This window comes from Molothrus aeneus, chromosome 15 (assembly GCF_037042795.1).
Source record: "Molothrus aeneus isolate 106 chromosome 15, BPBGC_Maene_1.0, whole genome shotgun sequence".
NCBI lineage: Eukaryota > Metazoa > Chordata > Aves > Passeriformes > Icteridae > Molothrus > Molothrus aeneus.
The window spans coordinates 6,617,110-6,742,377 of NC_089660.1; the positions used below are offsets into that span (position 1 = coordinate 6,617,110).

Consider the following 125,268-nt stretch of genomic DNA (forward strand, 5'->3'; position numbering starts at 1 on the left):
CAGGGCCAGCCCTGGGGGCGGGCAGGCTGCGGCCGGGGGCCCTGCCCGCGGCTCGGGGGTGCAGAGCACCCTCTCCCGGCGCTGCCTGTCAGCAGCTGCCGGACGTTTTTATTACTTTTTTTTTTTTTTTTAAATTATTTTTTTTTCTGCCTGCCAGCTGGGGCGGCTCATCCCGTCCCGTCCCGTCCCGGAGCGGTGCCGCTCGCCGGGGGATGCCGCGCCCCGCGCCCCGCGGCTGAGCGGGTCCCGCCGGGGCTCCATGGGCTGCACCGGCAGCGCCCTGCGCTGCTGCCCCGTCGGTGCCGAGGTAGCGGCTGCGGGGGCTTTTGGGGCTGGGCTGAGCTGGGCTTGGGCTGGGCTTCTCTCGGGGTCGGGGCTCCGTGAGGTCGGGCTCTCGTGGGACCGAGTGCACACGTTGTCGGGGTTCGATGGAGTTGGGGTTCGCATGGGGCTGATGTTTGCGGGGAGTCCTGCTTGCACTGCTGGGTACGAGGGGTGCTGGGAGCACCCGGCGTGGGTTCCTCCCTGTCCCGGGAGCGGTGGTGTCGGGCGGTGTGGCTGTCCCCGGCTGCCTGGGACCCTACCGGCATTGTGGTGGGGGAGGTGGCAGCGGGGACAATGAAAGCTGGCAGCCACCCGCCCTTCTGCATCTTCCTGCACTCTCCTGCACCCCTCCAGGCTCACCCCGACATCATGGGAATTTTATAGTTAAGGGGGTGCAGGATCTGGGATGATGATGCCTGCTGGAAATGCTGGTCCCATAGATGACAGGGATGGGTTCCCCCAGCTAGACATCTGCCAGCTTCCCACAGCATCCTCCCTCGTCCCAAAGGCTGTGTCCCCTTGTGCTGAAGGCATCGCTCCTGTAGGGGAACACTCTGAGTCCCCTCAGTCTCAGCACGTTGCTCTGTACTGAAGAGCTCTTCAGCAAGGTCTGAAATTATCTGCTGATTGTTATTATCATTGTTATTGTTATTATTTGATGTGGTCATGCTGCCCCAGTGCCTCACCACTGACCTCGGGAGATGTTTTTGCTGTCGGATGTGCTGTGCTTACTGCTGTTGGTGTTGTGATCGCTGGAGGGTAGCAGGGGAAGGAGGGAAGGCAGAAACACCCCTGGCACGGGTGGCCCTTTGCAGATCCAGCTGTGAGAGTCCCCACTTGGGACCACAGAACCCACTACAGGATGTGCAGGGGGAGCAGGCACAGGGCTCATGCAGCCTTGCAGCAAACAAGTGCCTTTATTTACAGCACTTGCAGGCTTGGTCGCTTCTCCACATCATGGAAAAAATCCTACTCTTTGCTATGTCATAAGATCAGATATTTCTGGGCTGGTTTGTGACTCTGAGAGCTCTCAAGAACAGGCATAGGACAGGGAGAAACAACAGCCCCAAGGCCCCAGGTGCTGAGAGCCCCACATTTACCGAAACACGGAAATTTGTCATTTGCCTACAGACGTCTCCCTTCCTGCGCTTGCCCGCTCTCGAGCTCTGCTCAGCCCTGTGTCACCAACAGTCACCACCCATAAACAGCCCTGCTGCTGTGACTGAAAGTCATTCTGAAAGAAGCACCTAAAATCCCCGTTATGGCTAAAAGGCATAAGGGCAGGCATGGGGCCACTCCTGCCCATGTTCTCATGTCCAGAGTGCCAAAAGGCAGGATGGGAGACCTTCACCTCCCACTGCTGATGGGTGGACTTGCAAAGTCGGTCCCTTGAGGTTGCTTAGGGTTAGGGGAGACTTCAGACCCCAGGGACAAGCCCAGCCAGAAGCTGGGGCCATGTGCAGGTCACAGGGTTGGGGACTCTAATGGGGCTGGGGGCTGCAGAGGCTTTTGAAGCCAGTCCCAGGTTTGAGGTGACCTTGAGGAACTGGTGCTGGGCTGGGTCTGGTGGGTGGATGACATACCAGGAGCCACTGTGTGCCCTGGGGGAGGTGCCTTGGCAGCCTCATCCTTCCCTGGCACCAGTCTGCGGGCAGCAGGGCGATAAGGGAGGCACAGAGAGAACCCAGCCCTGAGCTGTGGGTGCTGCCCCTGGGGTTTCCTTCCCCTTCAGCTCCATCCACCCCTGCTTGGCCACTCACGGTCACCGCTCATGCTTTGGTCACACTCCTGGCGTGAGAGAGGCCAAGTTGCCTTCCCAAAAGTCAGGGCTGAGGCTTGGCCGCCTTCCAGGGCTGGGGTGAATTTATTTTGAAGTGCTAGGAACTGTACGTAGCACCAGGAGTCAGGGAAGGGTCAGAATGCAAAACTCGGGGCTGTCAACAGTGTGAAGTGTTTGCCTATGGTCTGCGGCACAGATCTGACTGCAGGAGAGGTGATAATCACCTCCTAACACAACCATCACCATCACTGGAGGAAACACAGCAGCAGGGTTAGAGACAGGTCCCACGGACCCGTGCCAGCATTGCTCTGGCAGCACTGAGCATCTGCTGCAGGTCCTGGGAGGTGTTACAGTCATGGACCAAATCCTGGCCCCCTTCTCCAGAGCCACAAAGCAAAGCCTCCTACCCAGGAGCAGAGTCAGGATTTAAATACTCATTTCCTGCCTCTTTGGGATTTCCTTTGCTAGGTTGCATGGTTGAATTGCTTAATGTACTTGTAAAACAGGAAAAGAGGAAGAAAAATACAGTCCAGAACCCCACCTCACGCTAAGAGCTGAAGCAGAGGCTGCAGCCACCCTGGCTGCCCACACTGTGCCAGCTGCTCTGCTCTGGTGCTCCCCACCCCAGAACTCTTGGAGATGACTCAGGTCCTGTTGGAAATCCCTATTAATCCATCCATAAACAGTTCTGCTCCAGACTATTAGAAATATTTAGTTCTAAGAATGTAGATACTTTTGGTTTTTCATAGCTGGAAGGTATTTTTGGCAGAGGTTTCCAAGAACTTACAGGATAAGCTACTCTGTGGATGGCCCCCACCTGCAGGATGTATCAGGCTGCTTTTTCCCTGGCCAAAGCTGTTCCAGCTGGAGCAATTCCCAACCTGCTCCTTGCACACACTGTGGATTCCAGGATGATTTTCCAGCTCTCCAAAATGCACCAGGCGATACCAGAGGTTTGGGTGCCACAAAGCTCTGGAAGTGACAGTGGAAAGTCCCTCCATATTTCAGAGCTTTCAGCCAAATTTTGCTGTTCATTCCAGAGGTGGAGCTTTTGTTCCAAAGGACAATTGAGTGCTTATGACTAAAATTAGCTCTAGATGTTATTTTAATTGCTCCTAGAGGTAGGAAGGTGCCTCACTCATAGCCTCAGGACAAGTATTTAGATTTGTCTGTTGATGCTGGTGAACCTGTTGCTTGCTTCACCTATTTCTGAGTTCAGTGCTGGTGTCTCAAATCATCTTCCTTTAGAGGTGAGAGGCTCTGAGGTCCCATCCTGCTGAATTTGGGGTGTGGGGGAGAAGTGAAGGTTCCCTGGGTGTGTGCTGGGGACATTGGGGACATTGCCTGTGCTATGGGGGTGACCAGCCCTGGGCTCTCTGTCCTTAGGCATCGATTATGCCAGTGAGCAGGACAAATGCAGCAGAGGTGGTTTGGTTTGGGGGTTTGGGGTCCCTCCTGGAGGTGGTAACAGCATCCTGCTCTCACCTCTGCTGAGATCATCCAAAACCCTTGAGGTGGGTGTCACTCCCCTGTGTCAGCAGGGTCCTCCTACACATCCTTTGCTTTGTTATAGGGAAGATATAGGGTGTGGGGCTAGGGGAGGAAGCCTTTTGTGACTCCTATGATGCCCTCAGGACTGCAGACCCTTGTTCATCTCTCCCCTTGCCCCCATCCCCTGCCTTCAAAACCCCTCACGGATGTACCAGGGAGATGCGCACTGGCATGAGGTGTGTCGGGGACAGGCAGGGATTCCTGGGGACACTTTGCAGTCAGGTGTGCCAGGATCCAGCAGCATCCCAGGGAACCCCACGCTTTCGGGGTGAGCTGCATGGACAAGGAGAACGAGCCCTGTGAACTCGGACTGCCGGGTGCCTCCTCGGCCCCTCGCCTGGGCCACGTTCAACGCCGCGGCTGCTCATGCCATAGAAGGGAAGATAAAGCCGTGGCTTCCCAGAGGCTCGGAGCTCTCCTGCTCTCTGGAACTGCGCCTCCCTCCAGCTCCAGAAGGGGGGCTGCAGGGGAGGCGGAGACAGGCACGGCTGTTTGCCTTCCCTTGCTTTTTCCCAAGCCAGGCTCCCTAATCCGGGCTGGATTTGGCCGCGCCGCTGTGCGGGGCCGAGCCGGGGAGCAGCCAGCACAGGGCTGCTCTCCTTAGCGATCGGGATTTTTAGGGACAGCTCTGCCGGGGACTGGAGAGCAGCTCCGTGCCTTCAGGTGAATTTTCTCACCCCTCGTGCACCTATCCAGTATCCAGAAGCACATCTCAGTGATGGGCATCAGGGACAAGATTTGCCCTCTGCCAGCGAGGCCGAGCAGTGAGAGCCTGCGAGCTTTGCTTCTATCTTTCAGCAACTGATAAAAATATATCCACTCCTTTTTTTTTTTTTTTTTTTTTTCCCTCCAAGTGACTAAATTAATCCCATGCAGGGCTGGAAGGCATCCCACGGAGCTGTGTTGCTGGAGGCAGCTCCCGGCTCTGGGTTATCTCAGCCCCGAGGCAGCAGCGGGAGCGTGTGGGGCTGTGCAGCGCATTCCTGCGCTCCTGAGGTCATTGCTTGGCCGCCTGCTCCCGCCTGCTGCCAGCCCTGCACAGGGGCTCTATCGCCTCTGATTTATGGGTACTTTTCATTTCTCACTCCTGCTCCAGCTGTGTCAAACCCCATCTGTGTAAGGCCCTGGCAGAGGCGTGTGTTTGGGGGGCTGCAAGGTGCCAGGGACCAGACTTAGCTCAGCATCCCAGGACAGGAGGAGGGTGGCAAGGGAATGCCAAAGCCGGGACCCTGCCAAGTGCTGCCTGCTCTCCCCCACCAAAAGTTTTGCTGCTGGAGCCCATTTTGCACCAGCACCACGTCGGTGGGGGTGGCATCCCCCAGCTTTTCCAGCTGAATGCTACCTGGTGAACTGTCTGGGATGCAGGGAATTGGCATGAGCTTGAGGCTGCCTGATGGGCAGTACATGCACACCCATGGGTGCCCAGTGCTGGGAGAGGGCAGGGGGCTGGGGAGGGGCCACTGCTCCCCAAGGACCTGTGTTTTAGCAGAGCTGATGGGGGCTCAGTGCAGGGTGTTCTCTGCCTGCAGCCACCTGCCCCACTCTGTTCCCCCCTGCTCCAGCCCCCTCTCTCTCTGCCAGAGACAGCTAAAAGCCCAGCAGCAGAGGGGATCGGCTTCCCAGGAGCTCTCGGCCGTGAAGACACAGAATGGTGAGGAAAAAATGTGTTTTCCCCCTGCTTTGCTTTCTCAGTGTGATGTTAAGGAAGCACTGGACAGGCCGCAGCATGGCACCAGGGAGGATGGGGAGGATGCAGGTGCATGCTGGTGCAGGAGGGCAAACAGGGCATCCCAGAGACAACAGCATCCCCTCCTCTCAGTCAGACAGGTCATCCCCAGAACAGGAGACCTGACAAGCTCTGTGTGCTCTCTGAGCCTGCCAGCACCATCCCAATTCGGGCCGATTTGGACCAGAGAGATGGAGGGGGGTGTTTCTCCAGTGGGAGGAGGGCAGTGCTGAACCCGGCCCACGGCACTGTCAGGTTCAGCTGCCCAGGATGTGCAGGCAGCCCAGCCAGGGGGAGGCAGCCAGTGCTGCTTCAGCCGTGTTTGTCCTGCAGCCAATGCCTGCCCGCTTCCTGAGCACGGGGAGAAGGCAGCACGGCCAGAGGAGTGGGCGGAGAGTGCGAGATTCCTCCAAGGCCAGGAGGAGGAGGAGGAGCAGGATGCCGGCCAGGCAGGCACTGCCAGCATCTCTCAGGACATTGAGATCCAGGTGAGCTGGAAGAGCTGGTGTTGCTGGAGGCAGCAGCTGGGCATGGAGCATGTCACCAGCCTGCTCTTCCCTGGCACATGCTGGGCTCTCCCAGTTTTGGGAGAAGGATGGGTCTAAGAAAGGGTGAGGAAGCCCAAAGAGTGAAGCTCTGCATCCCTTCCACTGAGATTTCTCATCCAACTGCTTCCCAGGTGGAAAAGAGAAAAGAGCTGGAGCTGAAGGAACAGCTTGATACCCTGAGGAGAGAGCACACAGAAACCCTGCAAGGTGTGTGCCAGGGCAGTGGGGCTCCCTGCAGCTCCCTCTCCCTGCTACTGCCACGTCCCTTTGGCTGCCTATGGGCCATGGGGACTCTGTTCCCTGCTCTCCACCTCTGTGGGGCTCAGCTGGGGCCCCAATGTCCCCACACTGATGGCACTCAGCTCATGTTCCCCCACAGAGCTCCAGGGAGCACATGAGCAGGAGAAGCTGCAGCTGACAGAGTCCCACCACAGGGCTGAGGCAGCCTTACAGGTACCAGCAGGGAAATCCCTGGGGAGGGGGAGCTTGTGGAGGGCTTGAGGACCATCTGCTGGTTCTGCCATGGTGCCCCACATTCTTCAGTGGCCGCCTCATTCCCTGGTGTGCTTGGGGACTGCACCAGCTCCTCCAGCCATGGTGTTATTTGGGTACCACAGCCTAGCAGTCCCCTGGCTCAGAAAGAAGTCCCAGATACCTCTCATTCTGCTTTTTCCCTGGTTCTCCTAGGAGAAAATTCAGGCACTGAATTCCCAGCTGAAATCCTTCCAGGACAGGATGAAGCGAGTGGAGGAGTCACTCCTGAGAACAGACTACAAGAAGCACATCCAGGTGCAGGGAGGGTGGCAGGGAGGGACCTGCTATGGGGTGCTGACCCAGAGCCAAGGGGCCTCTCTGATGGACCCTGGCAGGGGGGCTGGAACCAGAGGGGAGCACTGAAGGGGGGAGCAAAGCCTCTCCTGGGAGGTGTTGAGGTCCCTTGGACACAAGTGATGGCCTGCAGGAGCACGGGAGCCCCAGCCCCTTCTGGGAGCAGGAGCTGGAGAGCCTGCACTTCGTCATCGAGATGAAGAACGAGCACATCCACGGCCTGGACAAGAAGCTGCTGCACCTGGAGACCGTGGTGAGTTGAAAGGGGGGGTGACAGGTGGGCTTTCCTCTTTGCAGCTCCTCTACCCACCTAAATTCTGCCCAGAAACTGCAGCTGGAGCAAAGCTGGATGGAGCCCGTTTCCTCTCTTGCCATGGGGAGGGGATGGGTGAGCAATGGGGAGATGGGGGAGCCACCACACCAGCATTTCACCCAAAATGGGGTGGCAGGGGGCTCAGAAGTGCTTCCCAGCTCTCTCCTCACCCTCCTGCCCCCTTCCAGGAGGAGAGAAACCTTCTGCTGGAGGAGAAGGTGAAAACTCTCCAGCAGGAGAACGAGGACCTGCAAGTTCGCACCCAGAACCACTTGGTCATGGCGAGGTAGGTGCCACCCACCCAGTGCACAGGTGACATCTCTGGTGGGGGGGACACAGGTGGCACTGCGGGAGCACATCACAGCCCACGGTGCCACCGGCTGCTTTGCAGGGAGCAGAGGGGCTCGTGGGCCCTCAGCCTGTGCCCTCAGCCTGTGCCCCCAGCCTGTGCCCTCAGCCTGTGCCCTCAGTCTGTGCCCCCAGCCTGTGCCCTCTGCCTCTGCCCTCAGCCTGTGCCCTCTGTCTGTGCCCTCTGTGCCCTCAGCCTGTGCCCTCTGTCTGTGCCCTCTGCCTCTGCCCTCTGCCTCTGCCCCCAGCCTGTGCCCTCTGTGCCCCTAGCCTCTGCCCTCTGTCTGTGCCCCCAGCCTGTGCCCCCAGCCGGTGCCCCCAGCCGGTGCCCCCAGCCCGTGCCCTCTGTCTGTGCCCTCAGCCTGTGCCCTCTGTCTGTGCCCTCTGTCTGTGCCCCCAGCCTGTGCCCTCTGTGCCCCCAGCCCGTGCCCCCAGCCCGTGCCCCCAGCCCGTGCCCCCAGCCCGTGCCCTCTGCCCGCAGGCAGCTCTCCGAGGAGCTCCAGGCGGCCCGCGGGGCTCTGGAGAAGGAGGCGCAGCTGCTGGACCAGGCTCGCCGGGAGAAGGAGGAGCTGCTGTACCGAGTGCTCCACGCCGGGGACGGCGCCCCGTTCCCCATGGCCACGGGCGAGGTGCCCCTCATCGCCACGTAGCACCGACCGCACCGGGGCCTGCGGGGGCTGCCCTGCGAGCCCAGGGCTGCTCTCACCAGTGCCCCACGGTCGGGGCAGGGCTCCGGGCTGGCCGAGCCCTCGGGGCGCCGCATGGACCGCAGTGATGGAGCATTTCACGGCAGTGATGGAGCATTTCACGGCAGTGATGGAGCATTTCACGGGACGTTTACTCCTGCGTTTCCCCAGCCCGTGTGCGGCTGCAGAGGGACCCTGGCCTCCCACCCACGCAGTCCCTGCACCCCTTCCTCTGGTGAGGGGGTGTCTGGGGGTGAAAGGGGTCAGCCAGGACACACAGACTTCCTTTGGGCCAGATCTGACCCAGCACTTGGCTCTGAGTATAAACAGCACCAGTGCTGCCCCAGGGCATGAGGACGATGAGGAGGCCACTAGGACAAGCACCAGGAGGATGAGGAGGGCACTGGGGACATGGTGTTAACCTCACCAGGCAGGGCTCCCACCCATGCCCTCCTATTCCCATCACCTCCTCCACCTTCAGCAAATGTCTCCCAGGTACAGCTCCTGCAGCTCAGGCATGTCCCAGCGCACAAAGACCCCAAGTCCTACTTGTCCCTGCTGCCCATCAGCAGCACCACCAGTCCCACGTCCTCCCCCCAAAGCTGGACAGAGGCTGGAGCAGCACATCAGGGAGCAGAGCATCCTCCCAGGGGGTACCAGGCTCTGGCAGGTCACATCCCTCTGCTCGAGGCAGGGCATCCCCAGCAGGGAAGGAGCTGCCAGCATGGCTGTGGCTCAGGGCTGGATGCACACAAGCACTTTCCCCTGGCGTGGTGGGGGCCACTGCTCTGGGGCTGTCACAGGCCTGTCCCCTCCCTCCCCAGGGCTGTTTAACCACACCTGTACATGTGTGAGTGTGTGGGTGTGAGTGTGTGTGGGTGTGTGTATGTGTGTGTGGGTGTGGGTGTGGGTGTGTGCGGGTGTGGGTGTGTGTGTGTGTGGGGGGGGGGGGGGGTGTGTGTGTGTGTGTGTGGGTGTGTGTGTGGGTGTGGGTGTGTGTGGGTGGGTGTGTGTGTGTGTGTGTGTGTGTGTGGGTGTGTGTGTGGGTGTGGGTGTGTGTGGGTGTGTGGGGGGGGGTGTGGGTGTGTGTGTGGGTGTGGGTGTGTGTGGGTGTGTGGGGGGGGGTGTGGGTGTGTGTGGGTGTGGACGTGTGTGTGTGCGTGAAGGTGTGTGTGTGTTGGTGTGTGTGTGTGTGTGTGTGCGTGAAGGTGTGTGTGTGTGTGTATGTGTGTGTGGGGGTGTGTGTGTGTGGGTGGGTGGGTGTGTGGGTGGGTGGGTGTGTGTGGGTGTGTGTGTGTGCGTGAAGGTGTGTGTGTGTTGGTGTGTGTGTGTGCAGGTGTGTGTGTGCGTGAAGGTGTGTGTGTTGGTGTGTGTGTGCAGGTGTGTGTGTGTGCGTGAAGGTGTGTGTGTTGGTGTGTGTGTGTGCGTGCAGGTGTGTGTGTGGTTGTTGGTGTGTGTGGGTGTGTGTGGGTGTGTGTGTGTGGTTGTTGGTGTGTGTGTGTGCAGGTGTGTGTGTGTTGGTGTGTGTGTGTGCAGGTGTGTGTGTAGGGGTGTGTGTGGTTGTTGGTGTGTGTGTGGGTGTGTGTGCGTGAAGGTGTGTGTGTGTTGGTGTGTGTGTGTGTGTGTGTGCGTGAAGGTGTGTGTGTGTGTTGGTGTGTGTGTGTGCAGGTGTGTGTGTGTGTGTGCACTGGCCAAGGTGCTGCTGGCTGTAAGGATTACAGATCTGTAAGAAGCAGCAGCCTTGGGAATCCCATGTCAGTGGTTTGGGGACTGGTGCAGGAGTGTCCCAGAGTGGGGCTGTGTGCTCCACACCCCATACAGTGGGAAGCAGGGGAAGGGTGGGAGCTGGCACCACAAAGACTCAACAAGGAAGCTCCAGATGAGGCCCTTAAGGCTGATCCCCATTTTCCTGCTCCTTTTCCTTCATTTCAATGGGCTCCCAGCTCAGGGCAGACCCAGACCCTCCTAGCATCAGGGCCACTGCATCAGCCACTTCCGTCCTTTGTGCTGACCCTAATCAGCAGCACAGCAGCTGAATGGGCAGCCAGGAAGGCAACGTGGATGTGGGGTCCAGCTCTGACCCACTCACCTCCATGGGGTGGCCACAGGGGGAAATGGGGGAGCCTGTTGTGTCAGAACCATGTCCCACCAGGGCACCCTCTGCTCCACACACCATCTGTGCCTCCCCCGGGGGCTGTAACACAAAGCAGGGATGGCCCAGCAAATCCTGCCTGGTTATGGCTGAAGGGATCAGGATTTCTGGACAAAGGGATGTGAGGCTGGTGGGCTCTGGGATCCTGCTCTGGACACCTGGTACCATGTCCCAGAGCCCCAGAGGCAGATCCTGCGTGGGACCTGGAAGAATGTGCCCGGCTCTGGAAAAGGGGACACTGGGAACTGAGGAGGAGGAATAAATGAGTGCAGAAAAGGACTTGCACACTCTGAAGGGGGGAAAGCCTGGACCAGGCAGTACTTGGCAGTCATGGGGGGGGATGATAGCAGCTCAGGCTGGGTGCCCAGGTGAAATGGAGGTTCAGGGCAGCACAAGAAGCCTCTCCACCTCATTGTGAGCAGCTGAAGGAGCAGGGTGGGCAAGGGAGATTTCAAAGGAAAAAAAAAACCACAAAAACACAGCCCAGTAACAGCAGCAAAAACACTTGAGTGCTTTATCCTCTCCAAACAGAACTCTGCAGGAGCTCACTGTGAGGATTTGGGTTGCTCAGGGAGGTTCACCAGAGTCAGGGAAGCAGCTCCTGCAGCTCTGGCAGGGCTGGCCCCCTCTGTGGGACAGGACCCACAGCCCAAGGGGCTTCCTTGCCCCCTGGGCACAGGATGGAGGGAGCCAGGCACTCAGGAACTGGCCATCCCCTTTTATTGCCCTGGAGCAGGTGGGCACAGGGCAGTCCCACGGGGCTCCAGGGCCACCTCCCTGGCTCTGCTTTGGGGCAGCTCCCAGGGACCTGTCCCTTCAGGCCAGGGGCTCTCAGTGCTGTGCCAGATCCCATAGCCAAAGTAAATGAGGAAACCTGGGAAAGGGCAGAATAGGGTGTGTATGGACTGCTTTTCTTCCTTCCCCTCCCAGCCACCAAGTGCTGGCCCTCTCCTTTGGGCCACATATCAGAGGACACGGTGCTCCCACCGCTGCTGGACATCAAAGGTCAGCATCTCCTCCCTCCCCACCACTGCTCAGAACAACATTAGTGCCAGGGGCTCTCAAACCACCAGCACTCCACCCAGAGGGGCGGGTGCCAGCTCCGGGGCCTCGGGAGTGGCCGTGCTCACCCGCAGCCATCCAGAGCAGGTACCGCAGCCAGGGGGCCGCGCTGAGCCGGGCCAGCAGCACGGCGTTGATGGAGATGCTGAGGAGAGGCAGGAAGGGCAGGCAGGGAACCTGCAGGGAGCACAAGGGTAAATTCCACGGCTAAATGCAGCTCTTTGCTGCTTTGGCTAGTCCCACGGGCAAGGGGAAGCCCAGCCTGGCTGTGAGGCTCAGAGATCCAAGCTGGGAGTGCAGTGCTGGAGAGGGATGCTTGTGGAGGGTGTTTTGCTTGTCAGATCCTGCACTGAGGCAGGATTTGAGGTGAGAGGCAGCAAAGCACTCATAAAAGTAAGCCAAGGTGTTAAGGCCAGGTATCTTTTCACTAAAGAGCAGCCCTGGTTCCTCAGCTGGGAGATGCTCCTTCAGGTCATGGGGGAAAGAACCCTCATGGCCCCAGTGGAAAACCCCACGAGCGACATGCTGCCTCCAGCAGTGCCTTATTAATGTAGGTGCAGCAAAGATGTGCCTGAGCTGCAGCTCAGGGAACAGCTCCAAATGGCCCTTTCCCCACAGGGCTGCAGCACCTCCTGCTGCCTGTGCCCCAGGTCCTTCCTCCTGGGTGCACCCCGAGGGCTGGGCTGGGTGCTCACCATGAAGGATGCCTTGTCCTGACTCTGAGGCTGCCTCCAGATGAGAAGAGCTGCTGCCAGGATCCCCAGGAGAGGCAGGGCCAGAGCTGTGACGCACCAGGCACCCCCAGCCTGCAGGCAGGGCAGCCCAGCAGTGCTCACCCAGCCCAGGGCACAGGCCAGGGCAGCTGCAGAGGGACCACAGTGTCAGGGCAGCTTCCCTGGGCTGGCCCATCCCTCTGCCAGGCTTCCAGGGGGGACAAATGACAACTGGGGGACACTGCTGGGTGACTTCTCGTGGTGGGTTTGGCTTTTCTCTTCCTCTGGGGGGTTTCCTGAGGTCCCACTGGGGCAGCCAGCTGTGTGGCAGTGGGGTGAGGGCAGGAATAAGCCAGGCAGCCCCTGCATCTGCTGCTGGGTGGTTTCCACCAGGCCAGCCCTTGCTAGAGCAGGGATGTCCCCCCAGGGGTCCCCAGGCCAGCTCCCTTAGAGCCCATCCATTGTTCCAGACACACCTGCAGCTGTCAGAGCCCAGACCACCAGAGCAGAGGAGTGAGGGGTGGGATGGGGGGGTGGCTGGACCAGGTGGTTCCACCATGGCTGCACAGCTGGGACCTTCCCCACGGGCGTGTCCCGAGGGCTGGGCTCAGGCCGGTACCTGAGGAGCAGACACTGGGTGTCAGTGCACACCATCCTGCACCTGCCTTGTCCCAGGCATGGCCCACAGCAGAAGCTGGGCGAGCCCTGTCCCCTGTCCCCAGCAGTCTCACCTGAGCAGCAGCACACAGCCAGCCACCATGGAGTAGGCCAGCAGCGTGCCAATGGACATGGTGTCAACCAGGGCCTTCAGGTCGAAGAGAAGGGCCAGGAGAGCTGGGGGGAAGAGAAGCCCTTTCAGCCTTTGAGCAGAGCTGGCAGTGCTGCTGTGCCCACCTCAGTTCATACTCTCCTGACACCCACTGCAACAGAACCTCGATGGACTGGTGATGCTTTGGTCACTAGCACAGTGTCCCATCACCTCCTGCCTGGCAGTGCAGAGAGGCTGGACCAGAGTCTGGGACACCATGGAGGCCAAACGGTCCTCACCCACCGTGAGGAGATCTGTCTCTGGGTGAAGAGACATGGCTCAAACAGCTGCAGTCAAGCTAGAGGAAGGAGGACACCCACCAAGGCCTGCTCACAGCTAAGGGTAACCCAAGCACTCACCCACCTGCCACTGCCCCAGACACCAGAGTTGCCACCACCGGGCACTGACGGCGACTGACTTTGGCCAGAGGCTGGAAGAGGAGCCCATCTCGAGCCATTGCATACAGGATCCTTGGCATGGGGAACATGGAGCCCAGGAGGCTGCATGAGACAGGGGAGGAGATGGGGGAGAAGAGGGGAGGAATGCAGGAGGTGCCATCCTGCCTTTTTTGCCCCTCCAAGGGAGCTCCCTTTCATCTGTATGGTCCATAACCTTCTCAAGGCCATCTAACAACATCATCACCTTCCTCACCATCAGATGAGGGACAGTGTCAGGGAAGAGATGTCTGCAGTCACCTGTGCATGCCAGCCCACTCCTGTGGACATGGAGCCACAGGGCCACTTCCTTCAGTGGCATGCCAATGGGCTTGGCTGCTCTCCCTGATCAGGAAGGGCCAGGGTGGGAACATCCTTGTGTGGAAGGGATTTTAATCAAGCAGGGAAAGCAAGGAGGAATTCAGGAGGGAGGGGTTGGGGATATCTCCTGGATGTGTTCAGCTCCAGTACCTGCTCTGAACCACAGAAATGCCATCAGAGGATGCCCCTCACCTGGTGGTCAGGGCACACAGTGACCCCACAGCCACGGCATACTTTGCACTGCTCCAGCCAATGTACTCAAAAGCCACTGGCAGTGGGCTCGTGGTGTCCAGGAGGTAGTAGGGCATCATCAGGGTGAGGGCAGCAGACACCCCAAAGTAGGCCAGGAAGCAGATGAGAAGGGAGAGAATGATGCCCATGGGGATGGATCTCTGGGGGTCCCTCACTTCTTCCCCTGGGGAGAACAAGCTCAGCTGTAGGAACAGAGGCTCATTTAATGTGCATGGCATGCTAAGAGCCCAGCACAAGCCGGAGAGAAGATCCCATATCCCCCCAAGAGAGAGCACAGAGACCTTCTAGCAAGGACCACTAGATGTTTTGAGCCCCAAGGATATTGGGATAGAGAATGTCTCTGCTTCCCAGCCTCACACCAGTTCCCAGGACTGTGGGGACAGTCACTGCCACTGCCAGCCCAGCCTGCAGGGAGGGTCCCACCAGCAGCACCCCCACCCCACTTACCTGTGGTAGCAATGCAGTCAAATCCAACAAAGGCATAGAAACAGGTAGAGGCTCCAGCCAAGGTGCCAGTGAAACCATAGGGCATGAACCCTCCCACCCCAAAGGCACTGGTCATGTTGTCAGCCATGGACTGGTTCCTGGGGAGGAGGAAGAAGAGTCAGGCAGTGCAGGGGGGTCAATGCAATGGGGACCCAGGATGGGGTCAAGCTGAACATCCAACCTGCTCAACCCTCAGCATCAACCCAGCAGGGCTTAGGATTTTGTCTCTTTGGCACGTTGAGACAGAGAAACAGAGAAAGTGATGTCTCCTGGCATAAAGCACTGGGGGTTTGACTGCCCACCCCCCTCTGAAGGCAGCACAGGCAGAGTGAAGCCCCTCATACCCAGCCTCGTGGGCAGCTGCCTGTGGCAGGTCGTTCTCCCTGAGCTTCCAGTTGCTCATGTGGCCTTTGATGAAGCCACTCACTGTGACAAAGAGCAGGACGAGCACGTTGAGAGCTGTGAGGGCTTTGTTAACCATGGTGGACTCCTTCACTCCAAAGGAAAGAAGCGCTGGAGAATAAAAAAATCAAAACTGGATGAGGTCCCTGGATGACACCAGGGTAAATGTTCCTGGGGAGGGTGGAAAAGGGGGGCAGTGGTAAACTCAGGACAACTTACAGATTTCCCCAGATTCCCTTTCTATTCCCCATTTCTTGCTCAAGAAAATGGCAAAGCCTCAGAGGGGTCAGCCCCATCCTGAAGAGCCCACGGTGAGGTGAGGAGCTCATCCTACCTGATGGAGGGTGGCACAGGGGGAGGCATCCTACCTGCCAGCAGGACCACAAGGCCAGCAGCAAAGGCATCTGGGTGCTCTGCCAGCCCCACAGAGCTCATGGCTGCGTGAGCACCCAAAAACCTCCCCATCTTCTTGCCGAGGAGTTGGTCGAAGGTAGCACTCCAGGCCCGGGCAACACTGGCAGTACCTGGGGAGAGGGGATGGCTGCGTTCAAAGGACACCCAGGAAAGCCACCAGCACATGGTGGGAGGGATCAAGAGGGCCTTATACCGATGACATAGGACAGCAGCAGGTTCCAGCCAGCCAGGAAGGCGCAGAGCTCACCCACTGTCACGTAGCTGTACAGGTAGGCAGAGCCAGCCAGGGGCACTCGAGCCCCAAACTCGGCGTAGCACAGCCCTGCCAGGGCAGACACCGCAGCCGCAATCAGGAAAGAGAGCACGATGCTCGGGCCAGAGCTGGTCTTGGCCACCTCCCCTGCCAGGACGTAGACGCCAGCCCCCAGCGTGCTGCCCACGCCCAGGGCAGCCAGGTCCAGCGGGGAGAGGCAGCGGCGCAGGCTGGAGCCCCCCGGGCCGGCTGGGACTCGCTTCCTGCGGGACAGCAGCTGGGGAACAGAGCGCAGGTGGCTCCAGCACGGCACCTGCAGGACAGGAAAGCAGCAGCCGTGAGGACACTGCTGCCCCCACTGTTTTGCTGCCCCCACTGTTTTGCTGCCCCACTGTTTTGCAGAGATAAACAAAACTCCACAGCTTTTGTGAAAGTTGGAAAGCTGGTATGTTTATTACAGCTCTGGACACATGTGGGAATCGTTCCTTTAAAATGACATGCGTACTTCTGGGAACTTCAGGTCCCTTTTTATCCCCCTCTCAAATCCATATGCATACAATTTCACAATAGGTTCATACAGATTCATTTTTATGAATTTTGCGTGACATTTGCCGCTAGTTCTTCTTTATCAGAAAGAATTCCTAGGTCAGGTTCACCTGCTCTCACAGCAGTCTCTGTCTCTATCACCTTCTGTCTCCTCCCCTTTATCTCTGTCTTTCACTGAAGCAGTTTCTCTGAGCCCAGGCTTTTGCAGTCAGGCTACACAGCGAGCTCCACACTTAAAGATGTACATTCCACCTAAATCAAAATGGATTTCTACCCTGGAAAATTTCTACTCTGCCTCACCCACTGACCACCCTAATGTGATACAAACCCAGCCTCAGTGATGGGCTTGCAGCTCCCATCATCCACAGTGCTCCTGGACTTGCTGGGTGCTGCCTGCTCTCTGTCCCTGCCAGTAAAACAGCCCATTTTGGAGCAAGATGGGGCTCAAGCAGCTGTGCTGCTCTCTCATCCCCAGTGACAAATGGAGCTATGCATGGCTGGGGTTTGTTTGGCTCTGTCCAGTTTGTGAGAGGGGACAAGGACACATGCTTGACCCCTCTGCCAGCTCAGAAATTCCTGTTGCTCCAGCAGCCTCCTCAGCAGGGACACACAGTCAGGATTACCCCAGCTTTGACAATGAAACTATTTGAAATACAGAACCCATGCCAGTCGAGGAAGGATGGGAGATGCTCTGGTCCTAGAAATTGCCTTGAAGTGCACCAGGAAGGACCCACCTGCTCAGCTGGAGATGCTCCCCCAGCACCTGTAACTGTGGGTCAATGGCACAGCTCAGGGGGAGACTGGATCCCCTGGGCCATCAGCCTGTGCAGTAATGCTTTGGCTTGCTGGGGGCACCAATGGGGATGTCAGCCTGGCAGAAACCCCAAATAGTGTGACATCTGTGCTCAGGGGAAGGTGTGCTTGGTATGGCATGCTTGGGATTTGTGTGCCCCATCCTGCACATCCTTTCCCAGGAGCTCCAGGTCTGGACAACCTGCCTTCACGTCCCATGGTGCTGCCAGTACCTCCAGGCTATCTCACAGCAAAGCAAAAGCTGTGCCACACACTCCAAATGCCATCATCTGCTACTTCCATGGCTGGAGACCCTGTGCAGTGGCACATCCCCGTGGCACAGGGGACATGTGATCCCTGCTGTGGCGTGGAACTGGAGGGGACAGGGACAGCCCTGCCCGCACCCAGACCCGCAGGATGAGGCGCTCCTGGTGTCACAGGGAGCTCCAATCTCCAGGACAAAGGCTGTGCCCTGGGGGTGAGGAGGAGCCGCCCCCCAGCATCTCCCCCCCTCTGCACACCGCGATTTTCCCTTCTCCTGCAAACAAAAGACTCACCCCAGCCATCCTTTGCTCCAGCGGCGAGCTGCTGAGGACAGGGAGCACCAGGCATGGCCCCCTGGCGCTGTCCCCTTAAATCCCTTTTGGGAGCACCCTGGCCCTCCCCCTGCTGACCACCGCTCCGGGCTGCACAATGGGAAATCTATGCAGAAATATTTTTCCCACAACGCCTTCCAAATCATACACACAGCCTGCAATGCTAATAGGCTCAGAGGCATTATTGAGGGGGTTTGAATCACTTTTCCAAGCTCCCTGGGCAGGTGGAAAGGGGAACTCTTTCCCTCTGTCCCTGCTCCTTGCACCAAGACCCACATCTTAGTCTATGGAGCTGCTTTTGGAGGAAAATCAGGCAGAGAGGAGCAGTAGCAAGGCTGGGTTGGGGTTTAGGGGTGCATGCACCTACAGCTATGACTGACCCCAGCTGCCCCTGGGGAACACAGAGGGAGGTGAAATGGGCTGCAGCAGCAAGGCAGAGGAGCACAGACCCAGCTCCATGGGATGTTTGCAGCAGCATGTCCAGCTGAAACTCCCCGAAGCAAAATCCTGAGGCTGCTTGCACTTCCCTGGGCATTCCTGGGGTGCAGCTCACAGGGGCTGAGCAGAGGAGTGCAAGCAGGGGCAGGGGTAAGTCCAGGGCTGGGCCTAAATGAGGGCACAGGGCTGTGTGGATGGGGGTCCCAGGTGAGGCTCCCTGGGGCCAAAAAGGCACATGAGTGTCCTTGGGCACCAGCACAGCTGTTCTGCACGGCTGCTCCTGGCAAGGAGAGGCCATGGAAGAAGTGATGGGGTGACCTGGTTGGTCATCAGCATCCTGGGAGAAGAGGACCAAGTCTGGGCTCTGATTAGGTGCTTTGGTGTGAAGAGCTACCTTTGATTTTATTGTAGATAGCACTCAGGCTGGGTCTGCTTACAGTATTTTGAGACAAAAAACTCTCAGGCTGTGGCTCAGCACATTCTCTGGCTTTCAGCTTGCAAGGAGCAGAGGAAGGGAGCAGGAGCCATGGAGGAGGAAAGCAAGGAAGGATCCAGAGCATCAAAAGCATAGATGTACCCTCTAACCACAAAGCTGCCTTGTCCTGGCTCTATGGGGCAGCCCCATATCCAGAGACCCTGTGAGCTGCTGGGCCCTGTGAGCACCTCTGGGGCAGCAGGGCTCAGCACACCAGGGAGAGCAGGGCTGCTGTCCCACACTGCAGCACAGCCTGAACAAAGCCGTGCTTGTCACCCACGCCATCTCACATGAGCGAGGTCTCCAGATAGCAGCGCCAGCCCAGGGGAACATTGCTCTGAGGGAAAAACAGGGCAGGAAGGAGCAGCCAGTGCTGGGAGGCCGTGAGGGTCTCCCCCTGCCAGGCTCCTCCAGGGGAGCACAGCCCTGGGGCTGCATGCCAGCCATCCTGGGGCTGTGCTGCCCTGGACAGGCAGGGCTGAGCAGCTCAGCTGCCTTGCAGCCCCAGAGAGATGCTCAGGCCAGTGGGTACCACCAGGGCTGGGGTGCCTGAAAGGTTACACACCAGCGGCCTTTGGCATCCCCAGGAGTCCCTTGGGGTTCTCTGCTCTGGCTGGTGTCAGACAGCACTGCTGTGGCTCCTGGGAAGCCCCACCAACTCCTCCAGCCCTGCCACGGCCTCTGCGCTGGCTGGGTGGTGGCAACGGAGGTTAAACGTGGGTGAGGCGGGGAAGGAAACAGCCTCAGGGCAGTGCAGGCAACGGTACAGCCTGCCAGGAGCATCCTGGAGAGACTCAGTCTGCATCTCATCCGTGTCTGCAGCACGGGAAGAGAAGACGGGGGGCAAAACCAGGTCATCTTTCCAGCCCAGGTCCTGCCCCGTGGGTGCTCATTGCACAGCCTTGGTCAGCACCTCCCTCCTTAAGCAGGTCCTGGGGGACCAAGGTCAGGCTGTTCTTCCCTCCTCAGACTCCTGCAGAGGGTCAGGGACGGACATTTCCCAGCCATGAGCAGGGAAGGGGTGATCTGGGGTGATTTGGGGTGATTTGGTGCGGGAGGAGGCGGCTGGCTGGCGGCAGGACCGGGAGGCACTGGGGTACCCTGCGCCTGGCAGGAAACCACAGCTGGGGCGACAAGAGGGGCGACATTTCCGCCCTGAAATGCAATCACCGGCATTGCCTGGCAGTGTGCGTGTGGCACTGAGCCACCGCTGCTGGCACAGCGCCCCGCACTCACCAGTGGGGCTCCTGAGCCCGGAGACCCTTCCCCACAGCAGGGTGATTTTGTGGGTGACCCCGGGCCCCGCCGCACCGCGGGTGATTTTGCGGTGACATTGGGTGCCGCGGGCTGAGCCCTGGCACGGCACCGGGGGTGGGATGTGGCCGTGGCAGGCGGGGACAGGGGGCGGTGACGTTGTGGCCGTGAGGAAACAGCTGCTGGCCAAGGACGAGCGCTCGGCCCCGCGCACAGCCCGAGCGCGGCCGCGGCTCCTGCGAGCGCACCCAGCGAGAGCTCCGCGCTGCCGGTCAGTGCCCGCCCGGGCCGGGGCACCGCGGGCTGCGGGCTCGGGGTGCGGGGCGGGGTGCCCAAAGGGGCCGGGCACTTTTGTCCGCAATGGCCTGGGGGGAGGAAAGTCGTGGAAAGCCTTGGCTGGGCTGGGCGGTGAGCTGCGCAAGCGGAGGCTCCATCCAAGGGGTGGCTGTAGGGGGAATCCCTGGGGTTTTTTCTTTTTATGAAAAATCTTTCCCTCTTGGCGAGCCCCCGGGGGCTGCGCTGCCGGTGCTGCTTTTTGAGTGCTGGCCGGCCCCGCTGGGTGTGTCCCGGCCGGGATGCGCCTTAGTCCGGGCTTTGGTGCTGCGGCGGCTGCGGAACCGCCCATCCCTCCTTCCCTCCTTCCAGCCGGCATCCAGGCTGGGGATCCCCCCTGCTTTGGTACCCACCAAGCTGTGCACAGGTAAACGCTGCCCACAGCAGCCCAGAGGCTCGGAGCTCCTCAAGGCCTGGGAGGTTTTTTGGCAGTGGGGTGGGGCAGGGCATTTTGGGGAAGCCCTGTCAGGGGCCCGGTCCGGTGTTTTTAACCCGGGGAAGCTCGCTTTGCTTCAGGACAGCGGGTGGCGGGGCGCTGGGTGTTGTGGCCTCGGGGAGCCCCCCAAGCCAGTGGGGCTCTTGGGGTGCAGCCCCGAGCTCACAGCTCTGGCGGGGCTTTGGAGAGCCTGGACGGGTGCGCTGCTGGCAAAACAGAGGCTTCCACAAAGGCTGTGTGCATCACTTAGGATTTCTCACGGGATCCCCATAACCCACATGTCTCGGTTGTTGGGTGGGGGGCAGGTGTACCCCCATGCTGCCCGACGGACGGGATGTGTTTGTGCGGGGATTTTCCCGGGGCTGCTCTCCCGGGATCCGCGGAGGTGCCAGCAGCAGCGGGGACAGGGACGGGGCGCTACAAGGACAGGTCGGGGACTGGGTGTGGTCGGCGATTCCCCAGCGCTGCCGAGGTGAGCTGGGTGTTCTCAGCCCCGCTGCCTCACGCAGGGAGTGAGGGAGCAGGGCTGTGCCATGCTGGGATCTCCCCACGCCCAGGAGGGTTCACAGGCCCCAGAGGGGCATTACCAGGCTGCTTGTGCCGGGGTGGGACCCCTTGGCACCCACCCAGCCCCCGGCCGCAGTGCGGCCCCACTGCCTGTGGGACCTGTGGGGCTGTCCCCGGCCCGCAGCCACGGGAAGGGGCGAGGCTCACACCCTCCCCAGCTGCAGGGGGAAGGAGGGGTGAAAGCAGCTCTGCGTTCCTGCAAAACTCTCTCCCCTCAACCACGGTGCCTGTGGGCGCTTTTAAAAGCTCCCCGTGCCCAAGCAGGGGCACCCAGCTGTACGGATGGTTGCAGGGCTGGGTCTCCCCTTGCCTGGGAGCCCCTGCAGGGATGTGCAGCCAAGGCAGGGGAGTTCATGTGATTTCTCCTGCCCGCTCCATGGCATGAAACCCAACTCCTCTGGGGTCAGAAATCCCCCGGGGTCGCCCTGCTCCGCTCTGAATTTTTCTGCAACGTGTCTCAGAGGGAGGGTGAAGGAGCCAGGCGGGGCCGTGCCTCAGCTGACGCTCAGCGGTTCATTCATGGCCGGGCTCCATTTTCCAGCTGTTTTTCTCCCTCTGCCAGCTGCTTTTGGAGCAAATGGCGGTGCTGGGGGACTTTCTCTGGGAGGGTGGGGAGAGCCCACACCGCATTGGGTTGCAGTTATAAATGGTGCTGGTGTTAAAAAACAACCTGCAAGTTACCCTGGAAACCGACTGTGTTTCCTGGTCTCCAAGGATGTGTGGGACTGGTGGTGGCCTTGATGGCTGCACAGAAACTCAGATAACAGCTCTGGGGATATTGTGGGGGCTGCCCAGCACCACGAGACAAGGAAAAGTCCCCAGCAGCTGCTGAGGCTGGGATGGCGCCAGGGCTTGGGGCTGCAGGGGAGCAGAAGGGACGTTGAGGGGTGCAGTGACAAGGCCCAGCCCTGCAGAGGATGCTCTGCCTGTTTCCACGTATTCAGTACATTTTTTTCCTCTGGTTTCTCTTGGTACTGACAGGAAACTGTGCAGGCTCTGCTCTGCCCCTGGCCTGTGGGGTTCCCTCAGTGCCAGATTCCAAAGGCTCAGTAAGCACAGGGTGGCTGTCAAAGCCTGCAAAGCCCCTTTCCCTGATCCATCCTGCAGCACCTGGCAGTGCTCTCCCATGGGCACCACCCCCAGGAGGGAGCAAACCCTCCCTTGATTCACAGAGCCTGCAGAGAGGGGCCTTGGCTCACACTGACCTCTCTGTTCCCTTCCACAGCTCCTCCTGGCCCTCACTCCAGTGATTTCCAGCTTTGAACCATGGCCCCCCAAGGAAAGGTAAGGGTGACCTCCACAGGGCAGGGCTGGGCCCAGGGCAGCCCCCAGGGCTGGGGCAGTGTCCCCAGCAGCAGCAGCAAGGATGTGGTGACGTGCATGGACACCGTGCTGCCCAGAGCCTGTTTACATTCCTGCCTCTCCAGCCAGTGCTGTCTGGGTGTGATGCAGATGGGGGAAGTGCTGGGCTGGGGAGCAGGGACAGCAAGGAGCAAAAATCCTTTTGGGACCACAGTGGGATGGGGAAGAGAAGAGGGGCCGTGGGAAGGGGAGGAGAAGAGATGTTGCACTGGGGATTTGGCATTTGATGGAGAAAACTCCTGCCTGAGCATGCTGCAAGGCATGCAGCTCTTTTGGGGCCTTCCCCCTCTCCCAGCTTGGATTACTTCCCACTCCAGACTGGGGCTGGTGCAGTGTGGCAGCTGGGTGAGCAGGTGCTCCCCTGCAGCCAGGAAAACGTCTCCGTGTGGGTGGAAACCCTGTCTCGATGGGCAGGCGTGGCTGGCTCGGTGCAGGCTGCCTGCTGCCAGGGGAGGAGTCCCAGCCCAGAGCCTCCCTTCTGCTCTGCTGGGGCCAGGCTCTGCTTCCCATTCCCTGGAGAAATCCAGCAATCATTTCCTCCAACCTTACTACCCAAAGCTTCCTGCCCAGCTAAGGCAGTGGTTGCTCTGGGTGGGGAAACTGAGGCACAGTGCAGCATTTTCCTGCAGTAGTCCAGGACCCCAAGCAGCCATGGGGTGGAAGAGAGCAAAGCCATGCTGGGAATTTCGCTTCCACCCTCCTGGCCCCAGTGTGGCTTATTTTTAGCTGGGAGGTCCCGGACAGGCCAGGATGACTCAGAGGCTGGAGGAGGGGAGGCAGGAGGCCCCTGGCAGCTGAAGCAGCATGGAAAGTGGGAAGGGGGTATGAAGAGTATGTGGTGAGCAGGATGCTGTTTCCATCCCAGCTGATGTTCCCACACTTGCCTGGGGCTCATTCCCACGGAGAATGCAGGGAGTGTGGGGTGATGCAGAGCACTGAGCTCCTGCCTCAGTTTCCCTTGCCCCAGCAAGGCAGGCAGCTCATGCTTCAATGGTTCAGCAGGCAGGAACACAGCCCTGCTCTTCCTCTCCATTTAACCAAAGCCAACATCTCGACTTCCCAATACCCTCCAGCCACCCTTGTCCACTCCTGCTGCCTCCAGGCACCTCCTTTGCTTTGCAATTTATTTCCATCCCTGTAAGGCATGTGTGTGGGAGCAGCTTGTGCCAAGCCAGGAGGGTCTGGGAGCTGCTGGGAAGTGGGGCTAAATCCAGCTCTCCTGATGAATCACCTGCAATACGATCTGTCCTGTGCCTGCATGGTTCCCTGGAAGGGCAGCATCTCCTCTTGGTCCCTGTCACAGGGGACACCAGTGCCAGCAGCTCCTCCCAAGAGAGCCTGTGGGATGTGCCCAGCTTCTCTCTGGAAAACAGGAGGAGAGAGGCTGGTTTGTTTCTGAAGGTGCTGGGGGGATGTGCAGCAGAGCTGCTGTGACATTGGGATGGGAGCCAGGAGAGTGGTGGGTGTGGAGCTGCCCTGAGTCCATCTCCTTGGGCTCATTCCTGGAGGCACTTCCTGGGTCAGGGACATTGATGCTCATCTTCTTTGAGGATATGCTGGCTTTTGATGTCCATGCTGGCAGTAGGCCTGGGCCTTTGTGCAGCTCCTGAGATGTTAAGGAAGCCGTGCAGCAGATCCAGAGCAGATGAGCCCAGGGAGGTGCACATACCCAGCTGGCACAAGCAGAACCAGGGGAGGATGCTCAGTTTCCCAGAGTGCTGACACAGCTGACAGCCCCAGCTCAGCTCCCAGCCCTCCTGTTTGTCAGCATGACTGCTAAAGAAATGCTGCTGCTCAGTTCTTCCACTCTGTGCCTCTGGTGGGGATGTATCCCAGTTGCTTATGTGGGGCCAGGATGGTTTCACCTCTGCTTCCACCCAGGGTGGTGCTGGTCTCATTCAGAGTCCAGGCTCCCATGGGGTGAATTCCCCTGAACAAAACTGACCTGGGAAGGGGGATTTTGATCCCTCTTTTTCCTGAGGTCTCTGGAGGTGTCATTCCTGGGTAGTCTGAAGTGGCAGAAGAGCAGATAGAAGTGGATCATATCAACCCCCAGGATTCCTCAGGCTCTCAGGAAAGTCTTTCCCAATACCCAGGGTCTCTGCTCCAGCCCCTTGGATCAGCCTGGGCCCCATGGCAGTGCATGCTGGAGCAGGACACGCTGTTGGCAGCTCTGGTGCTTCTCAGTGTTTTCCATTTAGCAGCCCATTTGTGCCTGTAATTTTGTCTCATCCTCAGCATCCAAAGTGGTTCCTTGCTTGCAACAGGCAGTGGAAAATTAATTCCTGTGTAGGGAGACTAAACAGGAAAGGAAACAACTGCAGAGGAAAACAAACCCTTTATGTCTGAACTCGAGCTTTGCCTTGGGCAACCTGAGCCATAAAGGATCTGACCTCAGTCCTGCTCAGCTTCAATTTCTCCTTCCCCCATCCCACTGGGGCTGCTCCTTCCTCTTGTACCTTCTCCCTCCTTTCCCATAGGTCTACAGGGGCTCAGTGAAGGATTTCCAGGGATTTGATGCCAACCAGGATGCAGAGGCCTTGTACAATGCCATGAAGGGATTTGGTATGGATGCTCCTCCAGACTGTCCCAGGGCTGTCCCTGGTGTCCCTTTTTCCTGGGTGCCCCCTATTCCCTGGTTGACCCTTGCATGGCTGGGTGTCCTGCATCCCTTCCCCTCTCAGCTGACTGACTCTCCTGGTTTCCTCTCCTCCCTGGAGCCAGCTTGGCTATGCTTGTTCTCCCAGCCCCTGCTCCAGAGCAGCTCTGAGCACAGCAGGCTGGCTGTGGTGACTCCTGGCTCTCCCCACAGGCAGTGACAAGGAGGCCATCCTCGACCTCATCACATCCAGGAGCAACAAGCAGCGGGTGGAGATCTGCCAGGCCTACAAGTCCCTCTATGGGAAGGTAAAGCCAGGAACACCCCCTGGCCCATGGCCCCACTGCAAACACAACTGGCTGTGGCTGCCACCACCCAGCCCATGCAGGGACCCACCACTCCCTGGACCCACTCAGAGATGCTGTGGAGCAAAGGCTCCCCCAGCCCCTTTCTCCCCCTCCACCAGGACCTGATTGCAGACCTGAAGTACGAGCTGACGGGGAAGTTTGAGCGGCTGATCGTGAGCCTGATGCGGCCCCCATCTTATGGAGATGCCAAAGAGATCAAAGATGCCATCTCAGTAAGGAGGGGGTGGGCACCCTCCCAGGGGTGGGCACGCTGCTCAGAGCCCCTCTGAGGGCGCCCCAGCCAGTCCCAGGGCTCATGGGGCTGTGTCTCTGCCCGCAGGGCATTGGCACAGATGAGAAGTGCCTCATTGAGATCCTCGCCTCCCGCACCAACCAGGAGATCCATGACCTGGTGGCTGCCTACAAAGATGGTGAGGGCTGAGAAAGGGCAGAGGCTGCCCTGTGTCCCCTTGGGCCACAAAAAGGGCAGAGGTGAAGGGATCCAGGTCTCCAGGTCTGACCTCTTCCCTTCCTTTTCCACCAGCCTATGGGAGAGACCTGGAAGCTGACGTTGTTGGAGACACATCAGGCCACTTCAAGAAGATGCTCGTTGTTCTGCTTCAGGTATGTCCATCTGTCCAGCATCTGTAGGTGGTGGGTGCCTGTGCCCTGCAAGGCTGAGCCCATCTCCCTCCTACAGGGTGCCAGGGAAGAGGACGATGTGGTGAGCGAGGACTTGGTGGAGCAGGATGCCAAGGTGAGCCTTGGTGGGTCACTCTGATAGGTGGTATCTGGGCAGGGATGGGGCTGGTGGGACTGGGACGTCTGGATTTAGGCTGCAAAAGGTGGGTGAGTGCCAAGGGAGCACCCTGAGTCAGGCTGTGCCACTTTCCCCATCCCCCCAGGACCTGCTGGAAGCTGGCGAGCTGAAATGGGGCACAGACGAGGCCCAGTTCATCTACATCCTTGGCCGGAGGAGCAGGCAGCATCTCCGCCTGGGTGAGCATCACCTGCGAGCTCAGGGTGGGCCTGAAGGTGCCTTGGCAGCTTCTCCAGGCATCTCCTTGCTCTCATCCCACAGTCTTTGATGAATATCTGAAGATTTCTGGGAAGCCCATTGAGAGGAGCATCCGGGGGGAGCTCTCTGGTGACTTTGAGAAGCTGATGTTGGCCGTGGGTAAGCCAGCCCCACATGGGGATCCTGCAAAAACACACCACTGCCCTTCCTGGGCTGGCAGGGCTCAGCACCAGGGCAGCAGGGTCAGGGCTGTGGCTGTGCCTGCTATCTGGGAGCTCAGGGAGGCTCCTTCAGGATGGGTGGGGATGCTGGATGTGGTTCCCATGGGGTGTGGGCGCTCAGAGGCTGGGGGCACTGGTGGAAGCTGGGTGCTGGCATCCCTCACCACACCTCAATTTCCCTGCAGTGAAATGCATCAGGAGCAAAGCAGAGTATTTTGCTGAAAGGCTCTACAAGGCCATGAAGGTGAGTGTATTTCCCCTTATCTACAGGGTCACCCCAGCACTGTAGGGTCTCCTTTCCATGGGGTGCTGCTGGAGAAGAGGGTGACACAGGTCCATGAGGGTGACCTGGGGTCTCTGCCCTTCCCTCCAAAGGAGTTATTCCTTCAGAGCCAGGGCTGGGTAGAAATCAGATAGGGGGTCCAACATGTGATGGGCTGAGCAGAGTTTCTTGGCCATCCCAGGCCTGATGTGGGGTTGGTCCGTTGCAGGGTCTGGGCACGAGGGACAACACTCTGATCCGCATCATGGTGTCGCGCAGCGAGATCGACATGCTGGACATCCGGGAGGTGTTCAGGACCAAGTATGACAAATCTCTCTACAACATGATAAAGGCAAGTGCTGGGGGTCCCTGCTCACCCTCTAATAGCTGCTGGTGCTGCCTCCCTCATGATGCCAGCGCCCCTGGGAGGGCTGTGCTGGGTTCAGGGAGACCCCTCTCCATGAGCCCATCCCATGGCACTACCTTGTTTTTACCTACTGCATGGTCCTCTGTGTCCATCTGCTTTTCCAGGAGGACACGTCTGGGGAGTATAAGAAGGCTCTGCTGAAGCTGTGTGGAGGGGATGATGAGTAAGACCACCTGTCACCCCCCTTTGTCCCTCTTTGTTCCCTTGGTGCTGGGTACAACATCTGGGTCAAAGCCTGGTGGAGCACCTGGACCAGCAGCACCCACAGTGACTGTGGTTTGGTACAGGGGGCCCTGTGGCCCCTCTGCATGGCCAGCCACAATGTCATGGTCCCTTCTTGGCACATGGGAGCCCTGCAGGGCAGGGCCAAAGCCCTGGAGGGAGGATGCTCTGGTGGGGGAGGTTGGGATTCACCACACATTTCCTCCCATTCCCACCCATCCAGCCCCACAGCAAGCACCTGGTTCCTGCCCCTGCGCCCAGTGGATACAAAACACCCCTCGTGGAGGAGCAAGACAGGGTGAGGGGGGGCTGCTGGCAGGTGCAGGGCCCCATGGCTCACTGTCCCCTGTCCTTGCCCTCCGTTGCAGTGCTGCAGGTGAGTTCTTCCCCGAGGCGGCGCAGGTGGCCTATCGGATGTGGGAGCTTAGTGCGGTCAAAGTAGAGGTCAGCACTCCCACCCCCCTGCACCCCTCTGTGCTGCCTGCCAGCTTGGGACCCCTGGCTGCTCCTCTCTGCCCTGGGGCACAGCCAGCCCCACTCCTCTGCTCTGACTCTCGCTCCCCGGCTTCTCTCGATGCCATTCTCTGGTGCTGGGGTACGAGGCTGGCAGGATGTAACCATGGCAGGGCTGGCTGCCCCCGTGGGCTCCACTAACCCCCTCCTCTCTCTGAGGCCTTCCTCCCTTGGGGCAGCGGGTCCTGCATGTCTCTGCAATGCATCACATGCAGCCCTGGCTCCAGTGCCCACCAAAGAACTCCTGCCCCCTGGGGCAGCCCAGAGCTGGCCAGGGCATGGCTGCAGTATGGGGAGTGGCAACATGCATGCAGCTGAAACTCCCACAAAAGGGTGCTTTGGGATGTGCAGAAAATACACCCTGAGCCCTACATGAACACTGTGAGATGATGAAGATGTGTTTGGAGCATAAGGACACAGGAGGATAGAACTGTAGGGCAGGAGTGGGCGCCCTTTCAGCAACTCCTCTTCTGTCTCTCAGTGACATGGCCAGCCCAGGCTGAGATGTTCCAGGCTAGGGCAGGCAGGTGTAACACTGGGCAGGACACTGAGGCTCCAGGGATTGTCTGTTGCTGTCCTCTTTCTGCTCTCTGCTGGTCTGGCTATGGTTTTCCCCTTAATGGAAGGGGTGACAGTGGTGGGGAGATCCTCACTGATCCCCAGGTGCTTGCACTAACACAGAACCTGCTTTGGCCTCAGCTTGCTGGGTGGCACCTTCCCTCCTCTTCATCTCTCCTTTTCTCCATCTCTCCATCCCTTCATCCCTTCCTCCCTCCCTCTCATCTTGAGGGTGATCATGACCCCCTCTCTGCATCCACAGCTGCGAGGAACCGTGCAGCCTGCAGGAGACTTCAACGATGATGGGGATGCACAGGTGCTGAGGAAGGCCATGAAGGGCCTGGGTAAGTGGGGACTGTGACTTTGGGCCCTTCCTGCTGCTCCTCAGCAGCTCCTGGGGCACAGAATCCACCCTGGCCCCCACAGGGCTGCATGGAAGCCCTAGGGGGAATAGAGACTGTGGGAGTTCTCCCTTCCCTACCGAGTTTGTGGGGGTGGTGATGTGCCCATGATCAGGGGTGACACAGGGTGGCTCTGCTGTCAGTGACACAGTGTCCTCTGCTGTCCTTGCAGGCACGGACGAAGGAGCCATCATAGAGGTGCTGACCAAGAGGAGCAACGCCCAGAGGCAACAAATCATAAAGGCTTACAAGGCTCATTATGGCAGGGTACTGCAGCCTCCATCCCACCCTGCTTCCTCCTGCCCACATCCTGCCCCCTCCCACATGGAGATCAGCCCCTCATTGGAAGGAATCCTGCCCAGGGAGCACTGGGCAGCTGGGGCACACCCACATGCCCTGGCATCACTCCCCCAAGGGAAACAGTTGTCACAGCAGCCTCCCAATCTGGGTGCCCCACCAGCCCAAACAAGGGTGTCCCTTCCCCTTGGCTTGCCCCATCCTCAGCTCTGCACTGAGGACTTCAGAGCCAGAATCTCCCCAGAGCCACCCAAATATGTGACTTCAAACTTCCCCAAGGGTTTTCACAGATGTCTCCAATCCCTAAGCTCTCCTCTCCTTTTTTTCTCTCGTGTTGCCTCAACTGGTCCATCCCTGCAGAAGCAGCTGGGGACTGACCCCTCAAATGCTTTTGCAGGACCTGATGGCAGACCTGAAGTCTGAGCTGTCTGGCAGCTTGGCCAAGCTGATCCTCGGGCTGATGCTGACACCGGCACAGTACGATGCCAAGCAGCTGAGGAAGGCCGTGGAGGTAATTGTCACACTGCTGGTGACCCAGGGCTGCCAGTGCCCACAGCTTCACATGGCCCAGGGTCTCTCTCCTATGGAGATGAAATATCAGCATGAGGACAAAGACCTGGTTTGCACTCAAGACTTGCTTGCCTCAGCCAGCTGGTAGGGGCCAGGGTAGGGGCAAACCAGTGACATGCACTGCTATCCACCAGTCACACCAGCTGGGACCAGCAGTGTACTTGGACACTTCCATGTTGATTCCTACCAGCCCATTTGCTGGATGTAGACTTTTGCCACATGGTTGGCCTGGACCCCTCCTTGCCTGGCACTGCAGGGCAGGGCCATCCTGTCCCCGTCTGGTGTTGGTACCTGCAGCACCCACCATGGCTCTCTCTTCCAGGGGGCTGGCACAGATGAGAGCGTCCTCATCGAAATCATGGCCACGCGGAACAACCAGGAGATCAGGGCTATCAACGAGGCCTATCAGGAAGGTAGGGCACAGGAGGGACAGGGGGAGCACCCAGGTTCTGGGCACAGAGCACCCTGTGCAAGGCCCTTCCAGAGCCCAGGCAAAGTTTTGTCTCTGGGTTGGGTGCATGGCTTGGTGCTGTGAAGGTCTGTTAGTGCCTCCAGCAGAGTGCTGCTCCTCGCCTCTCTCCATCTCATGGTGCCATGTCCCAGCTCTGCCATCAATGTCTCCTTCCCTGAGAGCTTTCACAATGATCCTATCTCCTCCAGAGTACCTGGAGAAGAGGCTGTGGCTATGCTCAGGGCATTAGAGCTGCTGGGGTGATCCCCTCTTCCCTGGGTTTGAATTCAACATCTGCTTAGCCATGCTTCCCATGGGGATCACAGGGACAACAGGCACTGGTGGGTGGGAATCTGAGCTGCAGGGCTCAGCCATCCCTTCTCCACAGCCTACCACAAGAGCCTGGAAGATGACCTGAGCTCTGACACATCAGGGCATTTCAAGAGGATTCTCGTCTCCCTGGCTCTGGTAAGAGCAGCTCTCACTGGGAATTCTCCTCTCCCTGCCACAGGCAGTGCTGGGGGTCTGGAAGGACAGTGGCTGGAGAAGACACAGCATCCCTGCCTGGCTGGGCAGTGCTGCTGGACTCTGTCTGCCACCCCCTCACGTGGGGCTCTCCCAGGAGATGTCCCCTCTCCATCTCCGTGATTTTTTTATCCAATCACAGGGCAACCGTGACGAAGGACCAGAGAACCTCAGCCAGGCACACGAAGATGCCAAGGTAAGACCCATACTGGCAGTGCTCTCATGGGCTTTGCATGAAAAAAAAGGAGAGCATGTTGCATGCCCTGGTCTGGAATTTACATTCTCAGGGAAGCAAATGCTGCTGGGCCAGGGTCTCTGTAAACTGCAGGGGGAGATGCCAGGTGAAATGACCCCCTTGGAAGTAAAGCTCCCATGCCTGATTCCTGAAGCTCTGCTGCTCCAGGCATGGGGAGGGCAGCCCCAAGGAGTTCCCCACCTGTAGGCTGCAGAGCTGCCACTCTGGGGTTCAGTAACACACACTGATGCTGAAATGTGAGCTTCAAACACAGCTTTGGGCTGGTCTGCAGGAGCCACCCCCCTCTGTGTGTTGTGCAGGGAGCAGCCCTGACACTGGGGTGCTCCACACCTCTCCTGGTGTGGTGAGACACCACTGGAGGGGAGGCTGAGCAGCCAGAAGCAGTGCAGGGGGATGTGGGGGCCATTCCCTGGCTGAGCTCCTGGTCCCAGGAGACCTGTGACCCACAGGCTGTGTCCCCTGACCCCCTGCTCCTCAGGGCTGCATCTTTTCTATAAGGGGCTGGGAAGATCTGTGCCGGGTCCAGCCCAAGATCTTGCTTGGCTGTGCTGTGCCAGCACTGGATATTCCAATGCACGGGAGAGCAGCACAGCACAGCTTTCCCAGCAGGGCTGCCACCAGCAGAGGGAGTGGATGCTGTGCTGCCTGTGTGCCTGTCCGTGAACTGCCTGCACCCTGCCACGTTCTCTGCCTGTCCCTCTGCCCATGCACTGCCTGCACCCTGTCACACTCTCTGCCTGTGTGCCTGTCCGTGAACTGCCTGCACCCTGCCACCTTCCCTGCCTGTCCCTCTGTCCATGCACTGCCTGCACCCTGTCACACTCTCTGCCTGTCCCTCTGCCCATGCACTGCCTGCACCCTGCCACGTTCTCTGCCTGTCCCTCTGCCCATGCACTGCCTGCACCCTGCCACCCTTTCTGTCTGTACTTCTGCTCCTGCCTTTTTGGGACTACCTAAAAACAGAGGCCAGACAAAATTAAGGGAATAAAAAGCAGTTATATTCATTGAAGGCCCTTCAGGTATATTTAGGGCACACGTAGCCCCCCAGGGGCTACACCCAAAACAGATGACAGGCCACAGGTTTTCATACTTTTATAAGTTTGCTCCATTTGCATATTAGGGGTTAATATTCCAATTACAGCTTCAGGTAATAAAGTAATTTACCCCAAGTTTGCTCCCCCCGGCTCCCTTTTGTTTACATTTCTTGGGGCCTGAGACAGTAAGGTGTCCTTGATTCCCAGGCCTAGAGAGGAATTGTTTTGTCTTACTAAAATGGGAAACCAGTAGCTAATGGAGTTTAAGTCTATATGGAGTTTAGAGTTATACACTAAGGCATTGCAAGATTACAAATATATGAAAAATATAAAAGCTAAAATCCTAAAGCATCGCTGTCATTCACTGCCTGCACCCCCACTGCCTGTTCTGCTGCTCACCTCACCCTGCTGCACAGGGAGAGCCAGGGATGACATGCACAGGGACAAGCCAGCCAGGTGGCACCTGACCTGGCACCACGCCATGTTTTGTAAGCAAAGCTGCCCTTCCCCTCATCCCACTGGCAGAGGTGGGCTGGTGGGAGCCAGCCTAAAGCCAGGCAAGGATGCTCCAAGAGGAGCAAGCTCCAGCACTGGGGGGGATTCACTTTCTTTGGCCCAAGACCACCCTCCCAAGGTCCTGGTGTAGAGTCCAAACTGGGGGAGGACACAGGTCCTGCTCATGGGGAAGCAGGGGACCTGGGGACAGGTAGTTTGAAGGGATTTTGCTAGACTTCCCTTGCTTTGTCAGGGAGTTATAAAGGTTGAGCAGCACCTTCTGACCCTGTTGTCTTCCTGTCTCTCTCTCTCTCCGCCAGGTTGTTGCTGAGACCCTGGTGAGTGCCTGCCTTTTTGCTCCTCACCCTTCAGCACGTTTGAAGGGATGCTGCAGTCCTGGGGTGCAGGGCTGGGGCTGGGAATTGCAGCCTCACAAGCCAGGCCTTTCTGACCCCATGGGCTGTGCTCACTGGCTTGGGACTCTTGCATCAGGATAGGGGACAAGGGGACAGATGGGACCTGCAATGAGGGCACTTCCTTGCAGTGTGGGGCAGGAGAGGGAGAAAGGCACCTGCCCTGCCCCTGGGGACCAAGCCTGCCTGCTGCCTGCATGTTCCAGGCAGTGTGGGACCCAGGGGTGGCTTCCCTGGCTCCCCAAAAGTGGGCACTGGGGAAGGGGTGACTTTCTCCTGCAATAGCCTAATGGATGAGATGAGCACAGCCTCCCGCTGATGCCCACAGAGGAATGGCAGCCATTTCATTCGTGGGCAGCACTGCTGTGGCCCAGAGTGGCTCCTGTATCTGGCAGCCCTAAATTTCCTCTTCAGCTGGTGTTGGTCACCCCTGAAACATCCTCCACAAAGGACAAAAAAAGTCTTAACCATGAGCATTGCAGAGCTTTTCCCATAAAAACTGGAAAATATCTTTTCTTAGAGATAATCTGTGAGTGTGCAGCTTCACATCCATGCAGAGGAAATGCCTTTTTAGGGGGAAAAAATCCCCAGCTATTTTCCTGCTCATAATCTCTTTACAAAAGGGTTTCCAGTCAGGACTGGCTGTCCCACGAAGAGCTTTTTGACACCTGTGTTCCTCTCTGCTATATCTCCCTCTTCACTCTTTGTTCTCTCCCAGAAACTTGCTGATGTGTCCAGCAATGACTCCAGTGACTCCCTGGAGACCCGATTCCTCAGCATCCTCTGCACCCGCAGCTACCCCCACCTCCGCAGAGGTAGGATCACACTTCTCCATCAGCTGCAACACCAGCGCCTGGATTTGGGCTGGGTGGGAGATGGGGAGATGGGGGTCCCCTCAAGGCTGAGGTTGAGCCCTGTCTCCCCAGCTGTGGTGGGCATGAGGCAGTGGGAAGGGATGGTATGGCCTGGCATTTGAGGTGGCTTGTTGAAGTCACCCAAGCCTGCTCTGGTCCCACCTGGTCCAGAAGTCTCCAGAGCTGAGGCTCCAGTCTCCGGGGTGCCCAGGGCTGGGGTGGAGCAGCTCAGCTGTGACCCTTTCCTCTCCCCCATGCCCAGTGTTCCAGGAGTTCGTCAAGATGACCAACCACGACGTGGAGCATGCCATCAAGAAGCGGATGTCGGGAGATGTGCGGGACGCCTTCGTGGCCATCGGTCAGTGCTCCCTCAGCACAGGGCTCCCCAGGGCAGGCAGCCCCTCCAGCTGTCACTGCCAAGGCAGGGGGGCACCAGATTCCTGCCGGGAATCTCCCATGTTGGGCCATGGAGACTCCCACTGGGGCATGGGGTTGGGGCACTTATGGGGTCCCTAGAGAGGGCCAGGCCTGCTCCAAGGAGGGCTTGTGGCTGAGACAGTGCTGCCACAGCTCCTTGCTGTGCTGTGTCCCCTGGGTGCCATGAACCCTCTTTCTGTCCCCTCTGTGTGCTGCAGTCCGGAGTGTGAAGAACAAGCCAGCTTTCTTTGCTGACAAGCTCTACAAGTCCATGAAGGTGAGGACAGACCCTCCTGGGGCTGGGCTGTGGGAGAGGGCTGGGCTGGGCTCCTTTGGGACTGTGCTTTAACCCCATGGAAGGGATGGAGTTTGTCCTCTGGGTGTCCCTAGGGGAGTAGGGAGGGCTGAGCTCAAACCAACATTTGGGGCTATCAGGAGATGTGTCAGGCTGATGTCTTGCTGGCAGCAAGTCCAGCATATGTCCAAGGAGAGATCACAGAACAGTGAGGGTTGGAAAGGACCTTTAAAGGTTTCATCTAGTCCATTTCCCTGCAATAAGCAGGGACATCTTCAAGACTATTTAAGGCCCCATCCAACCTGGCTGTGAATGTTTACATAGAGGGGAACTCCACCACCTTTATGGGCAACTTGTGTCAGTTTCACCACCCTCACTGTAAAAATTTTCTTCCTTGTAACTAGTCTGAATCTTCTCTTTTAACTTAAAACCATTACCCCTTTTCCTATCACTACATTCCCTGCTAAAAAGTTTGTCCCCATCTTTGTCCCAATCTTTCTAAAGCCCCTTTTAAAGGTCTCTCCAGAGAATTCTCATCTTCAGGCTGAACAACCCTAGTTCCCTCAGCCTTTCCTCACAGGAGAGGTGTTCCAGACTCATTTTGTGGTCTTTCTGTGGGCCACAGCTTGGACTGTGCTGGAGATGCCAGGAGCATCTGTGAGCCCCAGTCCCTGCAGGGCTTTTTGTTCAAGCTCTCCCTTGCAGGGTGCAGGCACAGATGAGAGGACCCTGACCCGGATCATGATTTCTCGAAGCGAGATTGACCTGTTCAACATCCGGGGCGAGTTCATAGACCTGTTTGACAAATCACTGCACCACATGATTGAGGTGAGGGGACAGGGACATCCCTTCCTGGCACATCATCTTGTCTGGCCCTGAGGGCACCTGAGCCATGAGTGGCACAAGGGCTGAGCATCACCTGGGCAGGGGGAAGCTGCCCCAGCAGCCCCAGAGTTGGCTGGTCTGGCTGTAGAGAGGATGTGCTGGCATCTTCCACTGCTGCAGGAATGCCTGGAGGGTGTCCAGGACACAGAGCTGTACCCAGCACTTTGAACCAGGCTTGCCCAGGGCTGGTTCTCTGACACAGCTCTCCCTCTTGCAGAAGGACACCTCTGGTGACTACCGCAAGGCTCTGCTGGCCCTGTGTGGCGGGGAGGACTAGGTGGCACCTGGGGCCCTTCGTGTCTGAGCCAGCACACAGCCACTGCCTTGATGTCACCGCAGCTTCGGGGGCTTCAGGGGACACTCAGTCCCCTCCAGAGAACAACTCACTTTGCGCTGGAAAGCAGCACCACATTGCAAGCAGGGGAGTCTCGGGGAGGGGAGCGGAGGGGTCTGGGCAGGGAGATTGTCTTGAAGCAAAATAGTTCATACCTGAACATGCCACTAAACCAAAGAATTTACCCAGATGGAAAAGACAATTTTAAATCTGATAAATAAAACCTCACTGTTGCTGACCCTGGGGCGAGAGCAGTTGACTTACTGGGGCAGGTTTGGGTGGGACTGGGAAGCCTTGGTGTCTCCTTGCTCCCGTAGGCAAACTCGGGTAAGAGCCCAGCCCCAGCTCCAGGGAGGGCCCTGAAGACACCACAAAACCTCTCTGAGCAACGCTTCTGCTGAGACAGGGGCTGAAAATGCATGTGGGGCTGGCAGCAGTGCAGGGACTTCACCAAGGGCTTCACTTCATGCCTCTGAAAATCCCCGGCAGGGTTGCTGCCGTTGTGTGGATGATGCTTTCATAAACCAGAGATACAAATCAGACTTGATGGCATCCACCCGTCCTCACACGCGGTTTCCTGTGCTTTCAAGCTGCTGAAGAAGCAGTTGAAAGGCACATGCCACACAGGCTACACCCCCAAACAGTTTGTTTGCACTTCCCCCAACACTCGGGAGAAAAGAACTGGAATTTCCAAAAGCGGGAAATTCCAGCACTTTCAATTGTTTCCAAGTCAGAACAAAAAGTTGTGAATACCCTAGTCTTCCTCAGAACAGCTGGGTGAGGAAAGCTTCACCTTCAAAATATCAAAGCAGTGTTAGGAATAATAACACAATATTATTACAACACTTCAAAACCAGCTGAGGTCAAGAAGCAGCAACATGTAGAGACAAACCAGGGAAGCTGAAACAACTCAGCTGGGTAATATCCCACTAAAAATTCCCTTGATGCCTTCCTGTAAAACATCCCCTTGTAACAAAATAACCTTTCTTGATGGAAAACAGTCTGGTTGAAGCTTTTTCACCCTCCCCATACTCCCCATAGAGATTTGGGTTCAGCCCCTGTGTGTGAGTAGGATTGGGCATCCCTGCCTAGACAGCATCCTGGGGGCTCAACATACCCCACATCTGCAGCAACCTACAGATCACCTGCTTGGCCAGGAACCTGCTGCAAAGACTGAGCAGCTGCAGAAGTTGTTTTGAAGGGAGGATGCAACCCCAACCTTCATCTGCCCATCTCTTCCTGCGGCTCCACACTGCAGCTCCGAGCTTTGCAGCAGAGCCTTCTGGAGATGAGGGTGGCACAGAGACTGCAGGGAGCAGAGCTGGGCACCTCCCTGCAGCTGGGAAGAGGGCCCAGCAGTGAGGAAGGCCCAAGGAAGTTGTGAGGCTTGGGAGACAGCCCATCTGGGAGAGCCAGATTTGGGGCAGCAGAGCCCTCTTCCTCCAGAGCAGGGGGAGCCCTGCTCGGTGTTAGCACAGGGCCATGACACATGAGCCACCATCTGCTTCATTCTGGTTGCCAAAACACACTCGAGGGGTTTGTACAGGGAGGATGTTCCCAAGGGTAAACACTCCTGGGAAATACACTATTTATCAGTGAATTTTCTGGCTGTACCACAATTTCTGTACACCAATGGCCACGGCCATTCACCACCCACAGTCTGGATGTCTCAGACTGGCACAGGACCACAAATCAGCCCCTCAGGGCCAGTCCCCAGCCCAGCTCAGAGTGATGCCACCAACCAGGAGGACTGGCTGACCAGAGCACACTGTTCCCAAGGCCAGGAATTTCCCTGGTGCCTGCTGCAGGCTGCTCCTACAATGCAGACAAGGGAGCAGAGTCACACAATGTTTGGGCACAGGAAGGGAGAGTGAGGTGGGGTTTCCTCCTTGAACAACTCCCTCTTCTGGAAAAGTCCTGCAGCCAAAAATCCTTTGTCTTGCCCCAGTGCCATAGTAATCCATCTCCTGCAGCACCTGCTGTTTCAGCTGGAGCAGAAAACAGCTGGTGGTATTTTAATTGCTGCAAATACTCGGCACAGTCAATACCCCATTTGAGCACAGGTTATTTCAGCATCTGCGCCATGGTGGGGTTGGGTCTGCCCTACAAAGAACCACAACCTGTCCTGAGCTCAGCAAAGCTACCTATCCTAAGGCAATGCCAGGAGGGTGATGGGATCTTGGGAAGCACTAGCATGGCCTCTGGGACTCACTCATAAAGCAGCTTCATCCCTATCCCTGTAGCATCCCAGTCTCCAGAGCAAACACACTTCATAGCACCACTGTCTATGAACACCTCTGCTCCCTGTGCTGGCTCCAACCCACCCAATCCAAGAGCAGTCAGTGACAAATCTCATGCCTAACCTCGGAGATCAACAAGGAGGTGAGCATTTCAAAGAAGGCTAGGAAAGGAAGGGGGAAAAATCAACAGGGCTGTGAGCAGGGTAAGGGCTGGAGGCAGGTCCATGATGGCCATCCACACTTTAGTTTTCAGGGGTACTGCAGGGAAGAGCCTGGGATTTACACTGTGCACATTGACCAGCAATGTCGGGGGCAAGGGCTCGCTTCCAGGCAAAGCCAAGGCCAGATTTCACAGGTTGCAACATCCAGAAAACCCCACGAGCCCATGTTTGGGCACAGAGAGGGCTGGACCTCTGCTCTGAGTCAGCCACTAAAGATCCTCTTTGCTGCCAGCCCCTGGAGAGGAGGAGCCACAGAGGCACATGGGATGCTGGCCTAAATCCTTAAAACAATGAAAGCCACTTCCATCCCACCTGCCATCCTCTCCTTCCTCAGAAGGGAGAAACCCAGCCTTCAGCCTTGGGAGGTGGCGAGCTGGGGCTGGGGAAACAGCTGAGCTCTCCAGGACTGTTCCCATATCTCTGGAGCAGCTCTACAGGACACGATGACTGCTGCTGAGCCCTGTTCTCAGGCATTGCAAGTGGATGAGACACAGTCTGGGGAGAGAGAAAGAGGGGAAAATCCCCTCTGTGCCTATTGCTGGTTTTGTACAATGAGATTCCAAATTATTCAAAGCTTAGATCATGAAAGGAAATCCTCTGAGCAATCCCACACCTGGTTCCCACAGTTTTTGGCCCCATTATGGGACTGCACCAGGTCCCACCACAGCCCATCCCTGCTGACTGTGAAGGAGGGAGAGGATGGCAGGAGGTGGTGATCTCCTGTGAAATGGGTGACACTGAGTCTGGCCTCATGTGCCAGAGACAGAGGAAGAAGGGAGCCCTCATTCAGTGAGAGGGTAAAGCAACCCAGCATCCCTGGAAAGCCAGGGTGTGATCCAGCTCCCTGTGAAGGCAGGGTACTGCAGAGGCTTGGTGGAGCAGGAATGTTCCCCAATACCTCCCCTCTCTCCTATCTCGATCCCTTCCACACTCCCTTCTGCCCTCCCAGCAGCCAACTATCCCAGGCTCCCTCCCCTGCCTCTCCCTTGCCCTCCATCCCAGAGCCCTCCCATCCTGCCAGGTTAATTTGAGTTTCTGATTTGCATAAGCAGCAGATCACAATGTTCTGGAAATCCCCTCCTGCAGCCAGAGCTTCCTCTCCACTCTCACAGCGTCACTGTCGGCCTCCTGCTTCCTTTTGCTGCCGGAGCACCGGGACACATCCCACCAGCACTGCACAAACAGCAGCTCCCAGCTGCTGATCTGAGAGGGCTCCATCAGCAGCCCCCTGCAGAGCTGAGCCCTGGAATGCTGAGCCAAACCAGCTGGATCCCCCGCCTGCTCTGCTCCTGCCTTGCTCCAGGGCCAGCTCCAGGCACAGCCACCCATGACAGCCAGGTCCTGGCTGGCCCCCTCAGGGTTCAAGTGAGCTCTGTTTGCCCAGCAGCAGAGGGCAGGGGTTTTTTTGGGCAATAAGAGCTGTTGGGCCAATGCCACTTTGAATTCACATCACTGGGCCCACCCTGCTCACTCCAGAGTGAGATCAGCTTGAAGGAAGCCAGATTTGATCTGAGACAAGCAGGACCTGAGGACAGGGGAGTTCTACCACCCCCATCCGCAGCCTGTGCTCCTTCTCAGCCCGTTTCCCACAGCACAGCAGCAATCAGGGCCATGTTCACATCAGTAAGCTGCAGCTGAAGGGGCTGAACCCAAGTCTCTGTGACAAAAAAAACCCCCTAGTGTGTCAAGGTGTCAGCTGTGAACACACCCTCACAGCCACACAGGCGTGCTCATAAACCACAGCTGCCATCAGGGGAGTCTTCTCCCCTGGGAGCATGGTGGGACTAAAGGAATGAGGAAGGACCAGCAGGACCAAAAGCCTTTCATTTTCATAGTGGAATTCATGCTGGCATTTGGGCCAGCCTGAGCTGGAAATCTCAGGTAAAAACACAAAGAGCAGCTGGCTAGAGAGGGAGAGAGGCATCCACAGGTTCCCAGGTGCAGGCAGACCCCAGACCCCCAACTCCTCACCCTCCTGCCCAGCACTCACACTCCTGCCACCCAAACCAGAGGGACTAAAGCCGAGCCCTCTTCAGGCCTTGCAATTCACACCTGGCAAGTGTAGACCAAATGCCCTGCCAGGTACAACTCTACCTGCTGGCAAGGAGCTGGGGAAGTTGGAATCGGCCTCTATAAAATAGAAACATTTAAAGCTTTGGTGTTTATTCCAGCACCAGCTGGCTCCAGCCTTGGTTCTGACCGCCAGTTCTTCTGGTGGATGGTTTACAGGGATTCTCTGCAACCCAGGAAAACCATCACCTGTGCACCTCCATCAACAGACCCAGCTCTTCCCTGCTCCCCCAGGAAGATGCATCCTGTTCTGACTCCAGATAGGGACAATGATGAGATGGAAATACACGTGGAACAACAATGCCTCTTGCCAGATGCAGCAGTTTCTCTGAGGAAAAGCACATTTGCAATCCCAGTGAAGTTGCCCAGAAGTTCCCAGGCAGGGAAAATGATGTAACGAGGCTCTCCAGTTGTCTAAAAGTGAATCACAGCCTCTACGACAGCTCCCCCCCCATCCCCTTTTTGCTGACTAATACCTGACACGAAGGGCCCCTGGGAGGAACAGCACAGGAGAGCCCTTTAAGTGGTGCCTGGCTCCCTATCAAAACCACACAGAGGCTGTGTCTGGGACCTCCATCATGGGGAATTCCCCTTCTCCATGCCTAAAAGTAAGCTCAGCTGGGCCAGCCTTTCTGCATTTGGGGATTGCAGACACAGAGCTCCTGCTCTGAAGGGCTCTCCCTCCCCCAGACCCTCCAGGACCCAGCCTGGTGAGTAGCACAATGATTTTTTTGGTGCGAGATTTCCCGTTACGGAGTGAGGGGAAGGCAGGCAGCTTTTGGGGTGCTGCAAAAACAAGCCACCCCTTCTGCTCCTAAAAGAAATAAGCAGGGTTTTGTTATTTTATGCAGGTTGAGGCATTAATTTATAGACAAGGTGTTTTCTGGTTTGTTGGGACTGCATTTCACTTTGAAGACAGGTTTTCTGAGCGTTTACAGAACAGCACTGGGCCTCTCGTTGGGGTAAAACAAGACTTTCAGGGAACAAAAGGGAAGATGTTGGGCATGTGTGGGGTCCTGGTCTCTCATCCCCAGCTAAGACTTCAGACAGGAGCACAAAGAGCACGTCAGGGTCCCATTGGGGACCCTCGTAACCCAGCCAGGCTGCCAGGCTGACGTTCTGCTGCCAGTGAAGGGCAGTCAGGAAAAGGAGTTTCTGGGGTTTTAATTTTTATGACCCAAAACATCAAATCCCCAAGAAGTGGTGGAGCTGTGTGAATACAGCTGAGTAAGAAGCCAGGCCTGGGGCAGCTGGAAACAGCTCAATCTCCAGTGAAGGACCTTGATGAACCCAGCACCAGGTGACCTAAGGAGGACACGTCTGGAGTACAGGCAAAGAGCAGAACAGCTGCTTACAGCAGGATTTCTTCACTCCCGGTTTGTTGCTTTTATTTACACGTATATTTAATAAAAACCCACCACCTTCTCCTTGTGGCAAACAGGACAAAGAAAATTAGGTAGCTGTTGAGCAAGTCCCGAAGAGCAGAGTGAACCCAGATGCTCCCTGTGCTTGGTGCTCCTCTGGCCGATTTCGGTGCTTCACCACGGCACAATCGCAGCAGCAGCACAGAGCAAAAGGATCCCTGAAATACACACTCCGCTTAGAGAGTGCAATTCCCTCATTTAACATTAACCTGTTAATGTTAAATTAACTGTAACTGAGGCTCAGTGGGGAATTCTCTGTGTCTCAGAGGAACGCCAGCCTCGGCCAGCCGGCAGCACCACCCTCCTCCTTCCCGGGGCCGAGGCCACCAGAGCGCTTCGGCACAGCCTCCCTCAGCCGTGAGGGGGTACACGAGGAGCCCCCCCGGCCCCGCCATTTTGTGTCTGCACAAGCCGGGGGAGCCGCTGCAGGGCTCGGCCTCTCCGCTCCCCTGCCAGCGCAACCTCCCGCAGGAAGAAGGCGCAGAGCTGGCTGACACCGCCCCTCAAAGCTCCACTAAGCCGGGCGGGACCCCCGTGTGCCCCCAGGGAACCCACGGGACACAGAAACAGCAGCTCCGCCATGACGGGCACGGTCCCCACCGGCTCCCCGCCCTCCCCTTTATAGCCCCCGCCGCGCGCGCATTGGCTGCGCCGCCTGTCCGTCAGGCTGGGAATTTCCCGGGGGCGGACCTGGTGCCGGTGCCGGTGGCGGAGCGGAGGGACCCGCACCAAGACCCCCGACCCCGATCCGACCCCGACTGCGATCCGGGCGGCGGCCCCGCCGTGGGGCGCACGGCAGGTGAGCTCGGAGCGCTGTGGGGCCCTGCCGCCCTCGCGGACAGGAGCCCTGCCCGGGGCACCGGGGGCTTACGGGCACCGGGGTCGCGCCGCCCCAGCGAAGGGGCCCGGCGCGGAGGGAGCTGCCGGGGTCGGGGCTGCGCCTTGCCCGTGTCTGGCCGGTTCTCGGGCCGCTCGGGTGCTCGGGGTGAGACCCCGGTGGGGGCCGGGGCCGCGCCGTTCCCCGGGGGTTTGTCCCGGAGCCGCCCCGTGTCGCGGTAATCGTGCCGTGCCTCAGTTTCCCCTCTCCCGGCCAGGCGGGGTGTCCGTGCTGCCGGCGGTGCCCGGGGGGAGCGGGTGGGGGTCCCCCGGCCCCCCGGGCGGTGCTGGTGCCCGGGGCGGCCCCGCTCCTCCCTCGCCCCGCCTTGCACAACCCCGGCGTTTCCCCTGGCCCCCGCATCTGCCTCCCGGCTGCCCCCGGTGTGCGATCCCCCCCGGGCAGGGCCGGCTCCTGGGCTCCCTCCGGGGGGGCTGCGGCGGCCATGGCCTCAGGGACCCCCCTGTCCGTGCTGTTTCCCTTTCCCTTTGACTTTTTCCCTCTGGTCCAACCGCGTGTGTCCGCAGCGGATGCTGATCCAGAGGTTGAAACAGCTGGAGTAGGGATGGCAGCATCCTCCTCTCTTGGGAGGGAGGCACAGCTTGTCTCCCCCTTTGCGCTCCCTCGATTCCGTTCAAGACCCTCATGGAGGGGAGACAGAAAAAAAATCAAACCAAAACATAAAAGATGCTGCCGGTCACTGCTGCTTTTGGGTGAGAGTAGCTCCAGGTAGGACTCATGGGGATCTGCATCCCCTCAGAGATCTGGCTATCCTGTTCTGTGTCCCTGGCACACAGGTTGCCCCCTGTATCAAGAAGTCAAACACAGCCTTTTCCCTTGAGCAGGTTATTCCCATCACTTGGGTGGGTTATTCCCAGCCCCTGGGGGAATGGGAGCTGTTCTGCTGCCACAAGCTCTTTTGGAGTGCACATTTCATGGAGAGCGCTGTCAGCTGAAGCATTCCTGAGCCTGGACTTTGGGCACTGGGGAGAATTCTGGAGACAGGAAGGCTCCAACCAGGCACGTCCTTGAGAGCTGTTTCTGTGGTGAGGTGAAGCAAGCAAGAAGAAAACAGGAGAGGCTTTTTGCTGCCTTTGGCATCGTTCCTGGTTCTGCAAGAAATCCCAGGACGCCCTTTCAGCCCGACCTACGCCAGGCAGACCTATTTAGCACAGGGCCGTGGGTTGTTGCCTGCCAGCAGCTGGTACAAAACTCTCGTGGGTGGAGGAAACTGAACCATCTACTCTTGTGGCATTGCAGATTTTGTTTTAAAGCAGCAGTTCTTGCACTTTGGGTGGCACTTTGCTGGTGTAGCTTTGTGGTGTCACTATCTGCTATCACCTGTCAGCTTGGTTGTTGCTGGCTGAAGCACACCAAGCTGGACAGGAGTAGCTTGGAAGCAAGGGAAAGGCTGCAAGGAAAGGGGTGGCTGTGCCTTGTTCTGCTTTGGAGTGCTGTGACAAGCAGCCATGATGCTGCTGAGCTCTGCAGGGAGAAGTGGAGCAGGCAGGATGAGCCAGATGTCTTTGCAGCAGAAGACAGGGTCTTGCATAAATCCCCACCCTGTGGTGCCAGGAGAGCACCACCACCGTGCCTGGCTGTGTGTCCTGCCTGCATTGAAGCTTGAACCCATCCTGAGGAGCTCTGCAGCTGTGTGCGGTCAGCTGTGTTTGTAAACCTGGCAGACCCAGGGAAATGCTTTATTTTCTTTGTGAGCAGCCTCATCAGAAGCATGTTGTTTCATGAAGCCTCTTTGGAAGGTGGGTTTTTGAGGCAAGAGTGGGATTTCTGGCTGGGAACATCTTTAATACCTGCTGTGTTTTGGGTAGTCTCTTGCCTTTCCCACCCTCTCTTTGTGGCTAAACTGGCTGGAAAGGAACACACTGCAAGTGGAGGTTCAGACCCTTTGAGACCTGAGCCTTGCAATGCCTGCTTTTCTCTTCTTTTATTACTCCCAGCCCAGTGGACTGCAGTGCCCAAAAAGTCTCATTAATTGCTGCCTCCTAAAGCAAGCTCTACTTTTGCTTTCCTGCAAATGAGACCAGTCCAGCAGTTCAGGAATGGTTTTCCCATGTCTGGGAAGCTGCTGGAGCCCTGTGTAGAAGAAAACCAGTCTGGGGGCTGCAGTGTTTTCCAGTAAAATGATGAAACAAAGAAACAAAATCACTCCACGGTGTCTGAGTGGCTTTTGCTTTCCCTCTGAGGAGGCACGCTGGGGACCCAGCAGCCCCAGCCATGGGAAAATTATGCTGGCAGCCTGCAGGGATTTGCTTTCACCTCCTGTGATCCTGGTGCGGAGGAGGCTTCCTGCAAATGTTGAGCACTGGAGTAAGGAAAAACCCCTTCTCCTTAGGGGGTTCCCATCACAGAATGGGAATTGAAGGGCTGCCAAGCTCTGGGAGGCTGCTCCCCACCCTGGGGTCACTGCCCAAAGCAAACCCCCAGCAGTGCCAGCCCCCTCCTGCACAGGCTTCACATCCTAAGCCTTGGTATCTTCAGTGTTCAGTAATTTTAAAGTAGGAATCACATCTTTCTGCCACTTCTGCATGGCTGGAGCAGTGATGGCTGTGGCAGTGCTGCGTGTTGTTCTGGGTGACAGCAGTGACAGCTCCAGCTCACTCCCAAGCCACAGCACAGCTATTTAAACACCACTCTGCTTTCATCTTTGCCCATGAGTCTCCTCTGCCCGCTCACACGCTCATTCTCTACTTTTGCTGAGTTGCCTTAAAAATTTGCTACCTAAAGGTCTTGGTGTCCCACATGGAACCAGCAACGCCCACAGGTGCCCGTCTGGCAGTCTCTGACAACAGCTGGGCACGGAGCCAGTGAGCTGCAGCCACGGTCTGAGCCTGGCCCTCAGGCCCCAGGGCTGTGAAATATTGTCAGATCACCTTAGGAACTGTTGACTGGTGAAGAGGGAAGTGTTTTCTGGTGGTTTGGTGGTTTCTGCTGGAGTTTGTGGTAGTCGTGTTTTCTTTGCGTATCTAACCACTGCTAGGTGCTGGTGTATGGTCTCCTCTCTCCTCCACTTGTGTTTTTATTGAAATGAGACTTTTGACTGTAAATCTCACCTGTCAGAACTATTAAAGAAAAAAAAATACAACCCAAGACTGGGATCAGTGACTTGGTCTCTGGTCCCCAGGGTGACCTCTCTGTTTCAGCAGTGCCTTGCAGAAATTGGACTCTGCCTCCACTCCAGGAACACCCACCCTGTCCTCAGTGATGGCCTGGAATGCTGTGGAAACCCCTCCCTCTTGCTGGCTATTGTTTGCTGTGAATTTGTGGTTGGTCTGTGCTTGGGTCAGCTGGAGATAGTCCAGTTCCTCTCTGCAGCTGTTGTTTGAAAACAGCTCCTGTGGTCCCTTTGCAACAACCTCCCTGGTAGGGTACAGACCTTGAGTAGAAAAGCTCTTGATAGAATCTTGAGAACAGGGAATATCAGAGGCTTGCAGTGGCTCCATCCAGCTGGGAGAATATGGGATCACTGTGGGTGAGCTCTGCTGTTTGGCAGGGTGGTCAGTGCAGCTGGACTCTGAGGGATTCCTGCAGGGGTGCACAGGGGACAGGTACCTCCCATGTGCTATGGGACAAGGCAGAAAACCTCCAGGTTTGGGCTCTGGCATTAAGTGAATGAGGACTGGTATTTCAGGCTGCTCCCAAGCCACATGAGGAGATGGTACCACAGGACAGGGGAGCTCTTCCCTCTTCTTCCTCGTCTTCCAACCTTCCCTGACACACACCTGGGCTCATCCCGGTGCAGGATGCAGATGCCCCACAAGGTGGTCACTGCAGGGTGGGTTTGGTACCCAGCTCCTCCCAGAGCCCCAGGTCTGGAGCAGCATGTGGTGACTGGACAGCAGTGAGAAGCAGGCTCGGGTCCCCAGCCAGCCTGTGGCACTGTCCCCATCCTCTGCCAGGCTGGCCGGGCAGGTGGCATGGGCACAGGTGATGGCATTTCCCAGCCACGAGGGCCCCACTGGGTACATGCTGGGCCCATCCAACCTGGCCCTGATCCCTTCTAGGGATGGGGCATGCACAGCTGCTCTGGGCAGCCTGTTCTGGTGCCTCACCCCCTCACAGTAAAGAATTTCTCCCTAATACCTGATCCAAACCTGCCCTCTGTTTAAGGCTGGCTGTGACAGTGCTGCCATCGCTGGGAGCCACGGCTCAGAAATGACCCTGGCTCTTCCACAGCTTCCTGTCAGCTGCTCTGGGCTCCAGGAATAGCCTCTCCTCAGCTCACCCCACACCACACAGCTGGGCAGCTCCCAGTGGCACTTCCAGCTGCTTGGGATGGGGTCACTGGCTCCCCATGAAGGGGCCAGAGACAATGGAGGGCTTGGCAGCACCTACAGAGCTGGAGGATGATGAGAGGCACCAATGCATCTCCCAGAAGCAGGGAGCTGCTGAGGCCAGGCCTAATTCCCTGTTGCTGATGCAGGCATTAATTGCTGTTCCAGTTGTGGATGCTGCCAGGTGACAGCTGTCATCTGGAAAGTCCCTGCTGCTCCCTGGGAGGCAGGTCATCCAAACTGGAGATCAGCCTGGATCACTCATGGTATGAGCATTAGTCTGAGGCTGAGACAGTTTCGGGTACAGACTACCCCCCTTCCCCTTTCTAAATGCCTCCTCTCAGCCCTCTCCTGCTCACCAGCTGTCTTGGCTGGGACAAGAGCCCTTCGGGGTGCTCCTGTTGTGCCCCCAGGCAGCATCCCAGCTTCAGCTGGCACCAGGACCTTCTCAGCTGCTGCTCTGCTCCATGTCCTGACAAGTGGCATCAGGGGGGATAGTTCTGATAAGTTGTGCTGTGATTCACAGCTGCTGCTTTATGCCCCCAGGAGATGGGTGAGACCTGGAGCCAGAATCCTGCCCAGCTGTCCCCAGGCCAGACTTCAGCAAGGGGGAGGCCTTAGGCCACGCACAAGTGCAAGGGTTTTGAAAAGCAGTTAGCATCCTGCTTGTGGGTGTTTTGTCTCCTTGGGCTTTGCTCCCAGCCCGGCTCATGCCCGGATGTTTCCTGTGCCCAGTTCAGGAAGCCACGCTGCTGGCAGCCGGTTTTTCTGGCTGAGCTGGAGGACAGAGTAGGTCACTGCCTGGCTCCTGGGGCTCATCCCCCAGTACTGCCCAAACCTCCCCTCAGCTGCTGGTTAAGGCTTTTGGAGTTGCAAGCACTGCCTGTCCCCAGACAGCCCCTGACAAGCCTTCATGCACCCCAGAAATAGCATGTGTTGAGCAGGATGCCCTGGTGACAGTGCCCAGGTTTGCTCTGGTGTGGGTGAATGCTCCTGAGCTGCATCTTCATCTCTCCTGGCATGCAGCAACCAGGGGTTGCAGCCTTCTCTGTGACTGCAGTGCCCTGCATGGGTGAGAGCCAGCCCCAAGTGGGGCTGCTGGTGATGCCTGCTCGTGTGACAGTTCTCATGGCTGTGAGTCACCCCACACGTTCTCCCCAGGCAGGGCTGGAGGGGGAAGTGCCTTCACCTGGGTCACTTGTTGGCTGGCTGGTGAGCAGTGAGGCACCAACGCAGCACTCTAGACCCCCATAGAGTTGGGACCAGGTGATTGTGGCACCAACTGGAGCTAGAGAAAGGTGACACCGTGCTCCATTGCCTTGCAGGGATGCCTGGCTGGGAGGCAGGCGACTGAACAGCAGGCATGGAAGGGAGAGGACCTTATCATATCTATGACCCTGGTGGGGGCTCAGAGGAGAATGGATCCACGGCCCTGGAGCGGCTGGTGGAGGAGAACGCCCGCCTGAAGGAGAAGATGCAAGGCATCAAGTCTATCGGTAACTGCTGCGTGCCAGGGGGATGAGATCTGCCTTTGGGGCAGCCCAGCCTGTGCCCACAAAGCCAGGGCTTGCTTGCTTGCTTGAGGAAGGTGCTTGTAGGAGCTGGGGGTCTTGGCACTGGGGCAGCAGCAAAGCTCTCCCTCTCCTGGAGGGTTGAGCAGGATGTCTGAGCTTTTTCACGTGGCAATGCAAAAGGAGCAAGAATTTTGCTGAACTTCTGGGGTGTTTCATGCTGGAATAAATGGCTGGAAAGAAAAGACAAGTGCTGAAGCAAGGATACCTTCTTGAAGTTCATGGGTGCTGGGACCAGTTCTGCTTTTGATGAAAATCCCCACCTCCTGCAAATGCTGTTGGGCCAGGGGCTTTTCCCAGGTGTTTCTCAAGGAATCTGATGTTGAGCACTCCCTGCGGCAGCAGGAACATGCCAGTGTTGAAATGTTCCAGCTGAGTTGTGCCACCCTCCTTCTTCTCCTTGTCAGCCTTCCCCCGCTCCCACCCCCAGTTTTGCTTTCTGTCTCGTGAGCCAGCTTCCTCCTTTGAGTCCTGCTTCTGCAGCCGAATTTCCACCTGCCTCGTGATTCCCGCTGTGTCACCATGCCCTTACCTGGGACAGGGACTCACTGGTGTGACAGCAGCCCCCCCTCATCGGGGGAGGATTGCTTTGCTCCTGGCAGACCCCAAAGTGGGGAGGTTGGACCTGTAAGTCCACCACCCAGGCTTAAATTTGCCTCTTCTTGGAAGCAGAGGAGAGCCACAGTGGTGCCTTCTGCCTCCTGTAACCAGTGCTCTGTGTGTCAGCATGAGGAGGATCTCTGAAACCAGTGAGCCGTTGATCCAGCTTTGCTGTTGGATTTATCCCAGAATAGTTGTTTCCAGCTGAAGAACTGCTATTCTGGGTGCTGCTCCAGCCAGATGGGGTTTTTAGTGCTGGTGGATAGGGCTACTGCAGGACAGGCCCTGGGGGAAGGAGGCTGAGCATCCTTCTGTTGCCCACAACAGGAGAGCTTCTGGAGGAGTCCCAGGTCGAGGCATCCAAGCTGCGGCAGAAGGCAGAGGACCTTGTGAAGGACAATAAAATGCTGATTGGATCATCTTCCTTGGAGGACTTGGTGGAAACTGGAGGTAGGAGATGTGAGGCTCATGGGGGAGGAATAACCTGATGGCTCAGAATCCTCAGCTTGGGGGAAGGGAAAGGCTGTGCAAGAGACGTTAATGAAGGTCCCCTGCAGCCATGTCATCTCTGCAGTGTATCAAACCACTGCCATCCTCCCTTCTAAAAGGAGGTTTCTGTCCCATCCCCATAGCTGGGGTAGAAATCATCCATCAGTGCCTGAGCTTGCAGGGGTGTGCTGTCTGCATGCCTGTGCTGGGTGGAGAGGCCCTGCTCTCCAAAAGGCTCATGGCTGCCTCCTCTCCCCTCTCCACAGCCGTCGGCCCTGATCCCAGCTTTGCACGGGCAGCCCCAGGCAGTGCCCAGCCGGACATGGAAGCACAGAAATCACCTCCCACTGTGAGTCTGCTGAGTGTGGAAGCTGGTGCTGGCATGGCTGCAGAGGGAGGCACTGTCCATCTCATTAAAGCAAAAGGAGGAAGCCTTTACCCTCCAGAAACAGGGATGAACCTGAAAGGAGGGGTCAGCTCCCCTGCTGCACTCCTGGTGGTTCCTCTCTTTGTGTGATGGGCATCCTGGGCTGCCATTCCCTGGGGAGCTCTGACCTGCTGCCTCCCCTTGCAGGGATCCTCCTTAGAGCTTGAGATTGTTGCTATCCAAGTGCAGGGGTTTCCCCAAGAGGGCAGGAGAGCAGTGAGTGGTCCTGCTGCCTGCAGGATTTGGTGTTGGCAGCTGGGGAGTTGAGCCAGTGTCAGGGGTTTGAGGGTGTGAAGGGCTTCAGCTCTGTACCCAGGCAGGCACCAGCAGGGCTGGCTGACCCATGTCAAAGAAGCCCTTGGGCAAAGCACAGAGGAGGGATAAACTGGGCAAGGGTCCTCCCCCAAACACAACTGACCTGGCTGGGCCTGGGTGAGGGGCCAGTGAAGCAGCCCCAGCCAGATGGGGACACCAATGTCTGCAGATGCCACATGACAGTGACAGGAAGAGCTGTGACTACCCAGGTAGCTGTCAGTGATGCTCTGATGTTCAGCTGGTGCCCACACTGGGTGGGAGGACCAGGCCTCCAAGTCCTGTCATTGCTGACAGGGTCTGCCCTAGCCAAAGCTCTGTGTGCTCCATTTGCTGCCACCTGAATGCCCTCCTGACTGTCATTGCCCCATCCTGTCCTGCTCTGCTTTTTTGTGTGCTGGAATGGAGGGGAGAAAGGATGAGGAGCCCAAAGGGAATGAACATCAGCTGGCACCAGTAAGAGGACATGCTCTCATTGCACATCCTGTTATCATTGTCCAGAGAGACTCTTGGAAGGGTTGAGTCCTACTGGACACTCCTGGGGTGCAGCTGTGAGGTGATGGAGAGCAGAATAGGATCTGCTTGGCTACCAGCTGCTGGTGCCTGAGCCAAGTCCAAGTCATGTGCTCACACCTGGATTCTCCCAGCTTGGGTCCTCACTGCCTCCCTTGCCAGCAGACATGGGTGGAAGGAGCTGGCTGTGCCCCACACACACCCTGCCACAGCAGGTTTGGGGCTGTAAACTCCGGGGTCAGGGGACACACCGGGCTGCCCTGTGGTGCAATCTGGGGCATTCCCACAGGCAGCAGGTGAGTCAGCAGGGCTGGGAGTGGAGCAGGCATAGGTGTGCCAGCACAACCCCAGCTCCTCCCAGCAGTGCCATGTGTGCCAGCTGCTGTGCCAGCGGCACCTCCTAGGCTATGGAAGACTTAACCAACCACACCAGGGGAGCATAAACCTCCTGGGGACACTCCCCATGGGCAGGGTACACTCTGGCACTGGTGGGTGTGACCTGGGCTTTCCCAGCTGCTGTTTAAATCTGGTGCATCACCCGCTTGGCTGTCACCTGCCAATGGGCTCGGGTTCCTGGTGCCTGGCATGCCACAGCAGCAGGGAGCACAGAAGTAGGACAGGTGGAAGGAAAACATGGGAGTTGGGGTAAGACCACCACCCCTTCCAGCACACACCAGGGTGTACATAGAGAGGGCAGTCTCAGGAGCTGGGATTTTTAGTCTTGGTGCAGATGGGAAGAGCTCAGGGGGAGGAGACCAAGGGTGGAGATGCCTCCATTGCTGTCAGCGATTTGAGAGCATGTTCTGCTCAGACTGCCAGGGGGCACAGGGAATCCACGAGCAGCTGCCATTTCCTCCTCCACCCGGGGACTCAGTGTGCCATATCCAGCACCTGGGAATCAGATCTTTACAAAGCTGCCACAGTTTTTCAGTGTACTGAGAGGTGCTGCAGAGTGTCTTGGTGCTGGCCCAGCTCCCCACCACAGCCCAGATGGGACATGAAGTTAATCTGCCCTAAGAGGAACTTTACAATGCTCCTTTAACTGCTCTGACCACACTTGATCCCATTCCCAGGACTTGGAGCAGGCACCAAACGAGGATGCCAACCTGCTGCCCCAGCTGCAGCAGCTGGAGAACACACTGAGTGGCTGTGCCAAGGAGGCCAGCAAGGACCAGGTCTTTGTGCGCATGGGCTACATGGCCTCCGAGCTCAAGCGCTTGGCCTCCAAGGTGCACAAGAATGAGCAGAGAACGTCGTTCCTGCAGGTGAGCAAGGCTGGCCTGGCACTTCATGGAGGGTTTCCCCCTGGTGTTTTTTCCCTCCAAACCCCTATGCCCACCCTGAGGTGGACACCCACGTCCTTAGCGTGGCTTGGTGGGAGGTGTGGGTGACCCAGGGCTGGCCGTGGTCCTCACACTGCCAGTGTTCACCCTGCAGACGTTGTGTGAGACACTGCACAGTGAGAACAAGGAGCTGCGCACCAAGCTGGAGCATGACCTGGAGCAGAGAAACCAGGCTCTGGAGAAGCTCAGGTGAGGATGGGCTCTGTGGATGGGGACAGAGCTGCCCTGGAAGCTTCTTCCTGCTGACCCATCTCTTCCTGCCCACAGGTGTGAGAACCAGGAGCTCCGGAGGATGGTGACACTGAGCAGCCAGGACAGTGGGAAGAGGGAAGCTGCTGAGCAGCAGCAGGTGAGGAGGCAGCATCTCCTTGGAGAGGGCTGGGAAGGAGGCAGGGAGCCCGCTGACACATCAGCAAAGATGGCCTCATTTTAATTGAGCCCCCAGTTTGTCCCAGTGTGACCAGCAGGACTTCTCAGGGTCTCAAGGGGATGGGGGAGGCAGTGGGAGGGGAACTGGCTCGAGTTTAGCCGGCCTTGGGCACAGCCTCCACAAAAGCCCTGAGGGTCCCCCCCGTGCGCGTCCAGCAGAGCGGGGCCATGGTGGAGAAGGCGCCGGGCAGAGAAGAGCTGGAGGCCAAGGAAAAGAAGGTGAAGATCCTGGAGCACCAGCGCAGGGAGGTGAGGACCAGGCTGGGAGGGAGGCACCACTAAGGAGGCGGGGAGTGGGCAGAGTGGGCACAGGGCTGGGATGGCACCGAGAGACTGGGGCAGGGCTTCAGAGCTGCAGGGAAGCACTGCTGGAGCTGGGATCTCCATCCAGCTGGTCCCCAAAGTGCTTTCATGACAGGAGTCTGCTGGGGACCACCACAGCTGGTTCGTAGCAGGATTTGGGCTCCTGTTCAGCCATCCCTCTCTCCCTGCAGCTGCTGGAGGTGAATAAACAATGGGATCAGCATTTCCGCTCCATGAAGCAGAAGTACGAGCAGAAGGTAGGGCTGGGTGCTCAGGGCTGGGTGCTTGGGGGACACATTCCTGCTGGGTGCTCAGGGCTGGGTGCTTGGGGGACACATTCCTGCTGGGTGCTCAGGGCTAAGTGCTTGGGGGACACATTCCTGCTGGGTGCTCAGGGCTGGGTGCTTGGGGGACACATTCCTGCTGGGTGCAGGCTGTGGGCACTCAGAGGAAATGGTGTAGGGAGGTTTGGGGGCTGCCTGTGCCTCCTTTCCCCCAGTGTGAGTCCTTCCAGGCCAATGTCCCCACTCCCTCCTGGCAGGTCACAGACCTACACCAGGAGCTGGCTGAGGCCCGCAGGGCAGTGACCGAGCTGGAGTCGGAGCGGGAGCAAAAGCAACGGGATTTTGACCGCAAGCTGCTCCTGGCCAAGTCCCGGATCGAAACAGAGGAGGTGAGTCCCTTGGGAAGGGTGACAGGGAGCTGCCAGCCCTGTTGCCCTGCCCTGGCTGATCTCCCCCCACCCTGGGTCCTGCAGGCAGAGAAGGAGAGGCTGGCCATGGAGGTGAGGGACCTGCAGCAGAGGATGCGGTTCCTGCAGGAGCAGCTGGCTCCGGTCACCAGGCAGCGGGAATACCAGGAAAAGGAGATCCAGAGGCTGAACAAGGTGGGGGCCAGGGCACAACTCCTCACTGCAAAATGTCTTTAATGTTCTCCAGTATTTTCACCTCTCTCGAATCCAAAACTGACCCTGATAACCCACTCTTGCTCAGGCAGAGACATGTGTCAGGCCCTCCACTTGTGTGAGGCCCACCGCATCCCTCTGGGCTCTGAGGAAGGGGGGTTCAAGGAGAGTCTGTTGTCCCTCTTGCCCCTGCCCAGTTATACCTACTTCCTATGCTGGGCACATGCCCAGGGTCCTCCAGTGACATCTTGGGCACTGAACTTGCTCTGACCCTGCTCTTCTCTCTTTCTCTCTAGGCACTAGAAGAGGCCCTTAATGTCCAAGCCTCTCCACCACCCATCTTTGCCATGGAGCCAGCAGGGAAGCTGCCACAGCAGGAGCTGCTGACCCAGAATGAGCTACTCAAGCAGCAGGTAGGGCAGGGCACAGAGCCACTGGGGACAGGCAAAGAAATACATGTCCTGAATTTCCACAGCAAAGAACCGTGTGCCAGCAGCAGCTGGGCAGGTGTCAGTGCTGGGGTGGTGGGAGTTGGGGACCCAACTCAGCATCCTCCAGGCATTCATCTGGAAGGACTGCAGCCATGGGCCATGGAGCCAGCCCACATGCCTGGGGCTTGGCATGGCTGGTGGAGTCAAGGATGGCAGCACAATGATGGGGTTGCTTAAGGGAGGTGTCTGCCCTCAGCCAGGTGTACCCACATTCTTCCTTCCTGCCAGGTGAAAATTTTTGAAGAAGACTTCCAGCGGGAGCGGAGTGACAGGGAGAGGATGAATGAGGAGAAGGAAGAGCTGAAGCAGCAGCTGGAAAATCTGCAGAAGCAGTTGGTCCTCTCCAACAACCAGGTGAGCAGTGCTGGATGCTACTAGCAGCACTCTGGGAGCCCCATGTGAACTCCATGTGTCTCAGAAATGCTTGCCCCCAGTGTCACAGTCCCTGTACGTACCTAAGAGTAGGGGCTGAAGGACAGGAAGGCCAGAGGGGTGTGTTTTCTTCTGCTTGTCTCTGCCAGAGAATCTCCTTTTATTCATCTCCTCTTTCTGCACCTCTCCTGGGGGTCTGATGCGGGGAGACTGATGCAGACATTCCCTCAGCAACCCTAACTCATGAAGATGGGGAGTGGCAGGGTGGGCTCTGCACTAACCCCTCTTCCTCCCAGCTGCGAGCCTCCAAAGACGATTGCCAGAGGGAGAAGGAGGAGAAGGAGAAGCTGAAGAAGCTGCTGAAACAGCACAAACAGGTAGGGATGGGATGGGAGGAAACCCTCCTTGGGCAGAGGGGCTGGGGGCTGCAGGTGATAGGAGGTGGTGGGCTGCCCTTGGGATCTCCCCAGCATCTGTCCTGGCTCCTTGCAGGCTTCTGGAGAGAGGCTGCACGCCGAGCCAGGGCCGGGGCCGCTGGGCCCAGCCTGCCCCATGTACCAGTACCAGTACAGTCCCCCCATGGCTCCCCCCATGTACCACGGCTACGAGGAGTGGCAGCAGATCCGATACCCGCCAGCCATGCCGGGCGAGCACACGCAAGGACAGAACTTCCACCATTTTCCCCCGGTGAGACTCCACCTGTGCCAGCAGGAGGGGGAGCAGAGGGTGACGTGTGGGCGGGTCTGGGGCTCCCTGCCCTCCCAGAGTCCCAGAGCAGGGAGCTGAGCACATGTGTGCTGGTGGCATGTGACTGCTCAGCCCCTTTCCTCCCCCTCCCTCTCCTCTTCACACACTGTCAGTCAGTCAGTGTGTTGCCTGATGATTCACATGGCAGGTAATTCCCTGTCTCTGTTCCATCTCCTCCCACAGCCTGAGTACCCCTGGCGCCCGCCCTGTGCCATGGCTCGCAGCCAGAATGCCCAACCAGTGGCCGGGGTGAAACCAGTCCCCAAGGACATGGGTAAGGCTCAGACCCTCCCTGACAGGGGTGCCCATCCTTCACCCTGAGACTTGGGGCACTTGGCTAAACACATGGGGGAGGGATGGGGGCACATCTTTCCAGACAGTGGCCATTTTCCCTTAGCCCCACCTCTCATCAGCTGAGGGGATGATTTTGCTATGGGGTTGGTCCCTGCTACATCCCTGCCAGCATCTCCACAGCACCTAAAGTCAGGCTGAGCCCAAACAACTCATGGAGTTATGGCAGTTGGTGCTCAGGGATAACAACCATGCCATGGCTGGCATCCCTCCTGTGGGGCTTGTGTGAGGATGAAGAGCTGTGCTTACCCTGTGCCATCTCTCTCTTGTGTCTCAGAACAGGCAGGTCCCGGATTGCCCTAACGCCAAGGACCGGCCACGCTCCGACACCAGTGGAAGAGGAGTAGGGTGTGTGTGTGTGCCCGTGTGTGTGTGTCCAGGAGCTTCCTCCGGCCGCCAATTCCTGTGCAAGGACGTGCTGCTGCACGTGGGGGGCTCAGCAGCGCCTTCCCCCAAGGATATCATGAAGGAGGGACTGAAGGTGCCATCGTGGTGACAGCCAGCATGGGGTCAGTCCCCTGCGGCCATCCCCTTCCCCACGAGGAGCCAGGCCTGGCCTGGCAGCGCTACAGACCCAAGCCAGGTCTTCAGGGAAGAGGAGCCAGTGTTTGCCAGGAGCTGCCCCAGTGCAGAGCCCCTGGAGGAGTGGGTAACAGCGGGGACTCTCCCGGTGGTGGGAGACCCCACACCCCCAGGCAGGTGCTGGCCGCAGCCGTGGCCCAGCCTGAGGGTGGTTGGTGTCTTCGTATTTATTTAAGGACTGAAGTGTGCCTGAGTCTCTCTGGTTTTGTCCTGGGCAGTCTCTGTGTGGGGAGGGGGAGAGGGAGGGATACCAGGGCTGTTGGTCCCCATGTGCTTGGACACAGACAGAGTGCAAGGGGACCCAACTCTTGCTTGAGCACCCCAGGATCTGTTGCCCCAGGTGTGCGCCCCCACCTCCCTCTGTGTGCTGAGCTCAGCTCCTCACCCTCCCCTTTTCTGCCCCCACCTCTGCCAGGGCAGGGAAGCACCTGCTGCCCCCTCTGCCTTTCCATGCAGCAGTGGCCTTGGGGACAGTCTTTGATATTGCACACAGCAAATCTTGCTCCATGAAATAGAGCTGGAGAGGAAAAAACAAATACAACCCAGTTTCTGTAAGCATGACTGTCACAGGTGTGACAGCAGGAGGCATAGGATTCCAGTATGCTCCTCGCTGGGGGTTGTCCCTGGTCCTGCCTCCAACCCTTTTTGCCCACCTGTGCTCTGCACTCCCTCCCCATCCTGTCCCCAAATGCTGGGCTGTGATGATAATTCCATGTCTGCAGTTACTATGGAAAAAAATTAGTTTCTCCAGTCAGGCACTGCTACCCCCAGGCTGGCCACAGTGCCCCCCACTCTAGCTCCCCTACCCCTGGCCAACACGTGGGGCTGCACATTTGCAGAGCCTTTATTTGGTGGTTCTATGGTGGGTTGGTGAGGGGCTGGCCACCCCCAACCAGGAGAGCAGCACGTCTGTGTGCCAGGAGCACGGGCAGCCTGAATGCACTGAAGAGCTGCCCCGAGCTCGGCACGCTCAGGCCGGGCCCGCCCCAGCCCGGGGCTTTCGGGCCAAGCCTTCATGGAGATGTGGTCTCCTCCAGGGACTGCCAGCCCCTGCATCCTCCCACTGCCCGGGGTGGTGGAGAGGAGGGGGCAGGCTGGAGGTGTCACCACCAGGGGTGGAGGTGGGACACAGGGATATTGGAAGTATTTACTGAGATCTCTGCCATGAGATCCTCAGCCCAGCAACCTGACTGGGGGGTGCCAGAGACAGGAGCAATGGAGGGATCAGGGCGTGATTCCTGCTGCTGGGGAACATCTGGGGAGGGAATGGAATGGGAAGCAGCTGGGGGGATGCTGGCCCTCATGCTAGCAGCCCGAGGCTCTACTGGTCATCGTGGTTCTCCTGCTGCCGCCGCCTCAGGTAGGTCATGATGTTCTTCTTCACAACAGCAATGTTGGCGCGATGGTACCAGCGCATGACAGGCACACCCTCGGGGCTCACCAGGAACTTCTCGAAGTTCCACTTGATGTCATGGATCCGCAGAGGCTCCCAGAAGAGCCTGTTGGGGTTCCCAAAGTCCTCCACCACCGGGGGACAGGCGTTCTGCAATGGGGAGCCAATGCATCACTGCCTTGCCCCTCTGAAAAGCAAACTGGGTCTGTCCCCCTCACCTCTTGCCATAGCACCCACCTTCAGGAAGGTGAAGATCTTCTGCTCCTTGGCCCCGTTCACATCCCCTTTCTGGAACAGCTGGAAGTTAGGAACAAAGCCACCTCCTGGCCGGACATACCTACAAGGCAGGGAACAGGATGTTGTGCAATGTGCAGCTCTGGATGCTTGCACAGGGGTGGTGACAGGACTCCAAACGCTTTGTTTGGGTCCAGAGGCAGCAGCAGCTGTAGCCTAGGCTCCCACTGCTGGGGGAGAGAGGTGTCCCACAGCCCCCACCACAGTACTCACTTAAGTGCAGGGAGGATCTCTGAGTTCTGGCCAGGTTCCTGCTTCCCAAATTGGTTGGAGGGGAAACCGAGGACTACGAGCCCCTCATTTCTCAGCTCATCTTGTAGTGCATTCAGTTCTGCATGCAAGAAGAGCCAGAAGTGGGTTAACAGAGGGCTGGGCACACCTCCACACCTGCAGTTACCATCTGGGACCATTCCAGTCAGGCCAGGCCCTGGGGAGCGGGCATTAACCCTTTCCCCAGCTCCCCAAAGCAGAATGGACCATGGGGCCTGGCCCTGCCCTGCCCGTGCCCTGCAGGACCCTTACCAACATACTGCAGTGTCAAGCCTCAGTATGTGGCTACGTTGACGAAGAGCACAGTCTTCCCCTTGTACCTCTCGAAGGGGATGTACTCGTCCCCATCGATGGTCAGGGCCCCGTAGTTGTAGATGGTGTCGTTCACCGACGGGTAGCAGTCCACCTGTGGGGCGAGGAGCACCCTGTGGGAAAGGGCTGGGGGCTGCCGGCCACCCCTCTCCCGATCCCCACGGCCAGCAGGGCAATGGGGCCAGCCCGGCTGCGGGGACAGCTGCCAGCGTTGTGTCCCCTGCCCTGAGTGCCGCTGGCAGCAGCCACGCTGCGGCGTGCCAAGGTCGCGCTGGGGGGACGGGCCGGCTGGGGCGGGGGTCTGGCTGCAGCTCGGGGATGTTTACCGAGCAGGGAGCAGCAGGAAGGCGAGTGGCTGCAAAACAGCCCGAGCACGGGGGAGGCCAGCACCAGAATCCCGAGGCTGTGGGCAGGGGAACAGGACCCACCAGCCCTGGGAGACAGGGGCAGGGCAGGGGTACCAGGTGGGAACAGGCCGGGAAGGGTCGGGCTGGAGCAGCCCCTGCCTCCGGGGCCACAGGGGTTAGCCCAGAGGAGCCCCCTCCTGTCCCGCCAGGGTACCCAGTCTCAGCCGAGTGCCACCGAGGGGCTATTTTGGGAGCTGGCAAGAGGTGAAATCACAGGGGTTGCACTCGAGGAATGAAGGTTCCGTGGGACTGTGGGGTCCCTGTGGCAAGGTGGGGTGCCCGGCTGGGGGGGGACAGTGCCCCTGCCCGCTGGACTGTAGGGACACCGTGGGTCCCACACCTTCCCGACATGGGGGAACACACCCGGACATTGCAGGGCAAAAAGCCCCCGTGCTCTGCCTCGGGGAGGTCACTTGGGGGACACATGGCTCTGTCCCCCTTTGTCCCCAAGCCCAGGACAACGATTCTTGGCCCTTGGCAGGAACCAACTCAGAAAGTCTCCCCGTGATCCAGGCACCGGGATTGCCGGGGGAAGGAGGGGGGCTCAGGGGGCTGCCGTGTCCCTCCCGTGCCCCGGGGAGTCCTGCAGGGAGCCCGGGGAACAGGAGCGTCCCCAGGGTGTCACACACCCCCTAAACCCCCCTGACCGCCCCGTGGCCGTGTCCCCCTGCTCTTACCTTCTCCCTCTCCTCACTTCGCCCCAGCTGGACGAGCCCAGCCAAGAAAAGGGGCACAATCCAGCTGCTGCGGGAGCAGCCCCCCATGGCTGGGTGCGGGGTGCGGGGTGCCAGCACCCCCCGACAGCCCGGGGCGAGCGGCCGGGACAAGCGCCGCTGTCGCCTGCTGTCACCTCGGAGCCCCGCGGCGGCCGAGAAATAGCTGCGGGCTGCGAGGGGGGAGCCAATGGCCGGGGGGGGCCGGGCCGGGCCCGCGTTAACTGTGTGGGCTCTGGGACGGACGCACGGACACATGGACAGACACCGCCCGGGGGTGGCATCCAGGGGGACACGGGGCAGCGGCATGTGCCGAGGGTTTATGCAACATGTCACCCGAGCCGGGATTAAACCCGCGGGGTGGGGGAAAGATATCGGGGAAGGGGGGAAGGAGGTGATGGGGAGGTGGGGAGAGGTGCCCCATCCTGCTCAGGCCACCCAGCCAGGTGACATTTCCCCCCCAAGGGGGTGCAGGCACCCGAGGAGCACGGACCAAACCCCCCAGCAGCAGGCTCGGGGTTCGCTGGGTGCCCCCCAATGGCTGCTCGGGCTGGGCTGGGCTGGGCTGGTCCCGCTCCTCTCCTGTGTGCCCGGTGAAGGAAGGTGCTGCTAGAGGAGGAGGATCCCTCCTGCCAGGGGCTGTGGCTGCACTGTGACCCTGCTGGGGTCAAGGGCAAGGCACTGCTGGGTGTCCCCAGGGGCAGGAGTTTCCAGGGTCCTGTTTGCTTAGCCAAGGAATGTGAACATTTGCCCTGAGCTGTCTCCAAGGAAAATATCCGTGGTGAGGTGTAAATTCCCAGAAATCCCCCCCAAAAAATTATTCAGTGGGAGAATTAACTGGCTGGAGGGGAGCTGGGGGAGTTGTGGTTTTGGGGGGAGGCTGGCCTGCGGTGGAGGACAGTATGGGGTGGCAGGGGGTGAGCCCTGGGGGGACCATGAGTGCCAGCAGGAGGTTTGGCTTTGCTAGAAAGCAAGGTCAGCCCTGCCTCGATGCTGTCACTGAGCCAGCTGCTGGGGATGCCACCAAGGAAGGGGAGTGAGGCCATGGGTTAAGAGGAAGCTGGGAGCAATCTCCCAATCTGTGTTCCTCACCAGAAGGAACACCATGTCCTGGGAAAGGCTGTGGTGTGAGGCTCCAACTGCAGCCTCAGCTGGCGTGGGAGGGCTGGGGGTTGGGTCCATCTCCCAGGCGCACAGAAAAGCCATGGAGCAGGGGAGCTGTGGGTTTTTCTGTCACTGGCAGCATTTCAAACCTGCACTGCTACTGGGGGAATGGCTTAGCTCTGCCCTGCCTGGACCCCAAGCAGTGTGGGGTATTCCCCCAGGTCCAGGCAAACCCTCAGGGTGCTCAGCCACTGCCTGGGCACTGCACAGAGCCCATCACAACATGCCAAGAGCCAGGCCAGCCACAGAGGTGCCCTGGGTGACTCTCACAGATACAGCTGTGAGTGGAGCAAGGTGGCTCCTTGCCAAAACCAGGGTTTGACCCTCCCCACCTACTTCCCAGGCTCTAGTGAGGTTTGAGGCCATGGGGCTGCAGCTCCTGGCCTGCACATTCTGCATCCTGCAGCCAACAAGGACCAGTGTGTGCCAGTGCTGTGCTCCCCAACACAGCTCACACTTCTGAGCCTGACCAGGGCTTGAGCCACCTCCTGCAACAGAGCTGGGACAGGCCTGGGGAGCTGCTCAGGACTGAGCTCCCTGCCCCACATTTCCCACCACAGGAACAGCGACATCTAGTTATAGTGGTGTGTGGCACAGTGTGGTTGTGTCCCTTCCACGTGTCCCTGATCCCTGCCATGAGCAGTGAAAGTTTGAGTCACTCTTGAACTCGGTTTTCCTAAAACCAAAATAAAAATAAGGGACCTGTTAATCCAAGTCCCTCCTCCTTGGGTCCCAGTGCCAAATCAGCCTTGGAGGAGGATGGGAACGGGGAAGGAGTTAATGAGACACAGCCAATGGACTCCCTCTCTGCCACTGTGCTTCCCTGGCATCCCGGGCATGTCACCCAGTGTCCCCAGCGTGATGGACTCCCTCTCTGCCACTGATCTTCCCTGGCATCCTGGGCATGTCTCCCAGTGTTCCCAACACACTGTTCTGTCATGCTGGAGGCCGCATGCTGCAGGATTGGTGTCCCCCACCCCAAAAAGCAGCCGTGCAGGGCGGGCTGACCCTCACACGAACCGTCCTGCTCGGTTGTTTTCCACCAGAGCCGAGCTGGAGCCAGCCCCCGCCTGCTGCAGATGTTTGGCAGCAGTCCGGGGCGGGAGGCCAGGCGCTTCCAGCCCCCCGGCCCCCATGCTGCCACTGCCACCAGCCTCCCTGGTGTCCCCTGAGCCACGTGCCGGGGCTGCAGGGACCTTGTGCCAGGCTGCAGGGCCCCAGCTGAGCACGGGGAATGTGAAAGCAGCAGTGGGGACCATCCAGCACTGCCTGCTGGGGTTACCCCAGAGCTGACCCAGAGGTATTTTCATGCAGAGGGACAGGGATGGTGCCAGTAGCGTGGCAGGACAGTGGCAGGGAGCTTGGGCAGCAGCAGCAGGCAGCATTGCTCTGGCTAGCAGCAGTGCAGCTTCCCTCTGGCAGCCTGGCTTGGCATCAATCCCAGGGCAACCTCTGAACCTTTGTTCTAAGTGTGCGACGGGGAAGCAAAAGCAAAGCAAGTTCTGCCAGGAGAGAGGCCCCAGCTCTTTGAGCTCCAGGCTTCCCCAGGCTGCCAGCTCACAGCTCAGCCAGCCCTCGCTGCTCTGCCCCAGCCCGTGTGCTCCCACACACTGCCCTGGCTCAGCAGCAGCCTCCCTGCTGGGCACGGTGCCCAGCACCCTTTGGAGTGGGGGGCCGCCTTCCTGAGTGCCCCCCACAGCCCCCAGGCTCTGTGCTCTGCCCCCTCCAGCATTGCCATCCCCTCCTCTTCCAGGGGAAGATTTGCTCCCTGTGGAAATGCCCCTGGCCCATTTCCCCCCTTCCCCCTGCAAAGGGAGGCAAGGTGAGAGCCAGCATCCTGCATCCCCTTCTCCCTTCTGGGACTGCCCCACCTGCCTCCCCCAGCAGCAGCCCCAGGGGCCAGCAGCCAGCTCCTGGCACATGCCAGCACCTCCAGGGAAACATCCCAGGGGATGCTGAATCACTTCAGTGCCCACATCACCCTGCCTGCTACAGCGTCACCGAGCAGGACCCGCTGCTCAGCAGAAAGGCATTTTTCCTTGGCAAAACTCCATGCAAACACTGCCTCCAAGCTCCAGCACTGTCCAGGGCCACAGGGGGATTTTGTTATCTCGCTCCATCCTGGAGGAGGAATTTCTAACTTGAGAGTGTTGGAAATCCAGTTTAAATTCATTCTCCACCATTTTAATGCTTTAAAAAAATGTGACTTTTCCCTGCTTTACCTCTGCTGCCATTTAGCTCCATGTTTGTTGTTGTTATGAGCAAACCCATCTTTCCAAGGCCTTTCCTGGAAATGTTTGCCACGGGTTTGAAACTTCCCAGAAAATTCATACCAATAAAGGAAATCTCTGACTTGCCTCTGCTGCTCTTGACAAGGGGAAGGCAGAGGTGGGAACAGCAATCGTGTATGGTGGCATGGACGGGGAGAGGTGGTCCATGCTTTTCCTCGTGTCTTGCTCCAAACCAGGCTTCCTTCCCAAACCACTCCAATGTTTGTGGCTTCTCCCCTATTCCTCTCATAGCAAAGCTGCTCAGCTCTAATTCCTGATGCTGCTGGCCGTCCCCACATTGTCCCCAGGGAAGCAATTTTGGGGTGGAGCACAGGGGAGAGCAGAGCCAGGGCTGCTCCCACCCTGCACATCTGTAATGTCCTCCAGCCGCTGCTGCACTGTGCCAGCAAGGGAGGGAGAGAGGAAGAAAAACAGGAAAATAACTCTGGTTATTTGCCTCAAACTCTGCAACTCGAGAGGGGAAGAGAGAGTTGATAGGTCAAAACAGAAATATGTTTTTTTTGGCTGGGCAAGGAATAAGTGTCTGCTCCCTCCCAGCACAACCAGAGCCAGTGGTTCCAGGGCAGGCACTTCTGCTCCCCAGGGTCTGTATCCCAGTGCTAGGCTCCCTCCCCAAGGTGGGAGGTGTTTGCCCAAAGTCCTGCTTCCCAGGGAACCTCCTGCCCCTCTGGCCCCACCACCCAATGCAAACCCAAATCTGGATGTTGTGGATCAAGCCACACAGGGTTTCCAACAAACACTGCAGGGCTGGCTGCTCTTTTCCACACAGAAAATTGGATTTAAACAATTCCCACCAGCATCACCGTAGTGTTTCCCCACATCCTTCCTGATTCATGCAGTTCATTTTGTGACCTTCCTTGCTGTGAGTCACCAAGACGCCGTTTCAGCCCCAGGGCTCCTGCCACACTGACCCGGCACGAGGCTGGGGTGAGGGAAGTGGTGCCGGTCACCCGAGTGGGATAAAAACAGCCACAACCACTGTCAGAAAGTCCTGAGAGATCCTTCCCACCCACGGGGTCCAGACTGAGGTTTGCCCTCCTGGAGCGTGGGGCTGGGCTGCCAGTGAGCTTCCTGCTGGGCTCCAAGGCTGGGGAGAGCCCCAGGGACCTTGAGGCAAGGCAGGGCACGAGGTCAGAGCAGGGAGGGTTTCTGGAGAGGCTGCAAAGTATCCCAGATCCTGCAGAGCCAGACACCACCTGCAGTGTGGACAGAGCTGCACGACACACTCACATGAAGGATAAAGTCCATTTATTTCATAACAAAGGGCAGTACAAGAGCTTACATGATCCCTTGCCACTGGCTGGGCACAAACCTGCTCCTCCTGCTTTGCTTGCCCAGGTGAGGCACACACAGACTCCTCAGCAGGGCTGGAGTGCTGGGCAAACAGTGGGAGCTCTCACTATCACGAGAGTGGGGAGTGCAGCCAGCATGCAGACAGGAGGGCTGGCAGGAACTGCACACACTCCTCTGCCCCACAAGACACAGTGGAACCAAGAGTCCTGCAGGATTTTCCTACCATTTCTGCAGATAATGGGTAGAGGAGAAGCTGGTGCCAGCTGCATGTCTGCTGTGCAGCCAGCACAAGCTCTGTCACTGATGCTTTTAGCCAAGCACTAAATGCACAACCAGAAGCCACATCCATCTTGCTTTGACTCTTTTTTCCCCAGCCACCTTGACAGCTGGGACTCCAAAGAAGAAATAACTTTGTCAGGCATTTCCACTCCTTGCTGCTTGCCTGGGAGGAGACAGTGTCACCAGTGAAGGTGAGACCAGCCTGCCTCTCTCATGGAGTGAGGTATTTCCAGCTGCACGTGTCCACAAAGTCACACCTCTCCCCACTGCTGCCCACGCTGGCATTTCCCCCACAGCCCCCGTGGGCTCAGTGGGCAAGATGAGCAGTGGGTACCCAGCAAGAGCCAGCTCCAGGAGCAGGTCTGGGCTGGCTCACCCCAGCTCCTGGCCAGGCTCCAGCTCTCAGGGTGCCCTGTGAAGGTGCCTGGCACAGGGTGCCATGGCAGCAGCCCCCAGCCCAGCGAGCTGGCCGTGCCCCCGTGCCCGTGGCTCACACGATGCCGTTGCGCGTGGGGTGTGTCCGCACTCGGTAAATGATGACGGCCGTGGCTGGGCACAGCAGCAGCGCTGTCATGATGAAGATGGTGGCCAGGATGATCACGACGATGACCCAGATATCCAGGATGTGCTTGGGGAGGTCGGTAGTTCTCGCGAGGTGAGGGAGGTCCATCCTGCAAGGAAAAGGCAGAGGGGAGTTGGGGCAGCCCCGTCCATCCCTCCCCTAGCCAGAGACTCCCCCAGTCCCCTGCTGCTCTCTCCGGGGACACCCCTGTGGCCAGGTCCAGCTTTCACCTTGGGCTCCTTCGAGAGCCTTTGGTAAAGGTTCCTTCAATTACCTGCAGGATTTACGGCATGCTTTAAAGGCACTGGATAAAAGCCCAGGGAAAAACTTCCCTATTAATTGCTACTGTTTGTTACAGGAACTGATAAAGGGAAGCCACAACCGGGTGTCCCGCCGGTCACGGGGACACGGTGGGGTCGGCTCAGCCAGGAGCCTCCTCGTTTCTGGGGAACCTCGTGTGTGCGTCCCCCCCCATCCGCACCTCGTGCTGAGTCACGGATTTTCCATCAGCTGAAGGGGACGGAGGGGCCGGGGAGCGGGGACCCCCTCCCCGGGGGCCGCGGCTGTGCCGCCGTCCTGCCCCGGCACCTCGGGGCTGGGGGACACGGTGCCGTGGGGAGAGGCGGCAGCTGCCGTGCCCTGTCTGTGCCCTGTCTATGCCCTGCCCGTGCCCTGCCGTGCCCTTCTGTGCCCTTTCTGTGCCCTGCCTGCCCTGTGCCCTTCTGTGTCCTGCCCGTGCCCTTCGCGTCCCACCTGCCCGCATCCCCGTACCTGCGGCGCTGCCAGGCTCCGGCTCCCGCTCTGAAGGCGGCTCCTGCTGCAGCTCCGGCGGCAGCGGTGGCAGCGGCGGATCCCGCCGGGAGGGAAAGAATCCCGCCGAGGAGAGAGAGACTCCGCCCGGCCCCGCCCGGCCCGGCCCGGCCCGGCCCGGCCCGCGGGGGACGGCACGGGGGGAAGAAGGGGAAGGGGATAGGAGGAAGGGGAGGGAAGGAAGGAAGGAAAGGCAAAGCAAGGCAGGACGTTTTTTCTACACCAGGATAAATAAGAACGCACTCCACCTCATCCCACCCACAATGGGGTTCCACTGGGGGAGTGCCTCTGGAGCTGCGGGGACATTTCACTTCATGGTCCTTAACAAAGGGTCCTCCCTACCCTGTCCCCCTCCTGCCTCAGCAGGGCTCACAGGCACCCTCCTGCCCCCGAGGCCCAAGGCAGGAGCACCCAGAGCCTCCACAGCCACAGCGCGGTGCCCGCGGTGCCCAGGGTTCGGGCAGGGTGATTTACAGACACACGGCCAGGGAGGGGACAGAGCTCAGCCCGCCGGCTGGGAAGGCTCTTTCTGCTGCCCAGTGGAATATTCCACTCCACTGGTGATGCTGAACGGCAAAAGCAAGATAGGATGCTCCGACTTTCCTTCTGGGACACAAGCTCAGTGTCAGTCACGGTGGGAGCCACACACTGCACCTTTCACTCCTGCCTTTTCCCAGGGAAAGCTTTGGGCTTCTGGTGGTGGAATGCCCTACCACATGCTCCTGTGAAAAACGCCAATCACTTGTTTTTAAAATTTTACAAGTTTAATAGTCATAAAATGGTTATAAAAATAGTAATACAATTAGAGTAATAATAATTTGGACAATTTGAATTAGGACAATATGAGACAACAGAAACAAAGAGTTACAGATGTCCGGGTACCTTGTTCTGGGCAGCACAAGGCCAAAAAAGGACATGCACTAACAAAGGATTAACCCTTAAAAGCAATAGCCTGTTCAATATTCATACATCCCATACATGATGCATAAATTCCATTCAAACAAAGGATTTGGTCTGGTCATCATAATTTTCTTCCTCCTAATCCTAACGGCATCTTCGATCCTGAGCGAGGAAGGAAGAAGTCAGTTTCTTCTGATAAGAGAACACTCAATTCTTTTTCTCTGAAAGATTTAGGTATCCTGTGGCTGCTATCTGGTGTGAGTACCTCATTCCTTTCTTAAAAAAATATCCCACTTACACAGTTCCTATTTTAACTACAAAAGTTACCTTTTAACTACAAAACTACATTTTTCATACTATTAAAATGTTAATACAGCACTACTAATCAATACAACAAAATACACATAGTAAATATCTGTGTAGAGCCATGTAATATGCACTTTTCACACTTCCAAGACACCCCTGTGCTCCAGGCCCTCCTGGACACGCAGCTCTGCGGGGAGCAGAGCACAGGCAGCCTCCTCCCTGCCCCTCCAGCTGCTGCAGGCGGATAAAACCGTGAGGTTTTTATCTGAGCAGTGGCACATCCTCATGGACAGGGCTTTCCTGTGGAGCAGAGGGCAGGGACTGAGTGCAGGCGCTGTGTGGGGATGGATCCCGGGGTGAGGGTGGGGGGTTCATGCCACAGGCCAGGCTGGCTCTGCCTTGTTTGGGCTCTCCAGCAGCACACTGGGAGGGGTTTGCTGATGCCAGCTCTGCCCTCAGCAGAGAATGAAGCAGTTGTAGTGTAGACACCGAGCTTCAGATCTCTTAAAGTCTGCTGATGTGTTTATTCTGCCTGCACACAGCAGAGCATCTGCAGACCTCGTGCTTTCCTGCTGATCCCACGGCACAGGAATGTTCATTCTTGTCAGGATCCTGTCTTAGTGGAGGTGAGACTGAAGAGAAACCACCTTTGGGGTGTGAAAAACCACCCTCTCTGCTCTGCTCTGGTGAGAGCCACCTGAGCTGTGTCCAGCTCTGGACCCCAGCGTGACAAGGACACGGAGCTGCTGAGGTGACACCAGAGGAGGCCATGGAGATGTTCTGAAGGCTGAGCCCCTCTGCTCGGGAGCCAGGCTGGGAAAACTGGAGAAGGCTCTGGGAGACCTCAGAGCCCCTTCCAGTGCCTAAAGGGGCTCCAAGAGAGCTGGAGAGGGACTGGGGACAAGGGCTCGGAGCGATGGAACTGCTTCCTACTGCCAGAGGCAGGGACAGATGGGATAGTGTGGAGAAATCCTTCGCTGTTAGGGTGGGGAGCGCTGGCACAGACCAGCTGAGGCTGCCCCATCCCCGGCAGGGTCCAAGGCCGGGTTGGAGAGGCTCCGGGACCAAGGAAGGTGTCGCTACCATGGCAGGGGTGACTCTGGGTGGCATTAAATGGCACTTGGTGGCAGTTGGTGGCCCTAGGTGGCACTGGGTGGCACTTAAGGGAGGCCACGCCCCCTTGCTACCCACGCCCCCTTGGTAGCCACGCGGTGTCACGTAGCCAGGCCGACGTGGTGACGTCAGGCGGCGGCGGCGCGGCGGAGCCCGCCCCCTCCCAAGATGGCGTCGCTGCTGCAATCGGAGCGGGTCCTGTACCTGGTGCGCGGCGAGAAGGAGCTGCGGGCGCCGCTGCCGCAGCTGTACTTCTGCCGCTACTGCAGCGAGCTCCGCTCACTCGAGTGCGTCTCGCACGAGGTAACGGCGGACCGGCCGCGCCGCACCCGCGCACCAGGCGGGACTGGGCGGGACCGGGCGGGACGGTGCTCTCTCTACGCGCAGCGATTGGGTCGCTCTCCTGCCTCTCACTCCTTTTCTCCTTTGGTATTGGTTGTTAGCGCGGCTGGCGGGTGGGCGCAGCTCTCCACGGAGCGCGCTGATTGGCCGCGAGTGATGGATGGGGCGGGGCTGAGTGTTGATTGGCTGTGCGCGCCTGTCTGTCGGCGGAGGTCGGGCTGTGATTGGCTGGGGCGAGCGCACAGGCACAGGGGCGGTTCCCCTCATGGGGGCCGAGACCCCCTAAACGGGCCCGGCCGGGGGAGCGGGGACCCCCACCCAGACCTCAGTGGGGTCCGACTGGGGCCGCGGCGACCCCTCACCCTCGTGGGGACCCCTCACCCTCGCAGGGACCCAACCCTTGGGTCTAGACCCCACCCTTCCCCACACCAATGCCCGTCGGGCCCGGCCGACCCCCAGACCCACACCCCATGTCGATTTTTGCTGTGGAGGGCTGTGTGTGTTTTTTGCAGCTACGATTTTTGGTGTGGAGGGGGGGTTTGGCTTCGTAAATTGTCATATTAAAATCGCCGAGATTGGTTTTGATGGAAGAATGGGTGAATTAAGAAATTGTGATAGATTTGGGAAGCCTTGAAGGAATGACTGTGCAGCCCAGATCTCAGAAAAAGCAGCTTTAATGAAATTAAGGTCTCTGAAGTGTGGATTTGTGACCTGGTTGTATCCGTCATGAATTCACTATGGTGTGAGCAGTGCAGTCATTGTGCGTGGCCATGCTTAATAATTAGTTTGAATTCCTCCTCAAGAATGGGGCCCCAGTCTTGCTGCTGTTGTTTTTATGGACAAAATTCACTGTGACAGCCGAGAGACACAAAGCATCTTCGGAAATATGCATATTCTGAAATATCTGACCAGTGTAACTGTGAGGACACAATAAATTTAGGTCTAAATAGAAAAGAAAAATTAAAATTTTTGTTCAAGCTGAAAAATGAGATTCTGTTAACTGCTAAAGGTCAACACTCAGCTGATCTTTTCCCATTTACAAGGCAGAGTAGTTTAATCCATTCTGCCTAAAGATACCTTATAATTTATGTTATTAAAGATCAAAATCTGGCTGACATGGGCTAAGGTTTTGCATACCAAAAAATGTCTCAAGCCTTCCCTGGCTTCACCCTGCTGTTGCAAGACACAAATCCTTGTTGGATCATGTGGCAGTTTGGGGCTTTTTGGACAAAGGTGTGCCAGATAATGTGTGTGATGTGGCTGTGTCTTTTTCAGGTTGACTCTCACTACTGCCCCAGCTGCCTGGAAAACATGCCTTCAGCTGAAGCCAAGCTGAAAAAGAACAGGTAAAGTTTCTTTGGGTTTTTTTTTCATCAAGTCTCCCTGTTTAAAACAGTCCCTTCCCATGCCTGTCTGAAACTCTTCCAAAATTACATGGCTGCTTGTTGTATTTGAGTCTGTTTTGGGGAATAAGTGTCTTTCCATGAGGTATCAGGGAAAGTGTCTTTCCACGATGAACAGGGCTGTTCATGTTCATGACTTTTGGGATTTTTTTAATGACCTGGGCTCATAATACAGAGGTTTTTTAGTATCACTTTGTGTTTCTCACTGCTGCTGCTCTTATGCTGACTCCGAATCCCCCAAGTTCCCGTCACAGCCCGTTGTCCCTCGCGCTGTTGCCTAGGAGTTAATGATCTGTTGTTTTAGTGCTGGGTTGCTGGGAGCATTTCTCTCAGCCTGGCACCCTTCTCAGAGCCCTGCCTTGTTGTTTGCAGGTGTGCCAACTGCTTTGACTGCCCGTGCTGCATGCACACCCTTTCCACACGGGCCACGAGCATCCCTGCGCCGCTGCCCGACGACCCGGCCAAGACCACCATGAAGAAAGCCTATTACCTGGCCTGTGGCTTCTGCCGCTGGACTTCCCGGGATGTGGGCATGGCAGACAAGTCTGTTGGTAAGGGACAGTTCAAAGACACAAAACTGAGTGACAGCATGAGCCCAGTTTGTGTTTTGAAGGTAACAGGTAATCCAGTTAGTTCCAGCAAAGTTTGCCAGTTTCCAGCTTAGCACTGCTCTGTCGGCCAGGGCAAGTGGTCGCAAACTGAGGACATTTTCCATGGGAAAAAGAAATCATTTCCCCAGGGTCTGGGGATCAGATCGAAGGTGGCGTTTGGGGCTCTAAGGACTTGAAGGGTCCTAGTTGCTGGCAGTTTTAGTTCTGGGGGAATCCAGCAAAGTTTGCAAATTTCTAGAATGCCAGACAAGTCTGTTGGTAAGGGACAGTTAAAAGACTGTCTTGGTGTCTGTTAAGGAAGGCAGGAGCCTCCCCTGAAATGGAGAATGAAAACCCTTCCCACCCCTCCGAATTACTATAAATTTTAAATTATAAGGAGCTCTCAGGCAAAAAAAATATGGGAGGAGGAAATAACAGATCTTTAATAGGGAAGAAAATAAAAGGATAAAATAAACAATCCAGTACACTAGAGCAACACTGACAGAGTCAGAACTCAGCCTTGACACCCTGTTGGTCAGGGTGTTGGTAGCAGTCCAGTTGGAAATGTGGCTGCAGCCCTCCTGGAGTGTCAGGGGTGGTTCTGCTGGAGCAGTGATCCTGTAGAAAGGTGTAGTCTTCCTCTGAAGATCCAGTGGAAGAAGAGGCAGCTGCTGTTCCTCTGAGAAATCCAGTGGAGAAGCTGTGCTGGTATTCCAAAATCTCCAGATTATATCTGGCTCTAGGAATGCTTGGCTCCTCCTTCTGGGCAGAGCATCTCCCAATGGGATGCTGTAGTTCTTATCAGTCAGGCAGTGACATTCAATAGCCTGTTATCAACAGATGTCCCCTTCAGAGGGGAGGGGATCACTGATTGTGATCACTCAGAGAGAGATAAGGAAAACTGCCACTCCACAAAAGACAACTGCCATACAGATGGTAATAGAATACATCTTGCCTTGCAATCTGGAACAGACACAAAACTGAGTTACAGCATGAGCCCAGTCTGTGTTTTGAAGGTAACAGATAATCCAGTTAGCTCCAGACTTGTGCTATGGACTTGATATCTGGTGAGGATTGGAGTTGTAGTTGGAAATTCACAGGAAAACTCTTTGTTGCTGAAGACTCCTCTGAAGAGATGAGCTGAGTTAGTGGAATTGTGTGACCCACTTTCATGCCTGTGTTACCTGACTAGTGCGAAAACTGTCAAACTGTTTTAGTCAGTGCACTCTCCCCACTGCTGAGATCTTGTTTGTGTGCTTTCACAGGCTTTGAAGCTGCTCAGTCTGACAGCATAAACACCTAATTTATTTTCCATCACTTTTGTTCACTTAGACTTATTCCAGAGTTGCTAGTCAGTGTTTGAACTTGGCTTTTCTCTTCACAAGAGCACTAGAACAAAGCTTTCATCTAATTTTTTGGTACATGAGATGTACAGAAAATATCTGTCAGGTGGGGTTGGGTAGGCCAAGCAGATCCTCTGGCTTCTAGTGTTGGTGTGACTGAAAATGGAGCTGAGGATGCAGAGACAGCAGCAGCCAGTTATAAGAGATGCACATATAAACACAAGTACCTGCTGCTGAAGTGACTCCTGGGTGCTGTCCTAAGTGTCTCTCAAGCAACATTTGTTTAAAAACACAATATAAAAGCTGTCAGAGCTCCTTCATTCCAAACCTGCCTGTGCAACTCTTTCAGAGGTGAATATTTGTAAAGACATGAACTTAAACAATTGCAATGGTAGGTGTAGGAAAAATAGGGAATGCCATATTTTATAAATAACACCAAGATAGGTGAGTGTTGGGTGTGATTTCTGTGTGGCATCTGGAAACCTCCTGTGGACTTTGCTTTTTCTCTTCTCTTGTGCAGCGAGTGGGGGCTGGCAGGAGCCGGAGAATCCTCACACACAGAGGGTGAGTGAGTGGGAAAGCTGTGCTTGGGCTGAAATGCATCAGCCAGAAAGAACTGTTAGAGTGTCAGGCCCTCTCAATCACTTTTTCTGCATCTATATAATCCTTCAGATACCAGTTCCAGTTCCTAATCTGCACCTTGAATGGAGGGAAGGCCTCTTAGAGGCTGCCCTGAGGATATCGCAGTATAAAATCTCCTTTTGAGAAGAAGCTCAGTTGAAATCAACCTATCTAATGGTGCTGTTAAGGTGAATGTGCTGCGTATGTATGTGAAAAAAAGCTGTTTTCCAATCAAAAGTGTGCCCAGGATCTGGAAAACACAACTGCACCTTTAACACCCTTCCCTTTTACCCGTTAGAGCTCCACTCTAAATGTGACCAGCCTCGGGGAGGGGGGAAAAGATGCTAAAGATGCTGTTTGCTCTGCCAATCCAAATTGCTCAGAGTTGGCCACATGGCATTACTCTATGCAGTCATAGCAAATTCATGGACAAAGTCTCAGTTGCTGAATTGCAAAGTGAGAATTGGACACTGCCCTCCAACACACATCATTCCCAGGAAGGGTCATTTTGTCTTAACATGTTAAGGTACACAGGCTTGCACAATACAGCTGGTACTAGGAACAGAGTGAAACAAGCAGCAGGAACCCCAGCTAGTTCACAAAGAAATGCTGCAGCTGAGGTGACAGTACTGCCTTTCCTCCCTCCAGATTAACAAACTGGTTGAGTACTACCAGCAGCTGGCTCAGAAGGAGAAGATCGAGCGGGACAGGAAGAAGCTGGTGCGACGCCGCAACTACGTTCCACTGGCCTTCTCGGTGAGCTGCTGTGCCATCCTCTCAGAGCAGCAGAAGGGATCCACAACAGCCTCAACCTGGAAAATTAGACAGTTGGTAGCATGATAGGGCTGCCCAACTTTGGCTAATTGAGGACAACATGAAGAAAATGAGGCTTTCTTTAGGGATGAATACTTTTACACTCATTACTGTGTATTACATTGCCACTCTCTCTGATAGTCCTCCCCAGCAGTGCCAGAAGGTTTATACTTGCCATGCCTAGGAATATGTTCTCCAGCAGTGAAGTGCAGTCCAACTGCAGCCACATTGCCAGTGGCAGCTCTTTCTCAGGACAGTTCATCCCACAGCTTAGTGACAGATAGATCAGCATTGTCTGACACTTCTCTGCATGAAATCTCTACTGAAGTTAACCTTAAGACTTGGTTGTGGCTTGAATGACTTGTTTATTGTACCTGGCAGGTAAATGCTCACTTTGTTTAGCTGAGTGACTGCATATGCTTGCTACTTCAATGAATTGTGCTTGCTCTGTGCCCTTGCTTGTGTCTTATGGCTGCATTTTTTGTCTCCGTTGCTACCTGCTGCTATTTTGGGGGCTCTCCACAGCAACACACTATACACGTAGTGGTAAGTCTTTTCACAGTTTCTGCTGGTGTTAAAGCTCTCATGGTACCAACTGAAGGGGAGTAACAGATCCTACACCATGCCTCAGAGCCTCTGGCTTAGGTGTGCCTAGAACAAACACAGGTGAAGCCTAACTCTTCAGAGGGTAACATTTGTTACAAAAATATTTTGTGTTAGTTTAGAAACAGGGCAGTGTCTTTGAGTAAGTAATGTACCCTTGAGAAGCAGTCCTTCACCAAACTAGGCTGAAACACAGCTGTCTGCTTGGCCAAGGCAGGTGGCACTAACATTAATCATCTCATCCTTGAAAAATCACCAGAGTAGGCTGATGCTCACATTTCTCATTTGGTGAGAATTCAGGTTTTGAGCCCTGCCCAGAGGAAGATGTCTGCCCCCAAGCACCCTGCGTACAGCTCAGCTGTAGAAAGCTGAGGAGTAGCTCAGCTATTGCTGGTGAAAGAGACTTGTAGGTAAGGAGGCTTGCAGGAGCTTTTGACAGCTTTCAGCTGCTTTAAGTAGTGCTACAGAGCCTTTCAGATGGATGCATAACCACATCAACCCACTGTTTTTGGCAGCTGAGCTCTCATTCTACACTACTTGACATGGAGTTGCTCTGAAGAGAATATCCAGGGAAGATGTGTCAGTAGTGCAGGCTGGTGATTTGTGGAAGGAGCAAAAAGCTTTATTAGCAGTAGCCACACACATCTGTCTTTCCCCATCTGCAGTGCAGTGGGAATTGTTTTCTCCTTGCTAACAGTTTAAGCAGAAAAATGTATCTTAGCAAGCAATGAATACCTTTTCCTTTTTGCTTTCCTTTGCTTGTACCCCCATGCTTGTCATGCAGCTCAAAGGATGAGTTTGCAGCAGGTTTTTGTGTCCCATCAGAGGCAGACCTGAGGGTGACAGTTCCTTTTTTCCTTGTAGGACAAATACAGCCTTGGAACGAGGCTGCAGCGCCAGAGGCCCGGAGCTCCCATCAGTGCCCTCGCTGGACTCTCGTGAGTCTCAGGGTCAGGGTTATGTTTGTGGGGAGCATTGGAGGGGTAGGCAAAGAGGAGTAAAGCAGCTCTAGAAAGATGATAGACAATTAGCAGATAGCAGTGAGAGGAGATTTCTCCTTCTGAGCACTGGAGAGGTGTCAGATCCTCAGGCATCTCTGTGCAGCAGCTCCAAATGTTCTGCTTTCTCCCAAGAGGAGCAAGGGACTGCTCACACCCTTGTTGCAATTATTGTTGTGCAATCTCAGCTCTCACTGTCTTCTGGGCTATAATGCAGTTGCTGTCAGAGCACACATGCCCTATTTCATGACTGAGTTGCCCCTTATTTTGTTTCAGCCTGAAAGAAGGAGAAGACCACAAGGAGATCAAGATCGAGCCAGCTGATGCAGTGGAAGAAGTGGAGCCTCTTCCTGAAGATTACTACACAAGACCAATCAATCTGACAGAAGGTAAAATCTTAGTATTCTGTCACTTTTTGGCCTATATTTTGTAACATGGGCATTGCCTACAAGTCTGTGACATTTCGTCATGGCCCAAGTTCCTGGTCATTTTTATGCTGGGATTGAAATACTGGGAAATACTTGATTTTTTAAATGGTAACTTTGAATGCAGCCTCAGCTTCATGTTGTTCATGCAAAGGTCATGTTGTACATGGCTACAGAGCCAGAAGGCCTGAAAGGTTATTTAATTTTCTTGCTGGCCTTAATTTCTGTGTGGATGGAGAAAAAAGCTGATATCCTTTTTCAAATAATAGCAGGAAATAAGGAAATAGCAGCTGCTGGGGATCTGGAACAGAAGTGGGCTGTTGAGTAACAATTGCGCATTGCTTTGACATCAGCTTGGAACAGCCTGTGTACACTTGCCAGTTCTTTAGCTGACTCATAAATTTAATCCATAAATACTGTAAATTGATCAGTAAGAGTTGATGTGAACAGGATAAACCAGCAGGTACAGGAGTGTTGTGGGCTTCCAGCTGAGGTAGCTCCAAGTGGAACGGATGATGTTGGTAGTTCTGCAGGCCTACGAAGTCTGCCAGTATCAATTAATTTATGAAAGGTTTATGGAAAGGAGTAGATCTTCTTGGTCTCCTTTTCTCATCAGGCTGTTGGCATTGTGAGTTTGATGCTGCTGAAGAAGACAGCTGCCAGGTGGCTCACTTGCCTCTTAGGTACTGAAACAGTGAGGAACCTGCATTTTGAGAGAAACCCATGGGAGGTTTTGGCTGCTGGGAGTTTCTTGCTTTGGGAACTGTTTTCTCTAATTCTATGTGTGAGTCTGAGTTATGCAAACTCCTTGCTAAGAAGCTGTGTATTGTACTCATGCAGCACCCAGCTGTGAGGGTAACAAGGATGTGAAACTCATTTGCTGTGGTGAGGGAAAGAACTGTGTTCTAGATGGTTAGAAAACTCTTGTTTCCATCCCAGTTCAGCTGTGAAAAAAGACGTGAGTACCTTGTTTCTCCTGGGCTAACACTGATGTTGCTCCCATGTTACTGTGCCCAGTCAGGGCAGCCCTTTATTCAGCTTTTGCTTTTCTATTTATTTCTAGAAATGTGATAGTTGCCAGTGCCTTCTGAATTACAAGGTGCAGGTGAAATGAAGTGTCTTAGAGATGGTGGCAGATCTCCACACAGTGTGAGGTGCATATGTAGAATCCATTTTCAGTTCCTGAGACATTTCTTTGTCTTGCTTTCTGTTGTGCTGCCAGTGACGACTCTGCGGCAGCGCCTGCTGCAGCCTGACTTCCAGCCCATCTGCGCTTCCCAGCTCTACCCACGTCACAAGCACCTGCTGATCAAACGCTCGCTGCGCTGCCGGGTAGGCAATTCCATCCTGAGCACTGCCCCTGTTACAGGAGCCTCCTCCAGCCAGGTCTCATGAGCTCTCAGAGGCCTGGAACACACCCAAGATAGTTCAGCTACCCTTGGAGGCATAAAAATCAGCAGGATGGCTTCTGTTGCAATGTTGGAAACAAAAAGTTTAATAAAAGGCAAAATAACAAACAGAGAAAAACTGAGCTAGGTGCAGGAGGTCTTTGCTCTTGGTAAAACACCTTACAAAAGAAATTAGTTTTTTTGTTTACTTCTTTTTCTAGTCAATTGCCCAGGCAGGACTTTTTGGCTTCTGTCTAATTAACTATCTTTAAGTTTGAGGTGAAGTCTCCTAGGCCTATGAGGTGGCTTTTTCACCTAATCAAAGAGAGAAACTTCTGAGCTTCTTTCCTTTTTAAGGAGGCAAAGGATAGTTTTGTCACTCCGTCAACAAAGAGCACACTCCTACATGCCCTTTCCAGGCTCCCAGCACTTGGGTGCTGGGAAATGGGCTCTGTGCTCCTCTTTCAAAAGAAATGGCTCAAATGCTTCTGATTGTTGAAAGTTCTCAGTCAAGTTAGTGGTAGCAGCATTAAGGGGGTGAGGGAGGCTGTCATGTCTCTGGTGTGATGACAGTTGTGAAAGGGGCACAACACTGTCAAGGATGTATAAAGACACAAAGGTGGTTTGTGCTAGTGCCCTGTCTAGCCAAGAATACTACCAGTGCAGTTGAAATAAAAAAAAAAAAATTGTTGTTACTAAGGACAAAAGTCAACAAACAAAATATTAGGGAGAGGCAGTGCAGAATACTGAAGATGTCACTAGAGTGAAGGCAGGAAGATGGTATTTCAGAGAAGCATAGCAGAGATCTGTGAAGACAGGCAAGGGTTAAATCCAAGTTCTGCTGTTGGCTTTCTACATGGCCCTTACTACACTATTGGTTTTCTCAGTCATACAAGGATATTTATTTATCTAGTTCCTAAAGTAATTATTGTAAGTATTTAAGATGCAGGATGCTGAACAAATGCAGAGTATTTTCTCAGAAATAAGTAATCTCAGACTGATCCAGTATTTGAAGAGTAGCCTGTGAGGAGATCAGGATTTCTAGCTGCTTCATTTTTTAATGGATTCTGGAGCATAAGGCAGTTATTTGTGCTGCAGTCAGTGTCCAGGTGTTTTCAAGACTGGTTCAAAGTCTTGTGTTTCTGAGGTTGTGCTGGCAGTGCTGGATATGACATTTTGGAGTATCAATAGCTGAGCACATGGGTGGCTACAGGCACCCCAGATAGTTTTTGTGTGCTGTGCTGGAGGCTGTAATGTCATGGCTAGTGACACAGCACTTGTGGCTCTGATTCTTCAGTGTGTGACTGCACACTGTCTTTGGTACTGACTTAAATACCTTTCTCTCTAGAAATGTGAACATAACCTGAGCAAACCAGAATTCAATCCAACCTCTATCAAATTCAAGATCCAGCTGGTTGCTGTGTAAGTAAGAAATGGGGACTGGGGACAACAACTCCCTGTTCATGCTTAGTTAATGCCTTCTATTTTAATTTCCTTTGACCTCTTGTGGGATTGTGTCATCCCTTAGGATGGTGTAATCACCTTTTTAAATATATTTAGCTTATCTGTAATAGGTTTGCTTGCTGATCTACTAAAGATTTCAGCAGTTTGACAAAAACACTTCATGCTGTGCCAGTCCCAGACTGCAGCAGGGTTTTGTAGGGTTAGGGTTATAGAGCAAAAGGACACTTCATTTTTCCTTTTAGGAAAGCTCTAATAGCTTTACAGACAGCAACACAGTCCCTCACAGTCATTTGCTCTGTTGTTTTGTAGTAACTACATCCCTGAAGTGAGAATCATGTCTATTCCCAACCTGCGCTACATGAAGGTCAGTAGCTTTTCCAGAAATGTCTTAGGCTGAGACATAGCCAGGAGCTGTGAATGTGGGATCTTTCTGGAAGATGACATGGTGTGATGATTGTTTCCTGAGGGCTCCACTCACTCCATTTAGAGGGTACAGGGTTTAAAGGAGTGGCCAGAGTAGCTCTGCATGTACTTGTCACTGCAGCAGCAGATTGCTGTGCAGTGTGACATCATCACTTGCCAATGTCTGAAGAATAAAGGGTGTGGAACTGAGATCTCAGCTAGACTCCCAAGATACATATTTCTTATATTAAGAGTTTTGCATGGTATTGATGCCTTTTTTATGGACGGGGGCAGTCACTGTCCATCCATTGAGAGGATGTGATGCAATTTTTGAATGTGTTGAGTCAGAGAAGATGGAGGTGCTTACAGTAACAATGATTTTTCGCACAATTGCTTCTTGAACTGTGATTCCTGAATCTCCACAGGAGAGCCAAGTCCTTCTGACTCTGACTAACCCTGTGGAGAACGTCACACATGTCACATTGCTGGAGTGTGAGGAGGGAGACCCTGATAACATCAACAGCACTGCCAAGGTATTGATTGTACCCTCCTGCTGGGTAAGCCCATGGATTTACCACTCCCATTTGTCCTTCCACAGGACACACTTTTCATATGTACTTCAACCCCTGCTAACTGTGCTGCATTTCCCTCCTTGGAGCATAAATTACTGTCACCAATATAAACAGCAGCTCATTAAGTATTTTGAAATTTTGGCTGTTCCTTGAGATCCAAAACCCAAGGGAGAAATTTATTATTTCACTGGCAGGGCGGTAATCAGGTGGTCCTAGAGCAGAGAAAAGCTGTGGATGAGTCAGTTTTCTGTTAAGCTGCAGTGAAGCAGACCTCAGAAGAGGAGAGCCCTCCTGCTTGCACTGCTAAAAGGCTTCTTTCTCTCCCTGCTCTGTTTCAGGTGGCAGTTCCTCCTAAGGAGCTTATTCTGGCTGGCAAAGATGCTGCAGCAGAATATGATGAGCTGGCAGAGCCTCAAGACTTCCAGGATGATCCTGAGTGAGTGTCCTGTGGGGATCCTCTCCCTTAAAAACTCGGCTCTTTGAGTAACTCCCTCTCCTCCTGTCTGTCTTCAGTGTGGTTTGAGTTCCTCTGAGAGCATTGTTCCTCTTGGAACAATGCTTTGAGAACTTGGCTGACCCAGTGTTCCTGTGTGTTCTGCCCTGCAGCATTATTGCCTTTAGAAAAGCCAATAAGGTGGGAGTTTTCATCAAGGTCACCCCACAGAAAGAAGAGGGCGAGGTGACCGTGAGTTTCAAGATGAAGCACGAGTTCAAAAACCTCACTGCTCCCATCAGGCCCAACGAGGATGGTGACCACACCTCGGAGGTGATCTGGCTCACCCACCACGTGGAGCTCAGCCTGGGGCCCGTGCTCCCCTAGCGCCTCCCAGCGCCTGCTCCCGACGGCTGGATGGACTGGCACCCTGAGAAAGCACCTCTGAAAGGTTCTCCAGAGCTCCTCTGTGATGTGTGGGTGTGCCACGGGCCCGGCCAGCTGCCAGGAGGGGGCTGAGCTGCCGTGGTTTGGGCTGGTTTGTTCTCTCCCCCCTTGTGTAGTGCCCACTAACCACCACTCCACTTCCCCTCACTGCCCCAGGCTAGAGTAACTTGCAGCACGACTTAGAGCACAGAAAAAGATCTCCCTCCAGGTTTGCACTGAATTGGGCTTTATCTAGAGATGATTAGGGCTGAATTTGGATTTATCAGCAGAAAAGTAGGCATGCTGTTTTTTTCTCAGCCCACAAACCTGATGTTACATACCCAATAATGAACAACTTCTCTTTCACACAGAGCAATGCCCTTCCCAAACAAACATTTTAAGGAGTGTCCCTGCCTTCTGCATTCTGGCAAGTTACTGCCAGCAGCATGATCTTTTAGTTTGGTTTTCTGCTCCCTCATAGGATACCTCAACTGTGGGGGCTGGGCCACAGAGCCCTACCCTTCTGGCATATGTAGCTTGCTTAGCCAAGGTGGCAGATGTTTTTTCACAAAGGAGTTGATCAGTTTGCCTTTAAACTTTAAACATAGTGTACTGTAGTGTTCATGGATCTGACTGGCAACCAAGCCTGCTGCATCTCAGCTGGATGTGGCAGCAGGATGTGCTTCAAGCTGAGAATTCAGGTGCTGCTGCAGCTCTCAGAATGCTCTGGAGAGGCAAGGATGCTCCAGAGAGGCTCCCTGGCAGACCTCAGCTCAGTAAATGTTGTGTTGCTAGGGGTTGTAGCAATGAGGGTATGAAACCTGGAGAGTTAAGATTAGTTCTGGTAATTATAAAGCTACAGTGGTGATTTGGGTTCATAATCTTTGTTTTTCCAGTTAGGGCGGGTGGGAGGGAGGTGTAAAGGTGGAAACTCATTATGTGTTAATGACACACACTGTACCAGAAGGTCATTTACCCAGGGTATAATTTGGCTGCAGTCCAAGCTAAAATGGGTGATTAAGAGCTGTGTATCCAGGAGACTGAATTACTGAGAAGTGCATGGCTGGTGCAGGCAGGTGAGATGGCTCTTCCTGCAGAGCATTCCCACTTCAGACCTTGACCTTTGTTAAACATTTCTGAGGGGCTTTGACACCCTGCTGTGCTGGGAAAGGCTTGAACACCAGCCAGCCATGGCCCTGTCATGATGCTTGTGCCATGGCTCTGCCAATCCTCTGCATGGAGGGGCAGGATGAGGCTGCCTGCTCCCTGGGGGGGTGGTGCAGCACCCCAAAACATCTCCCTTAGCTCAAGGAACCTGCTGTGGTGTGCTGGGGGGCTCACAGCCCTGCTCCTGCAGCAGGTCTCAAAGCAGCGAGGCATCACGTTTACAGCTCTGTGTAGGTGACACACAGATGTACAGCATGAGTTTGAGACTTGTAGTTAGTAGTTAATGTGTAGTGCTAGTGCCTGCTGTGGCTTTCCCTGTCCGGATAACAAAGCACTTCACCTCTGGCCACAACTTCTCCTGTTCAGTAGCCAAAACAGCTGCTGCACTTTGACAGCACCACAGAAAGACCTCCCAGGACCCAAGCCTGGAGCTGTGCCTGGGGCTGGGGTTTGCTGCAGGCAACGTGACCTAGGCTCTTCTCACTACAAACAAAAGGTGCACTGGGCTGTGGCGCTCTGAGCTCGGCGAGCTGCTCTCCCCTCTCTGCAGGTGCTGTAGGCCATAGGAAAGGTATTGCCGTGTCCCTGCCTCTGTCCCTTCTCCCCGACAGGCGCCTGTTGCCTTGTGCTTGACGTCGTGTAGTGACCTTCAATAAACCACACGTGGCTCTCGGATTCTGTGCGCTGGCTCTTATTCCAAAACACTCATTATTTAAACAGCACAAAAGGCGGAGCTCCCCCCGCTTTTCCCAATGGTCTCGTCCCCGTGCTCCCCCGCTCGTTGCGCTTGGTCTCGCCCGTCGAGCCGTGCCTGGAGCGCCCCCTGCCGCTGTGACGTCACCGCTCCCACAGCCCGCCTTTTCCGTCACAGCGCTGGTGGAAGTGGCGTCACTTCCGGCCGCCGCCTGCCGGTAGCGGAGCGGGGCCGCCATGTCCACATCGCTGGGCTCCAACACCTACAACCGGCAGAACTGGGAGGATGCGGTGAGCGGGGCGGCCGCGAGGGGCCGGGGCAGCCGGGAGGGGCGGGCCTGGACCGGCGGGGCCCTGCTCCGCCACGGGAGCGCGGGGGGCGGCAAGGCCGCGAGGCGGGCGGAGTGCGGGGAGGCGGCCCCCTGCCCTGGGGACGCGCTGCCCTCCCTGGGGACGCGCTGCCCTCCCTGGGGACCCGCTGCTTTCCCTGGGGACCCGCCACCTGCGGCTGAGCCGCCCCGGGGGGATGTGCCGCGGTTCCCCGGCTCTCCCTGCGGCCCAAAGGGAACGAGCTGCCCGCCGCTCCTTCCCCCGCGCCGCCGTGAGGGGCTGGAGCAGCTGCGGGGCTGAGCTGGGCCTCTCGGGTGCCCCTGGCCGCGTCCCTTCCAGCTGAAGCCTCCCCAGAGTGGGCCCAGTGCAGACAATCGCTGCTGAGGGATAACGGGGGCGGTGTCACCTGCTGCAGTCCTGACACTGCAGGTTCTGACAGGGCACTGACAGGTTCACAACGCAAGAATACGATTTTTCTCAAGAATACACTTTTTATTCGGTTATTCTAAGTTTTATTCCAAGCTCCAATAGCGACCAGATTATGATTCTGTAGTAATTTGGGCCAGGGTCGTGGCTTGCAGGTCTCCCAGTGTCTCTGAATCCATTTGCATTTTTTAATTTGTCTGATGAGTTAAACTAGATAATTTTTCAGAGTGTGACTTGAATGCTGTTGTGATGGCAGAGCTTGTTACAAATTCCTAATTTTCTTCTTGCTCGATTCAGGACTTCCCTATCCTGTGCCAGACGTGTCTTGGAGAAAATCCCTACATTCGGATGGTAGGTGCCTGTTGGGCCCTGCAGCCCTTCTCTCTCTCTATGGTGGCCCTAAAACTGTGGGTTTGGGGACTGAAATAGGGCTGGGTACAGGAGGAGGTGCTGAAATGAGCACACACTCCTGAACAGCTGGTTCTGCACAACAGGATCTGGTTCCAGCTGTTGTTGGTGTGTAATATCACAGTTAGGGGTGTGATTTAAGAACAAATCAATCACAGAGAAGAGAAGATGATCCAGTCCAGTGTCTGGAGTGCAGGAAATGGTAGAAAATGAAATTTTAGTATTGGCAAGGTCCAACATGGAGAGCTGTGAACTGCTCAAATTCTAATTAGTGCAATTTCTAAAATGCGACAAACATGCACCTCTAAAATTAAGTTAAAGGTGATTTATGAAGGTTAAATTCCTGTTTGTTTGCCTAGGTTTGCTCTGTGCAGGGTGAGTCACCCCACGTTCTGTTGCTTTTCTCTGCCTGGCCTGGTTGCCCATGACCTACATTGACATTACCTCCACATTCGTGTTCCACAAATTTTCTGAGAGATTGGTTTGTTCTTATAACCCTAATGTTACTATAGGGGATATTTCAAAACCTGTTTGTTTCCATGGGTTATTTAATGTAACATCATCTTTCCTTAAAAAGAGCTGATAATGTTCCTTTTCATTCTCACCTTTCATCAGTACAGGAGGTGGGACTTAAAGTACTCTGTGACTTGAAAGTTTCTAAACCAAAAGTGTATTGAAAGTATTTAGGATTTATATTTTTTGTCCTGCGTACTTTCCAAGGTGTAAGCCAAACACGTAGGGATGAGTGAGTCTAAATGAAGCATAAATATGAAAAAACCCACTGTGTTATCATATCAATTATATGTTTCATGTTTTACTTTTTTTTTTTTTTTATATTTCAGACCAAAGAAAAATATGGAAAAGAATGCAAGGTATGTTTGTGTGTTTTGAAGAAATATTGTCAAAATTGGTGCAGATCTAAGAACAATCCATTTTAATGATTAAAAACTGTCAGCTTCAGAAGAGTGCTTATCTGGGTTAACTTAAAATATTTATGTAACTACTTAAATTTTTAGGTCGGTCTACTGTGCTTGTTAGACAGAGTCAGTTCTAAAATAGTAAAATTATTGAGCAAATCCTGAGTCTGTGTAAACAAATCTTCATGTTTATTAGAATGAGGTTTTGCAAATACTATTGTACTATATGTGAAGTTATCGCAGGATTTTAAATGATCCATGTTTTCTTGGGTGAGTTTGTTATTTTTACTGAGAAGTGCAAAATACCTGGAGTTTGGGTTTTACTGTATGTTATTCATGGCTATTTGATGATTTGTGTTGGCTGTCCAAGAAATAAGCCACAATTATTTCCAAGAGCAAGAAATGCTCAGAGTTGCCTGGACTGAGGAAAATTAAAGGAGGTTTTTGCCCTTTTATCAGTTTTCATCTGAGGTGGAGAAAAGGTATAATTTGGAGTCTGCACATACTGAGATTGTATTGTGTACTCAAGCTGTGCCTGCAGAGGAAGCAAATGCATCATTCCATGAGATAAGAGGGAGCATCACTCTTCTGCACCAAAGCTCTCATAACCTCCTCCAGGTTGCTGCTGTGCTGGTGCCTGATGTACCCATCATTGTAATTCATCTCTAGAAGCTCCACACTGACATCACCTGGAATCAAAGAGAATTTATGTATCTTTGAGTAGATCTGCATTTAAATAAATAAATGCAATAAATAAAAAGAAAAACAGCAAAAAAAAAAAAAAAAAAAACCACAAAAACCAACAACAACAAACAAACCAGCTTCCCTAACACATATTCCTGTCAAAGTAAAACCCCAATTAGAAATGAGTTTTTCCTCAGCTCTGAGTCTTAGCTTTAGGACAAAGAAGTTGTATTTATGGTCTGGAGAAGCTGGATGAGTTTGGAGTGTGTTTCCATGCCAGAAGCAGACAGTAGCTGTGTGCAGGGTGAACCAAGTGCCACCTTTGTGTCCCAGATTTGTGCCAGGCCCTTCACGGTGTTCCGCTGGTGCCCCGGCGTGCGGATGCGCTTCAAGAAGACAGAAGTGTGCCAGACCTGCAGCAAGCTGAAGAATGTCTGTCAGACCTGCCTGCTCGACCTGGAATATGGTGTGTACCCAAAAACCTCATCCAGGACAGGGAGCTGCCCTCTGAAATGGGAGCTGATGAAATCACTTTAAATGTGTGCATGTTATTGGCACTGCACAGTCTTTGAGAAGAACAGCTCTTGTCTCTTCAGGGCAAAGTGTTTACCCTGAGTAGCAGATGATTTACCTCTGGTCACTGCAGATTGCAGAAATCACTATTTCTGCTCTTTCAGCTTATTCTTCATATGGATTGGTTGGGGTTTTTTGTTTCATTTTAGGTTTGCCTATCCAAGTCCGGGATGCAGGACTCTCCCTTAAGGATGAAATGCCTAAATCTGACGTCAACAAAGAGTACTACACCCAGAACATGGAGCGAGAGGTGAGTGTAGCTAGCCATGATCCTGCTTTTTGGGTGCCTGTGTGTGTGTGGGGAAGAAGGGGCAGCAGTGACCTAGCTTCTCTTAAAACCACTTGCTTGCTCTTATTCTGTGCATTAGTGTTCAGTGCTGATACACTCATAATTATTTGTGTTCTGCCTGCTTTTAGATAGCCAATTCTGATGGCACCAGACCAGTTGGTGCACTAGGAAAAGCTACTTCTACCAGTGACATGCTGCTGAAGCTGGCCCGAACCACTCCATACTACAAACGCAACCGTCCTCACATCTGTTCCTTCTGGGTAAAAGGAGAGTGCAAGAGAGGAGAGGAGTGTCCCTACAGGTACAGACACAGCTTGGACAGTCCATCTCTTCACCATGGTCAGATGCAGCTTCCCTTGGAGATGCTGCAGTGGGCATGAGACACTACAGTGATTTGGGTCAAGGCAACACTTGCATCCAGTGCCAGCAAATGAATCTCTGTGGTGGCAAGTTGGTTTGTGAGAAGTTGGCTGTGTCCTTTGCCAAAGCAGTGACTGCAGCTCTTCTCTTGTGTAGTCAATTTTTCCCTTTTGTGGCGTCAGTCCCCTCAAGCAGGGATCTTTGTATTTGAACAAGAGGCTGTTTCAAACCCAGCTCTTGTGTTTTGTAGTGCTGAGTGTTGAGCTGTCAGAAGCACCATTCATTCAGAACTTGACGCAGTCCTGGCTGCAGTTGAAGTCTTCAGGGCTTTGTTCCATTTTGGCATGTTTATGTGGACAGGGTTAAGGATATAATTGACCCGAGGCTTTGAGAAGGGAAACTGGCAGCTACAGTAATTTTAATCCATTCAGTCATCCCTGATGTTATAAAGTGCTTTGTTTGCTGAACCTTAGACATGAGAAACCTACAGATCCAGATGATCCTCTGGCTGACCAGAACATCAAGGATCGTTACTATGGAATTAATGATCCTGTGGCTGACAAACTTCTGAAACGAGCATCAACCATGCCTCGTCTAGATCCTCCTGAAGACAAGACTATTACTACACTGTATGTTGGAGGGCTTGGAGATACCATCACTGAATCAGATCTCAGGTGTGTTGGTGAATCTGTATTGCCCTTGCCTTTTTGTTTGACACTTTGATAATGGCTCTTCAAGTGAGGAACAAAAATAAATCTGGATTTCAGTTTTTTTTTAATGGGGAACTGGTTGGTGGGCAAGTGCAGAGGAGTGCCAGCTTGTTGGAGAACAAGAAGGAGCATTTCAAATGCTTTGATTAAAATTTATCTCTTTTAAGATGAGTCATCCCTTTGTGCTGTTGGGGATACTGCGGAACCCTTTTTACAAGGAGTTCCTGTATCTAGCTAGCTAGTGAGAGAAGCTGCTGCAGAGCTTTAATTGCTCCATAATTGCATGGAGGGCCAATTATGATTAACTGATTGATTATTGATTTCTAATGATTAGTTTCAACTGGAAATGGAGAAGATGAAGTTTCTGAGCATGCCTATCTCACCTGCTCTGTACCCTGTGAGTAGGAGGAGTGGGGAATCATAATAATTTTTTTTGGTCCTGTACAGAAATCACTTCTACCAGTTTGGGGAGATCCGGACGATCACGGTGGTGCAGAGGCAGCAATGTGCTTTCATCCAGTTTGCCACCAGGCAGGCTGCAGAGGTGGCTGCTGAGAAATCCTTCAACAAACTCATCGTCAACGGCCGCAGGCTCAACGTCAAATGGGGAAGGTAAGGGTTGGGGAAGGAAGCCTGGAGGATTTGTAAGTTCTTCTCTCAGTTTACAGACTTGACTGGCAGGATTGGGTATGTTGCAGAAGTTGATACTTGTTTGGTAAATAGTTGGAGTCCTCTTGTATTTTTTTTTTTTACAATGGGATCTGGCTTGGAGATGACACAAGTAGCATAGGAGATTTCTTGGCTGAGGATTATGGATGAGTTTTGGTAGCTTTGCTCCTAGTCCATCTCCTGTAAACACTGTTTGCAAACTTGGTACCATCTGTCTGATGTTCTGTGAGTTTTTCATCTTTGCCCTGAAGAAACGGATCTGGAATAGATAATGCGAAGCCACTCTGGTGTAAATATCTCCTTAGCCTGCTTTTCTCATCCTTGTTCTCAAACTTTTGTTTGTTTTTCAGGTCCCAGGCAGCAAGAGGAAAAGAAAAGGACAAGGAAGGCACTACAGAATCGGGGATAAAGCTGGAGCCAGTTCCAGGACTTCCTGGAGGTAAGGGAGTTGTATCCATCTCTGAAACACTTAATGCTGACCCACTTCCATGAGTGAGACTGGAAGTTAAACTTCCAGGAGCAGTTACAGTTCAGGATGTTAGAGGCTGTGGTGAGCCCAGAGCAGTTACAGTAGGTTTGCAGCAGATCCAGCTGGATGGGAGATGAGCTGTGTCAACAGATCCTTGATGAAAAGAGAGCTCTTTATGTGATGAGTGAAAAGTTAAAGCTGACTTCAACTTACTTAGCTCACAGATACTTGCAACCCATGCTTTTAATGTCCAGTGAGTGTTGTATGATGGACAAAGCAAAGCTGGTTTCAGATGGAGGAATTTGGTGACTGGGATTTCAGGGCAGTTCAGCTTCTCACTCCAGTTCATACATGCAATAGTAGCAAGAGTTTGCCCTTGTGAAAATGTGTGTTGTGCTCCATCTCTGAAGGCAGACACCTCTGCTTGTCTTGCCTGAGAGATTTTCATAACCATATGTACTTTTTCTGCAGCCCTCCCCCCTCCTCCAGCTGCAGAAGAGGAGGCTTCTGCAAATTACTTCAATCTACCTCCAAGTGGCCCTTCAGCTGTGGTGAACATTGCCCTGCCACCTCCTCCTGGCATCGCTCCACCGCCGCCTCCAGGTACCTGTGCTTCCCCCTCAAGAGGGGGTGTGAAATTCACTGTTAGACAGTCTCTTCCTCCTTGCCAGGCCATGCTGCCCTACTGATGCATGCCCTGAGCTGATTTTCCTCGTCCCTGATCACACAGTGTAAACGGATGAGCTAAACTGAGCTGTCAGCACAGTTTAATTAAACTGAGCTGCCTGTTGTGGTTGGTATTTGCTTGCAAATTCCCAGGCATGTTGGAGATCACTGTTACTGGTACTGAGACCTACTCAGTGCTTTTGCTGGCTGTGTAAATGCCACATTAACCCAAACTTCAAAGGGTAATTTTGCAGATGGTTGAATGCTGGCATGTCCTTGGCTCTCTATATATCTCTCCAGAGATACTTTTTTTCTTTTTAATGGAATTTTGGACTCTCACAGATGCATTTGCTCTGCTCTGTGGTTGAGTAGAAAGGATTTAGATGGATATTAGAGACACCTGCCCAGTCCCCCTACCAGCTTTTATTTGTAAGGATGTGTGTTGGTTAGGGATTGGCCCTAGTTGTACTGAAAAGAGGGGCAGGAGTTCAGGGAGATGGGAGATGTGCACATTTGTGGGGCACAGCTGTCAGCCAGCTGTGGTATCAGCACTTTGAAGCATCAGTACACACACATCAGGTTTTCTATTGCTTTGCCTGAAGCTGCCAACTTTTGTTTCTGCAGGTTTTGGACCACACATGTTCCATGCCATGGGGCCCCCACCTCCCTTCATGAGAGCCCCAGGCCCCATCCACTACCCATCCCAGGATCCCCAGAGGATGGGTGCCCACGCAGGAAAGCACAGCAGCCCCTAGCACGTCCTGCCACTCTCATCCTTGAAGTAAATGTTATTTTCTAGTTACCATGGTAGCACCATATGTTGAGCTGTGGGTGAGCTAGAGATGCCTTATTTCCCTGCTTGCAGCCACAGGGCAAGCTCAGCTCCGTGTCTCCACTTATAATCGGGTTCTTGATATGTTCCAGGTCTTTCTGTTAGTGTGGGGGGTGGGTGGGGGACAGACAGAAGGGCTGTCAGGGGTCTGTGGGTCTGGGGTACCAGAATTACAGTGCTATCTGTGTATCCCATTGGCACACTTTTGAAATAAACTTCTGGAAAAACAAAACCAAACCTTTTTCAAGCCATTTGATGTCCTCGGTCGGAATGTTATGGACTGTTAAAATGTAACCAGAGACACTTTTCTGTCAGGTAACTAATGATGTATTATTCTAATGAGGTATTAAACCAGGACTGAATAAGAGTTGAAAAACGAGTTCATCAGACCTGCCAAACCCATGGCTTGGCCTTACCACTATATAGAATTTTCCTCCCTCTTTTTTCCTGACTTCTTGATTAAAAAAAGACAAGAAAACAAAGCAGAAGAGGTGTAGCATTTGTGGCACCACAGGCTGGCTTTCTCTGGAGAAAGAGCTGGACTTTGGGTGTGGGTAATTAGTTCTGTTTTTGTCAGGGGAGAGCTCACCCAGGGTGGTGTTGGACATGCTGGAGGATGAGAGAGGGCTGTGGCATTTGCACTGCTCTGGTCCAGAGTGTCTGTAGCCAGGACCTGTGAGTGCTGTAACAGATTTGGCATGCAGGAGGCTTCACATCATCCCAATTTATTTATTATTTCCAGCCAGTTACCCGGGGTGCCTAGATTCTGCAGATGCTGGACAAAGAGGAGAGAAACGGAATTGGAACAGGGCAGCAGTTAAGCATCACAGATTTATTGTTTCTAAGGAACAAACCATTTTTCTTTCCATTTGCTTGCCCCCTCCTGCTTCTGTGGGAAACAGAGTAATGAAAGCTTCCCACCTGAATGATATGTTGTGGCAGCAGAATCCCTGCGTGGGGTTTGCTCTGCACAGCGTTACAAACTTCACAAATGAGGCAGCTGCTAACTGCATTTTTACCACAACGTTTACTTACCCCATTTAACCACAGTGGAGGAAAAAGGAACTTTTATCCTGGTGCTTTTGGGAGTATAAGAAAGGGTAATGTTAAGAACTTGACAAAAGCAATTGAAAGAAGCCTGTGTTGAGTCAGAGGTTTTTGTGAATGGGGTTCCCCAGGTATTCTGGTGACTGTAGGCTGTTGTTATCTGCATGTCCCACTGTGTGTCACTGCTGGAAATGTTGGTGTAGTTGGATCCTCATTGCTGATTTTCACGTTCCCAGGGAAGCCTGTGCCCTGCTCTGGAGGTATGGCCGTGCTGCTTTTCCTTCCCACTGGTGTGGAAGTTACCAGAACACCCCAGCAGCATCCTCACACTGGTGTGGTTTTGCAGGGCCTGATCATTGACCAGCTACAGGAAGCAAATCTGTCATAAGTCACTCAGAGAGCCTGGATTAGATGTTCAAGCGAGACATGCAAAGAGCAGTAGGAAGGGGGAAATAGCTGCCAAGTGCTAGCCAGTGGCTTCTGGAAAACAGAGCACAAGTTTCCAATTCCCAGCATTCCTCTCCCCTCTATTGTGGCTGTGCTGTGTTGGTTAACAGGTAGATTCCCACTCCTTCATTTGTTCTTGTTGTCCAGCCAAGCTCAAGGTAGCTGCTTTAAACATGCCAGTGCCTCAAGTAACTTGTTTTGCTCCTGCTCTCCCATTATCACCTCCTCGTTGCGTCCTGACTGGAATGACCGATTCAGAGTTGTCCTGAAGATGGAATTTCTCTGCAAAGGCACTCTGTCCAAGCAGGTCTCGTGTGCCAGTGAGGATGCAGTGAGGCAGCTTTGGGGTGTTGCAGCTGGGGGTGCTGCTGTTTTCCATGAGGCAGGGAAGAGGACAGGCTGTACGGGATGTTTTGTACGGGTGCTTGCGGGGATCTGCTGGATTAACAGCGAGGACTTGGCTGGTTGGCTTGGCACTGACTGCAAGGGGAGCTCAGAATGGTCCCACACTCGAGCTCATTCAAACCCCACTCAAAGATGCTGACCCAAGCCCACCAGCTGAGCTCCCATGAAGGATACCTGCCCTCCCTCCCCTCCCCTGTGAGCGTGTCCAAGTCCAGTGAGGGATCCATCCATGGCCACGGGGAAGGGAATGCACGTCCTACAGCTCTTCGCTCTCCGGCAGGATCCGCACCCAGCCTTGGGCCACCCTGTTGAAGTTGGGCCTGTGGGAAATCACCTCCAGCACACTCAGGTTATCCAGCTCTACAGTGGGCAAGGAGAACAGCTCACCAACCAACGCCCTGTCAAATGGGGCTGGGGTCCTGCAGCACAAGGAGAAGCACACTTAGTCACAAGGAGAGGCTGGGTGCATTGTGAAGGTGTTGGAAAAAATAAGTTTGGATTTACTGAGCCCAGCACAATGTAGCATTGTTGCATTGCCTAACCCTCCTCTTCCTCGCCAGCACACTGTTAAAGCCCTGCCAGCCCAGCAGGGTGCTTCTCTGGTACAGAGCCCACCTCAACTCAAGCCTGCAGAGTGGGTTTGATGCCTGGATGTTGGGAGAAGTGTTCTGCACGTGGAAGGGCTTGGACTCAGAGACCGGTGACAGTGACAAACCTCTGGTCTTGAGAGTGCCTCATCTGCATGTCCTATGTCCTGCAGAGGGCTGGGGCTGACAGCTCTGCTCAGGATCACACCAGCACATGCAGCTCCTATTGGCCCTCCCTCCATCCTGCCTTTTGGGACCACTCCTGAACAATGACTAACAGGAGGAGCAGTGTGGGGGCAAGAGCTGTCATCTCTTTCTGGAGAAATGTGGAAAGGGACTGGGGAAGAGTGTGCCAGCCCCCAAAAAGCCAAGAATGTTGGTTTTGGAGCAGCACATGGGGGCTGAGTTATCAGTGAGGCAAAACTGGGAATGTTTGCTTTGGGAAGCACAGCTAGAACATGAATAACGTGGCACTGTTTTGCAATAAGAGGGGAAAGGCAAATGAGACAAGTTTGTTCTAGGAACTTTCTTTTGGGAAAAGAGAGTCTTTGTCAAAGCTCAGTTTTCACTCTCTCTTAAAGCAGCACATCTTAGCAAGGTGGCCCAGGTTTTTGCATCAGTCCGAATATTTTAAATTGTGGATAAATCAGCCTGCATAAACGCAGTTGTTGTGGAGATGGTGGACTTGCCCTTGCTCTGTGACCCATGAGAGCTGTGCTGGGATTCAGCTAGCCTTAGGCAAGACCACTGGCTTTTTGATAGCCAGCTTGTTCCAAAAAGTTTGTTTCTCTGTGGCTTGGTATTTGAACTGAGAAGTGATTTAAAAGCTTGGAAAATTGTGAAAAGCCCAGTTAAAAGCAGATTGGCTTTCTGAATCTTTCTGCCTCACTGAAGAATTAGAGGAGGTGGCAAGAGGCTTGGAGTTAAATTAGCATCCATCTGTATTAAATTACAGTTGAAGACTTAAAATAGAAAGGCAGTGTGTGAGAGGGGAGAAATGGTACAGGGTAGAGTATTATTCAGAAACATGCCCTTGCTTCAGTCCCTGTCCATAAATAAATCCTGAGGCAGAAACATGGCAAAATGTTGAAAGAAAAGAGCCAAGTGTCTGCAGCAGCTCCTTGTTCTCCCCTTGCAGCACCTCCTTGGCTCAAACTCCTCAAGGAGAGCCACAGGGCAAAGCCCCAGGGCTGAGGGGGAGGAGAGCAGCAAAGGGACGGTGGTGGCCAGGCTCATCTCTGCCCTTTAGGTTGGCTTTTCCCACAAGGAGGGGTTGTGGTCCCCCACAGCCCCTTCTGCCAAGTGCTGAAAGCACAGCATGCCTCAAATCCAGCCCTGGGGCGGGTGCAGGGGAGCTGCTGCTGCTGCTGTTGGCACATGGTCTGTGGAGACCAGTGCTGTGTCCCAGGGGGAAACTCCAGTGGGAACTTGACTACTGGAAGGTGACTTTGGCCAGGCCACCAAAGCCAATGTAATTCCATCCTCATCACAGGGGCTTTCAGGGAGGAGGACAGCCAGGACTTTTTTTGTTGATTCCCTGGGATGATGTTCAGCTTAAAACTTCAGTTCTCCTTATTCTGCCATGGGCTGCTGATGCTTTGCTACCAGCAGATCTCCATCTCCTGGATCCCCACTAAACTCCTTTCCAGAAAGGAGATCTCTCTTGGCAGTCTGCTCCAGGGTCCCACCCTTCACCCCAGTGTAATTTGGAGGTGTGAGGGGGCACCAGCTGTGCTCCACCAGAAGCAGCCACGGGGCAGGGAGCTTGCCAGGCTGAGCCACCAGAAACCCCCTGGCCTGGAGGCTTTGGGCTCAAGCAGGTGTTTGGAAGGAATCTGGTGACCTCTTAGCACTCTGTGGGAAGATTAACCTTATACCCCCACTGCTTCCAGCAGCTGCTTGAATACCTTAAGGAAATTAGGAAAGAGACTTGGCACTGTGTCATTCCTCCACCCAGCCCAGAGCTGTGCCCAGCTGGGAACAGGAGTGATTCCTACTCCAGGGCCATGTTTGTAAGAATTGGTCCTCCCAAATTTCATCCCTGAGGTTACCCAGTGAGGTCAAGCTGCTTAAGGCTGTGTGAGCCCAGTAGTGAAGCTGAGAGGAGATCTGGGGGAGAGCTGCTGGAGGCAGGAACTTTTGCAGGGAGCCACAGAGGAGCTCCTGAGTAGGAAAAGAGCATCCTGAGCCCTTACTGTGCCCCTCTGGGCTATAAAGAGGGCATCAATGGTTGCATTTCCCTGGCAGGATGGTGGGTGCTCCTTGAGGCTGAAGGGCTTGGCCAAGGGCTGTTGTGGCTGGTGGTGTCTGTTACCTGTTGAAGCTCCTGAAGTCCCACGCAGGGGGTCTCATGGGCGGCGGGTTCTTGCTGTACACGGCATTGTCCCTGGCACCAAAGAGCTCCTGCCACGGGGAGCGGTAGCCCTTGGGGATGGCAGTGGCATTGAACTTCTCATGGGGGATTTCTTTGAGGGGACTTGAGTACCCTGTGCAGGGGAGAGACAGTGTGGGCTGCTGCAGGGGCCACAGCCAGGCTGAGGCAGGGGGCTGGGAACAACCTGGCCTCTGCATGGCCACGGCCTGTTACTGGGGCAGGAATGAAAATCTGTAACATATATATACTTTTTTTTTTTTTTTTTGTACATATAAAATCTCTGGGGGAGGGTTGGGCAGACCCCTGAGCAAGCAGCAGCTCACTGCCTCCAGCCCCTGTTGCTGAAATCACAGCAGAGCTGGGTTTAGGTGCAGGAAGCTTTGACTTACCTGGGGCCAGGGCACTGGGGTTCAGCACTTTGCTCATATGCAAGACCTTCTCTGACTTCTTGGGTACTTCTGGGGGGCCACCTTGGGGTGATGCTGCTACGTGGAGCTCAGAGTGATAATTCTCCTGGCCCCCAGCATTCTCACCTGCCTGTGGAGGGGAGAGTTAACAGGCACAGGGGAGCTCCCCCTGCCCCATCTGGGACTCAGGGTGGTTGAAAGCACCTCAGAGCTTCCTCCATCTACTCACCATCTGTTCATTCACTGTTCCTTCTGGACCACCTTTCCCAGGGTGGTGGGAGCCACCTGCCCCTTGCCCTGGGAGCTGCAGGAGACAGTGAGTGGGTGCAGAGGGGGATCAGCACCATCCCCCTCCTCTTTGGTGGATGTTGAACCCCATGTTTGCCCACCTCCATGCCCAGCCCACCAGGACATCTCTCCCCTCACCTCTGCATAGCAGACAGCCAAGCATGGCTGCCCTGCAGATAGAGCACTGACCCTGCCAGGAATCAGGAATTCCTTCCCTGGAAAGGCTGCAAGGGCCAGGGAAGGGCTGCCCTCAGACCCACCTGCCTGGAGCCACTGGGATGCTCAAAGACAAAGCGCTGCACGCGCTTCTGGCGCTGCTGGAAGAGCCGGGAGCCGCGGTTGTGGGGCAGGGAGAGCTCCTCAATCATCAGGTCCTGTGTTGTGCTCATCTTCTTCCCCAGGTCCAGCTGGGGCTCTGAGGAGGCTGAGAGAGCAGCTACAGCTGAGGATGCTGCAGGGTTGGGGACCCCCAAGGCAGCACAGACTGTGCATCCCCTCCTTGGGGTCTCTGTTCTGTGGCTGGGCCATTTGCCCACCCCAGGGACTGGTGCTTCCTCAGTGTGAGGAATTGCCAGGGAGCTCCAGAGGTTCAAGCAGCCTCTCCCACCCTGTGCATGGACTGTTCCAGCAAAAACAGGGCAAGAGGCCTCAACCAGAGCTGGGTCTGGCCCCTAGGCAGGGAAGGCAGCACTGTCCTGGGGCTGGTGACACACTTGCACCCCCTTACCATCTTCAGGGCCCGGTCTCATGATGGCCATCACTTGCTGCTGTGCTCCTGGAGCAGCTCTGTGGGAGAGGGATGGATCCTGTCAGGCTGGAAGAGAAAGGCACTCCAGGAGTGACACCAAACATGGGAACATGTCAGCCCTAGGCATGCCCCAGAGAGATGCTGGGATTCAACTGAGCAACTCTCCTGTTCAGCATCATCCCCAAGCATCTCTCCTGTTCAGCATCACCCCATAGCATCTCCTTGCACCGCTCTCTGTCCCCTTCAACAGACATAGGGAATGTTCAAATCACACTGCCCCTCAGCCCCTGCCTGTCCTTTTTCCTCTCTACCTTTCTTTAGGGCAGAAACTGTCCTTGTCCCTGTCTTTGCCCACAGAGAGCTGTTGTCCTTGTGCCCCAAGTGCCCTCGGAGCAGCAGGTGCTGGCCGGGCAGGGGCCCTGGCTACTGCCCCCCCAGCACCTCCGCCTTAGCAGAGCTATTTTCAGCTGCTGGCTCCCGGGGTGCAGGAGCTGCAGCCCTGAACCTGCAGGGAGCTGGTGAGCCCAGCCAGCAGCAAGAGTCATGGCACCACTCAGCTGGCTTGCTCCAATGTGGAGAGGTGACTGGAAACCAGGTCCAGTGTGAGCCCCCTGAGCTGCCCACCTGCAGCAGAGCCCTCCTGTGCTGCTGGGACACTCGGCTCCCCAAGTGCTGTTCCACCCTCTTTGGTGCCTCTGGCACCCCTCAGCTTGGGCTGATGCAGGGCAGCTTCCCCTGAGGGCCCTGCAGTGCTGGGGTTCCTGTGGGGCTGGGGTGCCTGGCACAGCTCCCTGCCAGCTCTGAGCTCAGCATTGACCACCCACACAACGAGCCAGGGACCTGCACCCCATCCTTCCCTCTGCCCCCCTCCAGGGAGACGGTACCCTGACCCCCACAGTGGTGCTGTCCCCTTTTCCAAGGACATCCCCAAGCCCTGTGCACCCACCCACCTGCTGACCCCCATGTGGGGCCTCACCTTCCCTACCTGGCCAGGGGATACCCCAGATGCTTCTGGGGCACTGAAGCTGCTTCTCCTGCTGTGGTGGGAGTGAGGCTGAAGCCAAACTGCAGCCACCAGCACCGGTGGCCTCTGCTGGCCCTTCCCGGCACCCTCGGGCTCCTGCTGCTTGCCCCAAGCTGTGCTGGGCTCCAGCCCAGATGCCAAGGTCCAGCCACGGGACAGAAGTTATTTCTGGCTGAGAAAGGGGGCGGAGCAGGGCTGTGACCCTTGGGGACTGAGATGCCATCACCCCAGCGTGGAACAGGTCTGACTCACAGGGGTGAGGATGCCATAATCCTGGCACGGAGCAGGGCTCTGACCCTTGGGGACCAGGATGCCACAACCCAGCGTGAAGCAGGGCTGACCCACACGGATGCAGACACTGTCACCTGGCATGGAGCAGGGCTGACCCCTGGGGACATGTAGCAGCAGCAGGAGGTGGCCATGTGCCATGTGTGCTCAGGCCACCTGGGGGACAGATCAGAGCCAGCCTGGGTGGAATAACGGAGGTTTATTTCAGAACTGGGTATACAGCGGTGTGGTGAAGGCAGGCTGTGCTGGCTGCTGGAGCCAGGGTGGGAGATGTGTCCTGGGAATGGGGGGCTGTGCTCCAGGAGGGGCAGCTGCAGTGTGGAGGTGCTCCAGGGATCAGGGATGGCTTCAGCAGTGTGTCCTGGGGGAAGGGAAGGGGTGATGGGCTCTGTGAATAGGGATATGCCAGAGCCCTGGCAGCCCAAACACAACCTCCTCTCCAGGGCTGGCCCAAGGTTGTGGGGACACTGACATCCTCAGAATCACCTTCTGTGCCAACACCTCCTTCAAACCCTCTGCAACTTCTGCCATTTCCTTCAGCTCCTCCAGTTCCCCACCTGCCCTGGCTGTCACAGCACCCGTTGGTTCCTGTGTGTGCCTCCATCCACCAGAGTGGGGATGGGATGTGGTGAACTTGGGTATGGGGACAGTGACAGGTACACGGTGGGGCTGTCCCTCTTGGTCTGGGCAGGGCAGGAGGGCACCTGTAAACAGTCCCCTTAACATGGCAATAAATAACTTTGGCTCTTTTGCTTTCTAGGGAAAGAAGGATTTAGGAGTATTTCTTTGAGAAGGAGTCAAAAGTTAAAAAAAAAAAGGCAGTGTAGAACTTGGGGGCTGGAACTAAAAATTAAATTTTTCTCTCCAAAATCTGGTTTTAATTGACACCAGCCAAATCTGGAGGCTGGGAGAGCCTGCTCATGGCAATCCAATCGATGCAGCCCACCCGCAGCAGATGTGCCCCCCCAGGGAAGCAGTGACAGCCCGGGATAACACCTGGGAGCTGGGGACAAGGGCTCACGGGGCACCACCCAGCCCATCCCTTGCTGGCTGTGCAGGATGGGGCTGGCTGGCAGGCAGGGAGGGGCCGGCTCCCCCCTCTGCCTGCTGACCACGCAGTCCTGCCCCGAAAGGTTAGCGTGGTAAAAATAGAGCAGGGCCATGGGGCGGCGGGCGGGCGGGAGGCACCTGACCCCGCTGGAACACAGAGGGGTCTTGGCAGCTCCGAAGGGACGCTGTTTTTTTGGGGGGACACTGTTTTTTGGGGACCTCAGCCCCGGGGGTTGGTGCGTTCCCGGTGGGGGATGAGCGGGGGCATCACCCGGGCTGACGGGAGCAGGGAGAGGGGTTTTTGGCGGGGGCTGGCTTGTCTAGGAGGTGCAGGGAGCCCCTGAGGGCAGAGCCCCCGTCTTCAGCCGCAGGCTGCTGGTCCAGCCCCGGGGACAGAGGTTGAAGCTGTGGATTCCCGGGCTCTTGGTCCCCGAGTCTTCGGAGTCGAGGGAGACGTCCGAGTCCGTCGGGGACCGGGAGGTGCAGCGCTTGGCTGGGGAGCGCCCGCCCACCACGGGGGATGGCAGGGGGCTCTTGGGGACGGGGGACAGCCGGGCCACGGGGCAGGGAGACGCGCTGGACGGCAGCAGGAGCCGGCGACCCTCTGCCCAGGCGGCCCGGGGCATCCCGGGGGAGGCGCAGGGCTGGGGGCTGCCTGCCCGGGGCGATCGCAGGGGGCTCTTGTGGGTGGGCGAGGGGCTGCCCAGGCTCCCCAGCGCGCTGCCCGCTGCCTGCAGCGCCGGCGCTCTCGGCCCCAGCCGGGGCGATTGGGGCAGGCTGGGGGGGCCGGCGGGGATGGGGGTGAAGGGCCGGGAGCTCTCCAGCCCCGGGGCTTTGGGAGAGGAGCTCTTCCTGCGGGCAGCGTTGATGATGTTCCTGGCCAGCCGCGCTTGCATCTGCCGGCTGGCGCGGGGCTCCGCGTCCTGCCGCAGCGGGGACAGGGACCGCTCGCTCCACGGAGGGGACGTGGGGGGCCCCTCGTCCAGCTCGGGCACCGAGGCCGGGCTGGCCCAGCCGTCCAGGCTGCCCGGGCGCCGCGCCAGCCGGGGCGTCCAGGTGGGCGATGCAGGGAGGGACGAGCGCCTGTCCTGGAGAGGGACAGAGAGCGGGTTAGTGACCCCCGCTCGGGGGGGATGCAGGTACAGAGCAGGGGTACAGACGGGCACCGAGGAGGGGACAGGAGGGTGCCAAGGGAAGATTCATGCTGGCACAGCCCCACGGGAGCTGGGGATGTCTCCTTGTCATTGCCCCCCTCCAAGGGGTCCCCAAAACGCATTTGACCCTGTACCCCCTCGCCCGCCAAGGAGATAGGGGCAGGCTGAGCCTGCCAACAATCATTCTTGTCCAGAGTATGTCTCAGGACCTGTCATTACCCGCAGCTTCCTAAAGGCTCCCTGTGGGGGATGCTCGGAGCCCCCCTTGCACTGCCCCAGGATCCATCACCCAGCACTGCTCCCCAGGCGGCAGGAAAGAGAAGAGCCAGGTGTGACAGCGCAGAGAGTGTATTCAGAAAGAGGGAAAAAGAAAAATGCAGAAGTAAAGCACAGTCAAAAGGCAACTTGGCACCATGGGGAAAGTGGCAGGAGGGCATGGGCAGAGGCACACCTGGATGACAAGCCTTGGGCTGAGCATCACCCAGCAGCCCTGCCCTTGGCATCCTCCTCATCCCAGCACATCCCTTGCTTCCAACCGTGCCACACGGAGCCCAGGTGGGGACAGGGACCCTGCAGGGACCCTGGGCCCGGTGCCACTGGGCTCTGCCATTGCCCAAGGGGTGCAGTTCTTCCTCCACAGTGAGGAAGCAAACGAGGACAGATCCTGAAGGAGCAACAGAAGAGCCAGCAGCAGGCACAGTGAGGCAGAAAGGCAGTGTGTCCCCTCCAGGTTTGCTTTGGTAGGAAGCTGAGAAGAGCCCAGGACAGAGGGGATGTGGAGGAGCAGGCAGAGCTCTGAGAGCTGGAAAAGCCAGAGGTGAGGAAAGGAGGGAGCCAGAGGTGAGATGCTCCATAACAGTTTCCAGGAGAGAGAAGAGCAAGAGCAGCCCTGTTGGACAGGCAGGCTCCTGCTGCCTCTTTGGGAATCCTGCACCTCTGGGCCCAGTTCCTGCTGCCTCCCCGGGACTCCTCAGCTCCTCTTGCACGGGGGCTCAGCATCGTCTGTCACCCACTGTCCCAGCGCTGCAGCCTCACATCACAACCACTTCTTTTTTCTATTTTCTTCCCCCTCCCCACAACTTTTTTTAGTGGTTGGTTTGGCTTTTGGCTCTCCCATGAGCAGTTAGTTCGGGAGGACTCAGCCTAGCACCGCTGCGTTTTTCTCTCTGCCACCACTACTTGTAGTACAAGGAAGGTTTCCACACCTGCGGCTCGATGCCGGCGTTCCTGGTGGAGTAGGAGGGCCGGGGTGCCTGGAATCCTGCCTTAGCCCGCGGCGGCAGCAGGCGGCAGGGCGAGGCCAGCAGCGCCTCGGCCGGGGCTGCGGGGCTGGCTCGGCTCTCCTGAGCCAGGGGCAGAGCCCCGGCAGCGCTGGGGAAGGGGCTGGCACTGCTCTGGCCGGCGCTGGGCACCACGGGGCGATGCCAAACTGGGGAAGGAGGCAGCGGAGAGGGCGGGCAGGAGGCTTGCTGGGGATAGGGGTAGGAGTCGGGAAGAGAGGGTCTGGGTGGAGGCACCTCCTGGGGCATGGACCTTGCTGGCCCCTTGGATGGGGAGAGGATGAAGAGAGAAGACTGGAGCTGGTAAGGCTGGTGCCTGGAGATCTCCAGCTCCTTCTGGGACACCTCGTTCTCCATGAGGTTGTTGCCATACAGCGATGCAGGAGGGGTTTTGGAGGGCCTGCAGGGACTCTTGGAGGGGCGTCTGGAGACCATGGGTGACAGGTAAGTGTTGTTGTCGTACTTCCAGGAGGGAGGCAGGGACATGGTGGGTGATGGCGACCGCAGCAGCTCAGGCTGGGAGGGGGCCTCAATGATGAACTTCTCCATCCTGGATTGTCGGCGGGCAAAGAGCTCGGCCCCCTTCCCTCTCGCCTCAGTGAGGATGTGGCTGGGCTGTGGTTTCTTCTTGGGCTGGATGGTGGGAGACTTGAGGCAGGAGGACCACGCTGGAGCATCCTCAGCTGGTGGGAGGTGCTGCACACCCCTGGCTGTGCTGTTGGGGACAAAGTTCGCAGCTTCAGCCCCAAGGGCAAAGGGCTCATCCTCAGCACTGGGCTCCCCCTGCTCCTTCTGCTTCTTCCTGCTGTCTGCACTCTGAACCAGGTCCAGCAGGTCGGGGTTGGGGCTCAGCTTTGGCTTCTCCAAGAAGGTGAACATGGATTTTCTGCTGGCTCTGCGTGCAGCTGACTCCTCCAGGATCCCTGTTTTGGGCAAGGGGTTTGGTCCGCTCACCCCACAGCCCAGGAGGGGATCCGGCAGCACCTTCTGCTCCTGGCTGGGGTACAGGGCCGAGTAGGCAGGGGGGGAGCGGACACGGGTGAGGGGTGGGGGGCTGCTGAGGGTCTCTGCATAGGTTGGTGGCGGGGGCAGCTCGGGGGCGGGGGGTTCCTCGGCCGGCTGGGCACTGGCGGGGGATGCCTGGGTGCCGAAGGGTCTGGCTGTCCGGTTCTTCACGGGCTTGGGCTTGGCCAGGGTGAGATGGACCTCGTAGTACTGCCGGCCCTGTGTCCCGTTCTGCTGCCGCCCGCCTGGGGGTGCCATCCCTGTGGCTGTCCCCGCTGGCGCGCTGGGCACCTCGCTGGGCACCTCACTGGGCACCTCCCCGGGCATCTCAGCGGGAACCTCCCCGGGCACTTTGACCTTCTTCCCCTCCTCGGGGCTCTGTGGCAGGACAAAAGCCGCCGTGTTCGGCCCCGCAGGGGCTGCTGCATTTCCGAGCCCCTCCACCCCTCTCTCCATCCCGCTGGCCGCCTGCTCCTGCACGCCGTTGGTGGCGGCCGATGCCATGTTCTCCTTCAGGTAAACGCTGAGTGGGACCTGCTGGGCTTCAGCAGGAAGCTCCTGGCACGGGGAGGCGTTTGTCAGCATCCCTTCTCCTGGGTTGCCGGGCTCCGGCTGCATGCCCTGCCCCTGGCTGTGCTCCATGGCTCCTTGGTGAGGCCGCGGCTCAGGGGGGCTCAGCGGCTGCCCCCCGCCATGCCCGGCCCCCGTGAGCCCCTCGACGCGCTGCCGGCGCCGGTGGAAAAGCAGCACGCCCTTGGAGCTGGGGCCGGGCGCCGTGGTGAGCTGAGCCGCGATCCTCTGGCTCCGCGCCTTCGCCTCCTTCAGCTCCTTCTCCGAGAGGCTGGCGCTGCGAGAGAGACCTGGGCACAGAGGAGAGGGGCATTAAGGCTCTCAGAGGAAATGTGGGGTGGCATCCTCCCCGCCCAGGACTGGCAGCCCTTCCTCCGGGTATCCCCCGGCATCCCGACTCTTCCCTGGCAGCGGGGAGATGCGCTGGGGCTGGGTTACACGGTCCGGGCACAGCGGGGACCCAGCACAGCCATCACAGAGATTCTGGGACAGATGGGAAAGCTCAGGGGACGCCTAGTGACACTCAGGACCTTTCCACCACCCCAGCCCGTGTTTCGGCTGGGTTCTGCGCACCCACCGCGCTGACCACATGGGAAAGGAATTTCTCGGAGCGGGTCTCGGGTTGCAGCTCCCATGGCTTCGGCCCCGGCTCACAGAGGCAGTGGCGGGGAAGAGGCCAGCGGGTGTCCCCCAGCCCCTCGTCCCGAATCCCGGCACGCTCAGCCCCGAGCGGGCAGGACACAAAGCCGGGGGAGATGCCAGCCCACCCCGACCGCACAGCAAGGCCGGTGGGCAGCCCTGGCGGGGGACTCATGTGCGGAGCAACACGAGATGGCAGCAGCCGACAGAGGCTGTGCAGATCCTGCCCAGCTGGACACAGACACGGACACAGCGAGGAGCCACCCTCGCGCCCCGGGACTCAAGCGCTAAAAGCGATGTGCTAAAAGCCTGGCCCGAGCCCCGCGGCGAGCAGCCCGGTGCCGCTGGGCTCCTCCTGTGCCGGACAAAGGTCAAGGCACCAGCCCTTCCCTGAGACCGAGAGGATGTGGAGCTGCCGGGAATGCATTTTCTCAGCGTGAGCCATTTCCTATGAGCTTGCCCCCCCCGAAAGCGCCCGTGGGAAGGGCAGTGCCCCCCACCCTGCCGAGGCCACTGTTGGGCACAGACACCATCGGCATCAGCCCCGCACCCAGCAAAGGTGCAGCCCCTCTCCAAAGGCACTGCCAGGATGGCTCTGACGGAGTCTCTGCTCTGCTCTGGCTCCAGCAGGAAGGTGGGTGGCCAAGGCAGCCCGCTCCCAGCCCTGCTCTTCTTTCCTTCCCATCCCATCCCTTCCCGTCTTCCTTTCCTTCAATGTGTTCCTCATTTTCTTGCCTTCTGTGCTGCCTGGGACTCTTCCAGGATATTTTCAGCAGTGGCTCAGCCTACCAGCGAGGGAAAGGGATGGATGACTAAGCCAAACCCTTCCAGCAAGCCCACGGTTAGCAGGAGGGCTGCTGGAAGCCGGGCAACTCCTGTTCCTCACCCTTCATCCCTCCTGCCTCCCTCAGCACCCGGCAAGTCCTTGCACACAGCTCAGGTGTGCAGGATGCCCTGCATGAAGTTTTCAGGAGGGTTTTATCTGGGCAGGGGGCAGAGATGCCAGTGGAAACTCTCCTGCAGACGTCGGCAGCGGCGTCGCCGGCGGTCAGTCCCCCGTTAGCGCCCAGCATTGTTTTACGCCCCATTTCTGTTTGCTTTGGCGGCGGCACAGAGCGGGGCCGCTGCTTCCTCCGGCCGGGCTGGCTGGAGGGCGGCCAGCACCGCGGCTCCCGCTCCGCGGGGTCACCCTCGCCGCCTTTATCTCCGAAACGGAGGAGAAACGCGGCCAAGGAGCCGTCGAGAAAGAAGCCACAGGCTCCAGATGTCTGCGGGTTCCGTGCTCCGAGCGGAGCATCCATCCCCGCTTCCTCCTTAGGCGGCCGGGGCTGCCTAAGAAGCCGAGCTCTCGGTGGAGCCATTTCGCAGCCTCTTGCTCTTGCTACTGCCTTTTAACAGCAAACGAGGGGCCCTGGGGGATCTCCTCCGTGCTGGAGGGATGACTCAGCTCTTGGCCAGCCCGTTCCTGCTTGCACTAGCCGCCAGATACGCTCCCACGTAGCGGGGACCAATACCGGGATTTGCCCGCCGGGATTTTGCCCCGGGTGTCTCCAGGGCATTGCTCCGGGCCAGGGTGTGCTGCAGGGTGGACTCCACCACCTAAAATCCCCTACCTGGAATCCATTTCCATCCACACCCGTCCCCTCCAATCTCCCAGCAGCCCCCTGCCCACCCAGCGCCGCCCATTCCTGGGCTGGTGCACCCGGGTCCACTGGAAATGAATCCCTCAGGATACTGCTTGGGATGCTGAGGGTAAGAATTGCTCTTCACATCCGATTTTTGTGACACAGATGAAGAGCCCTGAAGGCTCTGGCAGTCCAGAGGAAATTGCTGCAGCCTGAGCCATGGGATGAGGTTATTCACCCAGTGCTAGAGCCTTTATCCATGTGCCGTGGTGTCTGGAGGGATTCTGTCATCTGGGGCGGCTTCTACACCACACACTCCCCTCCCAGCCACAGGGAACATTCCTTCATCATTCCCTGCCATCTCCTGCCATCTCCTGCCAGCCCCGGGGGGGCTCAGGTTGGTCCTTTTCCCCAGCCCCAGGCAGGCAGGAGGGAATGCACTGAGAATGTCCAGGTGCTGAGGAGGAGAAGGAAAAGGGGTGTGGGGCTCAAGGCAGCCAAAGCCAGGCAGGAAGGAGTGAAAGTAAAATTACTCCATGTGTCCAAGGGCACTGGGAACTGGTTTCCACCCATTATCCTGACCCAGTCCAAAATCCAACAGGTGACAGCTCCTATTTTCCTTCCTTCCTTCCTTCCTTCCTTCCTTCCTTCCTTCCTTCCTTCCTTCCTTCCTTCCTTCCTTCCTTCCTTCCTTCCTTCCTTCCTTCCTTCCTTCCTTCCTTCCTTCCTTCCTTCCTTCCTTCCTTCCTTCCTTCCTTCCTTCCTTCCTTCCTTCCTTCCTTCCTTCCTTCCTTCCTTCCTTCCTTCCTTCCTTCCTTCCTTCCTTCCTTCCTTCCTTCCTTCCTTCCTTCCTTCCTTCCTTCCTTCCTTCCTTCCTTCCTTCCTTCCTTCCTTCCTTCCTTCCTTCCTTCCTTCCTTCCTTCCTTCCCCCTCTCCAAATATCCCATCTTTTTCCAAGCCAACGACCTCCACCAGCCCTCTCCACTGCCTTGTGCCCTCCCTGGGTCTCTCTTGGTCCAGGGATGCTGCAGGAGGTGCTCCCTGTGCATCCTGTGGCCCATGGAACTGCCAGAGTCCTGGCACACAGAGCAGCTCCAGGTGCTATTCTGGTTTAACACACTCCAGTTCTGGCCACAGGAGCCTATAGATCTCTATCTATAGATTCATAGATCTCTATCTTTAGATTTATAGATCTCTATCTATAGATTTATAGATCTCTATCTATAGATTTATAGGCAGTTGCTCTGTAGGTTTTCCATTGCTCCAGGGGTGACTTCCTGAACATCCCCCAAGTTCAGGGCTTAACAGCTTCTCTGTGAGCTGTCAGCCATCCTTCCCACAGCATGTGCAGTGCTCTCTCCTCCAGAGAGAGGATGACGAAGGTGATGAAAGCATTTTTGTTACTCTCACTTCCTGGACAGATGGGGGGGAAAAATTCCTTCCATCTCAGCTTTCCATGAAAAGGATGGATCCCCCTGAAGGGTGCTAAAGCAGGATGTCTGAAGCCCAGCCAGGAAAGGCTGGAATCACCATCTGACCCCAAATGGAGGTGAAGGATGTTTCAGACATGGCCTGTGACCCATCCTGCCCTAAGGTGGACTCCAAGAGCTGAAATGGGATGAAGATTTGGCCTTAAATTGCAGTTTCACTGAACTGACAAATTCAGTGAAAGCTGATGATCCTCACATGGCTGGGATATCACAGGAAGGAAAAACAGAGACTTGGAAGCTGTGCCTGGTGAGAAGTCCTTGTAGACAGAAGACAAGAGGTACCCAGGCCTTAATGGGACCTGCAGGGTGCCACAGGTCATGTGAAATCTCAGAGTCAGAGCTGGCAGGTGACTCCAAAGTCTTCAGTTTGGGCTCTGTCCCTGGCCTGCTCCAAGTGTGGATGCTCAGCCACCCTGGGGCTGCTGCCCAGCTTGGCCATGCTCAGGGTGTCCTACCAGACCACCCCTGGACACGGCACCCACCATCCACAACCAGCAGGCACTTTTCCCCATTTCCAAACATTTCTTGGACTTCTGTGGTCAACCCAAACGGTGCCTCTTGCTGGTAAAATCCCACTGGCAAAACCAAGAGCGAAACCAAGACAAACCCCATTTCCAGAGGGACACGCTCTGTGCCACCTGACACGAGCCCCAGTGCACATCCACAGCCAGGCAACGCTGGGGAGAGGAGATCCAATGTTTTCACCCAAACATTCAGGACTTTGGCCACTGATGAAATGTAAGCAGGTTTTTTGGCAGAGCAGCAATCTGGCCCCTTGCCCCAGCTACAGCTGTGCAGGATTTTTTGCAACGCTTACCAACTCACCCACATTTCAGTCTGTGCACACATTCCCCTCCAGCTCCCAGTTATCCCAAATAATCTGCAGCTAGGAAAACACAGAGGGTAGCACAGACAGGCAGCTGAGCTAGCTAGAAACGGATATGATTCAAACATATGGATAGAAAGATGACAATTTTCTGCCTTATTCCCAGCTTCCAGCCCTCCTATGCCCCAGATACAAAACCTCCATGAAGTTCTCATCCCTGCTGGCCCTGCAGCCCCAAAAAGATCTGGCTCAAGGGGTGGGTGCAGTGGTGGGATCAACCTCTCCTGCCAGGCAGACACTTTGTGCTGGGCCTCTCCACACGGGCGCCTTTGCCAGTGACAAAATGTGGCACAGCGAGAAAATTCGTTGCGCTTGCAAGTTCTGCCTGCGCTCTGTTTGCAGGGGCTTTGCTGGATTTGGAGCTGTTTGCCTCCCCAGCCGTGGCTGGCACTCAGCACCCAAATCCTGCTGAAATGGCCCCACAGTCTCCAAGCAGCAAGTGCTGGGGCACCCAATTCCCACACAGGGGGAGGAGATGGGGGTGGTGGGGATTGAGTGGGGGCTCTCTGCCCCTGCCCATCCCCAGTTCCTGGGGGATGCAGTGAGCAGCCCCAGCCTTACATGTGTCCACACTGGGCAAGAAGAAGCTGTTGCCATCACAGGTGGAGGCAGCAACTTCCCCAGCTGGCTAAAATCAAGCTTTTATCTTGGAAAAGGCAGCTGGAGCCGGGCAGACCTCCCCCAGACAGCCCTGCCATCCATCCACCCCGAGGGCAGCAGAACCAGCCCGTCCCACGGCCGGCCGGGTACCACGGGCGCTCCATCCATCCTGCCTGGGAAGTGCGCCCCAGCCCCGCTGTGCCCAAAGCCGCTGGAGCTCTCTGTGACCCGTCCCGGGCTGCGAGGTCCCGGGGCAGCCCCGCCGGGCCGGTGCCCCGAGAAGGTCAAACGGCTCCGAGTGTCCCTGCGGGGTGGGCAGAGCGGGGAGGGCGGCGGAACGGAGCGGGGCCTTTGCCTGTCCCTTGCACAACCCGTAAAGGATCCATCCTGCTGGCTGCCAAGCCCAGGGCCAGACCTCGTGTCCCCAGCATGGGTGGCACGGCCAGGGGAGGTCACGTCCCTGACGCAGCGGACAGGGGACATGGCCTGGGAAGGAGTTCCGCGGAGCTGCCAGGTGTGCGGCCCTGCGAGCCCCGAGGGGGACCCCCAGGTCCCTCCACGGCCCCGCCGTGTGTCCCCGCCGTGCCTCCCACACCCCCATCGGACACCCGGGTGCCGGCGGAGGGAAGCGACACCTGCCCCGCTCATTCCTGGGGACAAACCCCGCTCAGCCCCGGTTGTGTGCACCCATCGCCCACCCTTCGCCCACCATGGCACCCACGGGACATCTGGGCATGCACTCCCGTCCCCCCCAAGCACCCCGGACCCCCTGCGCACTGCCATCCCCCGGACACCCCCAGCCCCCGCCAGCCCCTCTGCGTGCCCGCACAGCCTCCTTGCCCGGTCCCTTCTGCAGCGGCACCTCCCGCCCGCCGCCCGGAGCCCCCCGGTCGCTGCCCCCCGTAGCCCTCCAGCCCCAGCGTACCCGCGGTGCCGGGTGCCGGTGCCGCCTCCCCGCGCAGCCCGACTGCACCGGGGAGGAGGCGGCGGGCAGGAAAGTTGCGGCAGCTCCGCCCTCGGAGCGGGCCCGGGGGGGCGGCGGGCGGGGGCCGGCCCGGGGGGGTGGCCCCTGCCCCTGCCCGCCCCGACAGACCGACAGACCAAGAGACCGACAGGACGGGACGGGTCCCCCCGCCCGGCCACTCTGGCAGCCGCCCCGCCGCCCCCGATGTTCCTGCTCCGCTGCTTCTCTATCTGCATCTGGGTCTCGTCCCGGCGGGGTCTGCCCTCAGCCCGCTGCGGGGGCGGGGAGAAGCCTGGGCATCCCCTTCCCAAGCCTGGGCATCCCCTTCCTCAGCCTGGGCATCCCCTGATCCCATCCCGGTGCATCCCTCTCTCCCAGCCCCGCACATTCCCTATAACCGTCCTGAGCATCCTCTCACCCATCCCGGGACACCCCCTTACCCAGCCCCTCACCCTTTTTCCCTCCTCCCCCCCACAGCACCTCACGTTTCAGTCGCTGCTGGGGGTGTGGAGCCTCCCCTTCTCGCGGGTTTCCTCAGTGCTAACGTTTTGAAGCACTTGGAGGGAGGCAAAAATCCAGAGACAAAATCCCAGCACGGGTGTCATTGCCCTGGGGACCTCCTGGGAACAGCCCTCAATCCCCTCTGCCAGGGCTGGGCTGCTCCCAAGGGAACCCCAGACGATCCCTGGGGAGGCAGCATCACCTCCACCACCCCTCTAGGGCTGCAGAGCTCCCTGGCTGCGGGTGAGACCAGCCTCACCCCCTTCCCATGCCTGTCCACACCTCAGGATGAGCTCTTGGCTTGATTTTTTGCCTTTCTAATTTCCTTTCTTCCTGCCCCTCTGTGCTTTTTTGTGCTTTCCTGGTTTTTGAGGGAGCCTGGCGCTGGCTCTGCAGCCCCCGGGGAGTGAAACCTCCGTTTATTTGCACACCAGACGGAGAAACCAGTCCTGCCTCCTGCATCTCCCAGCCTCTGCCTCTTCCCGGGGCTCCTGTGCTCCCCAGCCTGCCCTGAGAGGTGCCAGCCAGCCCAGGCTGCCGTGCTGGATGTTTGAGAGCAGCCAGCCTGGCCCTGGGCTGCTGGATGGGGACCAAAGGGGCACCTGGGACCCGCCTGGGTGGGTCCATACAGCTCAAGGTAGGGCACCCGTTTGGCTCCTGGCTCCCAGGGCCAGCCCTGCACCACTCTGGGTGTGGATAGATGTGCCCTCTTCTCCTGAAGAAGCTGGAAAAGGTGGAGGGTCCTGTAGCCCATGGCAGATAAAGAGAAGAGGAGCAAGCCCCTGACGCCTCCCAGGGATGCTCCTGCTGCAGAACAGCCCTAGTGCCACTTGTGAGGGCACCTGCCCTTTCCTCTCACCTGCACTGATCCAAAGCTCTGTCCCCAGACCTGCAGGCTTTTGGCAAGGTCCCTGCTCCCAGGACCCTCGGGGACATCCTGCCTGCAGGCTCTGGAAAGTCTGACGGGTCCTGCAGGCAGTGGCTGCTGGTGATCTCACTTGGAGGGGGAGGAAACGGGACAGACAAACTCTTTCCAACAAACCTGTTGAGTTACTTTAAAATTCCAGGCTGGCAGCAAAAGCGCTGGATGGCTGCATGGATTAGGAAAATGCTGAGCCTGGACAGAGTCAGGCCTGACCTTTCCCCACCACAGATCTGCCATCCCAGAGCAGTGAGAAATAGGAAGACTATTTGGGTCCATCTGGTTTGTGTGCTGAGCCCTGAAACACGATGCTGCTGGGGCAGCTGTGAGCCAAAGGGCTTGGCTGAGCTTCCCAGCCCGTGTCCCATCCAGGGGCCGCTGCTTTGGAGGATGCCTGACACTGCCAAAGGGCAGGGAGTGGGTTCTGGACACTGGGTTCGTGTCAAGCACCCCCAGTTGGTCCCACCCAGTCCTGGGGGCTGCTTTGGGAGAGCCAGGCTCTGAGCTGAGCAGCAGCATCCCATAATGCCACCCCCCCATGGGGACAGGGACACACCTGGCACAGTGTGGCAGCTGAGATAACAGCTGGGCAGGAGCAAAATAGAAATCAGGGTGGAAGAGGGGTTTAAAAATGGGTCCAACGCCTGTAAGAGGATGGGTGCTGTGGGAGCATCTCCCACAGGGACGTGGGGCATCCCAGGCATGGCAGCAGCCCCAGGAACCCTCGGTATGAGCCTGTGGTTGTGTCACTGTGGCTGAAGGGACAGTCATGGGGGGAGGAATAGCTGTGGCACAGGGCTGTGAAGCGAGGAGATGGCAGAGAGCATTGTAGGAACCAACCAGCCCGAAATCAAGCGCTTGGTTTTTAAACCAGGGGCTGACAAAAATGGCCCAAAGCCATGTGAGGAACACTTGGCCATCCCAAATCGAGGGAGGTGTCCCTGTCCCAGACAGTGCCACGGGAGCTGGTTCTGATCACTCTTGGGCAGGATCCCACCAAGCCCCATGGCCAGGGTGAGGGCTGGGAACTCCATCCTGGTCATGCCCCACTGAGGGATGGGCTGAGCTCCTGCAGACAGTGGGAACCCGCCTGCTGCCTTCCCAGCCCCCTCCCGAGAAAATCCACAGATTCCTCCTTATTTTTAAGGCCAAAGAGATCATCTCAAGCTAAATTAGTCCCAGCAGCTCTGCTGGAAGCCTGGAATTTCTAACCCAGGGAAAGTCCTGCCCTGGGAAGAGCTGGGTGTTCTCACTAGGAGCACAGTAGTGCCTTTCCAGGGGGGACAGTGGCCAAAGGGGGTTTCTCTTACCTGTTTTCCTTGGCTCCAAGTCAGGGTTGATGAGAACCCGTTGGATCTTCACCACTTTCCACTCCTGGCTGGGATTGTCTGCTGTGGGGGGCAGCTCTGGGGCCGAGCCAGGGCACCTGGGGGGAGCTGCAGGCTCCTCTGCCAAGGCCAGGCTGCTGCCATTCAATGGGGGCTGTGGTGCATCCCCATTGAGCCCCCTGAGGTCCCTCTGGCAGCTCCCATTTGATTTCCCTCCCAGCAGTCCCGACCGTGCCTCCTGCTCTCCTGCCTCTGGAGCACCCCAGAGCTGAGGGCAGCTCTGCCCCCCTCTGCTGCCCCTCTCCTGCCAGCAGCCACTGTCCCCCTCAGTGTCCCCCTTGGCTGTCCCACGGACACAGGGGGGCTGCTCAGCCTCGCCAGGCACAGGGCAGCCGGGCTGGGAGTGGAGGCAGAACTGCTGCAGCCTTGTCCTCAGCATCTTTCTTCACTGATTTCCTTCACTGGCACTCCACAGCCTTTCCAAACAGCTCTGCATAGCCAGGGGGGTGGATCCTCCCTCAGAGCATGGGCAGCATGAGGGAGGGCAGCCACTGCTCCTGCAGGAGGATCAGGCACGATACCACAGGAGCAGGCAGGTTTTGGAGACCTGGATGGAGGGATGTGTCCAGGGCAGGCAGGCCAGCAGGGAGGACTTTGCATGAATTTCTCTTTTCCAGGCAGAGGACCAGCATCCAAAGACCTGTGTGAAGGGAAGGAGGAGTGTTGAGGATGCTTGTGCTTGCACTGATTTCCTATGGCCACGGGGCAGCTCCCAGCAACCCCAACCTGAACTCCAGCTCCAGCACCACTTCCCATGAGGAAGAACCCCCTGAGATGCAATTTGGAAATGCCCCAACCCCACCACCGTGCTCACCACCCCATGTCCATCCATCCTCACCCTGGGGACAGCACCCTGTGCCCGGCTCCCCTCACTCTGTCAGACCAGATGTGGCACCCCTGTCAGTGCTCAGCACTGTGGCACCACTGCTCTGCAGCTGGGAGTGTCCAGCCAAGAACCAAACCCCTGAGGATGTTGCTCAGGGTTATCAGGAACAAAAAAGGGAAAATTTCCAGCACGCAGCTAAACTGTGTTTAACCACTGAGTGACTCATGCGGCGTCAGGACAAGCGCAGACAGAGCCACTTCCCTCCTGCCAGGCACAAATCCTGCTGGGATGACGGAGCCAAGCCCCAGCACAGAGGAGTTATCAGCTGGGAGAGGGGGATGTCATCTCTCCCAGAACAGGATATGGGCAGCAGTGCACGGAAATTCCTGTGAGTCCTCTCACACAGCATCACCCAGCCCTGCTCACGGCAAGGCTGGTCCTGGGAAGCACCTCCTGGGAGATCCACAGCACCCAGGGCACGTGGAGCATGATGGATTTCCCAAGCTCACAGCCAGCTGGGGAGGAAAAGGGGTTCCTGCTCATCCCACACCCCTCCCTGAGTTGTTGTGAGGTTTCTCAGTGAAATAAGAAAAAGCACCAGGTCAACATTGCAGGTTAAGCTCTGGCAGGAATACACCCTGCAGCTTCCTCGGGGCTCACACAGCTTCTCTGCAAAACTTTTCCTGTCCTTAGCAAGGTTATTTTGGAAAAGAAGGCAGATTAGAAAGCAGGCGCGCGGGCATTTCCCAAACACAAGGCTGCATTTTTTGGAGAACGCCCAAAGGAAATCTTCTGCCCTTTTTGAAATCCTTCCTCTCTGCTGCAATTATTCAGCACAGATTTGCAAAGAGAACCTGAGGAGAAAATGTCAATGTTTCTCTCTGAAAAAGAAATTTCACTCTCCTCTTTACGTAATTTGGGGGATCAATAGTTGCAGGAAGCCACCCACATCTTTCCTTAGAAACATGGCAAATTGTTGGAACTGGAGAAAGCCAGATTATCTCAAATGAGGACAAAGAGAAAGTTGCCCAAAATAGCCCCAGCCCAGCGTGGGTGGGCAGAGAACCTCTCAGGGTGGATCTGCATCTCCCCACTCCCATTTCCTCACCCTATCCCAAGGGAGCAGGTTTCTGGGGCAGCACAATCATGTCCATCCAACACCAGAGCTGCCTTGACAGTTTGCTGGGGGAGCTGGAACTCCCTGGAAGCATCTTCCAGAGCTTCCCTTCCATGTGGGAGCGCCTTCCACGCAGGGGCATCTCCTGGGAGTGACACCCACGGCCCTGGGGCTCCCCAGGCAAACCCTTCCTGCTGAGAGCCGGGCTGTGGTGTTCCCTGAGGACACTCTGCTGGGACAGGGCTGCCCACAGCACCAAAATACTGAATCAGGCCTCTGCTGCCCTGCTGGGAGCCAGCCTGGGCCTGGCACAGAGGTGGGGAATGGTGGCAGAGCTATGGAGAGCAGCCTCCTTCCCCCCAGGACACAGCTCCTGGGCTCTGCCAGCAGCACAGGAGGGGAATATTTATGAGTGCCATGGATCTCTAGCAGAAGCTGCTGGGCTGATCCTGCCTGTTGGAATACCAGCCAGGTAGGATGTGTGTGAATGCCTCGGATGCATCACTGTGCTGGCAATAAGAGGCAGCAACAGCAGCCATAGCCACAAAACGAGGCTGAGATAGCCCCCAGCTGCAAGCAAAGGCTGTAAAGAGGGATGAGGGTCATTTCAGACAGCATTTCAGGGGTGCAGCTCCAGAGGACGCCCAAACTGGGCAGCGGTGCCCAGCTCAGAGTCCCAAGAAGCAGCTGCTCACTGTGTCCATCTGAGAGGCTCCCCAAGCTTTGTGGAGTCCCTACGAGAAGCTGCAAAATGGTGCTGGGGAGGGAGTAACAACAACAACAACAACAACAACAACAAATCCTTCAATTCACAAAGTGTTGAAATCTGGCAGCAAGGAGATCTTTTGCTCGGCTTCTCTTCCTGCCCACTCGCTGGCGAGTGATGCACAGCCCCCCCACCTGCCTTTCTCACACCCTGACACCCTCCCCCCCCCAGCTATTGAAAAAAGGAAAACTAAAGTTAACTTTCCACGTCCCACACAAATATTTTTGGCAGGCGTTGCTGGCATTCAGGCTGCTGAGCCCGGGGGAGACGGGGTCTGCTCAAAGTCTTTGTCTCCATCTGCTCCCGGCACCCGGCTGGGGGTCTGGGCTGGTCTGTCCCAGACACAGCGCAGGGGCAGGAGGTGGCACAGCTGTAAAAAACGGGGGGCACCTCCAGGACAGCCCTGGGGACCGTGAGTGACCCAGCCACGGGAGTGCCATGAAGTGCGGGGCAGATTCAAACCCAAACTTTGGCTCTGTCCCCGGCTTTCCCGTGTTGCTCTCAGCCACATCCCTGCCCCACGCTGGGTTTTCATCACCATGAAACGAGCCGGGAAGGGCTGTGAAAGCCGTCCCCAGCCCCGCTGGGCTCTCGGGTTTCCCGGGTCAGGCAGCGGGTCGCTGTCACTCAGGCAGGACCCTGCTGCCCAGACTTGCAGTCCCCAACTCCGGTCACAAGATCGGCGCAGTCCCTTTCCAAAATAGCCCAGCTGCAATGAATACATCTGGGGAGCTTTACACCTCCCCTGTGCCAGCAGCTGAGTGTCCCCTCAGGGGAGCTGGGCACCTTCCTTCTCCACGTGGCACCTTCCTCCCGTGGCCCTTTCCCCAGGAGAGGGGAGGCTGCATCCTCAGGGGCAGCCCCACATCGCTGTAAGGGAGCTCTGCCCTCTCAGCTGACACCGGAGACACCTCGGGTGTCACCAGCAGCATTTGGCTGCCCTGTACACAGCCACGCTCCCGTCTGCTGCAATCCAATATCGCTCCCGGCTCCCTGGATACCTGGCCCGGAGGGCTGAGCTGTGTGCTGGGCAAGGCACAGCCGAGCTGCCTGTGTCCCCTGCACAAGGACCCCCCTGCTAAACCCTGCAGGTGTCACCTGTGCCACATCCTTCCACGGCAGAGCCAGGCTGCTCACAGCCAGAAGGAGATGGCAGCAGGAGGGACTCAGCTGGGCTGTGCAGGATGGAGGGAGGGGGGAAAGCCTTCTCTGGCAGGGTCCAGTGCTCAGGGAAGGGGCACAGGGAAAGAGGGATGGATGTGATTGCCTCCCTTGGCAGGACAGGGGATGCCTGCCCCCTGAGGAGCAATGGCAGGGTGGACAGGGATGGCTTCGTCCCTGTTACTGTCCCTGCAGGCACAGCAGCGTGCTGGGGAAAACAAATCCCTTTTGCAGCGCTGATTTACTACCTGACGGAAACCGGGATGGAAAAAACAACATTCCTGAATTCCTGTCCCCGTGCAACCCCTGCGATCCGCAGCACCCCAGCCGGCTGGCGGGGACACAGGCTGGACACGGGCTGGACACGGGCTGGACACGGACTGGACACGGGATGGACACGGGCTGGACACGGGCTGGACACGGGATGGACACGGGATGGACACAGGCTGGACACGGGATGGACACGGGCTGGACACGGGATGGACATGGGATGGACACGGGATGGACACGGGATGGACACGGGTTGGACACGGGCTGGACACGGGATGGACACGGGATGGACACGGGTTGGACACGGGCTGGACACAGGATGGACACAGGATGGACATGGGATGGACACGGGATGGACTCGGGCTGGACATGGGATGGACACGGGATGGACATGGGATGGACACGGGATGGACACGGGATGGACATGGGATGGACACGGGATGGACACGGGATGGACATGGGATGGACACGGGATGGACACGGGATGGACACGGGCTGGACATGGGATGGACATGGGATGGACACGGGATGGACACGGGATGGACACGGGATGGACATGGGATGGACACGGGATGGACACGGGATGGACATGGGCTGGACCCCGGCTGCCGGTGCCTGCCCTGTGCCCGCATCCCGCGCCCGCAGCTGCTGGGGAGAGGCAGCAGGGGAATGCTGGGGATGGGCACGGGGCTGCGGGCACGGGGGCTGCGGGCGGGATTCAGCGCTGAGCGAGGCGAGGAGGAGGAGGAGGAGGATGACAGTGGCATCCCGGCCAGCTGGACCATGTCCCCTCCCAGGCTGGAAGGAAGGGCTGGATGCGGGCAGTCGCATCCCTCTGAGCTGCTGCACGGCTCCTCCAGCCCCGGGCTCGTCCCTCCGTGTTCAGGGGCACTGGAGCTCTCCCTGGGCAGCTCCCTGGGGGCAGGGGCTGCCAGGCCCTGGGGAGGGCAGGGCAGCAGGATGGGGGGCAGGAAGGGGATGCTGCCCCTTGGAGGGCAGCACGGTGCAGGCTGGGCTGCACCCAGAGTGAAATGTGTTTGTACCCCGGCACAGCCATCCCAGCCCAGACCCACAGGCTGTTTGCCCCACTCCACCACCCCCATTCCATGGGGGTTTTGGTCAGGTTTTGGTGCTCAGCACACCCACTCCCCTCCTCCCACTCTTAGCCCATGTTCCAGCCCCAGTCCCCAGGAAACCCTGGTGCTCCACAGGGTTTGCATCCATCAAACATCAGTCTGTGCACTCCAGCCAAGCAGCACCGATCCTGCTCTGCCCTCCTGGCTGGGTTCAGCAGTGAATCTTCCCCTTCCTGCCACTCCTCCGGGGCCCATCTGACCTGGGGGTCCCAACCAGACCATCCTGGGAGCTGCCCATGTCCTGACTGCATGACAGCCCCACGCAGGGCAGGTCCCAGCCTGTCCTACCCTCTGCTCAGCTTGAACCCTGACCCCAGCTCCAGCTGCTGCATTCCAGGCAATGAGGACAGCCCCAGCCTGGCTCTCACAGCTGCCTCAAGCCCTTCTTCTTCTCAGTGCAGTTCTGGGGAACAAAGTGCCAGGTTTGCCATGTCCCACCAGCTCAGCCTGATGCCAGCCCAAGGTGTCACCAGGGGGGTGGCCATCCTCAGGGACCTCTCCCCTACTGCTGTGGGACAGAGGGTGATCAGCTGGAGCCTCTGCAGATCACTACAGGAAGCCAGGAATGAAACTGCCGCTCAGCCTTTTCAAAATTTAAATGAAACGTAAAAACCAGAGAGGTCCAAGAGAGAAGATGAACTGAAAAATCAAGCTCTGGTCAGTGTGGCACAGGACTGGCACCACCATGGCTGCAGGGTGAGCTGGATTGGCAAGCCAGGTTCTGGCAGCTTTTGGCTCCACACATCCCTGTGTGCCCGGGGCAGCTCACCCTCCTCATCCATCCTGCAGGAACATCCCGGCTCTGCAGCCACCAGCTCTCTGGCACAGCAGGTCCCACACCCAGATCTCCCCTCAGAGCTGCAGCAGCAGCAGCTGCCAGAGGGAGGGAAGGGAGGGAAGGGAGGGAATGGAGGGAATGGAGGGCGGGCTGGCACAGCGGCGCCTTCACGCATTTCCCAGGCAATACCAACACACAGCTCCTGGGAGAGGAATGAGGGAACTCTCACTGAACAAACCCTGCTCCTGGAGGAGAGCGCTCTGGGGATGGGGTCACCCCTGGATATCAGATGCCTGTTGATGGTTGTGCCAAAAGCAGTGTTGGGTGGGGAGGACAGAGCAGCCTCTGCAGTGGGGTTGGGATTCACCCTGCAGTGGGGGTGGAACTCATCCCACAGCCCTGAGATGAGTGGGATGAATTTTCTGGCAGTGGGGTTACAGTTCATCCTGTATCCTTGCTGGCCCCAGGGAGCTCAGCCTCAGCAGACATAAAGCACAAGACAGCACCCAAGCAGAAAACCCCACAGGGGCTCGAAAATCCAGTTTAAACAACCTCTGAGCATTCAGGGCTGCCTGAGCTGGGACAACTGAGTCTGAGCACCTCAACTCCCCAGGTTCCAAACCAGGCTGCAGAATTTCCCAGGTAATCCTGGGGGCTGCCACAGGCACTGCTGGGTTTCACAGCCGTGTTTGACACTGTCACAGCCCTGCCCAGGTCCTCCTGGACAGACAAACGAGGGGCTGTGACCTGGGGCTGTCAGGATCAGGGGATGTGACCTGCCAGTGCAGAGATCCAAGGTCAATAGGAGACCTGACAGCTCAGCCAAGGTTTGCTGAGCCCAGCAGCTCTGTCCCCCTCTCTGTGAGCCCCCCCACCATCACCTCCAGGCATCCCTGAAGCCCTAAAGCTCCCTGAAGAGCAGAACTGTGCTGCTAAGGAACAGGGAGCACTCCCTGCTGCCTCTCAAACCTGCAGCCCTGGCATGTCTTGGACCCCAGCTCTGATCCCAGGGAGGCAGGATGGGAACTGAGAGCAGAGATGGGTGCACACAGCCTGGGAACTGCCAGGACCAGGATAAAGGACATTTTAGCAGCACAGGGACAGAGTGCACACAAGCACAGGGTTTGGCCCCTCTGAGCCCCACGGGTCTGTCCATGGGAAACAAAGAGCATCCCGGGGAAGGGATTGTTTTCTTTCCAGACCAGGAAAGCAGCCAAACCCCAGCACATGCCCATTCCCAGGCCTTGGCCCCAGCAGCACAGCAGGCTGGTGGCCTTGGGACATGAGGTCCTTTCCCATCTAGCTCCCCCAAGGCTGAGAGCCCGGCCAGCCCGGGCAAGGCAGGAGGGCAGCCCTGCTGTTTGTGGGGGCTCTGGGGTCCCTGAGGCCAGGGCAGCACCACCACCTCGCTACTCAGAGGGGTCCCCCAGCATTTTGGGCTGGGGCTGTGTCTGTGCTCAGCAGTCTGCCTCCCTTCTGGCAGACCCGCTTGTGCAGTAGGAATAAACACACCGAGGACACATCCAAGCCAGTGCAAACAGCCCCTGACCGAGCTGCTCTCTCCCAACACTCTGTTTTTCTTTCTCTGCTTTTCCTCTCCTCTCTTAACCCCTTCAGGAGCCCGGGAGACCTGTGCCCAGCTGCCCTAGGAGCTGCTGGAGCCAAACCCCATGAAACCCTGCGAGTCTGACCACAAGGAAGGGCTGGGACAGCAGTGAGGTTCCAGGGTCCCCCCAGGGCACAGGGCTGGTTTTGCTGCCCTCGAGTCCCCTGGCTGTCGTTCCCCTCCCTCTTCTTCCTCCCCCACCTCCCTTCTCCCCTCCACAGCTCATCCTTTCCCCAACAGCTCCGGAGGGTCCTGGGGGAAAGGGCTGCTCCCCCTTCCAGCTCCCAGTTCACCCAGACAAGCACTGGGTGCTGGCCGGGGGGCACCTCACTCTGGGCAGGACAGAGGGGCCAGGAGCCACCCATGGAGAGGAAAGCACTCCAAGGAAGCCCACCTCCACCCTCCGCTCCGCCGGGAGCCCTCTCCATCCTGGAGGCTGCCGTGTGACACCGCCCCGTCCCCAAGGTCACCGAGAGCCAAGCCCCGCCAGCATCCCTCTGGGACGGAGCCCGGGGCACCTCTGGTGAGCCCAGGGATGCTCGCACCCGCCACGCTCACCTCTTTCTCTTCCCCTTTTGTCCCGTGGGGAAGTGGAGCTGGCTGCTGTCCATGCGCTCCGGCTGAGCCCGGAGCAGGTCCCGTCCCGCTGCCCCGTGAGCCGTGCCCGGAGCCGGGTCCCGGAGCTGGGGCCGGCAGCGCCCGGCTCTGCTCGGCTGCTCTGCTCCAGCCGCGCAGGGCAGGGAGAACGGGGGGAGAGGGGAGGGAGGAGGGGAGGGGGGAAATGAAACTTTAATAGCACAGAGCCCCTTTTGTTTCCCAGCATATGGGATATTTCATACATGCTGAAGGCATTAACCACCTATATTCTTCAAGCGCTGGCGGCGGCTGGGAGCACAGCCCTGAGCTCTGCTCGGGGCACAGCGCCTGTCCTGGGGGGCTGCAGCAAGCAGCCCCTCTGCCTGGAACCCCCCCAGAAATAGGGAGACCCTAAATTACAGCCTGGAGAGCTGCTCTGCTTCACCCAGGATCCCCCCCTACACGGTTATGTCTCCCCAAAAGAGCAACCAGGCCCCCAAACTCGAGGCCAAGAAAGGGATGTCCCTTTCCCTGCTTTTTGGGCATGCTGTGAAGTGGGGGAAACTAACCCAAACATCCCCAGGGGTCTGAGACCCCAGACATCCCTCCTGTCCGGGGGACATGGCAGAGCCCAAAGATCCCATGAGCTGTGACTAACAGTGACAGAGAGGGGCAGGTGGCATGTCCCCTCCCTGACACAAGAGCATCCCTGGAGCAGCAAGCATGCAAGGTGCTGACAGGGAAGGGCTGGGAAATATCCACATGGGATATCCTCATGCTGTTTACCCATTTTCTCCCCTCTGTTCCCCGTTGTGGTGTCTGGGGACAGACCCTGGTGCCTGTAAAATGGGTGACACCACCTTTGCAAGTAGGAAAGGAGCATCTCCAGGTCCTGAACACAGACAGTGGCTGCCACTGCCCCCTGTAGCCCCCTCAGTGTGGGATGGGGAAATCTAGGGTCCTTGGCACTGCATCTCTCCCTTATTCCCATAGAAGAGATGTTGGCTTTGACCTTCTGGGCATCCACTGGTGGCAAAACTCCAAGCATGGTCTGAGATGGAGGGGGCCACCTGTGTGCTCTGTTTTCACCAGATTGGGTGGATTCCTCAGCACTGGGGCTCTTCATTGGTGCCCATCCCCTGACTGGCACCCATGAGTGCTCCCCAAATGGGTTACCCTTCATCAGCCCTCGTGTTTTTGGCCAGCCAGGGGAAGAAAGGCATGAGCCCACTCACGCAGAGTGTTGGGATACGCTGTCCATCCCACGGAGCCACAGCTCCACTTGTCCCTGAGCCCCCAGCCCTGCACTACACAGGATGCCCAGTAAATCCTTACTTTGTCCAGTGTTTATCCAGTCACACTCTAATTTGAAATAAAAAAGGCAGCCAGTAAAAGGCCTTTATAGCTCTTCAGAGCTCATAAACCGGCAGCGCTGGCGGACGGGGGCCAGATGATTGGGGGCTGCTAGGAAAATTTATTGCAGATTTTGGTAACTTAAACATTACAGCTCTGTGAGCCCCGGGACTGGTTTGCTGAGCAGCTCCCAGTGGCAGGGATGGAACAAGGGATGCTTTATTGGGGAAGGGAAGGGGGGGCTGACAGGTCTCAAACAGACCCACAGTTAACATCCACCCAGATTTAGACTGGCTCGTTTCTAAGGCGAGGCTTTGCACAGACTGAATCCATCCTCGTGCCAGGAGGGAGTGCATGTCCAGGATCCTATCCTCATGTCCAGGATCCTATCCTCATGTCCAGGATCTTATCCTCATGTCCAGGATCCTATCCTCATGTCCAGGGCTGCTGGACACAAGGCTGCATCACTCTGGCATGAAGGCAGCCCTCAGCAGCATCCCAGGGAGATGATGAATGGGACTGTGCCAGCACCTCCTTGTGCCAAATCCCCTGGCTCGGTGGAGACCTTGCACCAAGCCCTGCCTGGGCAGGAAGAGCTGGGACGGGCTGGCCAAGCTTTTCGTGGGAGTCTGTAGAATTTGGAGAGAATGAGAGGAAGCGGCCGGGGTGGGGAGCGTGCGAGGGAAGGCGGGTAGCAGGAGGGAAGGCATTTTTTCCTTGCCAGTGCCTTGGCTGATTCGGTGTGAACTGCTATAAATTTGTTCCTTATCTCTCAGGCCATTTAATGTTTTCATGAAAAGAAAATAGTCTGCAGGAAAAAAACCCGATGATAAAAGATCCCTTTGGCATTGAGAGGAATGTTAAATGTCTGTAATCAGCAGGGTCTGGGGCTTGGAGTGCTCCTGGAGCTGGCAGGGAGCTGAGAAGTTGTGGAGACTGGGCAATGCTTGGAGCAGACTCTCCCAGCAGCCTCCCAGCTCTGGGGGGAGTTGGCATCTGCAGCCCTGGGTGCCCCTTGCACACAGAGGACACAGTGCCCAGTGTGGGACAGCAGTGGCTGTGGCTGGGATGGCTCCAGACACTTCACTCTGCAGGCTTCAACATGGGTTAAACCAAATACTGCCAGAGAGAATAAAAAAGTGGGAATACGAGGTGCAAATTCTATGGGAGGAAAGATATGGATCCAAATCCTTCTTGACTGCTTCCCAGGACCAGGCAGGAGCATGGGCTGTGCCAGGGACCCCCACAGGTCCTTGCACCTCCAGGATCTTCATCCCTCGCCTGTCCTGCCCCCACGGGGAGGCCAGGGGGAAGCCCCAGAGCCCCATGTGGCTGGAAGCATTCTTCCCAAGAAAGCTGGGCCATGGACCAGCTGCTGTTTGGATTTACAGTTGCAAAAGCAAATCCTGCATGAGTCCTCCTTGGAACGAACCTCCTGGCCCTTACTGACCATGCCTGTGCTCCTGCTGAGGACTGGGGTGCCGGGCTGGAGGCACAGGGGTCACGAGCACCCCTCTCTGCAGGATCAGGAACTGCCTGGCTGCACTTCCCATGAGGTGTGGGCACTGAGCTGTATCCCTCCAAGCACCGGGTGATGCAAGCACACCACCACATGCTGCTGCATTCCCTGGGAGCATCCTGGACTGGGAGCATCCCCACCGTGTGGCTCTCTGGGGGCCATCCCACCCTGCAGCCTGAGGCCAGCAGAGCCATGGTACAGGGATACATGACCCTCTGAGCTGCAGCTTCATGTCCAGGCTGGAAAACAAACAAGGCAGCAAAAATGTGGCTACAAAGGGGATGTTTCAAGGTGGGAAGGAACGGTTACTGACGACTTCTCTCCCCTCCCCCCCCCTTTCTTTTTTCTCTTTTGTAATGTTTCATTTTATACTCCAAGGGAGCAGAAATGCCATTTCAAATGAAAAAATCAAACCCTTCTGTTGCAACACACTCCCCAGCTCAACGTCTTCATGCACCAGCACACCTACATACCAGCTTTTCTCCCAAACACAGCCCTGGCCCAACAGAGCCCATTTCCAGGCAGCCTTCCCCCTTTGGCCAGTCCCATATCCCAGCATCCTGCCTCCCCTGCCTGCCCCACTCCCAGCCCCATCCCACCCTGCACATCCCGTCTCCACAGGCAAACACATTTTCTTCCACATCCATCACGTGGCAGTAGGATGTGCGTTCTGGTGCCAGAGCACGCACGGCCGGCTGCGCCAGCAGCGCCTGCACGGCTGCACAGAGCTGCTGCTGTGCTGGTGGAGCGCACTTGGCTTTTGTGGGATGGTTTTGGCTGTGCCTGGAATGGTGGGGAGGTGCCAGGAGCTGGCACTTGCCATCAGCACTGACCTGCTGGAATTGGTGTGGTGCCAGGTGTCTCACTCTTTGCTTGGACATCTGTCTGTGTGCCCACTCTGGCCTTGCTGTGGGGCATTTCTGTGCTGTTCAGAGGCAAAACCAGATGTATTTTGTAAAACTGGGTGTTGCTTGGCAGACTGGCAGCACCACTGGCATCACGATGGCACCGTGGGATGAGGACAGTGACTGTGCATCGACCCTGGGCACCCAGCATCCTCCTGCCAGGGAATGTGGGCATGAGGGTCCCAGGCTCTCATCTCTGAAGTGCCCAGAGGCAGCTCCCCTCGGACTCCAGTGCAGCCCCACTGCTTTTCCTGCCCTCTGGAGGACCCCCCCATCCCATCCCGTCTCCTCTGACGCAGGTGGCTTGGCTCCCAGACGGGCGGCGCTCGCCCCGAGCCCCAGCCCAATAAAGCCCCTTTGTTCAGCTCAGCCAGCAGGGCTGGCTGACCCCGGTGACCTCCACCACCCGAAAACACAGTCCCTGCTGTCCCATGGGTCAGGGCAGGCATGAGGACAGGGACAGGGACAGCCCCCACACCCCTCCTCGGGTCAGGGTCAGTGCCCAGGGACACGGGCATGGGTCACTGAGGGTGCAAGGGTATGGAGCTGCTCTGTCCAGCCAGGAGGGATGGACAGATGGATGGAGGGACGCTGTACAGCCAAACCTTTCATCTCAAGCCTTTTAAGACGGGCAGAAATCACTGGGAAATAGTGGAGCTGCCAAGCTCACCAGGGTGGGATGGGGAGCGGGGCTGGCGCTGAACAAGCTGCTGCTAATGAGAAACAGGTGGAGAGCCCAGCATCCCCCCCTCCACCCAGTCCTCCCTCAGCCCTCGGGGTCAGTCTGTATTTTCTTAAGTCCTGATTGCAGAGAAATTGGAGGCTTGTGTGCCAGTGGGTTCTGGTGTGCTCCAAAGCAAAGGGAGCCTGGCAGGACCTGTGTTTATGTTTGGGAATGATTGGAGACTGTTCTGGCACTTTGCACCCTGGCTGAGACGGCACAGGAGCCATGGGACGATGCCTGCCCTGCTCCTGCTCCAGCAGGAGCATCCCAGCTGGGAATGGCAGCGACCCGTCCAACAGCACTCAACTCATCCCCGGTTTGCATGCAGGAGAAGAGGAACCCTGAGCTGCTGAGCCAGAGAGGAAACGAGAGCAGAAAAATGTGATAAACAGCTGTAAAGCCCAGCCCTGGCTCTGTGCTGCTCCCGCCGTCGCGGGTCGGCCCCTCAGACTGTTTATGGAAAGCCCAGTTTGCCGAGAAATCCATCTCCCGTTTCCTGTTGATCGCTGGGAGCCAAGGTCCCTCGGCCAAGGGCTGCGCCGCCCGCGCACGTCTCGCTGTGAGACAGAGCAAGGGGCTGAGCACAGGGCAGCTCAGGAGCTCGGGGAACGGGGCACCACTCCTGGGGGGCTGGAGAGTCCCCTGGGAGCTGATCACAGCTCTCTGGTGAGACAGGGCACCCCCAGCCCTGCTGGGCATGGAGGAACTGGGAATTCTCCCTCAGGCTCCTCAGCACCGAGGGGGTGTTGGGGGGATGCTCACAGCCACCTGCGGAGATCCAGGGCTGGGAGTGCCCATCCCGTTTCCAACCCTCAGTGCCCACCAGGCACATCCAAGGCCCCGGGCTGGGGACGGGGGCTGGGTCCCCGCCTTGCCTCCCTTCCTGCTGGTGTGACCGCGCTGGAGGGGGGCAGGAGCTGCCGCTCCGTGTCCGCTCGCTCAAGGCCAACCCCATTGTTGGTGCAGCCGTGCCGGGGAGAGCGGAGCCAGCCTGGGACGGAGCCGGAGCTGCAGATCCTGCCGCTCTTGACTGAGTCATCAGCCCGCGGGAGCTGAGCAAGGCAGAGCTAGGTGCTGACCTGAAATCCAGCCGGTTCTTTTCTCTGAATCAGGGCAGGGAGGAAGGGAAAAAGGCTGGGGGAAGGGGGGAGCAGTGAGTGGGTTTTGGCTGCTCAAATCTCCCCTTTTTTTCCAATTGCTCCAGGGAGAGATGGGCCAAGGCAGTGCCAGAGGGATGGAGGGAGGCTGCAGTGAGTCACAATGGGGACAGACACAAGGACATGACAGTCTGCAAGGAAAAGGAAGGGGCTGGGAGATGTCAGGCGTATGTGTGCCCATGTTTTCACTGGGCTCATCCCAACTAATCCTTGGAGGAAGAAGAAAGAGGAAAAGAAGCAGAAAGAGCTTTCCACCCCCTCTGCCAGGTCCCCTCCCTGAGCCGCAGTTCCCGCTGGGCGGGAATGGGGATCTTGCCCGGCATGTGCCTGCTCCAGCTCCGAGCACGGGGCCAAATCTGAGACAACCCCCCAGGGACAGCCCCATCCCAGCAGAGCTGCGGGCCAGGCGCAGA

General features: G+C 56.6%; 10 protein-coding genes across 17 annotated transcripts; 5 read left to right on the forward strand and 5 right to left on the reverse strand.

Annotated features, from left to right (window-relative positions):
• The first annotated feature begins 246 nt into the window (after positions 1 to 246).
• Positions 247 to 8,068, forward strand: CCDC69 (coiled-coil domain containing 69). The gene is made up of 9 exons (XM_066560285.1): positions 247 to 307; positions 5,237 to 5,306; positions 5,715 to 5,869; positions 6,061 to 6,136; positions 6,309 to 6,382; positions 6,617 to 6,718; positions 6,891 to 7,010; positions 7,259 to 7,356; positions 7,900 to 8,068. The coding sequence occupies exons 1-9, from the start codon at positions 260 to 262 to the stop codon at positions 8,066 to 8,068; spliced, it is 912 nt and encodes a 303-aa protein (XP_066416382.1). The 5' UTR covers positions 247 to 259.
• A 2,907-nt stretch (positions 8,069 to 10,975) lies between these two features.
• LOC136563192 (cationic amino acid transporter 2-like) lies at positions 10,976 to 20,551 on the reverse strand. Its single transcript, XM_066560432.1, has 14 exons — positions 20,532 to 20,551; positions 19,485 to 19,867; positions 18,904 to 19,064; positions 15,342 to 15,792; positions 15,103 to 15,258; positions 14,677 to 14,845; positions 14,294 to 14,430; positions 13,787 to 14,009; positions 13,203 to 13,339; positions 12,763 to 12,865; positions 12,508 to 12,650; positions 12,014 to 12,180; positions 11,387 to 11,495; positions 10,976 to 11,130 (listed from the first exon to the last, which is right to left on the reverse strand). Exons 1-14 carry the CDS (start codon positions 20,549 to 20,551, stop codon positions 10,976 to 10,978), a joined length of 2,514 nt encoding a protein of 837 aa, XP_066416529.1.
• Positions 19,664 to 35,832, forward strand: ANXA6 (annexin A6). Of its 4 annotated transcripts, XR_010784586.1 has the most exons (27): positions 19,664 to 19,773; positions 22,064 to 22,122; positions 24,681 to 24,765; positions 25,013 to 25,107; positions 25,266 to 25,379; positions 25,487 to 25,577; positions 25,691 to 25,770; positions 25,847 to 25,903; positions 26,052 to 26,145; positions 26,228 to 26,323; positions 26,571 to 26,629; positions 26,877 to 26,999; positions 27,179 to 27,237; positions 27,665 to 27,740; positions 28,630 to 28,711; positions 28,941 to 29,035; positions 29,463 to 29,576; positions 29,958 to 30,048; positions 30,475 to 30,554; positions 30,754 to 30,807; positions 32,717 to 32,734; positions 33,528 to 33,624; positions 33,926 to 34,021; positions 34,299 to 34,357; positions 35,081 to 35,203; positions 35,478 to 35,685; positions 35,723 to 35,832. XR_010784586.1 is itself a non-coding variant. In XM_066559996.1 (26 exons), the coding sequence occupies exons 2-26, from the start codon at positions 22,105 to 22,107 to the stop codon at positions 35,535 to 35,537; spliced, it is 2,016 nt and encodes a 671-aa protein (XP_066416093.1). In that variant the 5' UTR covers positions 19,664 to 19,773; positions 22,064 to 22,104; the 3' UTR covers positions 35,538 to 35,832. The 4 variants fall into 4 exon arrangements, 3 of the variants coding, with proteins under 3 accessions (XP_066416093.1, XP_066416096.1, XP_066416094.1); XM_066559996.1 differs by having other exon boundaries at positions 35,478 to 35,832; XM_066559997.1 differs by lacking the exon at positions 19,664 to 19,773 and adding an exon at positions 20,139 to 20,202 and having other exon boundaries at positions 35,478 to 35,832.
• Positions 35,833 to 40,818: 4,986 nt separating this feature from the next.
• On the forward strand, positions 40,819 to 56,337 carry TNIP1 (TNFAIP3 interacting protein 1). 4 transcript variants are annotated; one of them, XM_066559946.1, is made up of 17 exons: positions 40,819 to 40,835; positions 48,041 to 48,211; positions 49,214 to 49,336; positions 49,642 to 49,724; positions 51,701 to 51,892; positions 52,065 to 52,159; positions 52,238 to 52,319; positions 52,556 to 52,648; positions 52,894 to 52,959; positions 53,244 to 53,375; positions 53,460 to 53,588; positions 53,903 to 54,019; positions 54,326 to 54,451; positions 54,766 to 54,846; positions 54,962 to 55,156; positions 55,400 to 55,490; positions 55,845 to 56,337. In XM_066559946.1, exons 2-17 carry the CDS (start codon positions 48,079 to 48,081, stop codon positions 55,868 to 55,870), a joined length of 1,764 nt encoding a protein of 587 aa, XP_066416043.1. In that variant the 5' UTR covers positions 40,819 to 40,835; positions 48,041 to 48,078; the 3' UTR covers positions 55,871 to 56,337. The 4 variants fall into 4 exon arrangements, with proteins under 4 accessions (XP_066416043.1, XP_066416042.1, XP_066416044.1 ...); XM_066559945.1 differs by lacking the exon at positions 40,819 to 40,835 and adding an exon at positions 42,218 to 42,348; XM_066559947.1 differs by lacking the exon at positions 40,819 to 40,835 and adding an exon at positions 42,218 to 42,348 and having other exon boundaries at positions 52,559 to 52,648.
• A 638-nt stretch (positions 56,338 to 56,975) lies between these two features.
• On the reverse strand, positions 56,976 to 59,687 carry GPX3 (glutathione peroxidase 3). Its single transcript, XM_066559949.1, has 5 exons — positions 59,503 to 59,687; positions 58,359 to 58,512; positions 58,050 to 58,167; positions 57,780 to 57,879; positions 56,976 to 57,692 (listed from the first exon to the last, which is right to left on the reverse strand). The coding sequence occupies exons 1-5, from the start codon at positions 59,587 to 59,589 to the stop codon at positions 57,471 to 57,473; spliced, it is 681 nt and encodes a 226-aa protein (XP_066416046.1). The 5' UTR covers positions 59,590 to 59,687; the 3' UTR covers positions 56,976 to 57,470.
• A 4,537-nt stretch (positions 59,688 to 64,224) lies between these two features.
• On the reverse strand, positions 64,225 to 66,005 carry SMIM3 (small integral membrane protein 3). The gene is made up of 2 exons (XM_066560297.1): positions 65,899 to 66,005; positions 64,225 to 65,236 (listed from the first exon to the last, which is right to left on the reverse strand). Exon 2 carries the CDS (start codon positions 65,233 to 65,235, stop codon positions 65,056 to 65,058), a length of 180 nt encoding a protein of 59 aa, XP_066416394.1. The 5' UTR covers position 65,236; positions 65,899 to 66,005; the 3' UTR covers positions 64,225 to 65,055.
• Positions 66,006 to 68,389: 2,384 nt separating this feature from the next.
• On the forward strand, positions 68,390 to 81,921 carry DCTN4 (dynactin subunit 4). 2 transcript variants are annotated; one of them, XM_066560108.1, is made up of 14 exons: positions 68,390 to 68,559; positions 69,874 to 69,944; positions 70,374 to 70,552; positions 72,455 to 72,498; positions 73,204 to 73,311; positions 73,894 to 73,914; positions 74,836 to 74,909; positions 75,246 to 75,358; positions 76,617 to 76,726; positions 78,131 to 78,204; positions 78,556 to 78,610; positions 79,074 to 79,181; positions 79,559 to 79,656; positions 79,827 to 81,921. In XM_066560108.1, the coding sequence occupies exons 1-14, from the start codon at positions 68,425 to 68,427 to the stop codon at positions 80,038 to 80,040; spliced, it is 1,404 nt and encodes a 467-aa protein (XP_066416205.1). In that variant the 5' UTR covers positions 68,390 to 68,424; the 3' UTR covers positions 80,041 to 81,921. The 2 variants fall into 2 exon arrangements, with proteins under 2 accessions (XP_066416205.1, XP_066416206.1); XM_066560109.1 differs by lacking the exon at positions 73,894 to 73,914.
• A 216-nt stretch (positions 81,922 to 82,137) lies between these two features.
• Positions 82,138 to 89,509, forward strand: RBM22 (RNA binding motif protein 22). The gene is made up of 11 exons (XM_066560069.1): positions 82,138 to 82,230; positions 82,993 to 83,046; positions 83,946 to 83,975; positions 85,038 to 85,170; positions 85,427 to 85,527; positions 85,695 to 85,867; positions 86,400 to 86,600; positions 87,084 to 87,248; positions 87,656 to 87,744; positions 88,246 to 88,377; positions 89,065 to 89,509. Exons 1-11 carry the CDS (start codon positions 82,177 to 82,179, stop codon positions 89,193 to 89,195), a joined length of 1,263 nt encoding a protein of 420 aa, XP_066416166.1. The 5' UTR covers positions 82,138 to 82,176; the 3' UTR covers positions 89,196 to 89,509.
• Positions 89,510 to 91,427: 1,918 nt separating this feature from the next.
• MYOZ3 (myozenin 3) lies at positions 91,428 to 95,585 on the reverse strand. Its single transcript, XM_066560415.1, has 6 exons — positions 95,555 to 95,585; positions 95,088 to 95,242; positions 94,769 to 94,843; positions 94,522 to 94,669; positions 94,073 to 94,244; positions 91,428 to 91,590 (listed from the first exon to the last, which is right to left on the reverse strand). The coding sequence occupies exons 1-6, from the start codon at positions 95,583 to 95,585 to the stop codon at positions 91,428 to 91,430; spliced, it is 744 nt and encodes a 247-aa protein (XP_066416512.1).
• Positions 95,586 to 98,037: 2,452 nt separating this feature from the next.
• SYNPO (synaptopodin) lies at positions 98,038 to 111,340 on the reverse strand. Its single transcript, XM_066560264.1, has 3 exons — positions 110,884 to 111,340; positions 100,297 to 102,236; positions 98,038 to 99,025 (listed from the first exon to the last, which is right to left on the reverse strand). Exons 1-3 carry the CDS (start codon positions 111,338 to 111,340, stop codon positions 98,258 to 98,260), a joined length of 3,165 nt encoding a protein of 1,054 aa, XP_066416361.1. The 3' UTR covers positions 98,038 to 98,257.
• Positions 111,341 to 125,268: the final 13,928 nt, after the last annotated feature.

Excerpts from the sequence above, each read along its gene's own strand:
- LOC136563192 (XM_066560432.1), bottom strand. The coding sequence starts at position 20,551 with ATGTGGGTTATGGGGATCCC. Across the intron at positions 19,868-20,531 it reads ATGTGGGTTATGGGGATCCC|GCCATTGCGGACAAAAGTGC; the intron begins GTGAGAAATCCT and ends TCCTCCCCCCAG. Across the intron at positions 15,259-15,341 it reads GCTGCTGTCCTATGTCATCG|GTACTGCCAGTGTTGCCCGG; the intron begins GTATAAGGCCCT and ends CCCTCTCCCCAG.
- TNIP1 (XM_066559946.1), top strand. The coding sequence starts at position 48,079 with ATGGAAGGGAGAGGACCTTATCATATCTATGACCCTGGTGGGGGCTCA. Across the intron at positions 49,337-49,641 it reads GGACTTGGTGGAAACTGGAG|CCGTCGGCCCTGATCCCAGC; the intron begins GTAGGAGATGTG and ends CCCTCTCCACAG. Across the intron at positions 51,893-52,064 it reads AGAGAACGTCGTTCCTGCAG|ACGTTGTGTGAGACACTGCA; the intron begins GTGAGCAAGGCT and ends TTCACCCTGCAG.
- SYNPO (XM_066560264.1), bottom strand. The coding sequence starts at position 111,340 with ATGCTGAGGACAAGGCTGCAGCAGTTCTGCCTCCACTCCCAGCCCGGC. Across the intron at positions 102,237-110,883 it reads CTTGGAGCCAAGGAAAACAG|GTCTCTCTCGCAGCGCCAGC; the intron begins GTAAGAGAAACC and ends CTCTGTGCCCAG. Across the intron at positions 99,026-100,296 it reads ACGCCGGCATCGAGCCGCAG|GACAGGCGCTCGTCCCTCCC; the intron begins GTGTGGAAACCT and ends GTCCCTCTCCAG.
- DCTN4 (XM_066560108.1), top strand. The coding sequence starts at position 68,425 with ATGGCGTCGCTGCTGCAATCGGAGCGGGTCCTGTACCTGGTGCGCGGC. Across the intron at positions 73,915-74,835 it reads AACACACTATACACGTAGTG|GACAAATACAGCCTTGGAAC; the intron begins GTAAGTCTTTTC and ends TTTTCCTTGTAG. Across the intron at positions 78,205-78,555 it reads AAGATCCAGCTGGTTGCTGT|TAACTACATCCCTGAAGTGA; the intron begins GTAAGTAAGAAA and ends GTTGTTTTGTAG.
- ANXA6 (XM_066559996.1), top strand. Across the intron at positions 28,712-28,940 it reads GAAGGCCATGAAGGGCCTGG|GCACGGACGAAGGAGCCATC; the intron begins GTAAGTGGGGAC and ends CTGTCCTTGCAG. Across the intron at positions 33,625-33,925 it reads CTACCCCCACCTCCGCAGAG|TGTTCCAGGAGTTCGTCAAG; the intron begins GTAGGATCACAC and ends CCCCATGCCCAG.
- RBM22 (XM_066560069.1), top strand. The coding sequence starts at position 82,177 with ATGTCCACATCGCTGGGCTCCAACACCTACAACCGGCAGAACTGGGAG. Across the intron at positions 83,047-83,945 it reads AAAATCCCTACATTCGGATG|ACCAAAGAAAAATATGGAAA; the intron begins GTAGGTGCCTGT and ends TTTATATTTCAG. Across the intron at positions 87,249-87,655 it reads CTCAACGTCAAATGGGGAAG|GTCCCAGGCAGCAAGAGGAA; the intron begins GTAAGGGTTGGG and ends TTTGTTTTTCAG.
- CCDC69 (XM_066560285.1), top strand. The coding sequence starts at position 260 with ATGGGCTGCACCGGCAGCGCCCTGCGCTGCTGCCCCGTCGGTGCCGAG. Across the intron at positions 308-5,236 it reads GCTGCCCCGTCGGTGCCGAG|AGACAGCTAAAAGCCCAGCA; the intron begins GTAGCGGCTGCG and ends TCTCTCTGCCAG. Across the intron at positions 6,719-6,890 it reads ACTACAAGAAGCACATCCAG|GAGCACGGGAGCCCCAGCCC; the intron begins GTGCAGGGAGGG and ends GATGGCCTGCAG.
- SMIM3 (XM_066560297.1), bottom strand. The coding sequence starts at position 65,235 with ATGGACCTCCCTCACCTCGCGAGAACTACCGACCTCCCCAAGCACATC.
- MYOZ3 (XM_066560415.1), bottom strand. The coding sequence starts at position 95,585 with ATGGCCATCATGAGACCGGGCCCTGAAGATG. Across the intron at positions 95,243-95,554 it reads GAGACCGGGCCCTGAAGATG|AGCCCCAGCTGGACCTGGGG; the intron begins GTAAGGGGGTGC and ends CAGCCTCCTCAG. Across the intron at positions 91,591-94,072 it reads GACTTCAGGAGCTTCAACAG|GACCCCAGCCCCATTTGACA; the intron begins GTAACAGACACC and ends CTTGTGCTGCAG.